General features: G+C 36.7%; 9 protein-coding genes and 1 long non-coding RNA gene across 13 annotated transcripts in view; 5 read left to right on the top strand and 5 right to left on the bottom strand.

Annotated features, from left to right (window-relative positions):
* Positions 1–15,288, top strand: part of LOC120779134 (calcium uniporter protein, mitochondrial) — a 170,151-nt gene extending 154,863 nt beyond the window's left edge. Inside the window, exons 3-7 of the mRNA XM_040111337.1 lie at positions 12,087–12,318; positions 12,556–12,661; positions 12,734–12,835; positions 12,909–13,112; positions 14,662–15,288. Coding sequence (XP_039967271.1) covers positions 12,087–12,318; positions 12,556–12,661; positions 12,734–12,835; positions 12,909–13,112; positions 14,662–14,967 — 950 coding nt within the window. The 3' untranslated portion in view covers positions 14,968–15,288. The remainder of the gene's footprint in view (positions 1–12,086; positions 12,319–12,555; positions 12,662–12,733; positions 12,836–12,908; positions 13,113–14,661) is intronic.
* Positions 15,289–24,927: 9,639 nt separating this feature from the next.
* LOC120777446 (serine protease nudel) lies at positions 24,928–45,985 on the bottom strand. Its single transcript, XM_040108761.1, has 18 exons — positions 45,341–45,985; positions 41,631–41,768; positions 39,625–41,574; positions 39,161–39,563; positions 38,453–39,092; positions 37,889–38,389; positions 34,444–34,777; positions 33,209–34,382; positions 31,680–31,849; positions 31,493–31,606; positions 30,621–31,410; positions 30,365–30,556; positions 29,829–30,310; positions 29,591–29,749; positions 27,833–27,965; positions 27,675–27,782; positions 25,561–25,707; positions 24,928–25,481 (listed from the first exon to the last, which is right to left on the bottom strand). The coding sequence occupies exons 1-18, from the start codon at positions 45,366–45,368 to the stop codon at positions 25,055–25,057; spliced, it is 7,890 nt and encodes a 2,629-aa protein (XP_039964695.1). The 5' UTR covers positions 45,369–45,985; the 3' UTR covers positions 24,928–25,054.
* A 5,678-nt stretch (positions 45,986–51,663) lies between these two features.
* LOC120779054 (innexin inx5) lies at positions 51,664–53,279 on the bottom strand. The gene is made up of 3 exons (XM_040111189.1): positions 52,667–53,279; positions 52,459–52,598; positions 51,664–52,314 (listed from the first exon to the last, which is right to left on the bottom strand). Exons 1-3 carry the CDS (start codon positions 53,142–53,144, stop codon positions 51,799–51,801), a joined length of 1,134 nt encoding a protein of 377 aa, XP_039967123.1. The 5' UTR covers positions 53,145–53,279; the 3' UTR covers positions 51,664–51,798.
* Positions 53,280–53,800: 521 nt separating this feature from the next.
* On the top strand, positions 53,801–57,163 carry LOC120776660. The gene is made up of 3 exons (XM_040107530.1): positions 53,801–53,957; positions 54,056–54,322; positions 54,991–57,163. The coding sequence occupies exons 2-3, from the start codon at positions 54,061–54,063 to the stop codon at positions 57,033–57,035; spliced, it is 2,307 nt and encodes a 768-aa protein (XP_039963464.1). The 5' UTR covers positions 53,801–53,957; positions 54,056–54,060; the 3' UTR covers positions 57,036–57,163.
* A 16-nt stretch (positions 57,164–57,179) lies between these two features.
* LOC120776659 lies at positions 57,180–63,328 on the bottom strand. 2 transcript variants are annotated; one of them, XM_040107529.1, is made up of 6 exons: positions 63,234–63,328; positions 62,991–63,171; positions 62,433–62,936; positions 59,197–61,810; positions 58,307–59,042; positions 57,180–57,991 (listed from the first exon to the last, which is right to left on the bottom strand). In XM_040107529.1, the coding sequence occupies exons 1-6, from the start codon at positions 63,285–63,287 to the stop codon at positions 57,695–57,697; spliced, it is 4,386 nt and encodes a 1,461-aa protein (XP_039963463.1). In that variant the 5' UTR covers positions 63,288–63,328; the 3' UTR covers positions 57,180–57,694. The 2 variants fall into 2 exon arrangements, with proteins under 2 accessions (XP_039963463.1, XP_039963462.1); XM_040107528.1 differs by having other exon boundaries at positions 62,433–63,171.
* A 709-nt stretch (positions 63,329–64,037) lies between these two features.
* LOC120779113 (cell division cycle 5-like protein) lies at positions 64,038–67,002 on the top strand. Its single transcript, XM_040111296.1, has 6 exons — positions 64,038–64,207; positions 64,261–64,526; positions 64,580–64,710; positions 64,766–65,543; positions 65,612–66,668; positions 66,722–67,002. The coding sequence occupies exons 1-6, from the start codon at positions 64,163–64,165 to the stop codon at positions 66,893–66,895; spliced, it is 2,451 nt and encodes an 816-aa protein (XP_039967230.1). The 5' UTR covers positions 64,038–64,162; the 3' UTR covers positions 66,896–67,002.
* LOC120779112 (tyrosine-protein phosphatase non-receptor type 4) lies at positions 66,994–92,224 on the bottom strand. 3 transcript variants are annotated; one of them, XM_040111294.1, is made up of 14 exons: positions 91,719–92,224; positions 91,448–91,620; positions 79,445–79,896; positions 73,256–73,363; positions 73,095–73,187; positions 72,644–72,785; positions 72,350–72,558; positions 71,847–71,999; positions 71,625–71,776; positions 71,204–71,554; positions 70,442–71,139; positions 69,747–70,371; positions 68,303–68,480; positions 66,994–68,227 (listed from the first exon to the last, which is right to left on the bottom strand). In XM_040111294.1, the coding sequence occupies exons 3-14, from the start codon at positions 79,586–79,588 to the stop codon at positions 68,135–68,137; spliced, it is 2,946 nt and encodes a 981-aa protein (XP_039967228.1). In that variant the 5' UTR covers positions 79,589–79,896; positions 91,448–91,620; positions 91,719–92,224; the 3' UTR covers positions 66,994–68,134. The 3 variants fall into 3 exon arrangements, with proteins under 3 accessions (XP_039967228.1, XP_039967229.1, XP_039967227.1); XM_040111295.1 differs by having other exon boundaries at positions 91,448–91,616; XM_040111293.1 differs by having other exon boundaries at positions 91,448–91,818; positions 91,946–92,224.
* A 539-nt stretch (positions 92,225–92,763) lies between these two features.
* Positions 92,764–95,624, bottom strand: LOC120778173 (chitooligosaccharidolytic beta-N-acetylglucosaminidase-like). Its single transcript, XM_040109909.1, has 3 exons — positions 95,482–95,624; positions 94,627–95,258; positions 92,764–93,948 (listed from the first exon to the last, which is right to left on the bottom strand). Exons 1-3 carry the CDS (start codon positions 95,568–95,570, stop codon positions 92,852–92,854), a joined length of 1,818 nt encoding a protein of 605 aa, XP_039965843.1. The 5' UTR covers positions 95,571–95,624; the 3' UTR covers positions 92,764–92,851.
* Positions 95,625–102,661: 7,037 nt separating this feature from the next.
* On the top strand, positions 102,662–104,223 carry LOC120777227. The gene is made up of 3 exons (XR_005705497.1): positions 102,662–102,932; positions 103,034–103,804; positions 104,156–104,223. It is a non-coding gene; the product is annotated as an uncharacterized LOC120777227 (long non-coding RNA).
* Positions 104,224–105,903: 1,680 nt separating this feature from the next.
* Positions 105,904–110,192, top strand: part of LOC120777226 (la-related protein Larp4B) — a 13,669-nt gene continuing 9,380 nt past the window's right edge. The window contains exons 1-7 of the mRNA XM_040108407.1: positions 105,904–106,896; positions 107,459–108,275; positions 108,371–108,620; positions 108,695–108,835; positions 108,946–109,182; positions 109,250–109,841; positions 109,915–110,192. The exon at positions 109,915–110,192 is cut by the window's right edge and continues 369 nt beyond it. Coding sequence (XP_039964341.1) covers positions 106,881–106,896; positions 107,459–108,275; positions 108,371–108,620; positions 108,695–108,835; positions 108,946–109,182; positions 109,250–109,841; positions 109,915–110,192 — 2,331 coding nt within the window. The 5' untranslated portion in view covers positions 105,904–106,880. The remainder of the gene's footprint in view (positions 106,897–107,458; positions 108,276–108,370; positions 108,621–108,694; positions 108,836–108,945; positions 109,183–109,249; positions 109,842–109,914) is intronic.

Here is a 110,192-nt window from a genome sequence, read left to right as displayed (position 1 = left end):
CGCTTTGATGCTCATTGTGGCTAGACATTTATCCACCGGGGTGGACTGCAGTAAATGCCACAAGAACCTACTCACGTCGCCACAGTCCTTGTCCCGTCCATCGCATTTTTTGGACGGCAATGATGTCAGCCTTCACTCTAACGAGGACATCAACCAGCTGGGCAGCGGCACCTTTCCCATTAAGGGAGCGGACATTCTAGCTGCTTGCCCTTCGTAATCCTTAACACGTTTGCAGGGGTCGTCATCAAAAGGGCATCTCTTTTCTGAGGCTGTTTTCTTCTTTTCATTGCTAGGGTTTTTTAGTGGAGGGTCTCAAACCCAGCGCACAACCCTGGGGAGGGATGTTGAAGGAGATGAAATGGTCAAAATTCACCTCTCAATTTGATCACAGTAGTATATCGCTTATGCGTAATATAGTATAACTCTTTCTTCGTTTTCTGATAGCTCGACAAACACATGTATATCTTTCTCATACTAAATCCGTTTTCTATTATTATGTGTTTAAAAGAATTAACAGAAGAGAATGAAATTCCAGTAATACCATATTCATAGTCTTGAAAATGAGATATGCCCAATTTATGATCATGGTTTTTGAGATCGTGGACAGCTTTATTTCGAAATTTAATAAATTGTTGTTCGTTTGAATGTATTAACAATGCCGCCTATCACTTTATAAAGGGTTCCATTTCTTCACAGCCTTGATAGTGCTCTCCTTTTAGGTTTTACTTGCCGCGACCTTAGCCAAAACAAGAAATAACGTACCAAAGCATCGAAGTTATAATACCCTTCTCATATACAAAATATTCGTTGTAAGAACTTGTTTACGATCGTTCAGTTCGTAGGGCAGTTATATGCTATAGTGGATGGATATCCGCGATTCTGACAAATGAGTAGCTTCTTGGAGAAAAAAGAACTTGTGCAAAATTTCAGATCTATATCTCAAAAACTGAGGAACTAGTTTGCGTATATACAGACAGATGGTCAGACTGACATAAATCGACTCAGCTCGTCATGCTGATTATTTAGATATACATTTTATAGGGCCTCCGATATTTCCTTCTGCGAGATACAAACATGTTGGCAAGTTTAATATTCCCTGTTCAGGGTATAAAAATATTTACAGTTTTCATTATGGTTTCTGATACCCGATTGTGTTGTTAGTAACACTTACTCAGCACAAATCGACTAGTTCAATCCAAATCGGAGACACTTTCGTACACTACATGGAAATCCATTTGAGAATTTGTAAGGTCAACCGTTGGTATTAGTGCACCACATGCGCAACTCAAAAAGTTAAACGTAACAAGCCGGAAAATAAAAGGTTATCAACAAACAAACAAAAAAGCACGAGCAAATAAACGAGCCAAATAAGCAGCCAAACTACTGAAATATTTTCTCATCACAGTGGGTTAGCCGGGCAAAGCAGTCAGACGCCCAGCCAGTCAAGCAGCCGCCGCTTGAAAACCAAAAATAACTTTTTTTTGCGAATTTCCACTATCACAACTACCACAACCACAGTAACCGAGGAGCACTAGAACGAGTAGCAATGTCATTACATTGCTAACGTTGTTGCCCCACGCACCGTTGCTGATGATGTTGACGATGTTGCGGCTCAACATACATAGGGCACTTGTGTGGGGGTTTTGTGATGTTTTGGGCGAAACTCAATTTGTGTGTGTTTGGTTATTGTTAGTGCTTTACAGTTGTGGTTGCAGTAAGGGCAACAGGAAACTATAAATCTGAAATGAAAACACAACTAAACCTAAGCACCCAAATTGAGGTAGAATTAGGAATTACTGCAAAAGTAGGCCTAAAGATAAACTTTTTTGAAATTTTGAAGCATTTTCCACATCGAAAGTCTTATTGAGGAGAACGGAAGCGTGTTCAATTGTAAGGTCGCGTGTATTACTAAGCCTCGAGCCAAATCTGTTTTAGCACTCGATTATTTGTTGTTAAGGTCTCATGTCTCATATTAATAAAAATTCCAAAAGTTGTCAGTGTGGTCTTCTGCGACACATAGGAATAATAAATTTCATATTTTCCAGCTTTGCTGGTTAGATGAATTCAGTGCAAATTTATACACATTCAGCAGTCCATCTATCGTGGAAACGAAAGTATGTTCTTTATCTAAAAGTCTTGAGTTATCGGCTGAGAGATCACTGCTTTACTGTCGTTCCGGAATTGGTTCGAACCCACGTTCCGATAAACAGGTTTGTAAGAGGTACATATATGACGAGATGCTCAATTTCAAGTTCTTCGAAGGCGCTAACACTTACCGATCCAAACGGGGTTAGATCGCCAAAAAAACAGTCCTTGGCCGGATAAAATCCGGGTCATTTCCTGTGCGTAGAACCGGCTGTCGTGGGAATTTAAGCGAAGGCTCTATTATTGGTTGGTTGGTTTAAATAGGATGCACATGAGCGCCTCCAGCAGGCCGCATTTAAGCCATTGTTAGACCTATTCTGCTCCCGTGTGGTAACTAAACTAAGATCTATCCAGAAATTCTGTGGATTTAATAAAAAAAAAGTCTACCCAAGCTAGCAAATATCTCCTATGTTGGCAAACTGGGAGCCGTGGAATATATACCATCTCATTCGGCTGAAGGCTAAGCATTCGGATAGATAATGTTCCACCGTCTCATCATCCTTCGACCATGCTCTGCATTCCGCCGAATCCACTTTTCACATTTTCTGAAGGTGGGATCTTAAAGGTAGGTGCCCTGTGGTGACCCCAACAATATTACTAAGTTCCATTTTGCCTAGAAGTAAAACTTTTTGGTCTGTCCAGAATCAGGACTACCCCAAGGATACTTTGTGGTGTGACAGTGTTGCTAATGTATAAAGACATGAGGTTTTCCTACTGCGTCAATTGCTTCGAACATCTCTTGAGGAAGCTGAATGATTCGATAATATTAATGGAAGAGCAAAGTATTCGGTTTAGTTTCGGTTATAGATTGCCTTAACACATATTTGCTGATATTGACTAAACTCCTTTTTGCCTAGAAGTAGGAGCTTTTGGGTCTGTCCACCATCAACACTACCGGCAGGTAACTTTGTGGTATGCCCTGTGGTGTTTTTCTAAGGTCCATTGCTTCAAACATCCCTTGAAGGAGCTGAATGATTATCTAATATTGGGGAAAAGAAAACTATTCGTTTTAATTTCGGTTGTATATTGCCTTAACTCATTTTAACTGATGACTGTCTGCATCAATCTTTACCGAAATGTGTAATTGTTTGTTAACAGAATATCAATTCGAAGTCACAAAAGAAGAACAAGAATAATTCCATGTCGACATTATTTCCCAATTCCTAAAATTTAAATATTCGCTTTGAGGAAACAAGGTCAAATAATGGAGAAAAGGTCATTTCTCCAGTTCAATGTTATGTGTCTGAAAAGCTGTAAACTTTGCAGATGCCTAAAACCTAACCGCATACAATTATACATACATATATAACTGGTGATCCAAGTGGAGTAACTTTTATTTAGTGGCAGATCACACGTGAGTCGTGTCAAGCTGTCATCTTATTTTATTTCAGTATAGTTTGACTTTTCATTACGAAAATTCACGTTCTATGGAGAATGTGTTTCGCGCATGCTTCAATATAACATCCTTCACCCATCTTGAGACCCTGCATCATTATTAGATAATATTCGTCCGAATATACCACGTCCAGCACGCAGTGAAGAAAATATACCAATCGTAGCTGAGAGTGTACATGAAGACTGTGGATAGTCGTTTCGGCGCCGTTCGCAACAACTCGGACTGACATATGATCATTTTACGCCGTGATCTTAAATTAAAAGCGTACAAAATACAGCTTGTGCGAAAACTGAAATCGCTCGACCTTCCTAAGCGATATCGCCTCGCTCTATGGGCTCTTGAACAGTTCTAAGAAGATCCGAGGTTTTCGAGCCAAACTTTGTTCAGCTATGAGGCCCATTTCTGGCTCAATGAGTGTGTAAACAAGCTTTTGGGACGAAAAGCAACATGAAGAAATTCAAGAGCTGCCATTTCATCCAGAAAAACAATGGTTTGGGGTGGTATTATCGCTCCATATTTCTTCAAAATTGAAGTTAGTGATCTCGGCGACATTTGGTTTCAACAAGACGGAGCTACTTCCCACACATGGCATCAATCAATGGATTTAGTGAGAGAACGTTTCGGTCAGCAGATAATTTCACGTTTTGGGTAGGTCGATTGGTCACCAAGAATGTGGGATATCACGCCGTTAGACCTTTTCCTGTAGGGATATGTAAAGTCTAAAGTCTATGTGGACAATCCCGCTTCGATTCAAGCCTTAGAGCAAATAATCACACGCGTCATTCACCAGTTATCAATCTAAATGCTCGAACGAATAATCGAAAATTGCACTCAACGGATGGACCATCTGAGACGGAGCCGCGGCCAACATTTGAAAGAGACAATCTTCAAAAAATAAATGAAAATGAATTTTCGATCGAATGATAACAAACATTCCGCATTAAATTTGAAGTTTTTGTGATTTTTCTTTAAAAAAAGGTAGGGAACCTAAAAATGTATCACCCTTTAGAAGCCTAAAACCTAACCTCACACAATTATACATATACATATGTATATAATTGGAACTATTTTTATTATCATAGGAAAAAACCCAGACTTGACCCAGAAAAATTCGAAAACATTGCGTTGTATGTTTGGCATTAGAGACGTAAGCAATTGCCTTTAAGCCAATCTATACAATATTTTCTACATAGCTACAAATCGAAGAGCAAGCAGTAGAAAATATTGCAAAGTTGTATATTTCTTATTTATTTTTATACACAAATACGCTAAGGACATTCGAAGTTTCAAGCAGACACTTAAAATTTCTTTTGACTTTGCAACATTATGGAAAGTCGTTGAAGAACTGTTATTTGTCTTCCTCAAGGCATCAACTGTCAATATCCCATTTGACCGCCATTTGGCGCTTGAGCAGCGCACACTTAACTGGCGGTGATGAGAGAAAGGGCGAGCAATTTCTTCGATGGTTAATCAAATACGCTTCCCTCTGCCATCCCTAGGGTCTTGTAAAGAGTTTTCGGCGTGTGTGTGTGAACATATGGCTGGGTAAACAACATCAATCGAGTAAATAAGTTGACACTTTCAGAATTTTTGAGGATGTGGCAGGGTGGCAGTGGGTGAGTTAGAGAGGTATGCGTGTCAGCGCCGTCAACAACACCGCAGCGACCCTATCTTTGCTTGTGAGTTGGTGGATAACAAGTGTTTTGTTTCTTTCTTTTTTTTTGTTTCTTCGCAAGACTTTGTGACTGTATGAACTTTGATTGCTTAATCCTGCTTGAGTGACAGTCAATCTCACTTTGACATTTCACTTGTCACTGGAATTTGTAGCATTTGTGGTAGTGATTTGAAACTTTGTCACAATAAATGGAATTGCAAATTTGTTTTCACGATTTTTTTTTTTGCATATTTTCTGTATGTTATGCACAAGTAACACTGTTATTTTTATTTATATATGAATATATACTTTTTTTTTAATTAACTAACACTAACACAAGTATGCTTAATGCACCGTTTTTCTGACCGCGTACATGGGCGATCCGTCGGGAACGTCTGCAAGCGCGAAAATCTGAAAGTTAACTGAATTTTTAATTCCATTAATAAGCGCCGATGGAGAAAAAAAGCAAATTACAAGTACAAGTACATGTAAGTAGCTGGCTGCACTAGTCATAATCGTGAAATGCTTACTGAAAAGTCCAAAAAATCAAAGTGCATGAAAATAATAATCAGCAACGGCGCTGGTGGCGCTGCGTAGTGGCGGCAGTGGGGCAGACGTGCAGGCGGCAGTGGTGGCCAACAACCGCAACTGACAAGCCAGCAAGCGGCCAAATAGCACCACTTACCCACATATGTACATATGTACATACATATGTATGTTTATATGTAGGTACTCGCGCACCAGTTATGACGCCAAAGTCTCGCTAATGACTGAATATCCCAAGACAATGATGAACATAATGAAGATGGTAGCTTCAGCATTGCAGTTATATGGAGTACAGCAATAAGCGCATAAAGTTTGCCATGATGACGCCAATGAGAGTCAAGTGCGCGCAGTGGCAGCGGCGGCGGCGTCGACGCCGTCATCGCGAATAACTCAAGCGTTAAAGAAATTTGATTTAAAAAGAAAATTAATACGAAACTACACACATCTTTGGCGTGAAAATGAGCTGCAAGCAGAGTGTACAATAAACGCTTGTAGGTTGGCGAAACAACAAACACACAGAGAAATAGATAACCACCTGGCCAATGGTGAGTAAAAAAAGCTTTTAGCGAACAATACTTTGGTGGGCGAACATAATATTAATTGCAGCGAAAACCTGCAAATGTGGCAAGCAAACTGATAAATAAAAGCAAACGCAGAAAAGGCGCTTATGTAGAATTAAGAAAGAAGCTAAGAAAATGATAACATGAGCACTTATAATGTTTGTGTTTAATGACTACAACAAATGTGGAAACACGAACGTTCAGTAGGTTGCCTGCTCTTTTATTCCAACAAACACGCACAACTTCAACAAATGCGAAATTATATTTACGTTTATCAGACCTTGTGTCTGTTGAGACACTAAAGCGAGTATCGGGTGCAACAGAGTCCACAGTTATAAAGAGGATATTTCAGGTTTACGAATATGACTTAAAAGTTATGGGCACAACTTTTGTTGCATTTGGCCCAACTGGATACACAAACACAGTTGACTGCTATTTACTTTCGGGCTCTTTGAAGCAAAATTTCACAAGTGTCTTTTCGGTTTTCCATTTGTTTTTCATTCAATTTGCCGATCATCCACGTTCTACAGTTCTTACATCAAAATTCTCTCTGAGCCGTTGTGACTATCTTTTGCATGTTGCTTCTGATAGATCATAATCACCATATATATATGTACCTCGGCAAGCATTCGGTGTGACTCTGCAGCACTTTTCTTCAAATGGAAACAAAAAATTAATGCTTTCCTCATCATTGGTACAAAATTTGACATTGACAACATATGAAATTTTTTGTTCAATGACTGTAAGGTTATTAAATATGTTTGTTAGATGTCATGCCAACCAAACAGAAAAGTTATGGCTCGTTCACAACAAATGTTCTCTACACATACTCACTTCATACTAGTACCCCTGAGTATATCTTTGCTCTGTAAGGTTTAGAGTTTTCGAGAGAAAGGTTCTGCGACAGATTTATGGTCCTTTGCGCATTGCCACGGCGAATATCGCATTCGATGGAACGATGAGCTGTATGAGATATACGACGACATTGACATATGTAGTTCAGCGAATTAAAAGACAGCGGCTACGCTGGCTAGGTCATGTTGTCCGTATAGACGAAAACACTCCAGCTCTGAAAGTATTCGGCGCAGTACCCGCCGGGGGAATCAGAGGAAGAGGAAGACCTCCGTTGGAAGGACCAGGTGGAGAAGGATCTGGCTACGCTTGGAATATCCAATTGGCGCCACGTAGCGAAAAGAAGAAACGACTGGCGCTGTTGTTAACTCGGCTAGAATCGCGTAAGCGGGGTCTACGCCAGTAAAGAAGAAGAAGTAGAGTAAGCTTTACATATCGGCGAGTTATCTTGAAGTTGGTAATCTAGTTTGGAAACCTCTTCTAATGTTCTTAAGGAGTTGTATGGGTTTCTGGGTTTCAAAAAATCGAGTATTGTATTATTAAATTCTACAAAACCAATCTAGAATATTTTTCTAAATTTTCAATTTGATCCGAGCAATAATTGCGGAGATACAGCCTTGAGAACTTGTGCGCTGGAGGCTAGCTAGGCTAAATGCGCCGTCTTTAAACGCGTTTTTCTTGAAGTCGGTTGGAAAGATTTATCGAGAACTACTCAACCGACCTTCATGAAATTTTACACAGGTCTTTGAGATACAATTCTTTAAGACTTGGATGAGGGATTTTTTTATCGATTAAAACTACATATTTGAAAAGAAAATGTCACGAAATTTTCACTAAAATTTTCAGATTCTTTTTCCTTCGTCCAAGTTCTAAATTAAGGTTTTAACTAAAACACGTATTTTTTTTAACTTTAGGTGATCCTGTAAAGACTTATCCTGCCAACGCGGGCGCATCAATTTTCCGAGGGGTCACCGGAAATAGCGTCGCAATGGCCGAGTTTAAAATATTACTTTTCCAAAAATGTCAGAATTTCTTTGTTAGCAGTGTATGTTTGTAACAATAAAAAAAATTCTGACAAAATATTTCATTTTTTAAATGAAAAAAAAGTTGAAAAAAGGCTATTTTTTGTCCGATAAACCCTATGTAATACTCTTCAATACTCTAAAATATCTTTCAAGAAGGAGTCTTTCGCAGTTTGAATTCGTTAAAAAGCTTGTGTACTGACGCGATAGCGTTAAGAAAGAAGAGTAAATAAAACTACATTATTCACATATCTTAGCTACCACATTTCACTTTCGATAAACCATTTGGATTTCATCTACTGATTATTGCAAGTCAAAATAATTTCGGTAAATTCAAAAAAGCTTAATTTTTTTGTAAAATTCTCAATAAAAATGCCACAAATATTTTCATGCTTCGGTTTGTTTTATGTGCAGTTTCATGTGTGTTTGAGCGCCTATGCTTCTGAGTGCTGCTCAATGTTCCAAATATTTGTTTCCCTCATTCATATTTCATGCTATGCCCTCGACATTCTCATTTGATGAAGCTTGCTCACAACATCTGCATACATATTTACACATGTAAGGCTCATAATGAAATGCTAATCAACTTTGCAATTCGTAATATTTTCCTAACTACTACCGACAACCAAGTACCAGTAATAATGTTAATCAAACATGCGAGATCGAAAAGAAAATTCCATTCGAATTCAGCGTGAAGAGTTGTGCTCTAGAGAGCATTGAGAACATTTAACTGCTGCAGCAAACATCACGTCTGTGCATGCATAGTTGAGCAATTAAGTTTCTACGGCGTTCCAATCAGTCAATAGCCTTGACTGTGGGCGGTGGAGGAATGAGATTCACACCATAAAAGTGACAATATGTACGCGTGCATGAAGGAAAGCACTCATTCTGCCGCTACATTCATATATTGCCCACCATTGCCACGAAACTTACTTTTTCCCAATCAGCATGAAATTATTTGCCCATTGAATGTGCTTAATTACTCGTGTTTGGCGAAGAGGCTTTGTTGCACGCATTTTTCCTTGATCTATCATTTTTAGAATGCTGATGAAAAACTTTGATGAAGCACTAGTCAAATTTTCTACCCAGTGTAGTAGTGGTGTCAGTGACCAATTCTGAACAAAGAAATTTTCATGGTTTTTACTAGTAATTTCAAGGGTAAAAGTCATGTCTAATGGGGGGTGCATGTATGACTGCAGAAGTGGAGACTAAAAACTATAGAGAATGATGAGAGATACTACCTATATTGTGTCACGAACCCTCATATTTTTTTATGAAATTATAGAAAAAGGAGTACTCTGATATATAGTACATAAAGAACAATAATTGGCTGTAGTCCTTGTAGAAAATGCGACTGCATGCCCTTGAATAGACTAAGCTGTTCCATTTTGTTCGAAAAGCATATTTTTATCCGAGAGGATAGAAATTTAGAGACTTACTTATTTATAACCGAGTATACAATTATTAGCAGAAATGGTAATACTTTTTTTTCATTTTAAAATGTTTAATTTATTTTTCAAAATCTATGCTGTCCCCCTCAAAGTAATCCTCATTGGCCCCAATGTTCCAATCCTCGAATCAGTTGTTAAAGTCAATGTCTTTAATTGACTCAAAACGGTTTTCCGGAGCAGTCGTTTGAATTTGCTGAATAGCCAGAAATCGCACGGAGCTAAATCAGGCGAAAACGGCGAAAAACTCAGCAAGAATCAATGCAGTATGTAACGGTGCATTATTGTGGTGCAAAATCTTAAAGTGTCGGCCCATGATTCTGGCCTCTTTTGATATTTATCTAAATTAGCAGTTAGGTTTTGTTTTTGATTTGGTGGAATCAGCGGTCCGTCTTTTGAAATGAAGCTGGAGACAACGTTACTGTCAATGGAGAACGATATAGATCGATGAATATCAACTTTTTATGGCCGGAATTGGAAGAAGTTGATCTTGAAAACATCTGGTTCCAACAAGACGGGCTACGAACCACAAAGCACGTGCAACAACCAAATTATTGCGAGAAAATTTTGGAGATTCAATTATTTCAAGAACTTCTGACATTTAATGACCTCCAAGAAGTTATGATTTGATACTATTAGACTAATTACACTGTGGAACATTTTTGGGATTATTGTCTGGGGGGTGAGAAATTCCAAGTCAGGGTGATGGTACTAGGTCAGTGTAGTAAAACCCTCAAACGATTTGGCGTTCGTATGTGTCAGTTTTTTTTATGACCTTTTAAATTTTTTCCTTATCTTGATGTTTTTTCGCTTAGTTGTAACATTTTGGCAAAAACGTCGTTTAACATAACTCGCGAACCACTATTATCTATTTTTCCAATCCATTAGACGGTTGTAGCAGCTTTTACACACTATATTTGGTACCCAATTTTCGTTCACTATAACATAAAAAAAATTTAAAAGGTTATAAAAAAAAACTGACACATACGAACGCCAAACCCTTTGAGGGTTTTACTATACTGACCTGGTACCATCACCCTGACTTGGAATTTCTCACCCCCAGATTAGCTGCTGTACTGTGTTATTGTGAAGTTATTTGAAGTCATTGGCATTTAAAAATAAACCAGACTCTGTTCAAGCTTTAGAAGTCATATTGAACGTGCTATTCATGGTATAGGACTTGATTTAGTGGAAACAGTACTCGAAAAATGGGTTCATCGAACTCATGGAGGTCGTAGAAGCCATTTGAATGATGTTACAAGTATATTCAGAACCTAATTGTAATTGTAATTGTATCATACTAAATAAAAAACATTTGAACTTACTTAACAATTAGTGTAGTTTTTTTAAAGAAATCATATCAATTTTATAGGAAAACCCTTTGAAAATTTGTAGCATCAAGCTGCTTCCATGTTAGGCCTAGAAAAATTACTGGAAAATGTAAAGCCGATGAGCTTGCAAGAAAATATACCCGTATCCAAATGCCTTCATGTTGGAAACGAGCCTGTGAGAAAATATCTTTGAAAATATAAAAAATATATTTCAAAAGCTCGTGTTAGAAATTGAGACTAATGGGTTTCGCCGTTTTCGAGTAATGTTGGTCGCCGACTTTGAAAACACTATTTTGAGAAAACATCGTTTAAAGTTCGTAGCAACTTTTGTGAAGATACATTGTCAAATGTGAAGGCTTTCCATACAAGAACTTGATTCCGATCATTCAGTTTGTATGACAGCTATATGTTATAGTGGTCCGATATCGGTTCTGACAAATGAGCAGCTTCTTGAAGAGAAAATGACGTTTGCAAAATTTCAGAACGATATCTTAAAAACTGAGGGACTGAGGGAAAACTTTCACATTTGACAATGTATCTTCACCAAATTTGGTATAGATTATTTTCTAAGGCAACAATGTAATCTCCTAAAAAGTTGTTCAGATCGGATTACTATAGCATATAGCTTCCATACAAACTGAACACATAGTTACTAAAAGAAATGAACCTGTGAAGGGTATATTAGCTTCGGTGCAGCCGAAGTTAACGTTTTTTATTGTTTGTTTATGAATTGTTTTGGCTTTTAACATAAAACGATAGAAAGTAGCCTATATCCGTCCCGTATTTCCAAGCTAACTCCTAACCAATTTTCAGCCAAATCGGCTCAGCCGACATAAATTGCGAAATCGAGGGTGATTTTGCAAAAAAGGCCACCGTTAGGACCTTTTCCAGGACTATAGGAATACCCTTGCAATACCTTTGACGTCTTTCCTTGCTGTGGTTCGGGTGTAATGTGCGGACATACAAAAAAGGCGTTTTATTTTTATTTATAAGATAATTATTTTTGTACTATAAATATATTTATTCCATATTTTGTATATCAAAACTTTACACCGGTATATTTTGAAGCCTCTATAAATATTTTATTTCTATAATATTTTCTCTAATGGATCTCATTTTCAACCCTTTGCAGGCGATGTCTACGTTGAATATATTCAAGGACTTCCACACCTAACAGTGCCGCTGCCAAGCAGATTGGAAAAATGCCGATTTGCTCTGAGGCCCGTGTCGCACAAAGTAGGCGATCTTATCGAAATGCTGAAAATTGAAGATCACGGTATTGATCGAGCGGTTGTGCTGAACAAATGTGGTGTACGAATAGCGTCCACTTGCGCCATCGACAGCCTTATGGATGAGCCATTTTGGTGAGTAGTGAAGGGAAAATATTTAAAAAATTGTTCAGAAAGCATGCGCGTTTTCCAAAAAGTTCGGATCCAGATACAGAACTGATTTAGAGACAACTCGAACCCATATTAAAGTGATATATGTATGTAATATATAATCTAATCTGATTCGAATAACTATTTGTTTCCTTGATGTTTACACAAATCGTTATTTGTTTTTATTATTTTTTAATACAATTAAATTACGTATCTTTCCAGGCTTCAAATAAATGATAACAAATACGAAGTGATCCCTCCTAAAAGGAAAAAAATCGACTCTGAAGACTTAAAGAGGCTTAGTGATGTTAGAACTTTAGTAGCACAAGTATGTATTAAAACATATTTTTATTTTAAGTAAAATTTTTAAAACCTATATACAATTTTGTTCTCATTACAGTTGTATGAAGCTTTACATGTCGGCGAATATCATTTGCACAAAGAACAAGAACTAGTGAAAAAAATAGAAAATTTAAAATTTGAAATATCACCTCTAGAAATGGTAAGTGTTACTATAAGACGTATACGCAAGTAGGTCTCATATGGAAAATATCTTACGTTTCTTAAATTTATAGGAAAAGCAGGAACTTGCTAAACTAGCGCAACGTAAAACGGTCGTCGCAACGTGGGTCGGACTCAGTTTAATGGCGGTACAATTTGGCGTCTTGGCGCGCCTTACTTGGTGGGAATACTCTTGGGATATCATGGAACCCGTCACATACTTTGTTACATATGGCACCACGATGGCCCTATATGCTTATTACTGCCTAACGAAATCGGTAATATGTTAAAAATAATAATTCCTAGAGCTTAGATTCGTTACAATAATAATTGAACTCGTACGTATATTCGAAGTTACTGATGAGAGAGTAAAGGTTGTTTATAACTTCTAGTACTTTTCATTGATTGTATTTTTTTTGTTATTGTATGTTTTGTTCATACTGCAAATTATATAGATGGACATTAAAAAATCAGCAAACGTCAGTTCTGTCTTTTTGACCTATCCACCAAGCTGCAAAATACATACAATAAAAGATATAAAAGATGATACATTTCGAGGTTCCCTACTTTTTTAAACACACAGAAACTTTAAATCTTATGGGGAATGTTTACTACCATTCGAAAGCATATTCTTTGGTACGTATGTTTTGAAGATTATCTCTTTCAAATTTTGGCCGCAGCTATATCTCAGATGGTCTATCTGTTGAGTCCAATGTTCGATGACACGTTCGAGCATTTCGACTGATAACTGGCGAACGACACGTGTGATGTTTTGCTCCAAGGTCTGAATCGAAGCGCAATTGTTTGCATAGACTTTAGACTTAACATATCCGCATTGGAAAGCTTAACAGTGTGATATTACACGATCTTGGAGGCCAATTGACTGCCCAAAACGTGAAATTATCTGCTCACCGAACTATTCTCTCAATACATTCATTGATTGATGCGATCTGTGGGAAGTGGCACCGTCTTGTTGAAACCAAATGTCGCCAAGATCATGAGCTACACGATAACGGTCGCCATTGACGGTTGTATTCTTACGGTCGTCATTTTTGAAGAAATATGGACCGATGGTTCTAGCGGCCCACAAACCACACCAAACCGTTGTTTTTTCTGGATGAAATGACAGCTCTTGAATCTCTTCAGACATACATTTTCAGACATACCAATCGAGTCAGAAATAGGCATCATCCTAGAACGAATTTAACTCGAAAACATCGGATCTTCTTGGAACTTGGAAGAGCCCATAGAGCGAAGCGATGTCGCTTGAGAAGGTCGCGCGAGATCTCGACGTAAAATACGTCAAGTCGTTCCATACGTCAGTCCGAGTTACCGCGAACGGCATCGAATCGTCTCTCCACGGTCTTCGTGCACAGTCTCAGCTATGGCTGCTTTATTTTCTTCACTGTGTGCTGGACGTGGTCTATTCGCTTGAATATTATCCAATAATGAATTCTGGGTCTACAGATAGGTGATGGTGACCAAAAGTTGAGCGTAATAAAGTTAAACGATTTGTAAATGTTGTTAGGGCGATCCTTCCTTCCATGATGAAATGCCAAACTATTACCTCTACTAGGATCATCCGTTATTTATATTTAGCGAAGGCAGCTTAATTACCTACTAGGTATGGTTGGTACTTCGAAGTGAATTAAGTTGCAATTCGCGAGTTCAGAGCTGCAAGATCAACGTCCGATGGGGGTGATTTGTGGGAAACATAGAGATATACGAGTTAGGAAACGGACGGTTGGACGCAGACTTTTATTTAATTTATTTTTGTATTGTACCTAAACCTATTGATTACATATACATATGTTATATTTCTTTCAGGAATACACTTACGAAACAGTTAGGGATCGTCTCTTCCTGATTACAATGCACAAAAAGGCCAAAAGGAAGAGCTTTGACATTGAAAAGTATAATCAATTAAGACGTGAAATCGCCGAAGCTGAATACGACTTGCGACGCCTACGCGATCCCATCAACTTGCAACTGCCGCCACATATTGATCGTTCGCAACGCTCAATACCAATTGAACCACCAACGAGCGGTGGCGAAACACGCCTCCTAACGGCCGTTACATGTGAAAAGAAACCCGCTAGCTTCCGACTGCCCTTTTTAGAACCAAAAAATTAGATTTTTTATATACATAAGTAATTTATCAGTTGAACATATTTACGTATGTAGGTATGTATGTTATGTAACTATGTTAGTTCCACACGGAACACAATGTTGAGTTTCACGTAAGCACAAACTGGCTTCATGCAAATACAAATACAAAAAGCAAATACAAATATTAATGATAGTAACATAGTAACGTACCACGTACTCGTATAGCTGAATACAAACATACATACACAATAACAACAACTGAATATAGTTTTAAGAGGCACGTGTTGTCCTGTGCGACTTCGTCGCTCGTTCGTTCGTTCGTTCGTTCCTTTTGTAGTTTCAATTGTTTCTATGTGTTTTCATATTTAATTTTAATGCGAATTGTTATTTTTGACCTTAACCCTTGTAATATGCTCTTGCTTAGAAAAGTTTTAAGTGACCTTCCTATTGTCTGGTTATCGTATTGATCACTTCTTATAATGCCTATGTAGCTAGACTTAAATTAAATTATTATTGCCACGCAATTGTTATATGTTTACCAACACATTTACGTAATATCTATGTGTATGATTGCATTTGAGGAATTTATGTGAAAGACCGTAAAATGACAAACTAGCAAATCAAAGACGGCATAACTAACGTATTATGTCTGTATGTTTAACAATAATTCTAGGTACATAAGTGGTTATATGCGCTGAATGCGCTAAATCCTTGTATGATCACTGGCAACACGGATGTATGCTCTTGAGAATAAGTGCTAAATCCTATAACAATAAAAACAAATAATTAGTTAAGCGCCTCTGTCTCACCACAAACTTACATAAATTATTTATTGAAGAAATGTAATTTAGTTTTAGGGGTTTATTTAAATAAATGTTTATGTTTCAATCGTTTGTGTTTGATTTTTTACTATTTTATTTTACTTTATTGTTAACCCTTTTGTGATCGCACCGCACCAATGAATGCACATTAAGCTTTTTCTGAAACAATTCACTTGGAAATGATTTTGATATCCTTGTCAAAGCTGTTGTGTCTGCGTAACCGAAATGGAGCCGGATTTATATTCGGACAAGGGCTGTAAACCAAACAAAATAGCTCTGTAAAGATTTAACTTTGCCGCCATTTATGTAATACCATTCGTTCATCATTCGTGTACCAACAAAACAAAAAAATGTTGGGCTAGTAGCAACACCCTCTCTTATCGAACGACAAAACTTATTGACCAACCTGGTAAAGCATCTCTTGGACACTTGTCCCGCATTGGCAAAACTATGCAGTAAGCATCTGGGGCCCCACGGTTAGATACACTGGAGGAGGTATCGATAGTGAAGCCGCAGGCTGCCAAGCGCAGGCATCCTAAAGGACTACTCTTCCTGAACTTATCAACTGAACTCCATCTAAGTGGCCAAATTTCCCGTTTTGGGGTTCTAAGAACCCACACGTGATTGTTGACGAAAAACAAATGCATCCACAACGTATCACTTTTTTGAAAATTAAATAAATTGAAATTAGCTGGAGCAAAGCTATCTATAAAGGCAATTAATTTTTGCCAAAAATATATTAAATTATTATTTCGACAAATTTTCTATTTATTTTATTGCAGAGTCTATTAAGCGCTTTATTTTGACTTAGGTTAGGTTAGATGGCTGACCTCTTGCGATCGATCTTGAGCCAAAAGACCTTTGCGACAGCGCATGTACCGATGGTGGCTCAGCGCTGACCCAGCTTCCGCGAAGCCCAGTTGTCTAATAGTCGAATACAAAAGGAAACGGGAGCACCCATCCGCTCCCATTCTATCGATAGCGGTTCTAGAGTGCCTTCTCTTTCTAGCTGATCAGCTTTACAGTTTCCTGCGATTCCGCTGTGGCCTGGCACCCATACCAGTCTTATCCCAAAGACGCTCGATGTGCTTGAAAGCGAGGTTAGGCACTCCTTAACCAGCCCTGTTCATGAATTCAAGTCTAGTATTGCCGCTCTGCTATCTGAGTGGATGGACACTTCTCTGAAGGATTCTGCTCTCCGGGGCAGTAAATCTACTGCGAGTGTGAAACTGGAGTTGATAGAGAGCTCCTGACAGTAAACCTCTCCACCAACCCCCTGCCCAAGTTTTAGCCCATCCGTGAAAAAGCTCACAGCCCCTCTTCTCCAACGGCAAAATTTGCGATCGAACTGACAATCTTATTTACCGAGGTTGTATAGGTTGTCAACTTGCATATACAAATTGACCTTTACAGTTATTTTTTGCTTACATTGTGACTTTAAAAATACAGGAGTTTTAAGCTAAACCCTAGAACGACATTCTTTAAATAATTGGATGAATGCCGTCGAGTTCAGAGTCCTTGAGCGGATAAAAATCCGGGACCATTTCAGATAGGTAGACCCGACTGTCGTGGGAACGGTTTCTAGGAAATGTTGTCTGTGGTTTATCAAAACGATCAGTTGTTTTTTATATAATTTAGTTTTTATTATTATTTTTTTTGTTTTCGTAAGAAGTATATTTAGCACAAACTGAACTTAAAACAATTTATATCTAAACATTTGAATCTATATTCATCAATATATCTAAAATGAAAACTACTATCCTGACTCGAAAGAAAAAATGGTAAAATAATACTAAAAATTAAACATTATAAGCGAAAGAGTTCTTGTGTAACTCGAGTTCTTGTACATGATATATATGTATATAAGTATAGGTATGATCGTGTTTCAGATTAAAGGAATACCATTCAGGGATGATACCCAAAACGTAACATAACTTAAAATGGAAAACTCCAACTGACACTAACTGTATTTAACACACTAGCAATAGATTATAAAAAAATTATAACTATAATGTTTTGTGATTTTTTGTATAAACACCACCTCGTAGCTTCGTAAACTATACTACTAGACTATACTCTGCACACTGTCCTGCTAATCTTCGTATAGTATTAGAATTTATTGAACTAATATTTGGCAAAAAATGCTAGGGTTGTGGTCACTATTGAAATTATACTCAAATACTATTTATAATTACCAACTAATACTAGTGCATTTTCGCTAATTATTAAGTAATATTTTTGCTAAAATAATGTCCGAGATTCAATATAACTTTATGCAGAACTTTAAGTGGCATAGAAATTATTTATAGTCGCATAAAGACAAAAGTAACCTTTCCCAAACCTATAACACAAAACGACAGCACTATTATGCACTCGCGTGAAGTTTTTTTCATAATTTCGATAATTTTTTTTTAACTGCAGCAGATCATTCTAGATAACTAAGAGTATCTAGACGTTGACCTGAAGTACAATACCGAGCTATCTAATTAGACATATTCTCGAACTGAAGTTCTTAGTGCTCCGGAGTGCAACTTATTTTAGGCATGTGAGCATTCTTCTGATCAGATTCGTTTGACTGCCCGGTCATGGCGAAAGCCGGGGCACCCGTTCACTCATATCATTTGTGGCAATTTCTGTTAAAGCTCACAACATGCTTATGTTTTATGTTTAGCTTATGGTATTAGGCCGAACTCTACATTAATATCGCTTACTTACCTTTTATCTCTCGATTGGTGGTGAGCTTCAATAACTCAGTAATGCTCAGAAAGTAGCTTTTACTCACCAAATGATATGTTCTATATTCATGAAATGAAAACATAAATTATTATTCTTCTTCTTTGCTAGTGTAGACACCGCTTACGCGGTTATAGCTGAGTTAACAACAGCCCGCCAGTCGTTCTTCCTTTTCGCTGCTTGGAACCAACTGGAGATTCCAATTGTAGCCAAAACCTTCATCATCTAGTCTTTCCAACGGATGGGAGGTCTTCCTCTTCCTCTGCTTTCCCCGGAGAATGCTTCGTCGAATACTTTCAGAGCTGGAGTTTTTCATCCATTCGAACGACATGACCTAGCCATAGTCTATATTCACTAAACTATGTCGATATCGTCGTATATCTCGTCCATCTCATCGTTCCATTGACTGCGATATTCGCCGTTGGCAATGTACAAACGACCATAAATCTTCAACAGATCCTTTCTCTTAAAACTCGTAACGCAGACTAATCAGATGTTGTCATCGTCCATGCCTCTGCACCATATAGCAGTACGAGGATATTAAGTGACTTGTAGAGTTTGATCTTTGTTCTTCGAGAGAGTACCTGTAGCACCTGTTGGCAAAAGTTATTTTACGCTGAATTTCGAGTCTGACGTTGTCGTAGGTGTTAATGCTGATTCCAAGGTAGACAAAATTATCTGCGACTTCGAACTTATGACTGTCAACAGCGACGTAGGAGCCAAGTTGCGAATGCAACGTATGTTTGTTTGAAGACAAGAGATATTTCGTCTTGCCCTCGTTCACCACCAGACCCATTTGCTTCGCTTTTTCATCCAGTCTGAAGAAAGCAGAACTAATTTTTCTTCATTTTGTTACGAAAATGTTAGGTTATGTACTGATGTTGCTTATATTCATTGGATATCGAATTTCATGGCCTATGTAGGTCTGTTGGAATAATCACTGATGTATGGTACATAGCCATTTTCAATTATGACCTATCTTCAATTCAACTATTTTCTTATGAGTGTCGAAATGTTCCTTTTCATTGGCTTCCCCTTATTTTTTACCACAAAATAGGTGTGGGAAAGTCCTATTTTGGCTTTGTATTTAAGCAGGTTTTGTAGTTTTTATAGAAAACTTCATATTTAAACGCATAATCCTTTGATCCTTCGTTAAAACATCGAACAGTAATTGCACAATAATTAAGTTTCCTCTCTTAAAAATAATGAATTAGTTTACCAATTATATTATTATTTTTATTATTGTATTATATACTAAAAAGGTATTATATATACATAAACTTGTATGCAAATATAATTTGTATGTATGTAAAGCAAATGTCAAATACGTACAAAATTTTTATTAAGCACAAAGGAAAATTTATTTAATTTTCTTTATCATATAGTTCAGGGCTTGTGTATCTAAATTATAATGAACTACTACTAGATATATATTTAAAAACTATTTAAATAAAATGTGATTAACATCAAGTGTTTGAAATTAATTTGTAAGCTGTAAACTATACCTTTGTATATACCCACGAAAATTTACAATTTCAAATACTAATCTATGGGTATAAATATGCTATAACTAAAATACTAATAATGCACATTATTTGGTTATTATTTTGGTTATTATTTAAATAATTTACTGATTTGTTTTCACTATGCCAAATGAGTTTACGTTTCACAAACTGCCGTATATATTTTCAAATATTCAAAAATAAAATTATAAAATTTTTCCCTAAACATAGCATAACTTGTGGAATTTAAAAGTCAACTAATTGCAACTTTCAAATTGATCAACATATTTCTTTCATTTCTTTATCGATTTTTCCTAACAACTCTCTCTATCCAATCTCCTTCTCCCTCTCAACTAAATCTCTATATTCCAAATACTTTTTAACCCCAATAAATATACTCACTTACATCCCAAAAAAAAAAAAAAATTTAACTAACGATTTCCTACTCTTATCTAACATCGTAATACTGATAGTGAAAAAGATATACTCCAACCTAGACAACTTACAATTTTAATTAGCACAAGAAAAAAGCTTAAATTCGGTTAAACCGCACCCACATACATATAATACCCTTCACAAATAAATACGTTTTCCATAAAGTATTTGATTTTGATCGTTCCTTTAGGATATAGCCAATTGAGGAGAAAATTACGTGTTAAAAGCTTCAGTCCGATATCTCCAAAACTGAGAGACTAGTTTGTGTAAATACAGACGAACATGACTAAATTGACTCAGCTAGTCAAATTGTTCAATTTTATATATGAATTGAGATAAAAAAACACCCGAAAATTGTAATTAAATTGATAGGACTGTCTTTAATTATTACGCCAAATAAGCAGCTGCTTAAGTCGGAACGCCTCAGTAGTGCGTTGCGGTTTTTACAATGGATAAAAATATCGTACAAAGAATATATTTCAAATTTTATATTTCTAAACAAATTTCGTGTGTGGAATCGTAGCGAATACTGGAAAACGCTTACGGTGACTCATTTTCATCAAAAACACACATGGGTTCACGAGTTTTACGCGCAAATTAGTCAACAATCTTCGGAGGGGAAAAAACGAGCCGAAACCAAAAAAACACGCCAAGGCCGCTCAAAAATTGTTTTTTTCGATATTAGTGGTTTGGTGTATCATGAATTTGTTCTGGAGAGACAGACGGTCAATAAGGTGTTCTATTTGACCGTGTTGAGGCGTTTGCGTGAGAACATTCGTAGAAACGGGCCAGAATTGTGGGAGAACAATTCATGGATTTTACACGATGATCACCACCACGATTGAGATCAAATTTAAAGCCAACAACACAATGAATACCATCGATCAACCACAGTATTCACCAGATTTCAGTCGATTGAAAAAATAAAGCAAAATTCGCTGAAGAAGCTGAATGCCATTCCAAAAAGTGGTTATATTTGCGGTTAAATTGTTTCGAGGACTAAAATCGTTGGAATAAATGTATTACATCTGGTAGAAACTACTTTGAAGGCGGCAAATTAAATATTGATGCATAATTAAATATTTTGCGTCTTATTTACAATTTCCGGATACTTTTTTGTCACAATTTATATACGTATTGTATGATACCCGAATTTTTCTTTACCCAGTCATATAGGAAAGAAATAAATGAAAAGGCAGACGAGCTGTCCCGCTCGAGGCAGACGGAAACGCAATTACCCTAAGCTACCGCAAAGCATTTAGCTCATTTTCTTGGAACAAAAACAACACATACCACACAATTTCTTTGGGTTAGTGCTAATGGTGGACAGTTTGTAAAGCTTCTACTTTTAGGCAAAAGCAAACTTAATAATATTATAAGAGACATCACAAAGCCCTTACCCTTAAGATTTTTCCTTCAAAACGTTGAGAAAGGAGGTTGATAACACGCTGGAACATTATCTTTGCGACAAACTTCAGTCGGATTATACGAAATATATTTTAAAATTAACAAATACAGGCAATTATGCTACTGAATCCAATGATCCGGTTACTGTGACTATTAATGAAATAAAATGGTGGTCCTCCGCATCTCAGCCTCCCTTTTTATATATTCTCTAAGTGATACCTCAAGAAAAAACAGTACAGTTTCCACAATCCAAATAAATTAGAACGTTTGCAACTGTAAGTTCTACTTATAACCATAAATTCTATATCCATATAAAGGTGCTTACTGTCCAATAAGTATAAAGAAAGTTGGAACAAAAAAGTCGAACTATCTCTGCAATCCATTTTACACAGTTATGTCTTGATAGAGGTATAATACCTAAAGACTCTTGCGACTTTTCGCTTTTTCTACATATTGGATCATCTTCACATAATTCAAATAATTTACTATAAGTATTTTATAAAAATTTCGCCTTTAAACTTAATTTTATCATATGTATAGTATATACTTACCAAATTTTTATTTTAGTAAATATTATAAAGCTTTTTAACGGTAATAAAACAATTTAACTAATACTTAAACTAATGATACTTAATGATAAAATTGTTATAATTTTGGTAAAGCCTATTTCCCTATAACGGTCTTCGATTCGCCACAACTTAGAAATAGACGAAACGAACAAGCAACTGGCTTAAATGTATTAAAAAATAATAATGAGTTTAGCTGTACAACTTTATTGTTGCTTGGAAAATTAGCGAGCAGTGAAGTGGCGAATCGAAGACGGCTTATATATTAATTAACTATATCCTTATAAATATAATAACGAATTTAATATTCATAACATACGAAGTAAGACATAAAGAAATTATTAAAGTAAATATATTAGAAACGAAAATTGAAATTCTTAACTTGAAACGATACCAAAGCTAACTGAAGAGTACTAAAACCTATAAAAGCTATATTATCCTATAACACAAACGTAAGTATATACATATAAGTGCTTTAATAATTTAACATTTTAACTTTGGATATTTAAAATAGGTTTTTTTATATAAACGATAATTGTTACAACAATATACCAAAAAAAAACATTAACAAGTTATTTAGAAGAAAGAGTTAAAACTTGAAGTAGCCAATTAATGGGCACGCATGTTATATGGAAACAAGAAACTAACGATTATTAAATTTCTATTTAGTGATGATACAATCATTTAAAAAACATTAGCATTTTAATAAATGAATATCCTTCCCTTATTCACACAAAAATCTTTGAACTTACTAAGAACAAATTTAAAATACATAACTACTACTAAATAAAATTACAAAATGATGCTGAAAGAAATAGTAAACCTTTCGATGTTAAGCTGACGTTTTGGACCAAGAAACTGTTAAATAAAAACACGCCAAAAATACATTGTAAATAAAAATATGAATACATATTAGTAAATATATGAGTAAACGTAATAAACGATGCCATTTCCAACGAAATATAAAAGCTTTCTTATTAATTATTAAGATACCGTTGGATACACGATCTTTGGTATTTTTGCCTGTCAAACGATCGAACAGATAGATGATTCGACTTTCTGCACAATGAATGAGGAAGCCTCCACGAGAATTATGGGAACCTGTAATAGCTCGCCCAATATTACCATAGCTAGTGGTGGTCTGATAAATAGCATAACCAGGCGACCTTTGCTAACTTTCGTATCAGAGCATCAGCGCATAATGACCTCGATTGAGAAACCTCTTGACTTCCGAGGCCTTCACCGCTCTACCCATTCAGTCTGGAAGAATTGCGAAACTCCTCACTAATTTCCCAGCCAAACCAGCTGCTTTAGCTAATGAGCGCAACACCTTACGCCATACCAATTCCTGTGATCCCCGCATAAGGGATCTCAATTTGGAGATTCGGCAAATGGTAAATAAACACAAGCGTACAAAATGGATAGAGCACCTTAAGTTCTGTAACCTCTCAACCGGCGTGAGTAAGTTTCGGACTACTGTCTAGGCTTTGTCGAATCTGAAGGGACATGAAGACCCAGTTGAAATTCAATTCAATGACCATGCCTCTTCAGACCCAAAAAAGTGCGTGAGCTATTTTAGCCGGTAATTTATACTGCACTCTTCGGTAGACCAAGCCAAACAATTTGTTATTCGACGGCTGCCAAAATGCCAAAAGACTGAGCACAACTTAATTTCACCGATGAGGAGGTTCAGAGTGTCATCAACAAGACAAAATCGTCCAAATCCATTGGCCCTGATGGAACTAACATGATGATGCTAAAACACGTAGGCTCGACGGAAGTAAACTACTTGACCAAGGTCTTCACCCTGCCGCCGACCACTCTTCAAATACCCAATGTGTGGAAAACAAAGGGGAGTCCTATCGACCTCTTGATGTCTTCCATCGAACATCTTCACAGTGAGGTCCATATGCTCCCAGTTAAGCATAATAAATTCCTCTCCAAACACTTTCTCCTGGGGTGCTTTCGTAGAAATCATCTCTGCAGTCACCTGCATGGAGCGGAACTGCCTCCTAAAAGCATTGAGGTCATTTGTCAAAGCCAACTAGACTTCGGATGCAACAAACTTCAGACATGCACTGACCGCCATCCACAGTGGAGCCATTAACACCTTCTCCGACTCCCTCACATAGAATGGCGTACCACCACCCATTGCAGACGAACCGCTCGAGTTGCCACGACAATCGAGAGTGACCTTTGGATAGCTTCGTTTTGGATACTGTAGCAGGTTAAACTCCTCCTTATGCAAAATCGACCCTGACATATCAAACATATGTCCAGCGTGCAATGAGTGCCCGAATGACACCAACCACTTCTTTGCATGCCCTGCTAACCTCACACATCCGACACCCTTCTCCCTATGGTCCGACCCCGTCGAAACAGCATGTTTCCTGGGCCTACCGTTGGATGACCTCGATTATTATCTTATCCTTATCATCCTAACGAGGATTAGGTACCCGTTACAACAACATCAGCATACCGTTGGGCCCCAATCGTAGGTGAGTAAAGAGAAGTCTCAAATTTCATTTTTATTTTAATTTTTTACAAAAGTACAAAAATTTTCCTAAATCTAAACTAATTTGAAAGCTAACATTTCAAAAAATAAATATACGCCCTCTAAATTGCTACATTAGATAATATTAAGCAACTACATACATTTTATTTCTAGCCTATAACACTTGTCAGAGTCGGTCGCATTCCAGTGCGCCACCTCAGCGATGGGTCTGCTGGGCTTCAGGAATAGCGTCAACTCTTCGTTAAGGCTCAGTGGTGAGAATTTACTCACCACTACCGCTTTAGTGGCACTACGATAACGTTCGGCTAAAGGTGACTCTTCGTCATCGCCGAAGCTGCGTCCTCGTTGATCGGGCCACTCATTTGTCGAGACCACCTCCTTGACTGCATCATCAATTATGCGATAACTTGGCTGTTTGTAGGGGCTGAAACCAAGCTTTTTACATATTTGCCGCACCTCTTTCACATCTGGTGGACTGTTACGTGAAAAGCATTTTGTATGCCAAACGCCATAGGATTGCTCGATTACCTGACCGAACTGTGGTAATTGCTTGTGCTTGCTAAGTATTGAGAACGAGAGAGAGAAAAACAGAGAAGTAGAAAATTATATAAAAATCCTTGGTATTAATCGTTGCTTACAGTTGCGGTGGCTTAGTAAAGCCGACCTTATGCGTTATTATCTCTTGCGGGAATTCGAGACCTACGCAATATTTCTCATCTTCGCCATTTGGACAGTCAGGCTCTTTATCGCAAACGAAGTCACGTGGCACACACTCCTTTGATGAACTGAAAAATTAATGATTTTCAATTAATCATAAATCAACACAGTATAGGAGACTAATAAAACAAATGGAAAAGTGTGGATCTTTATTCTCACCGACTTGAAACAAATATAACAATTTTATTTTTCAAAAATCTTCTCGGCAGAAACGAAGATCATATTTCAGCCATAAAAAATAGTCTAAATATGTCCAGCATTCGTTCGAAGCCTTCTTTGAACTTTTAGATTTCTTCATTTGACGGATACTTTCACGAAACACCACATAGTACGTGTGGTATGTATGTACCATCGAGTGGATTAGTGGGTACGAAAGTTCTCGCAATTCGTTTTTTTCGTGATCTACGACTTGGATTAAATTCACTATACCATCGATGAACTCTGGTGGTTGAGCTTCATTGTCAAAAATTGAATGAAGCTCATTCCTGCGCTTTTGATAAGTTAATCCATGTCGAAAGTTGTAAAAAATAATAACTTGAAATTGATCGCGATTAAATTCCAAGTTTTAGCCGAGGTTAATAACAGGTTTTTCAATAACAGAGCTACAAAAGTTTTTTTAATATCGATTTCTTTTTGCATGGCCACCACGGGCACTGTTGCACAAATCTAGACGTTGAACCCTTTTTTCGACGGTTTTCACGCAAAAATCGGCCGATACTGCTGCAATTTCACATTCGATATTCGTACGAAGTTCATCAATCCTCGCTGGCTTGTTGGCATAGACCTAGACTTGACGTAGCCCCACAAAAAATAGTCTAACGGCGTCAAATCGCACGACTGAGGCGGCCAATTGACTGGGCCATTTCGTGAAATGACACGTTCACCAAACTTGGTTTTCAATAAATCGATTGTGACATTTGCTGTGTGGCTTGTGACGCCATCCTGTTGGAACCACATATTGTCCATGTCCATACCATCCAATTCGGGCCAAAATATTCGGTTATCATTGAGCGGTAGTGAATCCCACTCACAGTAACGCGCCGGTCTTAATCATCACGGAAGAAGTACGACCCAATGACGCCGGCGGCCCATAAACCGCACCAAACCGTAATTTTTTCGGGATGCAATGGTGACTCATGGAGTATGTGTGGATTTCTGCCTGACCAATAACGCATATTTTGCTTATTGGCGATGCCATTCAGCCAGAAATTAACCTCATCGCTGAAGAGGATTTATCGATTGAAATCCGGATCATATGCAAGTTGTTGCTCAGTCAGAATACAACGATTCTGGTGGTCAAGCGGCTTCAGTTCTGACGTCAATTTGATTTTGTAAGGATGTAGGTCAAGGTCTTTCGCAAAATTCGCCAAAACAACGTCACAAAGATGACCAACGCTTGAGAACGACGTGTGAGGGACTGATTTGCGGCAGCAATATCCTCGTCACTACGGACACTTCTTTATCTTACTATCAGAGGAACATTTTGTACTGTGCCTGTGGATTAAATCGCAACTATCCACTAGACGCTCAATTGTTGATCTGATACATTATGACGTTTATGACGACCATAAATTGGACAAAGCGCTCTTAAAGTTGAAGCCACTGACTCGAATTTCGGTAGTAAATTTTAATAATTTCGATTCGTTGTTGGATCGTATATTTTTCCACAATGAAATAGTAAACCTTACTGAAGAAAAATGTCAAAAGAGCGGGAAAAATATGGCGTCATTTACTGTCCCTTTTACTTTTGTAGCGTTCCTATTGAAAAACCCATTGTTTTATGTAAATGTAAAAAACACAAATAGCGCACGTATGTATGTGAAAACATTCTGAATACGCATACATCAGAAATGGTAAATTGTACGGTTAAACCTACGTATTTTGTATGTAAAAGGGTAGAGAAAATCTCACTCTCTCTTGATATGCATTTAAACCAGTATTATATGATAATTTTTTTTTTTATTACATAAGTAATATTATATATGTAAAACGTAAATTTAAAGCAATTTTAAAATTTAAAACATTCATTACTTACGCGCCACACGGAAAGTGATTCGCGGTACAATTACAAATCGCTGGGCTTTCATCGCTTTTGTCCCAGCAGTTGCGTATGCCATCGCATATTTTCTTTGGATCTGTGGCTCTGAGAATATTAATTAGCTATTGATAATCTTCAAATTTATTTAGACTTACTGCAGATATGTGTAACAGGAACAAAGTGTAGGCTCATCAGTCATGTCATCACAATCGGCTATGTGATCGCAAAATTTCGTCTTTGGTATGCACTTGTATGAAGACCTACATTTCATTTCCGATGGTTGGCAAACTACAAAAATAAATATCATGCAGTATTTTAATTAATATAAACATTTTACACTCTGCAGTTTGTGACTCCCCACGATCTTTTCCATTTAAATAAGATATTATGTAATATGAAGCAAAAAAAAAGTTGGAATTTTTTTTTTGAAAGATCACGCGAGAGTCGTGGCAAGTTCTCATGTTTTTTACGTCGAGATCTTAAATTGAAAGCGTGTAAAATACAGCTCGTGCAAAATCTGAAGTCACTCGACCTTCCCAAGCGACATCGCAACGCTCTATGGGCTCTTGAAAACTTTTAAGAAGTTACGACATTTTCGAGCCAAATTTTGTTCAGCGGTTAGGCCCATTTCCAGCTCAATGGGTTTGTAAATAAGCAAAATTAACTCATTTGGGACGAAGAGCAATCTCAAAAGATTCAAGAGCTGCCATTTCATTCAAAAAAAAACAACGTTTTAGTGTAGTTTGTGGGCAATTATCGGTCCATATTTCTTCAAAAATGATGCCGGTGAGAACGTAACCGTCAATGCCGACCTTGCCTGGTATTGATGCTTGTGAAGTTACTTGACGGTAAGACGGCGCCACTTTTCGCACATTGCGTCAATTAATGGATTTATTGAAAGAACTCTTCGGTTAGCAGATAATTTCACGTTTTGGGCCACCGAGATGGTGTGATATCATACCGTTAGACTTTTTCTTGAAAAGATATGTAAAGTCTAAAGTCTATGCAGACAATCCCGCTTCGATTCAGGTCTTGGAACAAAATATCACTCGTGTCATTTACCAGTTACTAGTCGAAATGCTCGAACGAGTCATCGAAAATTGTACTCAACGGCCAACATTTGAAAGAGATAATCTTCAAGAAATATTTTCTAAATAAATTTCTTTTGAATTATAGACAATAAACATTATCCATTAAATTTAGTGTCTGTGGTTTTTCTTTAAAAAAGTAGGGAACCTCGAAATGAATCAACCTTTATTAACACTTTCCAATTTTTAAGTTAGTAGATAAAGTAGTTATAATGTAAGCCCTTTGCGACTAGCTTACTAAGAAGAAACTTATTACTTTCATTAAATCCATTTTCTGAAAGTTCTTCTTCTATTAAACTTTCATAGTCTAAAAGATCACTTCGCAGTAAAGTTAATATTGAACAGAGAGGATCCTCAGTTTGAACCAACAATGAACAGAGTGCTTTAAGCACATGTGTTTGTGAGGTTTACGCGTTAACCCCTAATAACATCCAAAACGTTTCACTTAATCTTAAAATCCACGACAAATTTTCCATGCAGTTGTTGGTCAATAGTTTTTCAGGTCGGTCTAAACCACTTCAGTTCGAAATACTCGGATGCTTATGTCTTAAACTCTAATCTCTCTTAGGCAATTAATGAAAATTTAACAATAAATCACGATACCCCCTTCTGAAATTTTCTGAGAAGCTTTCTTTCCGGAAACTTTCCTGGTTGCACAAAATTAGAGCAAATGGTACAATTTCTACAATATATGTATGTCTTTAAGTCTTGGAGAGTCACAGTGCTTGCTCGTGTTGCCTTCTTAATCGAAGAGATTGAAAGAACACAATTAACTAGTTATCCTTAATGTGCTTAATATTTTACTATAAAAATAATTTCACCAACCTTTTTTACGCCCACTACACATTTCTCTCTCTTCATCAGCTGCATCATGACAGTCGTTCATTCCATTACAAATTTGTTCCTCTTCCAAACAATCACCGAGCGTGCAACGAAAAGTGCTACAAACCGGTGCGCCGTTAGAATGCTCACATTTCGGTTGGTCTATAAGTGGCGTAAAAAATATAAAAAACAGCACTATAAAATTACCATTACAATGTACGTATTTGGTTCGCCAACCGACCTATTAATTTCTGCATTGCACCGTAAACCTTTTCTAGAGTTCGCAAAGCAAATGAATCCTTAAAACTGTAGCAATTCGTATTATTGTAGTCGAATAAAGCCAATGGGAACCAGCCGGAATCTGTTTTTCGACATGACAAAATGCCCTGATCGACAGGTTCGACAGCTGTGCGACTAACGTTCTTCTTGCCAAACTGTGTGCATGTTGTGAAGCGAGAGATTATCGACCCCGTCGAGTCGTTGTTTTTATCTAAATCTTCTTTTAGTTCCTCCGATAAGCTTGCAAAATCCTCATCGCTCAAACCAAGCCCCATTAATTCTCTTGGTGGTTTATGTTCCACTAGGCGAAAACATGATGTGTCTGAGACTTTACATAGAGCATCATTTCGTTCTTCAATAGCGGATACCGCTTTTATACGGCCGCTCTGTTCGTCGTGTAAAATAGCAATGCATTGGTAAGACTCATCAGTCGCGTCTTTGTCACTGCAATAGTTGAATACTATATATAAATTTAGAAATTATTTTAACAAAGCTTACAAGTCGGGTAAAAATGTCGGCAGTACATGGTGTGTAAAACGCACGGGTTTTTCTAAATGGTACAGCAGCACATCGCTTTTGGGCACCTGCTCGAAACAGTCGACCCGTCGTATCTGTTCGTGTGTGCTTTTGTGGCGGCGACTTTTCGTTTTGCTACCACCCAACAGAACAGTTATATAATTGGCATTGAATCTACAAAGATCGTTAGAATTGAAGTACATATTTGACTGAATTGAAAAACAAAAACTGTAATCACCTAACACCATAATGACAAGACTCGTGTACCAACACCCAATATTTATCAACCAAGGCGCCAACACACCACAGCCGCCCATCAACGTACACATCAACCACCCACGGCCAGTGTAACTCCTCTACAGCCTCGTGCAATTTATTATCTATCAAAAGTGTCATATTCTTACGGCTCTTTATTAACCCCTCCAACTTATCGAACACTTCATCTTTCTTGTTCACCATAAAAAGTGTTGATGGCGGTGTTACGAAGACGTTCGGTTTTCCATGCGTTTCTAAATCCGGCTTCAATACAGATGTTGGCAAGCCCGATGGCGATACTTCCTCTCCCGCACTTACAGTCTTAATTGGCTCTACTTTATAAGCTTTGGCTTCACATTCCACGAAGAGGCCAAGGCACTCATCCTGCGCACGTTCTATGAATTGCGTGCGCGCCTTGAATGCGTGATCGTTTACACGAAATTGACGTTCAGTGTTGGAGAAAAGATGATTGTCCTCTGCTATGGCGGAGAAGTGTGTACGCAAATGCTGAGTTTTCTTTTGAATATCCGGATGTATGGGTACTATGGAGTCGTGTGTAATGAATTTAGTTGTATTGTAGAATTTTAGACTTTTGAAACCGAGCTCTGCGCATACATTTTCTGCCGTCGTGAAAATTTTTTCCGAGAAGGGAATCTCATGAGAGCATACCACACGCCATTTACCATGACTATTACGAGAAAAAATGCCGGCATTATTCAGAACGGGTCGCCTATCGGCGTCCAAAACGATGTTCTTTCCATTGGTTAAAGCAACTATGAAGCAGAGATATTAACAAGTTAAAATTAAAAAAATCGAAATATATAAACTTCATAACTGAAGATGACATTTACTCACAGCAGTCCTTTTCATCTTCTTTAAAGGCACAGTCGATAGTATCGTCACAACGTTTTTGCAGCGGCACACAAATATTAGAAAGTGGACACAAGAACTCACTGTCATTGCAATCACCTAAAATATATATTCATATGAAGCTTTCCTGATATTCATGCACATATGTATATGTAGGTGTATATGTACTTACCACAATTCTCTTCATCGGTCAAATCCTCACAGTCAACCTTTCCATCACAAATGAGTATATTGAGAGATCCTTTCAAATGGTCTCGACAAGTGCAGGACTCCTCATCCGTGCCATCTTCGCAATCCAAAACTCGATCGCATCGATTTGCCAACTCTACAATTTGCGGTATTCTAAAATATATATAATAAAAAAAGTTAATTTAAAATTTGAGAATTATAATAGATGGAGGATTATAAAAATTTTAGACCCAATAAGACTTTCTATTGATTCTTAATGTGATGCCAAACAAAAACCTCCTGTAGCTGGTTTTAGCTATCGACAATATGCCCTAAATCTATCACAAACCTGCTCAGGTGTTTTATTTCTATTTCACCTGAAGGTCTAAAAGTAAGGCATCTGAAGTGTTTTGCCTTGATCTGGCGAAACAAGGGCATTCGAAGAGGAAGAGATGTTTTTATGTCATCTTCATCCACACAGCTAATGCAGCTGGCATCCGGTAAGATATTCAACCTTCTGAATCCCGATCTGGCAGTGTCCAGTCAGATCTTACAACCACTGAAGGGTGGTCGTTTCTGAGAAAGAAGAGTTTCCTCGACCTCATACGATTTACCCTGGGCCAGAAGCACCTTGCGACTGTGCACCTGCTGGTAGCCGACCAGCGCTTGCTGATTTGGACTGAGGCCCAACGGTCCAGTAGACAGCCGCAGGAATTCAAATTCCACAGTTATTAAAACTAAAGTTCCTGTTCTAGTAATCTCTTCAGCCTTACAGTTTCCTGTAATAGACGGTAGAGATAAAGTGACATCACTTCATTTGTTTTGAACTCACAGCCAGCGAACTCAAGACAAAAATAACGTCGCTACCCTACTATCGGAGTGAATAATCACTACTCTGAAAGATGATGCGCTCCAAAGCCAATTTTTTCGTGAGTGTAGCTTTATTCCAGCGGCTTCCACGAAACGAAAATTCTGTAGAACTTTATAGGCTTAACTATGGTTTCATAGAGCCAAAGGATTACTTAGTTAACCACTTTGGTACAGCGCCCACGGCCGGCATTCACCGTCCGCGCGCTTCCTCGTTCGTCGATAGATCTGTCATAAGATAATAAAAACGTCACAGGACCGTGTTGCTCGATGAATTTAACGAAACTAGAATTATGCGAGCGAATACTGCGCAACTGTAGAGATAAATTAAATTTCTGGGTGTCGACTATAGTCGACGTTCGGCCGTGCGTGCTCATGTCATGACCGTCGACTATTGTCGACGTAATGAATAACACCAGTTCGGTCTTGCTAGGATTATGGTGAGGGCGTTTTTAGCAGTCCACTTGCTAGTAATAAGAATATACTTGACTATATATTCAATGAAACTTCGAAGAATTCAGAGGAGTATGAACCTCGTCCAAGGAGTGTGTTTGCACTTTTATCTAAATGTGGTCCTGCCTATTACGACACATTGTAAAATCGATTACCCACAACATAAATGTATACCTATACCAGGAAATACATATTATTACTAATTATACACACCTTTGACAGACGAATTTCCCTGGCATAGTGGAATTACTAAACTTCTTAGGTTTCCTCGTAGTTGAATCATTAGATGTTTCCGAAGTTAAAGTTCCATCAGTTGTAATTTTTTCCGATGTCTGTGTTGTATCTGGTTTGGAGGTAGTAGAAAGCGTAGCATCCGTTGCCTGAGTCGTAACCAAATTTTCAATATCAAATGGCGTTAACGATTGTGTTGTGATTTCAGAGGACGTCGAAGTTTCAGTTGTGGTCTCCGTCGTGCTGGTTTCTGTTGTTTCAGTTCTAACTGTTGTACTTATTTCTGTTGTATTCACAACCGTAATAGTCGTAATAATTTCCGTCGTGCTGGGCGTGGTAATAGTAGTGTCTGCCGCTGTCCAAAGTGTGTTTTCGCTTTCGGTAGTGGACTCTGTGGTACTGATTTCGCTAGTTGTTAGCTTGGTGCTGTTAACTTCAGAAGTACTTGTTTCTTTGGTAGTGGTCTCTTCCATACTAGACTCTGTTGTAGTTATTTCAGTCATACCAGACTCAGTGGAGTTTACTCTATCAGTTTTAGTTGTTTCTGAAATATTTGTTGGGGCTTCTGTTGTGAATACCGTTGTACCATCCTCATTTTCTTCGGACTCTACGCGAGCCTGGCGTTCTGTGTCCGCTGCTTTGCAGTATGGAAGTGTTACCACATTTTCGGGATAATAATCACTTTCAGTTGTTGCTGTAGCATTTATGCTACTACCGACCATATCTGGAATGAAATTGTAAGTGCAGCCCACCTCATCTTCACCACCTAAACAGTGCACAACACGATCGCAACGTTGCTTTTTAGGTATACAGCGCTTTCCTCCCCACACACAAGTGTAACCGGGGCAAGTTAAACGGGGCCGAAGTTTCGCTAGAAATTGTGTCGCCATTTCGATCCAATCCAAGTAGAGCGCAACGCGTGTGTATGCGCCGAATTCATCAGGGCGCGCACAACCATTTCCATGGCTGACAACTCCGGCCAAATACCACTCCTCCGAATTGTTAGCACTGCGGCAGAACAAAGGACCGCCGGAATCACCCTGACAGGCATCGCGCCCACCACCAGAATCACCAGCACAAACATCTTCAGACCGCCTGTCGTCTAGCTCTTTACACTGCTTCCGTATTGGCACCACAACCTCGCGTAATTGATCACCTAGAGCCAAAGAATTTATGACTTCAATAAATTGTCGACTACTATTTCACGTTGTGCTTACTTCCAGGTCCTTTTTCACGCACAGCGCCCCAACCCACAACCGTACATAAAGTGTTCTCTTCGGGTCCCCATATCCAATCTTCGCCAACAGTAGTTCGACCCATATCGGGTAAGCATATCGGCTTCACCCAACGATTAAAATTCAGTGGTTCGCTCATGCGTAGAAGGGAAAGATCGTTTCGCATGCTACGCCTTTCATATGCCTGATGCACAGTTATATGAGACACTGCACGGATTTGAGTAGAGCTCGAAAAGCTCGTTCGTCGTAACAATCCAGCATAAATTTCATAATAATATTTATGGTAGTTTATCACACAGTGCGCGGCACTAAGAATCTATGAATGAAAATTATTATATTTACACATGTACATATATAGTATATGTATCAATAATACAAAAATTATTAACCAATATCAGATATAAGGAGCTTATGATATGTTACAGATATTCCAAAAAATTGTCACAGATAAAATCGAGAAGAAATAAATAATATTATGAGCTCAATCCCGCAAACAAGTCTAAACTAATACGAAGATTCGACGATAAAAAACAAACTGGTTTCGTCGCAATGTGAATGGTGTTGGTATGAATCTGGAGAAAATTTTTTTATAATTCAAGGATTTTTTTAAAATGTTCCAAAAACATTCAAAGCAATGCTAGATCAGAAATATATATGCTAGCATTTATACTTAGTAGGGTAGGTAGGTAGACAGGTAGGTTCAGAGGCTCGGTGCGCCGTGCATAACGGGAGCTGGTACTAAATTTGCCACCTATAAACCTCTTCGCTGAAAACTGCGCAGCAAAATCGGCGCGACGACTATTGGCTGCAGGAGAATTTACACATAGAACCTTCGGACATAGTTCGGTGGGCAATGGCGGTTGGGCAAACACCGATGACATGGTCCCACTTTTCAACTGGGAAAGAAGGTTCGAAGTAAGATATGTTATGTTACTGTTATAGCGATGGCTTGAAAATCGAAGATGGAGTCTGTGCGGAAATATACTGTACAGAGTTAAGCATAAGACAACCTTTTAAGTTGCCGGACCACTGCAGTATATTTCAAGCTGAGATCTTTGCTATTGCGAAAGTCGCGGAGCTGGTCTCTAATGCACCTACAGCCAATTCCAGAGTAAACATCTACGTAGAAAGCCAAGCAGCAATCAAGGCAGTAACCTCGTGTCGCATATCGGCCAGAAAAGTCTTAGGAAGCAGTCTTACCAGAAGCAAGCAACTTAACTTCTGCTGGGTGCCAGGTCACAAAGGCGTCGAGCGCAATGAAATATTGAACGAGATTGCCAATAATAGTCATCTCCAAAAACGTGGTCAACATTAGTAAACCCATACATTGTCTATACGACGATCTCGAAAGAGGCATGGTAAAGAAAATCAAAACCTGATGGAACAAGCCACCTGAGTACAAAACTGCAAAGGTCATGTGCAAAACGGTAGATATTAGATAGTAGTGAATGTAGGAACATGATGGGAACACTAACTGATCACTGTCTGGTGGCGACACACGCCCGCAGGATGGGGGAAAGAATGGAGCATCTCTTGTGCTCTAGCCCCACATTGACAAGACTACGCTGTAAGCATCTGGAGTACCCACGGTATGATAGAGTAGAGAAGATATCGATAGTGAGGTCGCAGAGTATGTTAACATTTGGACTTAACAACTGAACTCCATGTGGTATCGCAAAGGACACTGGTCTATGCGTTGCTCATTGTCCTACCAGATTAACCTAATCTATACATAGTTCACATATATTCCCATCTAAATCAAGTTCATTTATCATAATATTGAACCTAGAAGGTATTTACATCGAAATACTCCGATCCCAACCTTATAAACTAGGAAACCATTGAACCGCTATTTTCAAAACAGTGCATTGGATATCGGTGATTGTTCCTAAGAAGTATAAGAATTTCGAATATCGATAAATATCGTTCATTTTTCCAAAAACGGCCACTTGGATGAACTTTGAAAAAAAAAATTTATTAAATTTTAAAGTTTTATAAACTCATTTGCTTTTAATTAAGGACGAGGTTCTGAGCCCAGATCAATGAATAAAAAATATTTGGGGCGTAGACACAAAAAAAGATAATGATGTTAGATGAAGTATTAAAAAATCAAATGGAACCAACGAAACTGTGTGCACAAGGCCTTCGAAGCCATTACCTAACTTCACGATCAAAGCAGTGTTTTCAAAACTTTTAAAGAAAATATTGAGTAAAACGATACAATAAACCCAACTCAAATACTTCAGTTTATGTTGCTTTATATATTTTGAAATTTGACAACCCTAGTGTTGCAGTCTGGCAACTCACAACTTTATCGTAAAATTTGTAATTTTTAATGTTATACATACTCAGAACAATTTGACTAACGAGCGCTATTTGTGTTGGTGACAGTAACTTCAAATATTCATTTCGGGGAAAAAAATGGAATTAAATCGCGAATATTTTTAGTGATTATTTTTAGCGATTATTTTTTTAAATTTAGACGTGGATTAACTCAGTAACAGTGCATAGATGATTAATTTTTGGCGATAAACAATGACTAGTGTTTATCGATGGTATGGTGAATTCCATCGACGTCATAGAAGACGAATTTCGTGAAGATCGTCCAAAATCAGTGGTTGTGCCGGAAAGTATTGACGCTGTGCGCAAACTGATACTTAAAGATCATCTTATGACATTTCGTGAGATTGAGACAACTTTAAGCTTTAGTGGGACCATTGTATGAACATTTGACTGCTAAAAACAAATTTGTTCAGGTTGTATTCCACACAATTTGTCAATCACTCAAAGCTCGTGGATTGGTTGAGAGAAATGTTAAAAAATATTATAGCGGTGCTTCAAAACATGTTAATGGCCTCGTGAAGGTTGATAGATAGTGAATTTACGGGTATTAGCCTCAAAGTAAACAGAAGTCGACAGTATGGGTGTTTCAAGATCAGCGAATCCAAAAAAGTTCCTTCCCAACAATTCGTTGCCCTTTTTTTAAACTGGACATGTCCCAACCATACCACTTGAAGCACGCAGAACAGTAAATTCCGAGTGATACACAAACATTTGTTTACCAGTTGTTTATCAAGAAATCAGGAAAACTAACCTCCAGAGACGAAACAGCGCTTACAAAGGCAATGTAAGCTCTCAAACATTGACTGAAACAACAGCATTTTTGAGCACTTCCTTAATCAGAATGTCAAAACTGCTACGGTAATTGGTTCAAACGCATGCAAAAGTATATGGATCTTAATGGATACTATTTCTAAAAACAGGAAAGTTGATGATTAATATTTTTTTCTCTAATCCTGAAATATACTGGCAACACTCGTATGTAACACTCATCTGATTCCGGCATTGCGCAATCAACTAATCAAAAAAATATTCACTAATCAGAAAAACGTAGTTCAAAAATTTTAAATTCATTATTTGTAGTTACCCAATTTTCGTTATATATTGTTCCACCACAATGAAATTTGCCATCTCTATATATGGCAACGACGAACGGCCATTGCATTGGTGCGCTATAACTGCCACCAACAATGCGTCCATTGAATATGCCGCGCTGTTGTTGCTTCTTCATTGTTTGCGATGCTGTCAAAGCTCTTGAACGTTTTCGACGAAAAGCTTTTACAGATTTCTTCTTCACAAAACCACACATGGTTGATGAGCAATTAACATAAGCAGCCTGGTCCACGAGATTATCGTGTACATCGCGTTGCTGACAAGACTGAGGAAAGTGCGCCTGTCCTACTAAAGTAGGTTCAATAAAGGGGCCGGGTAATGTTATCGCACGGAAAGTCACATTCGGTGTAGCGCTGTGTTCGGCTTCACTAGCACAGGCTTCATTAGCCCACTTTTGAGCATTGTTGCAGACAGGATACCATTCACCCCGATAATTGTGGAAGAGGAAACCGCTCGAACTGGACACAGCATGTGACTGTTGGTTAAAGTAAAGAAAATGTTGGGAAATTATTTTTGGAACTAAATGAATATGGCTCACCATATGATCCGACACATCTTTGACAATAATATTGCATTCAAGTTCGTCTCGTCCATTCAGACAATTCATAACGCCGTCACACTTTTCGGTTGCACCATAACACATCGAAACCGTCGACCGATTAAATGCAGTATATTCCTCAGGACTGTCGTAACAGGAATATATTAAATCGGAGCAACCAAAACAACCAAGCTCATCTTCACCCATCGGACAATCTGCATATCCATCACAAATACGTTTGCTGGCCAAACGATCTATGCAACGACAAGCTGCCTCATCACTACCGTCGGAACAGTCCACATAACCGTCACACCAAGCACTTTTCTGGATACACTCTTTGCCCCCATAACAACCTGTCTGCTCTGGCGACGGACACTGGAAATGATCCACATGACCCAAATGATCAGGAATATTGGTGTAGGAGGCGTAAATAATATCACTCGAGAGATTTTGAGCACTCGTACGCATCTTGAAGCTTCCATTAGAGAATCCCATCGCGTTAATACTGCTACCAAGTCCACCACCACTCGCGCCACTGGGGCCATTATTGGCATTGTTTTGCATGTAAGTGCAGAAGAATTGTTGTTGCTGTTTTCTTGGTGCAGCATTCTTCGTAAACAGATTACCCATATTATTTTGACTGCAAAAAGTCACTAACTATAGTAACAAATAAGTGCAATGGTCCATTGTGCGCTATGAAGTACTTACCCGCCATTGCCCGTACCACCTGTTTGACCAAAGAAACTTCCCGTTGGACCAACGTTCTGAGGCACAAAGAAAACACCATTTGGCGTATTAAAACTCATGGGACCGCTAGTATAGCTGACCGGCATGCCTTGGAAATTTGGTGACCACATAGGGTGCTGATTACTTACGCGGAAGTTGGCAGGAGTTATGTAAAAGCATATCGGTATGGTAGGCATACCGAAATTGGGATTGTAAAGGAACTGAGCCGTGGCCTTCATTGTTTCACCAGTAACTGGAAAGCCTCCTGGTCCACGACTTGTAAATTGCGGGCTCGGTGCCGGCGTGAAGGAGTCAGATACTGTGTAAGCACCCTTGCTGTGCAAACGTCTTGCCACTTGATCACACAACGAAAGGAATTGCGCATCTGAAAATGTTTGGGTTAACACTGTAAAACCAGTGGTTATATGTATGCGATAAGCACATACCCTGGAAAGCGTTTGTGTTTGCTGAATTCAGTTTGGCACCAAATTTCATCATAGAGTCAATATCTCCTATCTCGAATGTATCAATTAATTCTTCCCGCTGATGTTGTACCATTGAGGTTTTGCGAAATAGTTCCTCCCAAACTTTAGGATCATACGGAGCGCTTGTGGTTGGAGTAGCGTTCTTAATGTTTGGCCAAGTAATATCTTGTTCTATATGTTTAAAACCGTGCTGTTTCTCAGAGCTGTCAAGCATATTCTCTATACTGGAGGGATAATCCAGAGGATGTGAGCGGTGGTTACCGCTTATACGTGCTTTTTCATGTTCAATGTCGGGTTTTAGCGTTGTTACGCAGTCTCCGCCATAAGTTATTGTAATGCCTGTGGTATTAGTAAGAAAAACTGTTTGGTTCATTACCAAAGAGGGTGTTGAGTGCCCACGTGGAAGTGTTGTGGTTGAAGTGTCATTTTTGTATTGTTCGTAGGATTTGTTTTCTTCTTCAATTATTGCGTCGTATTTCAATTTGCGCAGCTTATCTTCTTCTTTCTCAACAGCTTCCGTAACCGCTTCCAATTCTTCAAATATATCGCGCGTAGACGTCGATGTGGTCCTTGATGTGGAAGCTGTTACAATATTGTCATCATTACCGTCAATAATCCAGCTGATCCTATCGGGTTTGTCTTCTATTTGAATGGTGGATCTTGATGTAGCTTTGGGTGTTGTTTCTTCGATTTCAGTTTCATCTAAAATCCAGGTTATTTTTTCTGTGATACTGGAAGTTAAATCTTTTGATAAACTGGACTGTGTCGTATTTGTAGGTTTATATTCTTTTTCTTCATCTTCTTCATGATGCCCATCTATTATCCAACTAATCTTTTCAGGTTTATCGTCTACAGTCGTCTTTGTCGCTTGAGTTGTAACAGAAGTATGCTCGGCAAATTCCGTGGTTTTGTTTTTTTGTAATGGTTCCGCAGTAGTTTTCAGGGTTACGGTTTTATTCACGTGTATTGTTTCATTATCACTTTCAAAACCATCTAAAATCCAGCTTATTTTGTGTGATTCATTTTCGGTGTGCGTAAAACTTGTATCATTATGATTCTTCGGTAATGCCGTCTGTGCACTTTCAGTTCCATGATTTGTACTATTAGACAAATTTTTATTTAAAGTCACAGTTCTTTGAGTACTCTCTGTGGCAGTAGGTGAAACTTCCCTGATCGCGGTTGATTTTGGCAAAATACTTGGTGTTGTTCCATTTGTACTTTCCTTCGTAGTGTCTTTATCTAAAGGATTATCGTGTTGCCCATCTATAATCCAACTATAATGAATTTGCTCTTCGTCCTCCTTAGTACTAGAATTTCGTTGCGCAAAGCCATCTTCAACCGTCACTGTAGTTAAGCTGGGCTCCGTCTTCGAAGCAATTTCTTCATTGCTGTTATCGCCCTTGTGAACATCTTCGTCGAGTTCTTTGGACTCTTTAGAATGGGAACTTTTACTCTGTGTACGCGTTTCTTCATTGTCGTTAAATATCTCTTTCATTTTGTCCATTTTCTCACTGATTTCTTTAGCTAAATTGTATAGCTTTAGAAATGAAACCATACAACTGCTACTCTTTACTGACTCCTTTTTACAACGAAAGTATTCTTTCTCTAATTCACCCAACTCCTTACGCGTTCGTTTGTCTCGCACTTTTGTGTACAGTCTATCGAAGTTTGGGCCACGCTCTAAAAATAAAGGATCCAACATGTCCGGCAGAGTTCTACGACGTCGATGGTAGGTAACTGGAGAGTGCGAACGCTGAACGTATAAAGGTCGATCATTCTTATTGGTTATTTTATAGTCATAGTTGTATGTCGGACTATTAGCGGCTTCATCTTGAGGTAAATGATTGAAGGGCTGATTATTTTGTATTTTCTGATGTTGCGAACTCGATGTGTCAAAAGTGGGATGCTTTCCTACGCGAAAGGCATACATTATAAATTTATGTACATCCAAGAATTTTAAAACTTACCGCCTCTATCAAGCCTTATTGCGTGATAGACTAGGAGTATGAAGACCACCAACAATGCCATTCCAGATATGGCGAGTATTTGAAAAAGAAGTGTCTTTAGACATTTTCTTTGAGACCTTGGACCGCACACATCAATATCTGTGGTAAAAAAATTATTTTATTAAAGTGGAAGCAAACAAAACGTTTATTCTTATTGCAAAGTGAAAACAAAATAATTTACTGAAGTTAGATATATGTGGTATAAAATCAACCCAAAGGAGATATATTTTATATAGTGAATATACCAGGAAACGGAAATCATAATATTAAAGATATGGTGTTTCGACTGTCGTATAGACCGTTTTCATTTAAACTCCGACTACGTTTCTTATTTAAAATCATTAAAATATCACACATATTGACCGAGGTAAACGATTTAGAGTCCAGCGGAAACCTCAAATTCCCTATTTCGGTTATATTGGGAATAGTTGGAGGTCTGGGCTGATTACATTAACACAGTACTCAAATATACTCGGGATCAAGTTTCCATAAATTTTTGTGAGTATAACTGACCGACATATTCGGCAAAAACTCTACTAGAGGAACGAAAATCATTATAGTATGTATTAAATAAACTTTCGACAATAAGGAAATCAGTACGCAGACTAGTGGGAGCTTTACTATTTACAACAACTTCAGGAAGTTTTACACAAGGTTCACAACCACTGATAATAGACCAGGCCCAGGACTGGAGAGTGGCTAGGAGTATTTTTACAAACAACTCGGCAAGTTATGTTATCAGCACGTTTACCAAGTTGAAAGCGGTACGTGCGGACGAGATTTTTGCAGTTTTACTCCAGAAGGGAGAAGAGATTATTCTGACGCGCCTAGTAAAACTAATGAGGAACAGCCTTGCACAAGTTTATTTCCGAAGAAAATGGAGCACTCATCTTCGTACCGACTTCCTACTAAAGGGTATGGAGAAGCTAGTTGATCACCACATCAGGACAACTGTTCTAAAAAAAATCCACCGCATCCGAACCAACAAGCGTACAGACAGAGCTCTGTACAGTGTAATCGCCGACTTTGTGAATGCTTTTGTAAAGGGAGAAGTAATATTATGCGGCTTTTTGACATAAAAAAGGCTTTTGAGGACATGGCAAGGACCATTGGGGAAGCCTTCCGATGGCACCCTTTTCAAGAGATGATATTGCTAAGGAAATCTACTATGAAAAGGGATTCAGGAGTACCTTCGTAATCCACTTTATCAAAAGAATTAACTTCCAGTATCACAGAAAAAGTAACTTGGATTTTAGATGAAACTGAAATCGAAGAAACAACCCAGACAGCTAGAAAACAGCAGATTAAATTACAGCTGGCATAGTGGAACTACGTGTCAAACGGCTTCCAAGCATTTTTCAAACTGAAACCTATGCCATTAACAGATGTGTAGAGATCATTCTATAGAGGAACTATCACGGAGATCGAATTTTCACACTCAGTAATAGTCAAGCGGCACTTCAGGCAATCTCATCCATTGAAATCAAATCAACAATTATAATGGAGTGCTTAACAGGGTTTCTATTAAAAACAGTATCCTACTAGGGTGGATTCCTGGACATAGAGGAATCAATAGAAATGAGCTAGCCGATCTAATGGTGAAAGAAGCGATGGCAACCAGTCCGGCAAGACCGAAACCGTTTTTCGCTGTGGACCCCCACACTTTACGAGAGGAGCTTTAAGAAGAGGAAAAGGCCAATAGAAGTCAATACTGACAACAAATGCCTAGACTGACGAAAGTTGTTTCTGAGAGAATACGATACAAAACGGCTCAAGAACCCAACCATCCTTCCCAGAAACAAATTAAGGCAGCTTGTGGAAATCTACGCAGTTCACTGCAAGATGCGGTGTCTTCTGTATAAAATAAGGTATTGTTTTACAAACCAATGTCGCTTTTGCGACCAAGAAGCAGAGACATCAGAGCACATACTCCTAGATTGCCCCGCAATTGCAAGAAGAAGCAGTCAGGCTATCAGGCAGTTGTAACCGTTGAGAGAGCAATTCTGCAATCCTCAATTGGAATTCAACTCGTCTCGACGAAGAAGGAGGACGTTGAATTAAAAGGAACGTAGTGTTATTCACAAGGTACATATTGGGATGACATTTTCCGCTGCTGTGGATTCCCAACGCCAGGCAGGAAATGGCGATTCGGATTGCTGAACTTAAACTGCCCGTTAAAAGAAATAATCATTAGCTCTAAACAAGATATGGTGAAGGTCAATAGTGCAGTTGATAGATGAGTTAGGTTTTCAAAAAGCTATTGCACGAAAAGCATTCATCTAGTGAAATATGGGAAATCCTAAATCCGTTCGTAGTTCGTCTATGGCTGGATGGTTTAGCCACATATATAAATAAATCGACGAAATGCAAGAATCAGACGATTGAGCCCAGAGTTTGGCCACAAAGCTCAATTTATGGAGCTATATGACCTAACAGTGACATAATTTTTCGATGTTGGTAAAAGATCAAGGTCATTTCAATTTTAAAAACTCGACACCAGTAATAATGCGTTTGCTGAAAGTAGGGTTCTGAGCTGTCAAGCGTTATCAAGCATCTCTTTTGCGACCGCTACTCATTGTCATTTTTGCAAAAGATTCAAATCTTACATTGACACGCTTCATACCCAAAACATTAAAAAAAAATGTGTTGCGTAGAAAAGACTTGTTGAAATCCTCTGCTAGCTCTCTGACTTTTTTCCTAAGTCATTAAGAGATTTTTTTTTCGATTAAGTCATTAAGAGAGATGGTTGGACAACTCGCATGAGGCTAGTTTGCGATGATTTCACGGCCTTTACTGAATGCTTTTTGCCACTCATATATTTTCAAAATTTCAAACAAACTCGTTGTAAAGTTCTTTTTCCATGATTAAATCGCCTCACAAACTTTTCGCATCCTAAAGAAACAGCGGACAAGGACACACTAATTGATATTTGCAGATCAAATTTTAGTCGAACAGTCCGGGTCAAATATGATCAGACGGTAAAGACGGTCACAAATTTTTCACGTCTTAAAGAAACAGCTGCCAAACACACACTAATTGACATTGGCAGATCAAATTTTAGTCGAACAGTCCGGGTCAAATTTGATCAGACGGTAAGGACGATTACAAACTTTTCGCTTCCTAAAGAAACAACTGTCAAACACATACTTATTGACATTTGGAGACCAAACTTTAGTAGAACAGTCCGGGTCAAATTTGATTAGACGGTAAAGACGGTCACAAATTTTTCACGTCTTAAAGAAACAGCTGCCAAACACACACTAATTGACATTGGCAGATCAAATTTTAGTCGAACAGTCCGGGTCAAATTTGATCAGACGGTAAGGACGATTACAAACTTTTCGCTTCCTAAAGAAACAACTGTCAAACACACACTTATTGACATTTGGAGACCAAACTTTAGTGGAACAGTCCGGGTCAAATTTGATCAGACGTTAAAGACTGATTTGGTGGAGTACACTTCACAAACTCTTCAAAATTGCATTTTAACTCAGTGGAGCAAATTCCATTTTATTTACTTTTATTCACATATGCACATGCATACATAAAACATTTAAACAGCTCTTTAGAATTATGCACAACACTGCACAATGCGGAATTATGAATTATATCCTTGGGCATACCCCATACTTCGCTTAATTTCGATTAAATTATTATGATTTTACACCTACCATCGGCAAATAATTTCGTTTTTGCCATTATTGTAGCACAGTTTATATTATGTTATAACGGTATCCATCAATTGGGGCACAATAGGAACTTTATTTATTTTGTTATTTATTTATTTATGGAGTAGTCGCACCCACTGTTCGGCACGAATATATGTATATATATGTATGGTATATTTTGCATATATATAGCTATATTTATGAATTTGGTATTATTTTCCGCCACTCTCCAATTTTTGCTTCTTTAACGTCACTTTATAACATTTATTTTTTTATAACAATTTTTTTCAATTCTCACTTTTTTGTGCACATTTCACGACACCACAACTCATTTTGATAGCATAATAAAAATATGATTGTTAAACTTGTTCATTGCATGTTAAAATGCGAGTGTATCATGTTACTATGCTGTCACAAGGATCGAATCGCACTTTCATAATAAATTCAAATTTTCATTCACAACACACGCTCCATAATCCAATATGTACATATGGATATATGTATAGAATGGCCAGCACACATGTATGTATCCTTTTGTGTATGTAATCCAATGAAAGGTAATCCGAAACCACTTAAACTCCAGCAATTATAATTCGATTGTCGTGTTTACTCCGTCCAACACAATGCAATGAGCGACCGATCACTTCCGTTTGAAGAACGCGGCGAGACTGTGGCCGGCACTGGCTCGCGTCTGTGCTTTTGAACCATTGCGGAAAGTGGAACGGTGCTACAATCCACGGGGAAACGACCCAATTTGACCGATTTGATTTTGCTACAACACCGAATTTCGCTGGTAATTAATGAAATGCAAAAAATTTTCGCCTGCCTTTGACTTTTGGACGCATGTTTTGTTGAGGTAAGCGATTCAAATTGGCAATATTCTTGTATTGTCGTTGTTCAAGTGGTGTTATTATGCATTTGCTCAAGATAATTACCTACGTTGACAGTTATACATACATATATACATACGTACATATCACATAAATCAGGAACACATTGGTATATGCGTTTGCGTTTTTCATTACGGAAAATTTTGTTTTCGTAAGCTAAGGGCAATGGGTGCGTGCCAAAGTTATGCCCCCACGCACCGTGGCCAATTTTCGGGGTTACTTGGGTGCAATGCTCCAGTGCATTGTGAACACTTTAAAAGTGCTGCAAGTTAGTTATTCCAAAATTGCCGCTAAAATTTCGAATAAACTCGCACAAACTCAGTTACTTACATGTCTAGATCTGTATATAGAAGCGTATGGTTATATTTAAATTTAAAAAATATTGTTATAAACATACATACATATGTATGTGTATATACTAGGTGGCGCAAAAATAACCTTCCGATGTTTTTTGGCTTTAATTAAAAAACAATGAAAAACTTTGATTCTGCTTGTGGATTATTTTTATTTGGTCTTTTAAATTTTTTTACATCAAGTCGAGAATATGATATCATGTAAATGGCCGTCGCCACAGTTGATTGTCATTTGAGCCCTTTTTATGGCATTTTCCATCACTTTGGCCAGAACTTCCGGATATAGGTCCTCACATTCTTTAAGAGTTGCAAGAGTCTGATACTTGTTGACATAAGCCCACGACTTCAAGCCCCACAAAAAGAAGTCTGGAGCGGTCAAATCAGGTGATCTAGCTGGCCAGTGCAAATCACCAAAACGGGAGACTAGGCGCCCGGGAAATGCATCCTTCAGCATATCGGTTGTGGCACATGCAGTTTGTGCCGTTGCACCGTCCTGTTGGAACCGCATGTTTTTCAATCTCAATTCATCACGTTGCGGCAAAAAGTACTCGTTGATCATTGCTCTTTAGCGCTCACCACTCACAGTAACCGTTTGGCCCGCGACATTTTCGAAGAAAAAACACCACACCATACAGTGACTTTGAGCCGGTGTAATGGCTCTTCATGGATTACACGCGGATTTTCAGTGCCCCAGAAGCGTAAATTTTGCTTATTTACGTACCCGCTAAGATGGAAATGGGCCTCATCACTCATGATTCTTTTTGATGAAAAATCATCTTCCTCTTGGTGGTGATTAAGAATGGCTAGGGCGTATGTTAGACGCGATTGGCGGTCAGCAGCTAACAGCTGATGCATCGTCTGGACTTTGTACGGAAACATCTTCTTGTACGAAAACTCGCTGTAAACACCGTCGACTGATACCCATTTGCGTGACACGTCGTCTGGTCGATGTGGACGGCGCTTCCTTCAAATCCTCGGCGACAGCAGCAATATTCTCTGCAGAACGGGCTACTCCGGGGCCTGCCACGCCTGGCAGCATCTCGTGTTGTGCCAGTCTCTTCGAGGCGAACGGCTAAACGTCGCAATGTTTCACCAGTAGGCTGCGGACGGCCAGGAAATCTGCGACGAAATTCACGTTGTGCCAAAGTCACCGACCGATTATTGGTCAAATAAATAGTCACCAATAACCCGCGTTCTGGAGCATACATACCTGTATTTCGCATATGTTTACTTCACAAATGTCAAAACAGAACTGACATTATAGTTCAATTGCAAAATTTATAACATCTTCTGAAGGAGGTTTACTTTTGCGCCACCCTTTACCTGTATATTAGGTATTTTGGATTGAAGGTCAAAATGTGCTTCGATAGTTTGAAGACTTCCTCAAGACAATGAAATAAAACACATACATATGTAAATATTTTGAATAAAAACTTTCAAATATGTTTTATTAGTTTTCAATAAAAATATATCAAAATATATGAAATGAATATAGTTATAATCAATGTCACAGCAGGAAATGTCGAAGACTCTATTAAGTATGTACACATGTGTATATAACCGGTGATCCAAGTAGAGGTACTTTGTTCAATAGCTTTTTTTGACTGGTCACGCATGAGTCGCTTCAAGCTGTCATATTATTTTTATTCAGTTTTGTGTGGCATTTCATCACGGAAAGACTTACGCCTGAACAACATTTTCAATCGTTCGCGGGCTTCGCTCAACTTATGATCAACTTAATCGACCCACTGAGCGTACTATTCGCAACACCATCACCCATTTTCAGACTCAGCATTCAATATTGTATACATTCGAACGAATAGACCATGTCCAGCACGCAGTAAAGAAAATATAGCAGCCGTAGCTGAGAGTGTACCGTGAGAGTCAATTCGGCGCTGACGTATGGAACGACTTGAGGTATTTTACGTCGAGATCTTAAATTGAAAGCGTAAAAAATGCAGCTTGAGCAAGAACTGAAGCTGCTCAACCTACGCAAGCGATATTGCTTAGCTCTATGGGCTCTTGAAAAGTTCCAAGAAGATCCGACATTTTCGAACCAAATTTCATTCAGCGTTGAGGCCCAGTTCTGGCTCAATGGGTATGTAAACAAGCAAAATGTTCCGCATTTGGGACGAATATCAACCAGAAGAGATTCAAGATTCAAGAGCTGCCATTTCATCCATAAAAAAAAACCTTTTGCTGTGTTTTGTTGTGGCCGGTGGAATCATCGGTCGATATTTCTTCAAAAATGAATCCGGTGAGAACGTAACCGTCAATGGCGTTATCGCGCCATATAACCGATTATTTGATGGCTGAAATTGAAGGTCGTGATCTCGGCGACATTTTATTTGAAAAAGACGGCGCCATTTCACACAGATCGCATCAATCAATGGATTTATTGAGAGAACACTTCGGTGAGCAGATAATTTCACGTTTTGGGCCGGTCGATTGGCCACCAAGATTGTGTGATATTACACCGACAGACTTTTTAATGTGAGGATATGTAAAGTCTAAAGTTTATGCGGACAATGCCCGCTTCTATTTAAGAAGCAACACATCACACGTGTCACTCGTCAGTTATCAGTCGAAATGCTCTAACGAATCATCGAAAATTAGACTCTACGGATGGACCATCTGAGACGTAGCCTCGGCCTACATTTGGAAATATACGCTCAAATCACTTCGAAAGCCGGCAGTCATCTAAAAAATGTTATGTTTTCTGTTTGGTGAGTTTTCAAATGGATCGTTTATTTTGGGCTTTTGCCCGACAATACAACGACTAATTCTGAAGTATATTGGTATCAGCTGTACTCAAACAGAAGAGGTCAAAATTAATCAATAGAAAAGGTGTACAAGCGTATGCAGCTTGATTGGGATATGCTACCACATCCACCATATTCTTCAGACTTGTCTTCTAGACTATTACTTGTTCCGGTCTCTGTGAAATTTCTTGAATGGAAGAACCTCAAATCAGGATATCAAAAACCACTTGGATCAGTTTTTTAGCAGCAAGAAGCAAAATTGTATGAGCGTGGGATTAATCTCTTGCCCTAAAGATGGCAAAAGGTATTGGATGAAAATGGAAAATATATACATACGTGTTTAAATTGCACAAAAAAAATTACTTTGTGAACGATCCAATAGAAGCCTGGTTGAAAATAGATAATATTTGAATATTCAATAAAAGGAGTATCAATAAAAGGAGTATCTAAATTTAAAGAAAATTTTTTAAACTTAATGAACTGCCTTTAGAGACAATAGCACATTAAAAATGATATATTTCTGAATCCTATCTAAAGCTGACAGAAAACGAAAAAGTATCTACAATGATCTTTAAAAATATTATATTGCGGTTGGTGGTTAGGAGAATTTTGGAGACCTTTGACAAAGACATTGAGACTCCGACGGTATTGTTTCTTCTAGTTTGTAAATAGGAAGTAAGAATGGAAGGTTCCTCAGTTTCGGTTACGTAGACTCGACTGTCGTGGGAAAGAATTACTGTAGGAATGTTTTCGGTCATTATAACAACAACAACAACCAACCGTCATAATTCATAAGTCTGACTATCCATGTACGAGGTGTGTTCAAAAAATAACGGTAATTTTTGCTTAAAAAAATTAATAATTTGTCTACATTAATGTTGTCGCCTTCGAAATAGTCTACATGCACTTATGTACATATGTCAGCGTTTAATCCAATCTTAGAAACACTTCTCAAACTCGATTTTTGAGGTAGCCTTTAGCTCTTTCAGCAAAGCGCTTTAAGGGGTGGGTATGAAAATTTCAAAAAATCGATTTTTTTTTTGTTTGTCGTATTAAATTCTACAACACGTCTAGAATATTGTAATAAATTTTTAAGTTGATCCGAGTAATAGTTTTGGAGATACAGCCTTGAGAACTTGTGCGCTCGAGTTTTCGACGTCTTTAAACGCGTTTTTCTCGAAAGTGTGTTTTTGAAGTCGGTGGACACGATTTCTCAAAAAGTTAAGGACCGACTTACTTCAAAGTGTACACATCTTTAAAGTAACATTCTCTAGTTATTGAACGAAGAATTTTTTGTTTCATTACAATTTTTTTTTTTCAATAAATGGCGGAAATTTTACCAAAAATTTTGTCCACGACGAGAGCACCTTTTTTGTGAGACACTCAGGGAGATGTGCTCTCAACGGCTGAATTTTCAACATTTTTATTTCAAAATTTTAAAAGATATTGTTCAAATATGTACCTTTGACATGCCATATTATACTTTTGAAATACTATTTATATGATTGCTTATATTAAAAAAGCAATTGTAAAAATAAATTTTTTGTACCTCTGGAACCCACCTAACCCCCATAACTTCATCTATCACAAAGTCACACTGAGTCAAGTCTGGTGAATATGGAGGCGTGGTAATCGTTACAAATTCTTTTTTGGATTTAAGAACCCAAAATTGCCAACTGACAATTTTGTGGTACTTCAAGGGCATATACTATAATATATCAACACATTTATATATTATACATGTTATTTTTTTAATTCATAGTTCGGCGTAAAAACCGAATAATAAAAATATACAAACTTTCAAATCGAATGTTAAGCAGAAAACTTTATTTTTAAAGAAAATGTGTGATTCAGATACAGATTTAAGGGATCGTCTCAGTGTAAATATTTTTTTATAAATAACAGTCAACAACAGTTGGGGTAGTTTTAAAATTAAGAAAATTTTGAATGGCAATGCATTTTTAAACATTTGAGTACTTACCAACATATTAGTCAATATCAGATTTTATATGTTCACCACCAATTTTAAAATTTAAAAAAAATTAAATTATGTCATCTTCCAAAATTATTTCTTTTATTCAAATTTTAATTTAATTAATTTCTCGTCTTTCGATTTTCATACATAAAAATAAATATATACGATTCTATCGCTTATAGAAAGAACTAGAATTCATAAAGAAAAATCTTACACTCTAATATACATATCTGTATAATAGCATCAAGCATATATGTATGTAGTTCAAAACGATTATAAGTAATTCAATAACAAGGCACTTTTATATTTTTTGGGTGTGCAGCAAACTAATATTTGCTGCCAATTAGAACTTAAAATAAACCGATTTTTCCATTCTTTAAGAATCTAAAATTATTTTCAAAATTTAATATGGAATATTTTATGTACACTCAGTCAGTACATACGCATATATTTGCAATGTCAATTTTAGTGAGATGAGTTCTTACACCGAAGACAAATTATTACTCAATTTATGTTGCTTGTATAGTTCGTTAATTAAATCTCGAAATAACATTGGATTAATATTTACACTGACTTTAAATAGCAAAAACCAGTCACCAAAGCTGATGTTCTCTAAAGCGAGCTGTACCTGTGTGGTAGACATTGGACGCAACTGAGTACTTATCATTTTTAACCGAAAAGTTCTGCTGGACATTAAAAATAGGCGGTACAGCAAATTCAAACCGGCGATTACTGCGATAATGAGGAACCAGCACCATAAAAAAACAAAAATCTTCTCGTTTAATATATTCAGTGGGAGAATACAGAGGACGTCGCGCCTGGTTTGAGAACCGCCTGGTCCAAAAACAAAGTAGTCGCATTTAGCAACTTTGGGAAAAATTCGGGAGCTCATTCGATTCCAGTTGTCCCAATCATAACGTGGAACGGCAGTAAGCGCTTCAATATACTTTGTCCAAAATCCGTTTAAAAACACGTTAAGCAACAAAATATTGATAACCTGTAATTATTAACATAAATTATGCATTAAACATACATATGTATACAAATAATACTCATTTAAAAAGAAAACTCTTAAAAAATAAACAGAGAAAACTTTTCAACGATTTAGGTAAGTCTTAAATATTATGATCTAAATACTTACACCAATTACAAAATTCAGGACTTCACATGTTAGGCCTTTTACCATATAACAAAAGTGTATTTCCTTATAGTCGGTTGAGAAGTATTTCACTAACAATTTTAAACGTTCTACGTAAGTATTTTCGGGAATCAATGCATCACCTACATGATTAAAACAACAATGTTTACATGTATAAAGCAAACTAAAAAACAAAAACTTTCAGACTCACCAACTTCGGAGCATAATTGTTTCAGTCGTTGACCTTCCCACATCTTCCAAAGGAAAGATGGAAAATAAAAGAAAACCGATTGCAGAAGTAATAACATAATGACCCATTGGTAATAACGCAAATACACTCGTTCTGTTACACCATAAACCTCTGGAATTAATCCCTCGGCTATATATGGAGAGGCTTCTCCAGTCTGCGTATTTAACAATTTGTTGCCATGTGGTACACGATCTCGTACATCGAAAACATTGTATATATAAGTGCCCATTGTCCAGCAATATGAATTAACAAATTCACTGTATTTGTCATCGCCCATACATTGTATAGGTTCACCGAAATATTGCTTTGCTGATAGCAGAAATGTGCAAGTTAATAAAATCACTACCGTACATTTGGAGTGCAAAGTGAATACCACATCATATATGCGAACTGATTTCAATTGCAAGTATTTGGATAGCGGTTTCACCGCGGCATACATATTGACCGTTTGTGGAAGAAATATTTCCAAAATATCAAACACGAAATCACAAATTTTGTATTAATTTTACTTTGCTGTGTACATATGAATTCGAGATTTATATTATTGTTGCTTGACATGGATGGAAAACACGTTTCAAACGTAAAATCGCTTGTTTTCATTAAATAACGGATTTTCTGCAATTTACAGGAATACATTTTCCATTCTACAAATCACATAATCTACTACAATCATTTTGTAGAACTCAGAGTTGCAATTAAATATATACGGTTAGCGTAAAACAGCTTTTTATAAAATTATAAAAAGAATATTATATAATTACGAAACTGTACGTTCTCATACACAGACGAAATTAATAAATACTCCAATGTATTACAAAATATATGAAATCACCAATAGAGATTTCAAAATATATAATGGTAATCAAAATCTAAAATAAATTGAAAATCACATACCCTTTACACTGCCACAATTTTATTATTATTGTTACTGTTTTTGATCTTTTTCTCAGACTATTTATAAAAATTAAATAATAACCATCGGAATAACCGTAGGCCCAATAAATTATTCTGCTAATATTTTACATTATGAGCACTCTGTTTCTAACAGCTGTTGCATATCGCAAAGCAACCCTCTACGCGGAAATTGCATTATATTGCATTGCTATGCATTACCGTTAAAGAAGTAAAAGGTATAAAAGCCGAAAATATTCTTAGGAAGCTCTAATATATTTAATTAAACAAATTAGTGAATTCAAATGCATTAATCCAAGCTATGTGGTTGCCGAATGAAAAAGTGTCATTGTCAAAACAGGTTGGAAGAAAATCTAACATAATTCCAAACTTGTTTATTTATTTATTGATTTTTCAAAAACACCCTATTTTCATGCGTTCTTCGTTTGGGCAATGCAGCTACAATGCTTCATATGGAATATCCTCATCAAGCTATCTACGCACCGTTAAACCAGGTGATTACTGATTCCGACGAGGAGTCAGAGGAGGAAATTCACAACAGTATAAAACATTCAAAGCAAAAAATATACCAGCAACAACGGGTAAATCAAAACGGATGTATTGTTAAAAAGGAGCCTCCCAAAAGTCTCGCACTACGCCAATTACAGAACGACTTGAATACTACCCATCTTAAGCGTCACGATTCGCTTAATTCATCGAATACAGGTAAGAACATGCAGTTTTCATATAAAGTTAATTAGATTACCGATAATCTGTGCCAAATTCATTTTACCGCGAAAGCGTATATTAATTTAGATGTGTGTTTAGGTCAAACAAAAGGAAATTATTCATGCTTCGGGCAACCAAAAAAAAGAAAAGGGCGTGTAGCTACTCCTCGTTGGATGGTTGATACGACAAAGTCCAAGACTGTATAAAGAAGTTTATTTTGTTGGCCAGCTAATTTTATGCTTGTGTACTGGCGTATATACATATGTAAATAATCAGTATATCAAGCTGAGTCGATTTTGCCATGTCCGTTTTATTTATATACGTTTTAGTTGATGAAATATCTGTCAAACTAACTGAACAATCAAACGCAAGTTCTTGTAAGGACAATTTCTTTATTTAGCAAGATATTGTCACGAAATTTGACATGAATTATTGTCCAAGGGAATGATAGGATACCAAAAAACTTGTTCAGATTGAATCATTATAGCATTTAGCTGCCAGAGTACAAATTGACTTTTTATTTGTGGATTCAAGGCAACCGAAGTTAACGAATTTTTTTGCTTATAACCTATGCTGATAATCAATATAAATTTTAGTTTAGCTATTGTATTAAGCATAATTCTTTGGCCAATTAATATTAATCAAAACGTATGCATGTTTTTCAGGAAATAATCCACTAAACAACCAGGGGCAGGAGCCAAGGCCCAGCAGTTACACGACCAACATGCAAAATACTTTTCGTTCCGTGATGATGTCCGATATAGGATTAAATGACCAGGCGAGCAGTTTTTCAAGTTTCAATAGCGACTATGACGAACGTAATCATCTTGATGCTGATAATGTAGCTATTTTGGGACGCGGCAGCTCAAAGGATCTCAGCACACATGAACCTATGACACCGGCACGACGATGTTGTTTTATATCTTCGTTGCTTTTATGTGTATTTGCTGTTTTTGGTTTTGTTTGGTTGGTGCCCTGCAATAAATCATGTCCCGCACCTGTTGATCAAATACGAACACACAATTGGCTCAACAATTACACAAAGATCGAACTGAAAGGCGGAGTTCACGTGGTGGGCGGCTTACGCAGTTGGGAAAATAATTTAATATTCTTGTATCGCGGTGATGATTTCTTCCCGACAAACAATAACGGCAAACGCAATGGCATTATATCGTTAATTGGTAGTTCTGGAGCTGTAGCCTGGTACGATCAAATGGCTGACGAACCGGTAGCCATCGATTGCACACTAATCGACGTAGATCAAAATGGACGTTCCGATTGCTTAGTGCTTGATGAATTTGGTGAATTGGGCGCAATCGATCCAATTACCGGCAAATGGTATTGGCATTACAAAGAACGTTCGCCACACAGAGTAGATGCGTTGGATTTCCCAGTAATACTGCCAGATTTAGATGGCGATGGCGTTTTAGAGATATTAATGGTAACTAGCATACCCTATGAGCTGCGCACACGCAATCTTGTGCACAAAGGTGAACTCCGTGCTGGAAATCATCGAGTCGAAGAGAGAAATTTCTTACGTATACTCTCCGGCCGTAGTGGCAAGCCAATGGGTGATGGCTTTAAGGTGCAAGATTGCGATGTGTTGCACAAGTTGCAATTGGAGAATTCTCAAAAGGTAACATTCAATTGTTGGCGCAATAATACTGAAGCGCAACGATCGAAAAGTTTAGCAGATTTATTTGCCTTAATAACAAATAAATCGATTGCAACCGGACAAAAACTTATGCCCGCTTCCAAAATTGCGCAGCACCGCCACTACGGCCAACGCAAAGAAACCGATGCGCAACGCAACATTTACTCGCTCAGTGGGCGTGAACTGATTGTGGAAAATCGCGGCAAATGCCCAGATGATTGCAACGTCACGTTCGTACTACGCGAGACACACGGCAACAAAACTACCGTTCTGCGAAACTTCACCAATCCCGCAATGTATGGCATGGTACCGGCACAATGGCATTTCAAAAATACCAAAAATGAAATGTCAGGTTTTGTTATGAAATTTTGGAATTGGAACAATCCTAAGGCTGCATTGCGAACTACAAGCAAGGATGAAGCCTCGGCGAATGCAAACAACGCGCGCAATAGTGCCGCAACTGCAAACAAAAAGGCCAAAACTCACATTGGCAAGGAGAATGCCACAAAAACTACCAAACAGAATCACATCACATCAAATAAGACAAAACGTCAAAGTGATAATGATAAATTACACAACGAAGAGCTAGTACATGACTTCCCCACGAAGGCGTTTAGCGCATTTGACCATCTCATACAAAAGCGACACACCTACACATTGCCACTAGCTGAGCAGAATGTAACCCGTCTGCGACGTAGCAGTAACAGTAATTTACTGCTGAATAACTATAAAATGCATATGATTACGGAAACTGTAATGTTGGTTATATTCACCGGCGCTGATTATCGCATCGAAAACACCTCACAGAGCAATATTATACAATTCTGTCGAAATGATCATAACGAAATCGTTTGCCAGCCGGATCTGAATAACCAGGAGAACTCTATGCTCATAGCCGACTTCGATATGGATGGCTCTCAAGAATTGGTTTCGTATTCGTCGACTTTCACAGAGAATGATGATGATCCGGAAGATTGGAATTTGGTAACATATGTACGTTTGCTGCGCCTACAGGCGGAGATGCCAGTTGTCTATGGCGAGAAATTAGTTGAATAAAATAGATTAAAAGCAAATGGGACATGATGTGTTGACTAAGCTATTAGTAAGAAGTGACGATTTTGTAATCATTGTTATACATACGTATATGTATATAATATAAACACAATAAATTACACACATACATACATATGTTGTATATCATACTGTTCTCATATATTGTATAAGTATATCAAATAAAATATTATACAGTACGCAGTGTATACACGTTAAAATCTACAAAAAACATACACACTCTTAACTACATAGTTTCTTAAAAAACACATAACAATATACAAAAATGAAAAAATGCCACAGGGCTAGTATAAATGTACTCAAAGGCAATGCTAACAGAAATTTAAATCATTCAAACTATTTTATTCAGTTGTAGTTGTAGTATTTTATGCTGTTTTCTAACGTTCCATTAAATATTATTGTTATAGTCTTTGAGACCATATTGAATCTTTTCTATAAAGTATGCGCGATTATATTCTGAAAACTAAGTTTGCATTTAGCATTGCCGTTGAGCCTAAAACTAATTAACCTAAACTATTTACATAATTACAAACATTCATAGTGAATTTACAGTAATTCATCAATTTTTCAAATAAAAGTAAATACAAAGTTAGAAATTTTATTTTTTTATGGCAACATTTCTACGTTACCACATGAAGTTACGACTATGACGGCATAGTTACTGCATCGAAGCATAATTCATTAGATTCCATTGTTGAATCTGTCGAAGTGGTCAGTAATAAGTGGCTCTTTACTTTTATCTTCGTTTTTACAGTTGTTGTCTTTTCCGCGCCTGCATTTTCACCAGGAAGTGCAGCGGTTGCTTCAATGTTGCCATTCTTTTTTTCATGTTTCACTTGATGCACGTCGAATAAACCCTTATTTATGGTGACATATGTGCATATTTTGCACTTATAAACGATGGAATCAGCCACTTGTGGATGTTTTTGTTGAACATGTTTCTGCAAGAAAATTATTGTAAAAAATAAATACAGTTTGCTAATATACATATATTAAAATTAAATAAAAAGAGTTAGAATAATAGCAGCAAAACCGTTTCCTTGACGGTCTGGTCTGCGTAACGATCAAATTGAACACAAATTTTTATCAAAATATCGGAGGTTCTAATTTCAATAATGTTTTTTCAGCTATTATTTTATGCCATATCAGCTGGGAAAATGCTTTTAATTTGGAACTGGGCGCGAATGTGGTCCAACCTAAAGCTCTGCTAAAAGAACGCCGTGGCAAACAATAGGAATTTAGTTTTTATCCCTTACCTGATAGGCTACGCTTTGTATTGACTTGTAATCACAGTGAGCACAAGCATACATCTTCGCATTATTGTCGTGTGTCATCTTGTGGCGTCGAAAGGCGTTGTGATCACTGCCAGAATAGTCACAGACGTTACATTTAAAACGCCGCGAAGACTCGTGCGTTTGCATGTGCAACTTGATAGAGGAGCGTGACGTCAGCACCCGATCGCACACCTCGCACTGTATTGCTGCGGCGGCGTTCTTGCACAGATGTTCTCGTAAAGTTTTCTGATGTGAAAAAACAGCTTCGCAGTCCTTGCATCTGTAAAAATTACGCGCTGCGTTTACAGGTACTTGAGTGGCATCAGATGTGCTTGCCCTAGTTGTTGTTGGCGGCAATAGCGCTGGACTGCCGCTTTCGGAAGCTGATACATCTGATTTTTTGGAAACTTCACGCTTCGCTGATGGAGGTGTTGTGGATTTGTTATGGTTGCGGTGCCAACGACGATGATTTTTCAATTGCTTTGTATTCTTGAAAGCTTTTTCGCACTGGTCACACTTATAGTTGCGTTCGTCATAATGAATTTTGGAATGTGTGTTTAGTAACCGTGAGTATATGGGTGTTTTGAAGCTGCACAGTTCACAGCTATATAGCTCCATGTCGATTTTGTGCGTACGCCAGAGGTGTGTATGCAACGAATTCCAGTTGGTGAACGGTGCTTTGCATTCAGGACATGCCATGGACTGTGGTGGAGATTCACTGCAATAAAAAAGTTACTTTTTTATAATAAATAACAATAACAATATCGACCGATAAGAGTAGTAATGGATTTTAAGTCAGGGATTTGCAATGAAATTCATAAAATATTAAAAAAAAAAAATCAAAATTCTAACCTAGGAGCCTAATTCCTTACCTGCTATGGCACTTTATATGGTAATCTAGCGTGCTAGACTTTTTAAATCGAAAGGCACAACCTGTTACGGTGCACTTCAGGTATACGCCAGCTCCGTTTTCATTAAGCGGTTGCTTACGAAGCTTCGTTACGCCAGTACGATTCGAACCAAACGGGCGGCCACGTACCGAAGTGCCGCCCGTTACTGAGACAGCAATTGGTGTTTTGGTCTGCTGTTTGTCTAAGCTCTTCGTACTAAGAGATTTGGTCGTTGGTGTTTGTGCCTTTGGTGTTTGCGCCATTGTCGCAGCGTTGGGTGCTTGCATTAGATTATTCGCTACATAAATGCGTCCACGTTCCGTTGAATTCGCAGGCGTGTTAACGTTTGTTGTTGTTATAGCTTTTGGTGGTAACATAGGTACAAGTGGCGGCACCGGTAAACCAGTCGGAGCAACAATAGTTGTTGAGGTATTTAAGTTACTGCTCACAGCATATGTAGCTGAAGTCATTGGTGTGAGCGGTGGAATGTCATCAAAATTGTTTGCCTTATTTTTTTGAGTAGACGCCTGATCGGTATGTTCTCCAGGAGTGGCTTGATTCAAGCGCTCCTGTTTTAGTACTTCTGCGTTTTCTAATCGAGCTGTATCAATCGACTCAGGTTCTGTTTGAGGTTCCGTCATAACCTCATTACAGATCGCAGAGGTATTGACTAAATTTTCAGAGTTACAAACCGGCTCTTCAAGACTAATATTTTCTGCAGAGGGGATTTCACATTCAAAAGTGAAATTTGTACTTATTTGCTGTTGTGTTACAGTCGATGTCATTGTAGGGTCCGCGCTTGTTACAGACTCTGAACTGACATTAAGTTCAGCACTTGTACCGGTGAGCTCTTCCATATCTGGTATCGATATCAGCGATATTTGTGGTGTATCCAAATCGTGTATAGTCTTCTGAGCTGAGGATAAAGTTGGCGCCATGGTACTCGTTATTATCTCCCTAATATCGTCACCCAAATCATAGTCATCGTGCCAACCATTTTGTGTTGAAAACTCATTCAATTTAAATCCTTCACAGCCATAGGATATCGCGTCAATTAAATTACTGGTATTGCAGTTATCAATGGCCGACAAAGACTCTCCATTTGCATTATTCGATCGCGCAAAGTTATCACTCAGTTCCTCTTCAACTAGATTTGCTTGATTCCCATCCAAATTCGGTGCTATTAAGTTTTCAACGTCTTTTCGGTTCATTAAATTTAATTCGTCGACGGTACGCAAATGTAGTAGGCCACGTGGCTCTTGGAACTGTGGTTCCTTCAGAATATCTACATTTTTTATGAAAATTTTCTGCTTTTGTACATTTGCAATGGCATTGGCGTTTTGTGTAAGTTGAGCATCTGTCGTACAGTTGTTATTATGACTTACTGTTGTACTCATGGTAGGAGGTGACGGTGTAGGTTCAGTGGTCATTGGTGTTATCGCATCAGCAAACCGATTAGAATCCATTAGGAAGTTTTCTGTAGTTTGCTCATTGCCATAAGTGTAGTTATCTGAGACGGTGGTGGTACTGTTTACTAAAAAGTTCCCACTTCCACTATCGAAGAGATATTGATCTGATATGGTGCCAAGCGGGAGCTGTGACATGCCACCATTAAAAGGTGGCACTGTTGCGTTTAGGTTATCAACGGTATCTAGATAGGAATTCACCGTTTGTGGTATTGTTGGTTGCATAAAATTGAAATTCATTACGTTGTTAGTGGACTCTGTTATAGATGGAGCATTGACATTGTTCGAAAATGTCATTGGTTCTTTAAGTATATCAACGTTTTTTATGTAAATTTTAGGTCTTCTTGGTTTTTCGAATTCATTCGTAAATTCAGCTATGCCAGCATCGCCATTGTTACCAACGAGTGGTTCTCTATTGGAAGGCACGGAATAACTATATTGCGCATCCGTGTCATTTATTCTACTGTGGCTGTTATCACAGTTACTTTCGTTGTTATTGCTGTTGTTGCTATTGTTTGGTACGTGCAAATTTAAATCATTGCAGACGCTAATGAAATCTCCGAATGGTTGCAACTCATAACCACGACGCGCCAAAGCTGGCTCACGTAGTACATCAACACTCTTAATGGAAATTTTTTGTTTTTGTGGATTTACTGACTTATTTGTTTCTATAGTTGCCGCTATAGTTTCATTAACGATATTATCAATATTATTGTCGCTTTTGTTGTGAAATAATGGTTCACCATTAGTGAGCATGCCTATAAGATCCTGCTCCTCCATGCTAATGCTGCCAATGTTTTCGAGTGCATTGCATTCATCATTTTCAAAATGAAAGAGGCTATCATTAATTAGATTATCTTGTTGCTCAATCGGATCTCTATTCGGTTCCCGCAAACATTCAACATTCTTCAAATATATCCGACTTCGGCGTTGCGTTCCCTTAATTAAAGCGTCATTGGAACCCTCTAAATCAGATGTTTTTACGTTGCTAACTGTGTTCGATTGCTCAGAAGGTTGGTTATTCCTTTTAATAGTCTGCATTAGTTCTGTTATATCTTCTTCGGACATTAAATGGTCTTCTCGTAAATGAGTCTCTACAACCGTGTAAGCGTAGAAAATATTGTCACAACCTAAAACCAGGAATAATATATTAGTTACAGTTTAAGTATATATACATATGTTTTGCAAGCAAAATATTATAAAAAAACATTAACTTTGTCTTGTACTACCCTTCAAAAATAAATACCACGTAAGAATTTGATTTTGTTTGGTCAGGTTTGTATGACAGCTATATGCTATACAAATCCGATCTTAACAATTTGTTCGGAGATATAGTATTGCCTTAGACAATAATCGATGAAAAATTTCATGAGGAGATCTTGTTGAATAAAAGAGTTTTCTATACAAGAAATTGTGTTTGATCGTCGGTTTGTAAGGCAGCTGTGTATATGCTATAGTAGTCGGATATGAAAAATTTCTTCAGATATTGTAGCGTTGCCTTAGAAAATTATCTAAGCCAAATCGTGAAGATATCTCGTGAAATAAAGTTTTCATGCAAGACCTTGTCTTTGATAGTTTTGTATATAGTCCGCTCAGGAAAATATTTTGAGATATTGTAGCCTTAGAAAATAATATTTTGTATCATAAAAGAACTAAACATATTACTTCTACATACAGTCAAATATTAAAAAAAGTTAAACTATTATTAAGTCATAATAAGAAAGCAGAGGAATTCCAGATTCAAGACCTTACCTGGACATGGTAGTTTCGTTCGACTAATGGCATTTTCACATATGCGGGAGGTCCCTTGAAAGCTGGAATTGAGGTGGAGTTGTAAACTTCTTTCGGTCAAACTTATAAAAGCACAATGCTGGCATTTATAAATATTTGGAAATGTAAACGATGTTCCCCTTTTTGTGCATGTTTTTGTGTTTTTTTCATTGACTTCATCCGAAGGTTCACGGGTAGTTTCTAAATCCGCATAAACTACTTTCTCAATTTGAGTTAAATTTTTAGAAGTTTGGCTTTCATTTCTCTGCTGCACAGGTACTGGTGGTGTGGGAGTTCCATTTATTCGTTCTTTGGCACTTTCAGAATTTTCCGACTTTATTGGTTCAGCTTTTATTTCTTCTTGGTTATTATTAGTGAGATTTCTTCTAAATCTTGTACTATTAAATACACTCTGTGGCTGCACATCCGTCGTGTGAATTTGAACGAATGGTATTTGTGTAAAAGCAGTATTACTCGAGCCGTTACCTATATACGTTGCACTGTTATTATTATTACAATTAAAACTCATTTGTGCGGCACCTATATTTTGCGTAGTACCGTCACACACAGCACCAATTAAATTATTATATGTCGACGGATGGTGGAAAGACCGTGCATGTTGATTTTGTGATTCCTGTGGTATTATCTCTTTATGGTAATCCGTTCCAATAGTTGCGTGGATCGAAGTGGCCGCTGCCATTTCTATAGCTAGGTCAGACGGCTACAATATAGTTAGAGTAATAACAATAACATTGTATTTTAATATTCTGTAGTGTGGCTCACCAAACCAGAACCACCAATTAAATGCTCGTAGCTGGAGATAACTCCTTCGTTCATAATTTTTCTACAAATTTTCCTGTTCACAATTTAATCTTCAACTTTTCTGAATGACAAACAAACATAGAAACAGCTGTGTAACGAAGCATAATCAAAACATAACCATAAAATGGTTATTCGATTACTTTGAACTACCAACTACACTGAAATGCTTAATAAATACCAAGAAAAAAATAACCAAAACTAAATAAACTTCAATATATTGAAAGTATTAGCCTAGCGTTAAATGCCCGGGGACTCGTAAATCCTTTGCTTCAGCAAGATATGAACGTATACATGAATTTCGTTTAGTTTTATGTATTTGGCATAAAGAAGCTCATAGAAACTTTAACAGGAATCTCCACTAGAGTTCTTGCGTGTTAAACCAATGATTTAAGCAGCAATCGACATGTAGGGAATAACTATACAAAGATTAGTGGAATTATAGTTTTATGTTTTTACCAAAACAATGTAATAGTTCCAACATTATTTAATTTTGCTAAAAAATCATATACAAACATTAACCATTTTAACTTTGTAAATTCTAAATAAAAACATCAAATATAAATCTGTTAAAACTCTATATAATTAAAAAAAATGTATAATCTCTTTACAATATCTAAACAGCTATACCTATTTGATTTGCGATAAAAAGAAATTAATTTTCATAACTTTGTTATATTTCAACATTTGTCTGATCACTTTACGAACTAAGTGTAGTCACTGTCATTGAATACAACCATGTCTACTTTGACAATTTCAATGCGGCAATTGGGTAGAATCGCGTAAACTGGTGTAAACTTTTCTTTTTCGTTGTTATTTTGCTAAAATAATTTATTTTGCCCTAAATAGTAATTTTATTTATTAAAAAATAGGGGTCTATATCAACAGCAATCATGCCACGAATAATGATAAAGGGAGGTGTGTGGAGAAACACCGAGGTAAGCATGCAAAATTTTTAAAATTTCCACTTCTAACATGTCCCTAACTTTAGGATGAAATCCTGAAAGCAGCGGTTATGAAATATGGCAAAAATCAGTGGTCTCGTATAGCATCACTATTGCACCGAAAATCAGCCAAACAATGTAAGGCACGTTGGTACGAGTGGTTAGACCCCAGTATTAAAAAAACAGAATGGTCACGGGAGGAAGATGAGAAATTATTGCATTTGGCGAAATTAATGCCAACCCAATGGCGTACAATCGCTCCCATCATAGGTCGTACTGCTGCACAGTGCTTGGAGCGCTACGAATATCTTCTGTAAGTATATACAGAACTATCATTTCTACTTTAGTAATCCTTTTTCATTAAAGTGATCAAGCGCAGCGCAAAGAGGATGGCGAAGATGGTGGTGATGATCCTCGCAAATTAAAACCGGGTGAAATTGATCCAAATCCGGAAACTAAACCTGCACGTCCAGACCCTAAAGACATGGACGAAGATGGTTTGTTTAGCGAATTCATTATATTCTTTAATACTTATTTTTATATTATATTCAGAATTGGAGATGCTGTCAGAGGCACGCGCTCGTTTGGCCAATACCCAAGGCAAAAAAGCTAAGCGCAAAGCTCGCGAAAAACAATTGGAGGAAGCACGGCGGTTAGCAGCATTGCAAAAACGTAGAGAACTTCGTGCTGCGGGTATTGGTAGCGGTAATAGAAAACGCATCAAAGGCATTGATTACAATGCAGAGATTCCATTTGAGAAACGTCCGGCTATTGGTTTTTATGACACATCTGAAGAGAACGTCGATAAACAAGGACCTGATTTCAATAAAATGCGACAACAAGATCTTGATGGTGAATTGCGCTCCGAAAAGGAGGAACGAGAGAGAAAGAAAGATAAACAGAAACTGAAGCAGCGCAAAGAAAATGATATGCCACTAGCCATGTTGCAGAACTTAGAACCTGAAAGGAAACGCTCTAAATTGGTACTCCCTCAACCACAAATATCTGATCACGAATTGCAACAGGTTGTTAAGTTGGGTCGTGCCAGTGAAATTGCCAAAGAAGTAGCAGGTGAAAGTGGTGTCGAGACCACAGATGCACTTTTAGCTGATTACTCTATCACGCCACAAGTTACGGCGACGCCTCGCACGCCAGCACCATTCACAGATCGCATAATGCAAGAGGCACAAAATATGATGGCTCTAACACACGTTGATACGCCTTTAAAAGGTGGTATCAATACCCCATTACACGAATCGGATTTCTCGGGGGCATTACCAAAATCGGCCTCGATTACTACACCCAATACCGTAATAGCAACTCCATTCAGGTTAGTTTATATTTTATTCACACAGTGAACCTCTTGATTTATTTGGAAATATATCTTTCATTGACTAGAACACAACGTGGCGGCGATAGTAATACGCCTGGATTTGCTACCCCTGCGTCCAATGCTCTTGTGCCACTAGGAAAAACACCGCATGCTGTTGTGGGCCAAACGCCCACTTTAGTAAGGGACAAGTTAAGCATCAACCCCGAGGATAATTTGAATGTCGGCGAAACGCCTGCAATATATCGCAATTATCAAAAGCAACTGAAACACTCCTTACGTGAAGGATTGGCAACATTGCCTGTCCCACGTAATGATTACGAAATCGTTGTACCGGAGCATGACGATCACGAACCCACCGAGACGAAATCAGAAAATGTCGTGGAGGATCAAGCTGATGTTGACGCAAGGCTAATCGCTGAAGAGAATGCCAAACGGCAACGCGAATTGGAGAAACGTTCCCAGGCCATACAAAGACAACTACCGCGACCAACTGAAGTGAATACAAAGATCTTACGACCACAATCCGAGAAACAAAATCTCACTGACATGCAGAAAGCCGAGGAACTGATAAAGCATGAAATGATCACAATGCTATTATTTGACTCTGTAAAGGACCCCGTGCCCGGTCAATCACAAAACAAAATTGAACAATTACAAAATTACTTCAAATCAAATCCATACGAAGAGTTTAAGAAACCCGATTTGGAGAAGGCTTCAAACCTTATCAAGGAAGAAATGGATGTTGTTAAAGAGGGCATGGGTCACGGTGACTTACCAATGGATGTTTATTCACAAGTGTGGCAAGAATGTTTAGGCCAAGTGCTCTATTTGCCCTCGCAGAATCGCTATACGCGCGCTAATTTGGCCAGCAAAAAAGATCGCTTGGAGTCAGCCGAGAAACAGTTGGAGCAAAACCGACGACACATGGCGAAGGAAGCAAAACGTTGTGCTAAAATAGAGAAAAAACTAAAAATTCTAACAGGTGGCTATCAAGCGCGAGCACAGGCTATGATAAAACAGTTGCAAGACACCTACGATCAAATCGAGCAGAATTCTTTAGCATTGTCAACTTTCAAATTTTTGGCAGAACAGGAAGCAGTTGCCATACCACGACGCTTAGAGGTAGTTTAATAACATTATTGAACGCATACAAATCTAACTATTTTTGCTTACAGTCGTTACAAGAGGACGTACGCCGTCAAATGGAACGTGAAAAAGAATTACAACAGAAATATGCTAAACTATGCGAAGAGCTTGACCAAGCGCAGCAGGAAATAGAATTATACGAAAGCGCTGAGCAAACCAATGAGGTCACTGAAATCACTGAAACAGATGAAACCTCTAATTGAATGCAATAACAAAATATCAGCGTTTCAAGCTAACATTTAAACTCGTATGATTAGGAAAAATACACAAATTGATTGACAAATAAAATAAAACTTCAAAGTATCTTCAATCTAGGCGGACTATTTATTATCTTTTGTATTAAAATAAATTCAGTCACGCTTGGACATGATTGAATTGCCATAATTGTGAATACGAGGGTACAATAAATATTTTATTTGGTGCTACAATACTATTAAATTGATAAGTTTCGTAATAGAGTAAAATTATGCCTAATGGGTTTATTCGCCAAACACATTTTGGAGTTAATATTTCTAAATGATTAAATTACCAAATATCGCAATAGCACACGCGTATTATATATCAAATCGGTTGTATGCGGTGTCAAGTCTTAAATTAAGTTTGTCTTACAATTTTTATTACTTATATATTGATATTGCGCATATGCCTACATGTATCGCATTTATAGCATTCACATATGGTACAATAAAATTTAGAATTGCGTTGCAGCACTTACGTGTAAATTCATTTTTTCTTTCAATTGTCTTTCATATTTCGTAATTTGCCCAATAATATAATACATTACACAAATAAATGGGTGAGACGCAGGCATCAATAAGCAGCTGGGAAGTGAAAAAATGACAGAAGTGCTATAAATTTAAAATACTAAATAAAATTGTGAACGAATAGCCACTTTTTGGTTGGTGCGCTACATGATCCAACGAACTAACCCAACATACTTATGATCAAATCAAAAATGGTCTACATGAATATACATACATTTATGTGTGTGTGTATGTATGTAGCTAACAAAACCGCGCATTTATAATGCACATTGGTCGTTGCATACGAAGAATCGTTTACTTAATAATAAACTAGATAATGTGAAACAAGAAAGGTCGAGCTTATGTATTTAATTGTCGCTTTGAAGCGCAGAACATAATGATATATTTATACAATAGAAACAAATAAATGGATAGAAAAAAATCAGCGCGAGCTTGTAAGTGTTGGTCGCACGCGCTACTCTATTACGGACGCGGGCGACTTATCTCTGAAACATTAAATGGTTGGACAAAATATATTTTGTATGTGTATAAGTAAAGTATATGTTGTTCTTCGTTCTTTTATGCTCGTAAGCAGTATAAGTGTGTAAAACGAGCAAAATATTTCAACAGCATACATTGCTATATAAATGTCTGCACGTATGGTATAATATTTATTAACTATTATTTCAATAATTATTGTTAATCGTCGTCAATATCATCAAGGGCGGCACTGGAGCGTGACAATTTCATATATGCAGCACAAATGCATTCGCACACGAAACGATATTGGCTCTGCAAAGAAAAAAGTAATTGAAAAAGCATTAATGTACGAAGTTCTCAAAATATTTTGCCACAAATATTGCTTACCACATTTTGCACCATGCAGGCACGTTGATCGCGCATTGTACGCACAATATCTAGTGGATACACAGGCTCTCTGATTTCCATTAGCGCCAAAGCCGTGTCCATTAATATAAGCACACCAGTGCGTCCAATACCGGCTGAACAATGCACTATCACAGGTGGATTTGCAGCACTTATGCATCTGAAATTATATAAGTATTACATACACATAAATATAGTACAATTGTATGATAATAAAGTGTACAAAAAAATGTGTATTAAGAATACAGGTTAATAAATACCAGGAAAAACGTTAACTTCGGCTGCACTGAAGACATAATACCCTTCAAAGATGAATTTCTTATCGCATAAAATGGTAAAGAATAAATTGATTTTAATCGCACCACCACTTTTGTAGACTATCTTCAGGTGTATAACTGTAAACTTAAAAAAATTGGCATTGGATGAAGAAAAGTGATCTTCCCAGCAAATAGCAGCTAGAATTGGAAATTAGAATCAACTATTGTTCGCCTTTTACAAAATAAAGAGAATAGTAATGTTTTGAAGTGTAAAAAGAGATCGGATTGTCCTCGAAAATCAACTGAGAGAACAGATAACTTACAGCGGCGGGTAATTTTAAGCGACCGCTTTAAAAGAGTGTAGATACGAAATTTGAACCAAGTGGATTTAAGTGTCGAAACCATAAACCGGCAAAAGCCGCAATTAACACAAAAAATTAAGGCTGCACAATATTTGGGCTAAAAAGTACGAAAATTGTGATCAAAATTATTATTATTGGCAACATATTATGTCTGACGACGCCTGACGCCATTCAGGTAGTTACCGGTTCCAGGATAATTGGTAGTAAAGAAAATTAAGTTTCCTTAAATATAAATAATTTGGGGCTGCTTTTTATACCATGTTTTGCGATCCCTACACCTTGTAGAAGGAATAATTAATGCACAAAAATATGCGTATAAGGTGTAAACAAGTTTTTAGTAACCGCGATTGAAGAGCAATATGCTTATACGGATCGCTTAATCTTCCAGAACACTTAAATTTTGCTCCAGACAAGAGAGACCTTGCATTTCCTACTCATATTTATGGATTTAAGGATTTCGCTACTTCTCCCGAGAGCTACGCAATCAATCGAGAATAAGTGCTCTGTCTCTGCACGAAAGCATTGTAACAAAAATATTTCCATATTATTTATAGTACCACCCGCATCCTAACTTTATTTATACATAGATTGATTATTTGTTTGAACCTTTTTAGGTTATCCACTTCCAAACAAATTTATTGATGGAAGTCAGTATGTTGTAAACAGTGCCTATCTTTTTTTCGCTTTCTCCCTTTTGTGCAACTCAACTCCTAATATGATTTAGAAATCATTATTAATAACATGTCACCTTTTTTAAAATTCTCTTTCTGCAGCTTACTTTGTCCTTAACAATATTTGAATACTTACTGATGGACACTAGTCGAAACAGGGTTCTCATCTTCCGGCGTAACACCATTGCTGGCAGCACATTTGCGTTCACTCATCAATCCGCCATTTTCATCGGCATCGGCGTCTAGTAGCCGCACCTGTTTTAGACTCTCTTCGATTTCCTGCAACAATGTTTTGTTACGTGCCACACGTACACGCTCGGTGAACTCAATAAAGAGATTCGGATCGGAGGGCACGCAATGATCGGGCCAAGCCAAATATTGCATGTGTTGAATGTGCCGTTGTTCACCCGTACGTTTGTCGCACAAAACAAATTCACGAAATACAAAGCTGCCCGTTTCGTCCGCCTGCTCGCTGAGGCACTTAACCGAAAAACCGTCTCCCAAGTGCAATTCATCGCCGGTAACTGGCCAATACTGATGACATTTCTGGCGTCCCGCCTCCATAACTGTAGTCAGCATGACAATCAAATGACTGCTCTCCTGCTGCACCATCCGCCAAAAATCGGTTGTGGTGTTGGCCAAAGGACCTTGTGTGGCAATATAACGATTCACTACACCGCCTGGTATTTCCATGTTCACATAATTTGCGTTGATGTAATCGCCAGTCATCGAATTTACAAGTGAAACACGTGTACAGTCATCTTAGTGAGTTAAGAAAAATGTTATTAAAATTATGTGCAAGATTATACATAAGAAATGTATATCACTTACATGGTGATATGTCACGATAGCGATTCTTAGCAATATTCTCAGGCTTTCGCGCCTCTGTAATCGCTAATTCAGGATTCTTGCGATACATCAGTTCGTATTGTGCCAAAAGCGCACCAGATGCTAAACCGTCGCTCAACAACAATAAGCTCTGCGTAAATAATGCATCGCCGTCTAGTAGATTTGAATGTGAACCGATTTCATCGTTTTCTGGAACATATTGATACAATGGCTCCTCCTCCGACATTATAGCGCGCATTGCTTTTGGACGTACAGTGAGCAAAAGTTCACCACCTCGTTGACTGCGACTGTCACGTATCATCGTCACTACTTGGTCATGTTGCAAACCCACAACATCACGCCCATTAATCATAACGACTTCATCTCCTTCACAGACGCGTGGCGTGCAGCGATCAGCTGGGGTGTTCGGTACCACTTTGGACACCTGCACAGGGAGTCCGAGATCTATGCCACCCTTAACATTAAAACCAAAACGACCCTGTTCATCACACTGTAAGCGTATGGTAACCAGATCACTGCCGCTATCCAATGCTGTTGACGAATTTCCATTTATGAGAGTCGTAATCGCTGGACCCATATGTGATGGCGCGATATTTGAGTTCAATATCGGGCTATGACTACCGGAACTGTACGCTGGCGGTATAGGTGATTCAAATCGTCTAGCTATAATTCCAGTGTCCCTAAAGTTGAGAAGAATTTAATTTCTATGAATCAAAAATCGAGTTAATATATATTGACACTCACAGCTGTATGTCGTATTCATCGCTCTGTTGTTCCCAAGCTTTACGAGGCATTGTTTCAGTCTGCTTCGAGGTTACTTTATTGTCGTGTGGACGGCTCGTTTTCGTAATGGTCAAAATGGACGTATGATTTATTAGTGCGGACGAGGTGATTTTACCGTTATGAGACACGCTTCCGTTGCTATCGGAACCACTGGTACCGTTAATCAATCCTAACGGTAACGGTGATGTGGCAACAGCAGAGCCAGCGGTTATCAGTCGTTTGCTCGGCGAACGTATAAATGCCTTATGCACAACGCCGCGCTGCTTCGACTCCTGCACCGCCTGCAGCTCTGTGCGGCCCGAATAATAGAATCTGGCATTTTGGTGGGAACAAAAGAAATATTTGTATATTAATTTTACGTAATGGTAATATTTGTACTCACTTCGAGCCCAGACTGATATTTAGAAAACGTGGTAGTCGATGCGGTCGTTTTAGACGGAAAAAGGAATGATGTTCCACACAAGATTTCCACAAAGCTTTCGCATGCTTATGTGAGGTCATGCTAAAGCCCAGCAAAGTGTCATAGCTTTCCGACTAATCAATCCGTTAAAAGCAATTCAATAAATAAATTGAAAATATTGAAATAAATTTGATTACTAATTACCGGTTCCCTACGCAATTGGATAAAAAAGTCTTTTCGTTTGAACGAAACCTTCACCATTTTTGACCAGGAAAAAGTATTTATGCGCAAACCATTTTGGAAGACTAATAGCCCAACCGCCGATACGCCCAACTGAAGTTCCTTACCGTTAGAGTCCTGAAATAAGTATAGTAATAATTTTGAAAAAAAAGTATTTTCTAATTTCTTAAATACAGAAGAAGGTCAACCTCTCGATTTTATGGTAAATTGATTTCCAAAAACACTCGATGTACTTGAAAATGTCTGGCAGTAAAAAAATTAACTATTTTAGTAGTAATATGGATTTCAAGTAGGTCGAGTTTAAAAGTTTGTAAGCGAACATTAAAAAAATGGTAATAAAACTTTATTTTTAATCCCCTAAGATCTGCTAATATTTAGCAAAAAAGATTTAAAAGTTTTTTTCAATAAGTATAAATAATTCTTATTGTATTTAATCATAATGCAAATATATTTCTACACACACATACCGTAGCTTTATGTAAATCGATGCCATATAAATCAAGCCGTTTCGCATGTTCCAAATAATTATACTCCGCATCAGCCGGCAATTGGCCACGATGCAATTTATGTAATTCGGATATTTTTCGCTCGGCATCTGGCGTTTGTTCGACCAACAGTTGCAAATCGCTCAAGTATCCTGTCTGATGTTCGGCTGGATTGAAATCGCCTAATTCGGCTGAAGAGACATAAAACATACAAATTTATTATAACTGCAGTGTAAATTTGTACTCAAAATAAAAGGCGGCAATTTTGATACTCACATTGGACCGTATAGCTGGCAAGCAAACATTGCGTGTTGACCGAGCATGGCAATCTTCCCAGTAGAATATTCCGTTTTACTTGCAAATAGAACTGATACCGGGTGTATTCCTCTTGTAAACGACTGGGGTCACTTACATAAAACTGTAAAATCCACAAAAATAATGTTTACTCGAAATAAAATCTAAGTATTCACATAAATGTGTATTAGGGTACTTAAAAAAAATTTTGGATATTTTTTTTTCAACTCTTAGGGGCTGTAGCTTAACTCTAAGGGGTCGCTTTTTTTAGTTTCCTATGCATTTAGCATAGGAATGTTGGTTTTTTCATTCTAACTAAATTTTCAACAATTAATTTACGTGACTTAAAAAACAATCACTAACATTTGAGGGGGTAAAGTTGAAAAAAATATATAAAAATTTTTTTGAAGCACCCTAATGTGCATATATTTACCTTAACTCTAAATTCCAACGTTTGAATGGCGTCATTTTCTAGAGCGAGGCTATTACATTGCTTTTTGAATTGCTTATGCGCATCCACCCATCGCTGTAAGGAGAGGAGTTGTAATTATTTTAGAATGAATTATTATTTTTTTATATAAAATAATTGCTTACAACAACATCACCGGGTTTCTGTGGAAATAGCAATCCAAAGTAGTCCCTTTCGGATAGCTCTAAGAATTGAAAGACTTGATCTAGTAATTCAGCTCCTTTAGCACGTTTCTGAAATAGAAAAAGAAGTTATCCATTATTTTTTAGCAAATAAATAAATATAATTTATACAATAACAATACATTTTCTTTAAAAGTGCGCAAGTCTTAGTTTGTTAAATTTGAAGCAGTTAGCAGTTTTCCTGTCTGAGTTGAATTCAATAAAAGAAAGGTAACATATAGACACCAGATTAAAGAGCTGTAACCACTTGTTATTCTAACACTAATTAATTATACCAGTCAGTTGTATTTATACCAGTCGTTTGTGCCAATCGCTAACGTCCAAGTAACACGAATCGAGCCACAATGACAGGTAATTTCGATACATAAGTATGAACTCACTATTTATATAGTGATTATTTACTTTTGGTTAATTATATTCAAATAGCGATAAGAACATTTTACATGGACAAATTAACTGTGGCTGGTTGATGACTCAAATATGTATACTATGTTGAAATACCGGGATTTTTAATAAGAGTGATATGATAAAAAATAGTGAAAAAACAGATTAATTGTTAAGGAAATTCTAATTTTTCGTGTGAAGTAGAATCGATACAATTATGTTCTGATTATAATATTATTCAATTGGCCTAATGAATAGCAAGTTCAATATTGTTGCATAAGGCCAGTGACTTCCAATAACTTCACAAGAAGTATTCTAACGGTATTAAATCACACTTCTTGGAGGCCTTTCAATATCACAATTTCTTGAAATAATCGAATCTCTAAAATTTTCTCGCAATAATTCGATTGTTGCACATACTATGTGGCACGTAGCACCAACTTGTTGGAACCTGATGTTGTCAAGACCAACTTCTCCCAATTGCGACGATAAACAGTTGGTTATCATCGATCTATACCGCTCTCCATTGACAGTAACGGCGTCACCAGCTTAATTTCGTAAGAAGTACGGACACCGATGATTCCACCAGACTAAAAACCAGACCAAGTGTCAGTTTAGGTGAATGTAAAATCATCTAATTCAGGACGTTTATCGCAAATTCAGATCAGGTTTATGACCTGTCAGTTGAAATCATTATGCAAACGATATAGGGGAATGTCATTAGTAATATTCTGATATATTTGATTAAATATCCAAACTAAAGCATTGTACAGAGTATGTTCCAAAATAGTCTATAATTTACATAAGATCTTCCAACTACTCGGCAATGTACACCTATTAAGGTTATCTGTGGACTGACCATTTCATTCCTTCCATTCCATTCAATTTCTTTGAGGACAGTTCGGGATAAGTGGAAGTTTAGCCTACTGCAATACCCAAAACGAAGTTGCGGAGGGTCAATCTGATTTCGCGGGATAATCATGAACCCAGAGCTAGTCTGTGATTGCGAAACCTTTTGTGTCTCAATAAAATGTTGCTAACCCAATTCTGGATTCTTTTATATCCGTTCATCGTATATAATGTGCATATAAGGCTCATTTTGGTGAACGTTAACTTTCAGCCCCAGGTTTGGGTTGTATGCAGCACTTTTAAGGAGTTACATGGATTTACGGGTTTCAAAAACTCGATTTTTTTATTGTCTTATTAAATTATATAGTTATAGTTTCGGAGATACAGTCTTGAAAACTTGTGTGCTCGAGGCTAGCTAGGCTAAGTGCGCCGTCTTCAAACGCGTTTTTCTAGAAATTATTTTTTGAAGTCGGTTAGCAAGATTTCTCAAGAACTACTCAGCCGATCTTCATGAAATTTTACACACGTCTTTGAGATACAATTCTTAAAGACTTAGACGAAGGATTTTTTTTCGATTACAACTATTTCAATAAGGAAAATCGTAAAATTTTCATTGAAATTTTCATTTTTTTGTAAAAATGTTTGCCAAAAATTCAATTTTCATTGCCAAGTTCTAAGTTAAGGTTTTAACTAAAACACGTATTTCTTTTTTTCACTTTAGATGATCCTGTAAGGAGTTATCCTGTCAAAGCGGGCGCATCTTTTTTCCGAGAGGTCATCGGAATAGCGTCGCAATGGTCGAATTTAAAATATTTTTTTTCCAAAAATTTCAGAATTTCTTTGTTAATAGTCTATCTTTGTAACTAAAAAATTATAATAAAATATTTAATCTCTTACATGAGAAAAATTTGTTGAAAAAATGCGGTTTTTTACCGGCGGAAACCTTCGCGGAGGAATATCTTTGACAATATATAATGAAATAACAATTCTAATTATATTCAAAAAACTGAGGTTTTCTAAATAACACCTGGATCAGACAGACGGAACTCAATATGTGGTGTAGTGAAATACAATAGTTGCGTTAAATATAAAGATACATATTTTCGATTTAAGCGACTATGGCGACCTTTTTTAAAAATTAAAAATCATTCAAAATTGCGCTAGGTACCCTCTCTCTCGTGCACATTTATTGAAACGAATTAATTCGTATTAATACTTGAAACATTAAATTATACTGATAATTCATAAGGATTAATATGTTTTTTCACGGCTCTGCTACTCTCAGAAACACCTTTGATCTTACGCATTAAAATGAATTTAAGCATAATAACAAAAAGACATGAAAATCACGTACAAACCATACAAAATAAATATAATCACATTAATCACGTTATCTCGTCGCTAAAAGTACTGGTCATATGAGCATATGTGTGTATGTATGCGTGTAATAACATTTGTGCGTATTATTTTACATGCGCAAAGCTTCAAGTTCATTTATTGACCAACATAACTGTAACAATGATTAATTTCATTCACTGCACTTGTTTTGTAAACTACAAGGCAATTAAAAAATAAAATAAAACACTAAAACGTGCAGTTAAAAAATAAATGAGCAGCAAATAAAGCAAAGAACTCGAAATGGAAAGTCAACTGTGCGCTCTACGTGGGATGCGCAGCAGACATACAGACATACAAGAGTCGACACTATCAAACCAACATATGTACAAACATTAAACGAATACGAACGAATGTTTTTCGCTTTATTATTATTATTTTTTTTTTGTTTGTTGCTCTGTGCCACACTAATGCCCGGATGAGTGCCCACCAGTCAACGAACCAGAAAAAAAAGCTGACCAATCATAAAACATTTCAGCATAAAAACCTAAATGCGCAACGGAGTCTCCGAAAGCATGATGATATGAATATCCGTCTGAGTACTTTCTATTTAATCATTAGGAGATAAGTACTTAGTACGTACTATGGCACATTGATTGGAGCAAAATTACAGTAGCACAGTTGGAATATGATTTTTTATATTTGCGGATTCTCTAAATGAACTGAGCGTCATGGCTGGGGTTGGTAAGTGAATCTTATAATCAAACCTAGCGCTTTGTTAGTGTACGGATTAGACAAATAAAATTTCTGGCATTATATAAATGGCAGTAGTCCCGAATCGCAGACCCATTTTAGCTAAGGAGAGGCTTTGCATTTATATTTATTCTTGCAGCATATAACACGTATTGAATATTTTTACAAACGTACATATATTGTGATAAGTTAGGGTTAATCCAAAATCGATCGATCTCACTTGTGCAAATATTCCTTTATGTTACCCATAAACCACTAAAAAATGATCAGTAGATAGTCATAGATCAACGACGCGTTTTGACCATATCACAAATTTATTAAGGCGGTTAATATCAATATCAGCCAAAGTGTGTCTACCGAGGAGGAAGTGACGATACGATTATAAATCGACTTTCTCTAGAGCTGTGACTAAGAACACCCGACAGAATATTTAGCCACATCACGTGTAAAGCTATTGGATAGTATACAGTCAAAACAGCTACCCCTGAGGCGATATTGGTTTTTCTAAGAGCCAGTAGTTCGGAGACCTCTAACGATTCACTCTGGGCCAGAAAGATCTCGCAGTCGCACAAGTTCTGGTTGTTGGCCAGCGTTTGCGGAGCTGACTGAATGCCTAACTGTCCAACTCCAGAACGCAAGAAGACATCGGAGGAAAATCGACTAGCTTTCAATCGGATGAAATTGGGGGAAGGTTGTCCTACATAGCAAGCTCGTCGGCCTTGCAGTTGCCGCTACAGGGGTATAGTAATCTGAAACTAGGGTGGATAGAGAGCTCCCGGCAGAAGACTTCACAACATACTCTCCCTCTTAACTTTGATTCGTGAAAAATCTTACTGCACCCCTTTCCCAACTGCTTCGCTCCGCTCACAAGTCCCTCGCAGGTGTGTGAGTTGAGAAGGAACTGCCAGGAGAAGGTTCTGCGATGCCATGATATAGATTGTAAGAGACGCAATCGAAGCTTTGGACAATTTACAAATTTCAAATAACAAGCCGATTCAACTCTCCAGATTTGCCTAATCGACTGGAATTTTGCCAACAAATTATTGAAATGGTCGAAGAAGACAATAACTTCATAATTTGCCTATTTATGTCTGATGAGGCCCATTTTTATCTAATCGGAAATGTAAACAAGCAATTTTTGCCGTAAATCAAATCCAAAAATAATCCACGAGACGAAACTTCAACCAGAACGAGTCACTGTGTGGTGCGCTGTGTTATCAATGTGTATTGTCGGGCCATACTTCTTTAAAACAAGTAAGGAAGGGCTAAGTTCGGGTGTCGCCGAACATTTTATACTCTCGCATGATAAAGTGATAATCGAGATTTCATTATACGTCATTTACATATTTTTCAAATACCGTATTTTTGTAAAGTTTTATTCCGCTATCATCATTGGTTCCTAATGTATATACTCGTATTATACAGAAAAGGCATCAGATGGAATTCAAAATAGCGTTATATTGGAAGAATGCGTGGTTGTGAACCGATTTCACCCATATTTCGTACATGTCATCAAGGTGTTAAGAAAATATTATGTACGGAATTTCATTGAAATCGGTCTAGTAGTACCTGAGATATGGTTTTTGGTTCATAAGTTGGCGAGGCCACGCCCATTTTCAATTTTTAACAAGTAAAAGCCTGGTGCAGCTTCCTTCTGCCATTTCTTCTGTAAAATTTAGTGTTTCTGACGTTTTTTGTTAGTCGGTTAACACACTTTTAGTGATTTTCAACATAACCTTTGTATGGGAGGTGGGCGGTTATTATCCGATTTCTTCCATTTTTGAACTGTATATGGAAATGCCTGAAGAAAACGACTCTGTAGAGTTTGGTTGACATAGCTATAGTAGTTTCCGAGATATGTACAAAAAACTTAGTAGGGGGCGGGGCCACGCCCACTTTTCCCAAAAAATTGCGTACAAATATGCCACTCTCTAATGCGATCCTTTGTGCCAAATTTCACTTTAATATCTTTATTTATGGCTTAGTTATGACACTTTATAGGTTTTCGGTTTCCGCCATTTTGTGGGCGTGGCAGTGGGCCGATTTTGCCCATCTTCGAACTTAACCTTCTTATGGAGCCAAGGAATACGTGTACCAAGTTTCATCACGATATCTCAATTTTTACTCAAGTTACAGCTTGCACGGACGGACGGACAGACAGACATCCGGATTTCAACTCGACTCGTCACCCTGATCACTTTGGTATATATAACCCTATATCTGACTCTTTTAGTTTGAGTACTTACAAATAACCGTTATGTGAACAAAACTATAATACTCTCCTTAGCAACATTGTTGCGAGAGTATAAAAAGCGGTGTAACAGTAACTGACAACACTTATCAATAGCGTTTGGTGCCAGCTCCGGTTATTGCGGAGCTCCAACGAAAATTTGAAAACAAATTAATATCAAGAAACTTTACTTTCAGCTGACCCCTAAGGCACCTGAACTGACTGCACAAGGGTTTTTATAGGGTTATGCGAAGCAAGAGGTGCACAAAACAAAACCCAGAAATCTGATTGAATTGCAGCAATCCATTAAATCGGCCCGACTTCAACCCTCCATTTTCTAATTAAGTGTCGCATATTTTCGGTAAAATGCCAGCCTCAGGCACTGAGGGTCACATATTCAGTATCTGGATTCTTGAACAACTATATGTAATTCAACAAAAGCAGGCAAAAAAAGGAAACCCGTGTAAAATATTACTTGGGGGATGTCAAAAAAAAAACCGTGTAATAACAGGTTCAGGGTAGGTGAGTTAGAGGGTCGAAACATAACTTTATAGGGATATTTATGAACTTATTCCACTTACCTCTATCCGAAAGGTGTGCGTTGTGTCATCTAAAAGCAGGACAGTGACACATTGTTGCCTTTGTTGTTTCTTATCGCGCGCCAGTTCTTCACTTCGTAAACGACAATTTGCACCTAAATTACTCAAACGAAAACGTTCAAGCATTGCAATTGTCCATGGCAATGTATGAGCAAACTGTTTTCTCTAAAATATATGTATATCTATGTACATATGTATGTCTAGGTCTAAGCTATTTACTACAATTATGTAAGTAATTTTTCAGCAAAAAAAATGTTTGTCAGTCGCTATTTGCTTGGCTGGCTTATAATTTCGTTCACAGGAGTTAGACTTTTTGATTTTGCGTTACGAGTTCCTTTAGTAGTTTTTAGTGGAGCTCCCTCGTTGACCAACGCTAATTGTGGTGGACGTTGTTGATCGCTAATTGGATGGATTCATGTGATGGATTGTGTTTTCTGTAATGAAATATTTTTTTTTTGTTTTTGTGGAATTACTTCAGTTTAATAATTTGTTCGCTGATTTTACAATCATATTTTATAATATCTATAAGGTATATCTCGATGAATGTATATATGTATGGTATGTAGTTATACGTGTGTACTAGGTAATTTGCTGTCGCGCTATTTTTAATTTTTCTTTACAGTGAAACATATTTTGTTTGCAATTTACATCACACTTGTCATACTAAAGGCCATGAGTGCTGCTCTCCCCGCTACGTACCACTCAAGAGTACTAACCAAGAACACATGTTGTTATGGCAGTATATATGTAAATGTAGTACATAAACCAATATAGTATACATATAGGTAAGTATTATATGCATACATATGTACGCAGTCACTGTGAATTTGTGAATATTAATTAATATTCCATGTCGTCACTGAGTTCCCCTATATTCGTTGATAAGTAGGCATGAATATGCGTATGTATGTATGCTTATAATGGCACATTGGCGAGCGTCTCGGCCAGTGTATTATGTGTTCGACAGAAAATAGAAGAAAACATTTCATCACTTCCGGCTGGCAGTGATGTTTGCAAATACGATTTAAACGGTCATCTACATACAGACATTCTAAACAAACACATATGTACTTGTTTACATATTTACCTATTTATAATATTGTAGACCAATATAAAGCAACGCCCCACAGCACTTCAGATATTCTAATGACATGATTATTGAATGTGAAAAGAAAAAAATTAATTCAATTAACAATCAAGTTTATTTTGGAATATTAAAAGCGAATCTATCTAGATACTCCCCTTAATGCAATTAAGCAGGCCGACAAATAGTGAACTGCAAGGGAGGCATACACGTTTTTATCAGTGTACGAGCATATGACTATGCATACATGGATGTACATATATACATATGTATGTATGTACCTACATTAAAAGTATTGGCGAATATTTCAACTTATTTATGCGTTCAAAGAAATTCTTATGAAATTCATTCGGCGTTTGGTGTTGCTTTAAAATGTATTGGACCCTTAATTTTTCAAATGAAACCAAGGCACGCATCAAAGATGGAAGGAAAAGCGCGCTGTCACGAACCCAACATAATTCAAGTACTACTATGAGTTAAAAATAGTAAGACTTTCTTCATAAATTTAAAATTCTTAATTTATTCTCAAAATCTATGTCGTCCAACTCAAAGTGATCTAACTTGACCCATCACACTAACGCTAACTAAGATAACGTTTTTTCCAATCCTCGAAACAGTTGTTAAAGTCAATTTCCGGAAAAGCCTTCAATTCGCGTAGCGATTCAAGTTTAATATCTCTAATTGACTCGAAAAGGTTTCCCCGAGCGATTGTTTGAAAGAAGCAATGCCGTGTGCAAAAATCAAGAGTTGTCGGCCCATATTTCCAGCCTCTTTTAACGAACAGATTCGCGTATACGACGCATACCACTCAAATAGTATTCCTTGTTGATTGTTTGGCCCGTCGGAAGATATTCGGAGTGCACCACACTTCGATAATGGAAGAAAACTGTCAAAACATAACCTTGATTTTTGACCTGATTTGACGTGATTTTTTCTGCTTTGGCTCACATTTGTCATAAGCCTAGATCCAAGACTCATCGTCTGCAGTAAAACATTTCATGACATCCTGGTAATCGGAAAGCATTGTTTCACAGACGTTAACGCGACACTATTTTGATGTTTCAAAATGGTTTTCACAGATCTTTCCTATATTCCAATAATGCCAGCAAAATCTCTGACTTTCAATCGTCGATTCTCAAGCACCAAATCATTTATTTTATTGACGTGTTGAACATCAGTTGATGTTGATGGCCGTCCTGAACGTGGTTCGTGGGTAACGCGTTCAAGACAGAATAATTTGTACCAATAAAAAAAAACCTGTTCGCGACGAACATTACCAAATTTGGCACCAGATATTTAATTCCGCACACAAAATTTAATGGAATAATTTCACTCATCGTAAAAATCGCCGAATGCACTTTTTGTACTTCAGAAAAACAAGCATACACTAAACACTAATGATTATTATACCCTGAACAGGGTAAGTTTGTCACGAAGTTTGTAACACCCAGAAAGAAGCGTCGGAGACCCTATAAAGTATATACATATATAAATCATCAGTATGTTGAACTGAGTCGATTTAGCCATGTCCGTCTGTCCGTCTGTCTATATATATATATATCCCTCAGTTTTTATTAAGATATCGTTTTGAAATTTGCAAACGTCATTTTCTCTTCAAGAAGCTGCTCATTTGTCGGAACTGCCGATATCGGACCACTATAACATATAGCTGCCATACAAACAGAACGATCGGAATCAAGTTCTTGTATGGAAAACTTTCACATTTGACAATGTATTTTTACAAAATTTATAACAGATGATTTTTTAAGGCAAAAATGTAATTTCCGAAGAAATTGTTCAGATCGGTTAACTATAGCAGTGGCTGCCATACAAACTGAATGATCGGAATCAAATGCTTGCATGGGAAACTTCTTCATTTAACGATATATCTTTACGAAATTTGGTATGAGTTATTCTTCATAGAAATAATGTAATATCGGAAGAAATTGTTCACATTATCTCACTATATTGGAAAACTTTCACATTTGACAAGATATATTCACGAAATGAGGTATAGATTATTTTCTGAGACAACAATGTAATCTAAAAAGAAATTGTTCAGGTTGGCTCACTGCCATACAAATCGAACGATCGAAATCAAGGGCTTGTATGGTAACTTTCGCATTTGACGTGGTATCTTCACCAAATTTGACATGGATTACTGTTTAAGGTAATAATATAATCTCCGAAAAAATTGTTCAGATCGGATTACTATAGCATATAGCTATATTTCTATGTTTCATACAAACTGAACACGAATACTACAAGAAATGCACCTGTGAAGGGTATATTAGCTTCGGTGCAGCCGAAGTTAACGTTTTTTCTTGTTTTGACGTTACATTTGGCACAGATGTCACTGACAGTCATATCAACATAGAAAAAAAAATTGGATATTTGGTTTTTTTACGCGAAATTTAAGTTAAAAAGTCTTCCTATTTTTTGCTCACAATAGTACATTATTTGACCCATCCTTCTTAGAATAATCGAACTTTTAATAAAGTTAGCCTCGATGGTAAAATTTCTATATGTTCTAAATATAGGTTCGGCTTATGAAAAATTTAATCCAATCAAAGTACAATAGGTTACTTAGTAAGTAAGTATACGAGTCCAAAAATATGAATAATTACTGAAACGAAGTTATTCAAGGATTTTCTCTAGAAATACACATTAACCCAGATGTGCTATATTCCAGGTAAAAAAAGAAGTAAATATTTTTGTTTACAATAAATTTTCGCAAATTACTCTTATGCGTTTATTTTTTCGTAAATACACACATATATGTACATATGTGTGTTAATGTTATGAAAGACTTAAGGTAAATAAATATGAATGAAAACTGTTTGCATAGATAAGATTTTATACACCGTACGATAACAGGTTGCAAGTGTGTGAGTACATGATTCAGAAAGCAGTTTATTTCGCAGTAACCTTAGAAATACATGGTCAAACGCTAAATTTAAATATACATACAACAAAAAAAGTTCCCGTAAAAATGAGTAAAGTTTAAAGACCGTCTCATCAAAGTCCAGATCAATGATATGCATACAATACTTTGTTGTATTTTAAAATCAAAGGTAATAATGTCGTATAAACAAAAACAACTGATAAATAACAACACAAAGAAAACTTCATATATACGAATTCAGAACTAGCTACTACTGCTACTACTAGGGAAAAGTATGTCGCCATCACCAATTTGCACTTTTCATTAAAGCTCACTTATTGACCGATATATGTATATACATATGTATAAAAAAACGAAAGGTAAAAAATAATTACAATGGGTATTGGGAGACTTAAGGAATTACTTTTGACATTAAATAAAATGCGCACAATCACAAGTAGTCAAGACGGTCCTATAACCCCTCCACCGGTGTGAGTAAGCTCTGGACTACTGTCAAGGCTTCATCCAATCCGAAGAGACATGGGTTGATATTCAATTCGTTGACCATGTCTTCTCAGGACCGAAGAAGTGCGCGAGCTTTTTTAGATTGCAGTTCACACTGCACCCTCCAACTGGCAACGCCAAAAGATATGTTACCCGGCGGCTGAACAAAATGCCAAGAGACTACTCGCCATTAACTTTGAATGGTGTGGATGCTCAGAATGTCATAAACAAGGCAAAATTGTCCAAAACCATTTACCCAGACGGAATCAACATGTTGATGCTAAAACATCTAGGCTCGACGGAAGTAATATCTCTAACCAAGGTCCTCAACCTGTCGCTGACCATCCTTGAAATACCCGATATGTGGAAAGTTTGAACAGTGGTCCCATTACTGAAACCTCCAATAAACGCCAACCAAGTGGAGACTTATCTTCCGATAATTCTCTTTTCAGTACTTAGCATCTTCGACATCCAGTTAATTCGTGGCTTAAATCGAAAACCGCCCCTTGGGAAGACGATTGTCAGAGCAGTGGAGCTTTTAACACCTTCTCCGACTCTCTCTTAGTGAATGGCTTACTTGGACTCAAACCTTCAACCATCACAGGCGACGAGCTCGATAACCCGTTCCCACGACAACTGGGTCTAAATAATCAAAACGGATACGGATTTTTATTCGGCCAAGGACTGTCAACTCGGCACCAAGCCGATTTTTTATCAGACATCATATTCATATTCAATTGTGTCACCAAAATTAAATTTAAAAGCAAACTATACTCTTGAGTGCTTTTCCACTAAATCAAGTCTTATGTCATGAATAGCACGATCAATATTGACTTCTGTTGCTGTGTGGCACGTAGCCCCGTCTTGTTGGAACCAGATGTTGTCAAGAACAACTTCTTCCAATTGCGGCCATAAAAAGTTGGTTATCATCGATCTATACCACTATCCATTTATCCGGAATCGGAGAACGATGGTTTTTATAAAAAAATTATTAATTTGTAAACGTTGTTCTTGCGTATATCTTTCCACAGTGAAATTGTAAACATTAGTGAATACAATGAAAAAAAATACAGATCATCACAAAATCAAAATGGCCGAAACGACACTTATCATATCATCTTTACTGGAAATCCCGGTATTTAGAAATTCAATAACGGTTAAGCCATCTTTTTTGATAAGAGAAAATGTGAATATTTCAAGGCGAATATCATCACGATGGTTATAAGGTATTTCGCAAAGCCAGCCAAACACGAACACATTTCTTCGAATAATTATGGTGATTATGTTGAATATATTCAGTCAATGAGTATATGACGCCGACAATGTGTGAAATCGCAATTTTTTTTAAACCGAAGTACATAAATATAATTTCCTGTTGGCATTTAGCCGAGTGATGGTTCAAATGATAATCTATTTTAATAACAGTGCGGACCAAAGTGTAAACAACAAAACAGCTGTGAAAGCAAGAACGTTACCTTTGAACGCGCATTACAAACAATTAAGAAAAAACAAATGAAAAAACTTTCATTTTTAGTAAATTTAAGTGCGAAATAACAAACCTGAGCGAAATTTTAAATGAATTTTTACTTTAAAAGCATTAACTTATTATATAAAATTTAATTTTATCAATGGCATTGTTTTCAGCAGAGATAGAATAAAAGGACTTTATCTTGATTTTAATCGATAATGTATGAATTCGACAATTTGAACGGGGATTTTAGCGTTGCCTCAAACAATAACCTGTGCCAAATTTCGTGATGAGGGATATAGGGACTTAAATTAGACCGATCAGTTTGTATGTATATCTTATAGTGGTCCAATATCGGTGGTTGCGACAATTGAGAATATTCTTGGAGAGAAAAGATTATGTAAACATTTCATATCATAACAAGTAAGGAAGGGCTAAGTTCGGGTGTCACCGAACATTTTATACTCTCGCATGATAAAGTGATAATCGAGATTTCATTATACGTCATTTACATATTTTTCAAATACCGTATTTTTGTAAAGTTTTATTCCGCTATCATCATTGGTTCCTAATGTATATACTCGTATTATACAGAAAAGGCATCAGATGGAATTCAAAATAGCGTTATATTGGAAGAAGGCGTGGCTGTGAACCGATTTCACCCATATTTCGTACATGTCATCAGGGTGATAAGAAAATATTATATACCGAATTTCATTGAAATCGGTCTAGTAGATCCTGTTATATGGTTTTGGGTCCATAAGTGGGCGAGGCCACGCCCATTTTAAATTTTTAAAAAAAGCCTGGGTGCAGCTTCCTTCTGCCATTTCTTCCGTAAAATTTAGTGTTTTTGACGTTTTTTGTTAGTCGGTTAACGCACTTTTAGTGATTTTCAACATAACCTTTGTATGGGAGGTGGGCGTGGTTATTATCCGATTTCCTTCCATTTTTGAAGTGTATATGGAAATGCCTGAAGAAAACGACTCTGTAGAGTTTGGTTGACATAGCTATAGTAGTTTCCGAGATATGTATAAAAAACTTAGCAGGGGGCGGGGCCACGCCCACTTTTCCAAAAAAATTGCGTCCAAATATGCCCCTCCCTAATGCGATCCTTTTTGCCAAATTTCACTTTAATATCTTTATTTATGGCTTAGTTATGACACTTTATAGGTTTTCGGTTTCCGCCATTTTGTGGGCGTGGCAGTGGGCCGATTTTGCCCATCTTCGAACTTACCCTTCTTATGGAGCCAAGGAATACGTGCACCAAGTTTCATCATGATATCTCAATTTTTACTCAAGTTACAGCTTGCACGGACGGACGGACAGACAGACATCCGGATTTCAACTCTACTCGTCACTCTGATCACTTTGGTATATATAACCTTATATCTGACTCTTTTAGTTTTAGGACTTACAAACAACCGTTATGTGAACAAAACTATAATACTCTCCTTAGCAACTTTGTTGCGAGAGTATAAAAACTGCGGGACTAATTCGCGTATATACCTCATTACTTTTATTTAAACTTTAAAGAAAATACTTTTAACACGTGAAATTACCCAACACCCTAAATACATCTAACAGATTTTGAGTCTCACAACCCCAATCATGTCACTACAACAATAAAATATAATAATTTCTATGCAAATCCTCCAATTTCCAATTATTCGAACACTCTTCATGTGTAATATACACACATATATATATATGTATATGTATATGTACATACATACATATCTACACAAAATATCGCTTCCCTACGTATCTACATCATTAAAACAAGCTGTCCTCATTTTGATGGTGAAAGGTGAACATTAATATTAAAACAAAAGTTGTTAGTTTGACCATTATCTTTGACCACATAAGCATCATTAACACATACCGTAATTTTACCGGAAACTAAGCATGTATGCAGACTCATTTGCAACACAACACTGTCAAAAGTGAACAGTTAACCTAGAATAATAGTAATGGTCAACGAACTGCAAACTATTTTCGGATATTAGAGAAAAAGCAACCAAACATTATTTTTTATATAAAATGAGACAACTTTCATAAGTCGTTAAATTCGATGTACATATGTACATATATATAAACAATAGTGTTATATTAGTTAATTTGCTTGTTTGTGTAGGAAAAAATTCGTTTTTCAAAAAGCGCAAGAATGTGCAGTTCAACTAAAGTGAATGTTTGAGGAAAACTTCCTTAAACTATACTATAGACGAAGGTCTCTGTTTTGAACTTATGTACCACAAAGTTTCTTTCAATTTTCAGGATGTTTTGCTTTCCTTATAACGGGGTTTCAATAAGAGCGGTACCAAAGTTTTTTAAATAAAACAAAAACGGTTTGGGATATCAATGAAATTATTTATTCCTGTGAAAGTACATTCGATGGCATTATGTATGGAAATCGATGTCTTTTGCATGGTCACCACGGCCGGCTTGCAGGACCTCAGACGCTGAACCCAACTTTCGACGGTTATCATGCATAAATCGGCCGATACTGCTGCAATTTCACATTCGTTATTCATATGAAGTTCATAAATCGTCGTTGGCTTGTTGGCATACACCATAGTCTTGACGTAGCTTCACAGGAAACAGTCTAACGGCGACAAATTGCATAACCGAGGCGGCCAATTGAATGGATTCTTAAGATAACACGTTCACCAAACTTGGTTTTCAATAAATCGTTTGTGACATTCACTGTGTAGCTTGTGACGCCGTCCTGTAGGAACCATATATATTCAGAGTCCAATTCAGGCCAAAAATATTCGATTATCATTAAGCGGTAGCGATTCCCATTCACAGTAACGTGCCGGTCTGGATCATCACGGAAGAAGTACGGACTAATGGCGCCGCCTGTTCATAAACCGCACCATATCATAATTTCTTCAGGATGCAATGGTGACACATTGAGTACGTGTGAATTGCTGCCTGATCAATGATGCATATTTTGCTTATTGAAGAAGCCATTCAGTCAGATATGAGCCTCATGCTAAAGATGATTTTTAGTTGATGTTGCTCGGCCCAATTCACGAACATACGACAATTCTGATGGTCAAGCGGCTTCCGTTCTTGCATCAATTTGATCTTCTAAGGATGTAGGCCTAGATCTTTTCGCAAACTTCTTTACAACGACGTCACAGAGGTGCGCAACGCTTGAGAACGACGTGTAAGAGGCTGATTTGGGACTTCATCAATTGATGCACTAGCGGCAGCAATATTCCACATACTGTGCCTGTGGATTGCAATTTTTCCACTAGACGCTCAATTGTTGATCTGACAGGACGATTATGACGACCATAAATTGGACGTAGCGCTCTCAAAGTTGAGGCCACTGACTCCAATTTCGGTAGTAAATTTTAATAATTTCGACTCGTTGTTGGATCGTATATGGGAACCTTACTGAATAGAAATGTCAGGAATGGCGTCGTTTGCTGTCCATATTAGTCTTCTTTTGTAGCGTCCCTATTGAAAAACCCGTTAAATGCCCTTCTAACGAAATTTGATATACATACATATATGATATATCGTCAAATAAAAAAGTTTGCCATACAGGGACGTGATTTTGATCGATCAGGGAGTTATTTAGTTATTTCAGAAACTGAGAGAATTGTTCGCGTATATATTTACGGAAAGACGGACATATCTAAATCCTCACTTCGTCACCCTCATCACTTATAGACATATTAGACAGATCTTCGTCGTTTGTTGTTGTCGTAAGGACGTTTCATTCTGGGTGTTACAAGCTTCGTGGTAAAAATAAAAAGGCAAATGTGTTTAGGGGAAGTACCGAATTCAAAATCTAATGATAAAAATTAATAAGCGGCAAGTCATCACTAAAACTGGCATGGTAGTAGAAGCTTAAATTACTTACTATTGGGAAATTTGCGACATTTCTCTCTAACTAGAATATGTATACAGTAGAGGCCCGCTAATCCGGACAGGGTTAAAAAACTTAAAATTTCTATTATGTCCCTTGTAATCCGGACCGACATTCTCTATCCGTATTCTCTAATCTGGATCACGTGTTTATTATTCACTACATGCGCTTTTATGCTTTATTGTTTCTAGTTTTTTTTTTTGGAACATGTGTATTATTTGTTATAATAAACAAACAGAAATTTATAAATATTTTTTCATAATACATATGTAGTTCTGATGTGTCTTTGGTAATCCGGATTTCCTTATATCCCGGATAGGGGCCGGTTTTAACTGATCCGGATTAGCGGGCCTCTACTGTACATGAAATAGGCATGAATATCAAACGAAATTTACTTTAAAAAAGTTCAGTTCTCGAAACAAAAAATGTCACTCTCGTGCATAACTATTAAGTGGTGTTATGGATATGTTTCAAGAATAAGGACAACGAGTAAACTATTTCCGAATTCGCTGCTTGTCTTGTCCTATAGAACAAGTGTGTTCATCGTACAATGCGTGTTTTACAATCTGACTTTTATTTATAACGTTGAGAACGGTAAGTCACTTCACATATCTCAACCTCGTACAATAGAATTCTTTGGTTTTTACTTTAATGTATGTATGTGTGTACAAAATATAAGAGTAGGTAGGACGTCAAGTCGTTTGGCATATGCCATAGATGGTGTTACTCAAAACTCTATATTTAGCCACAAGAAATGTAACTCAAGTGTACAGGCATTTTTATAGTATAATGATACACATACATATGTATTGGAAAGCAAAAACGGAACATATATATGCACATACTCGTATGTCTATGAATATGCCTTTACAGAGTATATCAAGGCTTTAGGCTCGCAAAGTTAATCCGGACAACAATCCTTATAGCATAGAAATGTAACTGATACAAAATTTCATACATATACAGATATAAATATTCATTATCTCACATTTATAGGTTTTATATACATATGTACATATATGTATGTATATAATAACTAAAAATCATTTATGTATTTTTAGCATAATAAGTACTATTTTAAACAAGCTGTTAAAGAATTCCAATGCATATAAAGGCGTTAAAAATTTTTTGAATTTTTATAACCTACTAGTTTGTAAACTTCCAAATGTGTCTGCTAAAAAATGTATATTATTTACAAATATACAACTAAATGTATATTATTTTGCGTCATCGATTTCGCCTGCCCTATCGCATCGGGGGTACTTTGCTTGCAAAAAATTTGCTACGTTGCATTAATGACGGCTTCGCCTAGTTTTTAGAGCATTTGTGTGGTTTTACTTTGCTAAGCACAAAGTAACCCCATTGTGGTCTATGGTAAAGTTCTGTACATATGTACATATATGTTATTAGTTAGACATTTTATTTTAATTACCCAAGGACATAAATTAAATGTTTAACGAACTTTAAATGCAATTACAGTGGAAATTTCTTATATGGATATGTAATAAATTATAACACACACCTTTCCCAAAAAATCTGCACGAAAAAGCTTCCTTAATGTCAAAATCAGAGACCTGCGACTCTGAACAGGTGAAATGATTCGTTACACGCTTCTGTAGAGAGGATCTTGGTGTTTACATTTTCCTGCCGAGGGGCGAAAGCAAATTTAACCAAATTTTATGTTACTGATTAATTAGCAAATCAATAAATTTTATATTTAAAGAAATAAACTTTTGTGGTACAAGATTTACAGGGTAAACTTTAGAAAATTATCCTCCGATTTCAGTGTTAAAGTGGGTATGTGCGGATAGAGGGGGTCCTCCAGATCAAGAAAAAAAATTCAAAAATTCAACTATTAAAAATGCGTGTTTCTCCGATATATAATGAATTTTACACTTACATTTTCAACTAATTCGTTTGTAACCATTTATTTTATATTTAATAGAGCAAAAACCCGTCAGCATCTAACGTACTATATATAGTGATCGAGTGAATGCACCTATTGACATACTTATTTATTGATATACATTTGTATGTACATATATATATTTATTTAATTGTAATGTCATAAGCAAACATAAACTGTGCTGATTTTATACATATATCAACATACAAGTACATTTTTATAATTGCTACTAAATAATCCTTTTGTATGAACTTACCTAATTTGAATTATTTTGTATTCTAAGTAATCATGCAGTGATCGAAATTGTCGGCATCCACAGATTATAAAACTTTTAAAAATTCCTTTTTAAGTATTTATTGAAAATTTAGTATCTTTTTAACAGCATTCTGCTCTTATTTTTCACAGGTTTGTACTATGTATGACAGCTGCCTTAATAATTAGTCAGTGTGAACGAACACATAGAACACAAAAAAATCACAAACTTTCGAAGCACTCACTTGTATTCTGTATAATACTTTCACACTTACTTTTGTTTAATGGGAAATGCCTTACATGTACATATATGAATTTGTATTAATATATATGTGTTTAGGATTTTTACACTAATGCGGATTTATTTTCAGATCACTAAAAGAAGTGCACTCATTAGTTTTGTTATATTAACGTGAACAAATCAATTATTTCCAAAATACAAATCACCGGCAAAATAAATCGTAATTAAAATTACAAATATACACAAATAGCATCCACTAACATTGCAGAGTAAACTTAAATTCTGCCAGAATAGTTCTGAAAAGTTTCAAACATTTTCAAATTCGACAAGTGTCCGACGAATAAAAACATAACTAAAACACTATATGCGATTTGGGAAGTACACGATTACACATATTTGGTTTCTTTTTAACAAATTAAATAAAAACTAAAGCTGATTAGACGAATTCCGTCCAACTCTTAAAACAGTCGGCTATTTGACATTTCGCTTTAGCAAGGCAATCAAACTGAAATTTACGAGTCGACCACAAAGCAAACGGACCAATTATGATGGCTGCCGCAAATCAGGGTTGCATTGTAAGCATCAACAACATACTGTGTAAAGTGCGTAAATTAGTATTAGGGTGATCTGATAATATATGGGTTTAAAGCAAGTTCTATTTTTTTGTTATACATATATTATGTTATTTTAATTGTAAATATTGACGTGTAAAATATATATTTAATTTTCTAAACGGTTTTTAACAATATTGCAATTTACTTTCTGCTCTATCGTAAATTTTAAAATAAATATATAAAAGCCGCTCCACACTTTTTCTAGTATTGAAAAATGAACTGTCAAACTACCAAGTCATTAATATCAGCAATAGTTATCATACAAATTATTCAGACAAATATTGCCCAACATAAGTAACCTGCTTGGCAATATTGGCGGGAATCAGAAATTTGTCGTTTTTCATATTGCGATTTGAATAAAATTTGCTCCATTGATTTTTTAATATATTTTGGCCTATAATTAAGTAACAAAAACTCTTTATAAATGCAATTAATCCCGTAATAATAGACTGCTATTAAAACCCGTTAAAAATTTGTCTCAAAAATATATATTCATGGCATAGTATTCGAAAATTTAAGTAGAATTATGATTGCGTGTGTATTTACTACATTTTCAACTCTTATTTACTGGACATTCATTTTCATTCTGTAAACACCATTCTGGTTGAAGCGCCTCTGCGTGTATTCCATTTGCTACTAACCGTTCACGATGTAGTAATATTCGGGATTCGGCGTCGCGCCAACCTTCAGCGGGATTTGACCACAATCGCTCTGCTAATGCACTAGAACGTGGCCATAACCGATAGTCTAGCGTATACTCATCGATTTGCTCCGACCAAATTGCTGCCTCAGCGCCTAAAACTTGACTTTTGTAGCCCTCTGCGATAAGGTCCAAATTGTTGTCATAGACTTTCTGCCAACCGATGTAGGGTGAACACCAGTTATTTCCACTGCCAACCCAACTGGGACCGCCACAGTCGAAATATAGAGCGTCATTGTTGGAAATAATAACACGATAACCACGTTTTAAAATTGGCAAAATGTCGCTACTCGTGCCGCGTGTCCATATTTGTATAATGTATCTGGATTTGTCCAAATATTCATCAATATATGGTTCTTTCGTCAGACTACTGGTCCATAGTGTAATTAATGGTTTAGAGCCATTAGAAACACTGTCCACTCTTTCAAGTGCTTTCTCTTGGAAATATCCCCAAAGCCGATGGAAATCATCCTCCTCCAAATTCCAACCCTTTAACAGCATCCAATTACGGATACCTTCACTCGCATTCCAACATTTTGACAATACTTCATCACCGCCCATATGGAAAACATCTGGAGTGAATAATTGAAATATTTCACGATAAATGTCTTCTAAAATAGGATATAACTGCTCTACAGTGGGATCGAATTGTCCACAAGGTGGTTCCCCACAATAACTTCTCCAAGGTTGATAATTTGCACAGGCAATAACACCTTTATGTTGCCAACCCTCACTAACGTGCGCAGGCGCATCAAATTCCGGCATTACGCGAATGCCTCGGACAAGTCCATACTGTACGATTTCAGCAATTTGTTCATGTGTATAAACCTTATTCGGTGAATAAGCACCGAGTTTATGAAGCTCTGGATGAGATTTGACTTCCAGTGGAAAACTTTGAGAATCTGTGATGTGCCAATGAAAGGTGTTTAGTTTAACCATTGCTAACGCATCTGGAAATGAGTAAATAAGGATTAATACTACGAACTTTAGTAATTTTAATGCAAATTATTTAATTAACAATAAATTTAAATCTGCTCGTCTAGATGAAACCTAAAAAAGAAAATAAATTTTGTAGAAGTCCTTTATTCTTAACATAGGATAGTATTTTAAAAAATCGCAATAAAGAAGAACTTATTAGAGGGCGGGGTAACGCCCACTTTTTAAAAAGTTTTTTCCCACAGGTACTGCGATTGCCTGTGTCAAACATGAGTTTTAAATCTTAATTTGGTGCTTAGTTATGGCGCTTTATAGGGTTTTGGTTAATGGCGATTTGTGGGCGTGGCAGTGGTCTGATTGCGCCCATCTACGAACTATTTTTTTTTGTACTAAGAAACCTACATACCGAGTTTCATTAGATATCTCACTTTTTACTCAGGTTACAGCTTGCACGGACGGGCGGATAGACAGACAGTCAACCGGATTTCAACTTTTCTCGTCATCCTGATCATTTATATATATATATCTATCTCGCTTAGTTTTAGAAGATACGTACAACTGTTAGGTGAACAAAACTATAATTCTTTGTGGCAACATGTTGCAAGAGTATAAGAATATCTGTTTAAGAGGTCCTTTATCCTTAACATATGATAATATTAAAGAAAATCTGTTCTGCTATTATTTACACTTACCAAGAGTACGTTTTATGGCATCCACAGAATAGAAATGCCTCGATGTATCCAATAATATACCGCGCCATTTATACACTGGTGCATCCTCAATTTCCACCTTGGTCAACAATTGGTGCTCACGTCGAATATTGTCATAGACAATTAACTGTGAAAGTGTTTCCAAACCATGCCGTGCACCGAAATAGGTATTACTATGGATTCTTACAATGTTGCCGTTATCTTTTGTTAGGGCGATCAACAATTTGTAGCCTTCGTCAGTGTCGAGCGTTATGCGAGGAAGTTCATCGATATCCGTTCCTAACTCAATAATCACAGTTAACTTGGCGCCACCGGCCTTTACAGTGCCGATCTCTTGTGACTTTAATTGCTGCAAAAATCTACTTTTGCTCGCCTCCCAAAGCGATTGCTGTTTGGTGAGTTTGGGAAATTCAAACGCGATTGTGTTGACATCTATGTGTTGAAGGAAATTTTCAGTGTGTACTATTCCCGTTGGTTTTGGCCAAACAGTTGCCACCTTTGCTTCTCCGCAGAGCAAACGACACACCGGTAAACTGATAGCGTACTCTATATTGCTCTCTGTAAGTTCGATTTTTACGCACCTGCTCTCCTGACATTCGTAACCGTACACAGCACTACGCTTAAACAAATAGTAAATTAGTAAAGAAATATTTGTTTGTATGAATGTGAGATTATCGAAACATCAAACGACTATATAAACAATATGGTCGCAATTTTGTTGGGGATTTTTAAGTAATTCCAATCAGTGAAACAAAACAAGTAATTTCATACAATTGTATGTATGTTTATACAAAATACATATATGGTTTGGTACTTATGTATGTACAATTTACTCACTTGCTCTCTTCGCCTCTTACAAACAAATCGAAATTCGGATAAGCGCTCGCCACTAAACACGCTATTAATATAATTAAATATAGTTCCATTTCGGGTGCACTTCTCCACACGATTACCGACAACCAACAACCAACCACTCTGAAGTCTGGCTAGTCACTAAATTGATAACTTGATTTTGATTGCAGCGAAAATTGTACGAGAATCTTGATATGTACATACAATATTTTTTATTTGTTTGTATATCGGTATATACGAGTGGAAACAAGTGTGTAAGCATTTCAAAATCTTAATAATTATTATGTTTTGCGATTCCTTTACATACAGTTGTCGTTTAAGAATAAATAGTAATTAGTATAATCAAACGCTTTTTATCCAACACCGTTAAGTATTTTGAATCATATACTCGCACTTATGTATGTATATCGTATATACACAACATAGTTTGAAAAGTTTTTCCCCGACCAAAAGATCGCCACCAAAAAAAAAAACATATCTGACCTTGTCTTAAAGTACTAATCTTAAATAATTTTCATGACTTTACATCAAATCATTCAGAAAGACTTGTTCCTAAAGTGGTGCTATGCTGCCTCTGCAATTTTTATTTAAAATTAAAAACAAACTGAATGTGAACAATGAATAAAATTGTTGTCTGGGGTAGTACTGCAGCACTGCGCTTTGGCATTGATTTCAAAAATTTGATCATCTTTGTGGGGAATTTGAGTTGCAAGCTGGTTTTACCATCTGCCAAAGCTCCTTAATATTTCCGGGAGCCTTATAAGTGATACCGCCTACACTTACAATTTTGTTGAAAACTACTAAAAGTGCTCCAAATCATAACTAAGTGCGCCAGAGATATTCAATTTTATACCCAAAATGGCACAGCAGGTCTTTATGGGAGTCAGTGTAAAAATTTGACGATAGGCGCCACATCGCCTACCTTTAAGGGATATGGCATGTCTCCAAACTTACCCACCCAATTTCAACTTTTAAAGCGGTCAAACTTATCCGCCTCAGTAAGTTGTCTGTTCTTTCGGTTAACTTTCTGGACGACTTGATCTCTTTTTACGCAATTCTAGCTGCTATTTGTCGAAAAGATCACTTTTCTTCATTATTAATTATACCGTGAACAGGGTATATTAAGTTTGTCACGAAGTTTGTAACACCCAGAAGGAAGCACCGGAGACCTTATAAAGTATACATATATATAAATGATCAGTATATTGGGCTGAGTCGATTTAGCCATGTCCGTCTGTCTGTCCGTCTGTATATATACGAACTAGTCCCTCAGTTTTTAAGATATCGTTTTGAAATTTTGCAAACGTCATTTTCTCTTCAAGAAGCTGCTCATTGTCGGAACGGCCGATATCGGACCACTATAACATATAGCTGCTATACAAACTGAACGATCGGAATCAAGTTCTTGTATAGAAAACTTTCACATTTGACGTGATATCTTCACGAAATTTGACATGGATTACTGCTTAAGGTAATAATATAATCTATAGTATATATGATATAGCTTCCATACAAACTGAACACATAGTTACTAAAAGAAATGCACCTGTGAAGGGTATATTACTTCGGTGCAGCCGAAGTTAACATTTTTTCTTGTTTATTCTTATTATTTGACATTTTGCAAAAATATTGAAATACGCAAGCAAAATACGACTATAACTAAACAGTGTTCGGCCCAATTTCATAAAAAGTAATTAATTTCTCGCCATACTGAGGGATCAACCATCTAACCTAACCTCTAGAAGACATTTTTATACTCTTGCAATAGTAGCTACAGAGTATTATAGTTTTGTTCACCTAACGGTTGTACGTATCACCTAAAACTAAGCGAGATAGATATAGGGTTATAAACATACATACATACATACATACATATATGTACATATGTAAATGATCAGGTTGACGAAAGAAGTTAAAATCTGGTTGATTGTCTGTCTGTCCGTTCGTGCAAGCTGTCACGTGAGTAAAAATTGAGATATCTCGATGAAACTTGATATGCAAGTTCCTTAATACAAAAAAAATCGGACTACTGTCTGGCCCACAAATCGCCAATAACTGAAAATATATAAAGTGCCATAACCATGCACTCAATTGAGATATAAAATTCTATTATGGTACAGAGGATAGCAGAAACAAGAGGCAGTTGTGGGCAAGAGTTTTTGAAAAAGTGGCAGTGACCCCGCCTTCTAACAAGTTTAATGTACATATCTCCTAAACCACTTAAGCTACAAAAACCAAATTTGCTGAGTACAATTCGTATACGAATTTCTACCGACAGTGTGAAAATGTATGAAATCGAAGTTAATTCCCCATATAACGGTACTGTTAAAAAGTAAAAAGTAACGATAAATCAATAACTAAATCTCTGACGTACATTAAATTTTACCTTCGAGATGGTATGGCAGGTCTTTTTTGGAGCCGGCATGAAAAGTAGCCGATGGGAATGTACATATCTTTGTGCCAAAAAGAGATAAAATTGGGCGTAAACTTGACGAACATTCGGCTGACTTTACTCGACATGATTGGTGATTGTATGTATGTGAGGTACGTTAATGAAACCAATGGAACATTTTTTAGTATGTGGCATTTTAATAAATAATAGTTAGGGTCGATACTACCCCAACTCCCATATTCTACGTATAATGATTTTCGTTTTTCTAACAAATATTCGTCAGTATTGTTAATTCGTTAGAATACCGTTTTACCGAGTAATAAAGTACCAGACTATGAGGCTTAATAATATTTTCGTAACTTGGTTACTTGCCTAAAAGTTCATTTGATTCATTGCGAAAAGAAAAATATTTAATACAAAATAATTTCTGATAAATTCTTCAAAATAAGTATTTAATAAAATTGAATCAGCTCTTTTGGAACAACATTTACCACAATTCTGAGATAGAACAAAAAGTATATTTACAGTTAAGTGTTTTAACGAAGTATCAACTAACGAATTACCAGATTAACAAGTTCGAAAATGGGTCTGGTAATGAACAAGGACAAGACGAAATATCTCCTGACATCGAACAAACAGTCGTTGCACTCGCGACTTGGCTAACACGTCCCACTGTTGTTATAACTTCGGAGACGTAGATAATTTCGTCTATCTTGCAACCAGCATTAACGCCAACAACAATGTCAGCCTCGAAATCCAACGCAGATTAACTCTTGCCAACAGGTGCTACTTTGGACTTAGTAGGCAAATTAGAAGTAAAGTCCTCTCTCAATGAAAAATGGCCAAATTCTAGAAGTCACTCATAATCCACATCCTGCTATATGGTGCAGAGACATGGACGATGATGAACAACATCTGATGAGTCGGCATTACAAGGTTCTGCGGAATATTTATGGTCCTTTACGGCCAATACGGCAAACGATGGAAAGATGAACAGTACGAGTTTTAAGACGACATTGACATAGTTCAGCGAATTAAGAGACAGCGGCTACGCGGAAGCAGAGGAAAACCTCCACTCCGTTGGAAAGACCAGGTGGAGAAGAAGACACATAGAATTCTTCTATTGGTGCAAAAAATCGAAAAGAAGAAACGACTGGCGCGCTGTTGTAAACTAAGCTATGACCGCGTAAGCGGTGTCTACACCAAAAAAGAAGAAGAAGATCAACAAGTTCAGTCGAATATCCCTATTAATGGTTTAGCGTTAAATATAAATGGAGTTGGTCTAGACCATGGTTGCGAATTTTTTAATTCAAATTTTTTGTATGTAAAATTAGATTTTAATTTTTTAACCTCGATGTTGGGATTTCTAATTTTTAATTCAAGTTGATTAGCATTAAAAATTTAAAATTGTATTTTTTAATTTTAATTTGTAAGTTTGCCGGTCAGTGCTCTAGTGTATTGAAGATGATGGCCCTGTGGGAGCTTTAGTTTAAAAGAGTGGAGTGCGAAGTACAAAAAATATTATTCAAATGTTAATTAAATTTTGTATCAGACCTTGATCTAATCTTTTTATGACCTGTAGTATAAGTTAATTGAATCCATTCACCCTTTTCGACGCATGATGAATGTTAAATGCTTTCGAATAATTATTAATATAATGATTCGCGAAGATCTAAAGGTGTTTCCCTGGCTTTGATCATTGTAAGTTGAAAGAGTATAAAATGTTCGTATACACTCCGTTTTTCCTTTTTTATGTAGCCATTTATTATCTGCGCAGATATTTTCGAGGTATTGAGTTGTTAATAAATTTTGAATTAAAACGGAGCTGTGAAACTACCAAAAGGAGAGTTTGTTGCCAGCAATACTTCTCAGCATAAATATTGAAAGTACTATTTCCACCCATAAGCAATATGCAGTCTCCAATGGCAATATTGACAGCAATAACATTATCGAAATAACATACATATGTATATTGCCTTCTAGGTGTCCCGTAAATGGTTTAAGGACCAAAAGCAAATTTTATGGTTTACCGTTTATAAATGAGATAAAGCAAATATTTTTGTATTATTCTTTACCTGCGAATATGAAATTATGTATGTATTCTTCTTCGAGCATACGCTCATGTACATATACATATGTAACATTAAAATACATGAGCGCCATAATATACTTACATATATAGTACATAACATACTATATACATATATAGTACATATACATATGTATGTATACTATGTATGTTAGTATGAAGACGCAAATATTTCCAAGTAATACCTTTCCACATTGTGCTGGCTTCATTTTATGTGCTAAACTTAACCTTTACCTGCAAATACACCTTGTTAAGTCTTTTTATTATTACATCTCGCTAATACCTACTATGTTCGCGAAATATGTATGTATGCGGAAGAGGACAACAGTGGTTGCAAAACTATTTTCTGCAGCAGCCGGTCACACACCCATACACACATGTATGCATTGCATTCACCAGACTAATTCGCATATGTGACCTTCATCCCTTTGAGTATTAAGAGGCACCACCCACGGAACATTTATTAGTGATTTTAGTTGAACGATAGCAAAGATCGGAGCGGTGATGTTACTGAACTTTGGCAAAATTACAGCAGAGATGTGTCTCGTCTTTTATGTGTTAGAATGCACCGATAATTTATAACTCATTCTTCTTATTTTAAGTTCTCCAAAATCTTTATTATTATCGAAAAATATGATTAGACAAGATTACATTAACTCATGCTATACTAGAGTACTTGAGTGCTTAGTAGTAAATATTTGAAAACATGTAGGCTTAATTTAACATACTTATGTGTGAATATAAAAAATATAAGCTTGAATTTAATTTGTACCGACTGGTTTAAAATCCATAATGTTTCTTAAATATTTTCAAGCGAAAAAACTTAACACGTCCTAATTTGTAATGCTTAAAGAAGAAGTCGAGATGATTTTTTTTGTTATGTAAGTGATAACTTGCGCAAAATTAAGATATTCTGGTGAAGCATGGGACACATTTGTATATCTTGCCTATAAACTTCTTCTGATAATAATAAGTAGTGATGCCAAAAAAGGGCAAAATCGAGTAAACACTACACTATCCATATATAAAGTCACCAAATATAATATATCGGTCGACATGTAAGAAATCTTAGTAAATTTAAGTGAACGTATAATATTTGATGACCATGGTTTAATGCCGTAATTGCGCGAAATCGATCCATGAATTACTCTAGCACCCATTTACTACTTATTACGATTTTTTTATATGCTAGCATGGCGAATATGTCGGAGAGAGGTATCTTTTTATAATTGTGTAACATGTAACATGTTCTCAAATATGCTTCTACTATTATTAGTTCCAATATACGTGATATAGTGATTTCCAACCATTTTGACTTTCTATCTGCCTTTAAAGCGTTTACCTTAGTCAATATGTGTGATATTATAAACTCAGTGGACAAGTTTTCTTAAACGGTTTAGTGCTGAATATGAATGAAATTCGTCTAAACTTTGGTCTAAACCTCATATCCCTAATATAATGACTTCCGATCATCTGAATTCTTACGCAGAAGTGAACACCTGAAACTATGCCTCCCGCTTTGACCTTTGAAAATTGCGAAAGTACAAGTTTTGGTTACACTAAGCCCTTCCTTACTTATTTTTGTTGCCAAACGTTTGAAAACTGATTGTGAGAACGCTGATATTCGGTTAACTTAGTAAAGAGTCTTAGCTATACATAAGGTAATTTTTTGTAAATTCTACTTTATGAACGAAAATAAGTCAACTATAGTATATTGGAAAAAAATCTACATACAAAAAATTTAAAGTTTATTCTGATGGTAGAACAGTGAAAGTGTTTTTCTTCAAATCGCGTTTTTAAAATCGAAAGTGGTACGCGGTTACAATACCGAATACGGCACGTATCTACTTGAAATTATAAACATAACTTCACAGTAACATTCTCTAGTAAATTTCGTAAGATTTTTTTTTGTTAATAATGTAAAAATTTTATAAAAACAATAAATGCTCTTTTTTCGGTATACAATGAAACCTTTTTTAACGCATTTTACGCAAAATTGATGTCAAGCTAAAAATGCAGCAAATAGATTAATATTCCGTTCTTTTTTCAAAGGTACAGCACGAAATTATAGAAATATCGTGTTCTGACGAGGGTGATTCCAGAGTTGGACCCGCTTTTTCGTATGAAATTTATTGAAGTTTTTTTACTTAAAAAAATCGTTTTTAGAGTTTAAGTCCGGCTTAAAATATCAAGAATGGAATTACAGTCGAGCGAAAACTGTTTGTTAACTTTGCAAATGATGCTTACATCAAATACAATGCAATTAATAATTAATATGCAAAAGAATATCTTTGAGAACGTTCGAAAGTGGAAAAGCTTACAATCAACCCGAAATTTAAAAAAAAAATTAATAGATTTACGAAACTATGCATTTTAAATCTGTTTATTAAGAAAATAGCAAAAAAAAATATATATTTTGTTAAGCATAACGGAAGAAAATATAAATAAATAAATAGTTGAAATATCCAAAAAACGCAGTAATACTGTAATAATTTTATTGGACGACTTGTAAAAGTATACCACTTTTATTAATTTATCTGAGTTAAATTAAGGTATTTTTATAACTCGTTCACAATTTAAAAAACAAACTGTAAAAGGTAACATCTCTGCTTTTTTATTTCCTTCTTCTTACTATTCTTCAGTTCTGTTTTCTCTTTGATATACATCAGGTTTACGCTCCCTTGTGTCGCGTTTGTGGGTGCAATTTTTTCGAAATATTCGATTCTAAACAGGAGATTGTGGGTATAATTACGGAAGTATTAAATCGCAAATGTGTGCAATCGTTATGCAAGTTATTTAATAAATTTGTGAGATATGGAATGCTAAAAAAGGAATTATTAAGGCTTGAAAACGTCTCGGTGTACGGAAGAAAATAAAGAAAAAGGGGAAAATGAATGCAAAGAAGGCGGTTTTGGGTAAATCGTAACTAAGTCATTGATGAAAGTGAGAAACAAGGTATGAATTTTTGTTGTACCGCTGTCGCTAATGACGGTTAGTGCAGAGAAACTGAAACTGTTTCTCTGGTTAGTGCATTGTATTAATTTTGTGTATTGCAGTCTCGCTTGCGCCCATATTTATTAATACTACCGGTTTGACAGTTGCTTATTTTGACACTATCGCGTAGCTATTCATACATTCATCTCGTTACACTGGCACAGTGAAAACGAAACGGAATATTTGAAACTGTTGATCGCAAGCTGTCGCAAGTGTGATTCGAAGAAGCGAACAAAGGCGTAAAGAATTTAGGTAAATGAAAAGTCAGATGAATTTGCGAAAGCGTGAAAACGGAAACAGAACGTAGCGGCTTTTGTTTTAGCAAAAATAACTTACCATTGCGCTAAAATAAAATAATTTATCATTGTAATTATGACAGTGAAGTAGTAAAGATCAGTGTTTGGACAAAAATATAACTTGAATGTAAATCTAAAGAACATTGTTGACATAGTTGAATCTTGAAATGAATATTTGTGTGTATTTTACGTGTCTCTTGATGGCTTAAATTACGTGTCTATAAAAAAAAACAACAATACAGAACAAGTGGTTTCAACATATTTTCAGCTAGATACTCCTTAAATATATAACTTTTTTGTAAAAAAGTGTGTGTTAAAAATATCAGAGTGATATCTGTGTTATAAAAAAAAAAAAACAAAAAAATTGTGAATAAATGAAGGTATCGAAGTTAATTTATATATACCTTAGCAAGTGGACGAATTTTTGAAAAAAACCAAATATATCAGCGATCATTCAGTGCTTAATATCTACAAAAAACTAGTATTGCTGTTATCATCAAAGTCCCTGATTAAAAATTTATTCTACCACGACAAAAAGTAAGTAATGATTAATTCTCTAAAATGTAATAAAACTTAGTAGAAATTATCGTAAATATATTATTTACCAATAAATTATAACAGAATTTTCATTGATAAAAATACCATTTTGTATGTGTAACAATTAAGTATCATTGTTATATTCTGCAATAACCTGTAGTGTTTTAACAATTTAAAAAATTTCATAGGATAATGAATCATAAAGACATATAATATCAAAAACGTGAGATTACGCTCCTTATACTCGATATTGTATGGTCATATTTAAACTTTTCTGAGTGTACTAACATTTGTCTATGTTTAATAATTTAAAGAATTGGTACTATTTTTAATCTTTCTCTTTATAAAAAGTGATAAAAATAGCAATGTCGCAAAAGAAAACTATATAAGTATCACTAACTGCCTAACGAAGATAGTAATACGTTTTGTTCAGTTGTTGCTGCATCTTAGGCGTATAGTTTGTGAAAAGCTAGTCTTTTCACAAAAGACATCATCATTTACTCATTCGTTGCAGAAAACGTCGTATGTGGAATGGATATTGGTGGTAAGTGTACATTTCCCCATAATGGTTATGTCACAACCAATCCTTGTCCTATAATTGCTATTTAAGTACATTTATCATTTTTGCTTTACTTACAATCGATCATTACATTGCAACTTTTATTTCATTAAAGTAATATGCACTATTGCCATATACATATGTACATACATATACTATATATTTTAAACGTTAAATAAGTTGCACTTAAATATTTATGTATATATAGTATGTATTTTCAAAGGTAAAATCGGCAATTGAAATTAATTCTTGATCTTCTTAATTTTGTTAAAATTTTTATGTACTACTTTGTTCTAATTGACATTGTAAAAATTATTATGTAAACAGTAAACATTTGTATAAAGTGTATCCTCAATCAAAATCGATTTAGGAATTGGGGAAATAGTAAAGGAATTACTTTTGGACAATTTATGTAAGTAATTGCTAAATTGAAAGCCATTCAAGGCGTTAGGCTCCAATATGTGATAACAGAAAAAATCTCGTAGATGAAAAAAACATCATGTTTATCAATTGAAACGTGAACTACATATGTATGTATGTATGAATGTACATTTGATACATATTTATGTTCGGCATTTTTGAATGCAAATGTATGGAGCTTAGAATTTCTCAAAGCACAGTTGTTTTTGCAGAGTTTTGGGTGGTAGGGGGACAAATTTATTGTCTTCAAGATCAACTAATGGGTAAGTGTATGAAATGCGCTGTTCCAGCGTAGATCTCCTAGGGTATGCAAAGTTATGGGCGTAGCCTCACATTTGTAAACAAAATAATTTTATTTTGTATGGTTATACCCGATATAAGTTTCTGCAAAGATATTGATTTAAACTTTCGCTAAGATAAAATTCATAAGCCTCTTTCCACACTTGTCCAAATTTTTTTTTCTTTGCTTAGCTGTAAAAAGGTATCTGTACATATGTATGCGCGTGTGTATTAAGGTAAATTCTGATACATTCATATCTACGATGAGCCTTTAAGCGTACGTCTATTCGCAGCATTCTTACTATATAACCATCATATGTACATATGTAAAAATATTTATGTGCTTTATGTCACGTGCACATAAATACTAAAGTTATATGTTCTCCCTATAAATATTTACAGACTCGGTTTTTGTAAATATGTAATTAAATGAACTGTTTAAAAATACGGGAAAATAAACAATTTATACCTTATATTTCAAAGATTTCATTTTTGTTTTATACCTACATATATGCATGTATCTTAATATATCAACTAAAATGTGTACAATTAAAAAAACAAATTTTTAATTATGTATGGAAATCCTTGTAGTAGTACGGGGAATCCCGCCAGCGCATAGACTCCCATCTGTTTTGTTGCTTTGTATTGAGAAACAATTTTTGTGTGGCGGTGACTTTATTATCATGCAACACTGTTTAGTTGTGCACATGTTTTTGAAATTGTAACGTTAGCAACACTGAATTGTTTCATTTCAATATGTGTCAGAAACATTTTGCTGGCTGGCCGTTCTGTGCATGAGGAATAGTGTGAATATTGAAACGGGGCGAAAGTTAAACGGCGACTGACTTATTTAATGATATGTCAAAAATTTTATTCGCTAATTTGTGGCAGAAATAAATAAAATATACCAAGTGAAAATTGTGTAGAATTATTCACGAAGTGAATATATGTAGACAATTCTTGAAATTGTAATTAAATTCCTTCGAAAAACGTGTAGGCATTTGATTGAAATCTGATTTGATGAAGTGAAAAAAGTGGTAGCTACATCGCAGCAAGGCTATGTAGAGAAGAAAAAAGAAATTTTGTATGAAAAGGAAAATGAAAATATTCGCTTAGTGCTAAATATTTTGCAGCTTTCATCTTTTTGCTATTGATGCATTTGAATAAAGTGCGTTTTGAGAGAAAAATTTGTAATTCAGTAAAGTAGAATGATTAGAAAGAAAATTAGAAACAGAAACACCACATACGAGGAAAATTAGAGACTACGAAAAATACCACGTACAGAAAGAGGATAAAAGTTGGACAAGCGATAATTTCAAGGGATAAGCGACAAAGAAAGATAAGGAAATTGAATAAAAGAGAACTAGAATTAAGTCATTCAAACGAGGCAGCAACGTTGCTAGCGATTGCGGTAGCAGTTTTTCGACACCAACGTTGGCACCGCGACGTTGACGACAAATTTCTACCGATCAAGCGGAAAAGGTTGAAATAACATAAAACTAGGGGAACAGAAAACTTGGACGTCGACAGCACGACGAAGGCGGTGGCCGTCAGTCGTCAACTTCTGTTTTGACAATGAATAGTATACTAATTTAATATCAGCAATTAAAGTAAAAACATTACAACGAAGAGGTTCGAAGTTGAATAAAAACAAATAATCTTCTTAAGTGTATCTATTAAAATTTTCGACAAATACAGCGCGCACTTGAACGTACATATTGTGCGTAAGTGCGTGCGTTAAGACGGTCAGTCAAGGGGAAGCTCGGTATAGCTATTTAATAAAAGTGAACGTTCTGAAGTTTCCAAATATCGCACAATATGGAATATCTATGGGGTTTGTATTTTTCTTCTTATGATATTTATGTATAAAAGCTCAGCAGCTGTTCGCTTTTTTAGCCTCAACTGCATTAATGATTTTTCCAAAGGTTTTGATTCCTTTCTCTTTTGTTTTGTTTTGTTTCTCAATCTGCATACGTATTAACTAGCATTTCTATACCATTTTGAAAATATGACATGTTATTTGAAGTATAGAAATTAGGTATTAGGAAGGAGAAAGCCGAAATAATGTTTTATTGTTTCTTACTTAAAATATAAAAATTATATTAGAGAATATATGAGGAACATGAATACAAATATTTACTTACATCAAAAAAAAAAAAAAAACATTTAAATAAAAATCGTTCTTGCTATGGTTTAGAAATTCATACATACACAGATTATATTTGCTTGACCTTTAATTTTGTAATGAATAGATATTAAATGTTTTCTAGTATACGTATACATGTTTGAATATACATTGTGTATAACTCTTGTTTAATTTGTAAAATTCCTTAACTATTCAATACCACTTAAGCTATTTTTTTAAATTATATTCAATTATTTTTAATATCCTCTAGCTGGCGGTTATGTATATATGAATGGAGATGCAGTCAAGTTACAACCACCTGTTGCAAACACAATTTACGCTCATGTACCCGTTGAAACAGCGATGCTAGCCACAACTAATCTTTACGGGCCGACAACGCAATTGGCAGCACCAGCCGCAACACATATTCCTTTGATAGCAACCGCAGGACCCCAACCACCACATCCACAAGCTCTGCAAGTAGCTGCTGCACCCCCACCCACTCAACACCAACACCAACATCAGCATACACAATTAATACCGCATACTCATCCACACGCACACACACATTCACATAGTGCAGCTGTCGCCGCTGCTGCTGCTGCTGCCGCCGTAGCCGGTCCGCACACACAGCAACCCCCTAGTGCTGGTGCCTCTCTACAAACGGTGCCAACTGCCTCACATCAGACCGCACATTTACAATACGCTCACCAACCACAAACAGTGGCACAAGTTGCTACTGGCGGACCAGCCGTAACAACAATTGATAGCTCAGAGTACGCAGCCGCCGTTATGAATGGCACAATTGCACAGGACGGCTCTACCGTCTGCTACGCGCAACAGGAGGAGTTGTCCGGTGTAGCGGCTGGAACGAATTTAATAGCGGTCGATGTTTCGATGGCGGGAACTCCTACTTCTGTGGGCTCTCATCAAACACAACAACATTCTCTTGGTATAAGTAATGGTCCGCATCAACATCAGTCACACCAGCATATAAATAATAATGCGAATTCAGTAGACAACTCCGGCATACCGTTAGATCAGTTGAAACAAATGTTATCCACTCAGTTAGAATACTATTTTTCCAGGTAAATTAAAAATTAATTTAATCAACGAGTACTTAAATTATTATTTTTTATTCTGTATACTAACAAGCCCAATTTTTATAAATTTTTTAATACAGAGAGAATTTAGCAAATGACACTTATTTGCTAACGCAAATGGATAGCGATCAGTACGTGCCTATTATAACTGTGGCCAACTTTAACCTAGTGAAGAAGCTTACCAAGGATATCAAGCTGATCACGGAAGTGCTTAGAGAGTCTCCAAATGTGCAAGTAGATGAAGACGGATTGCGTGTGCGTCCCAACCACAAACGTTGCATAATTATCTTGCGAGAAATATCCGAAAAGACACCTGTAGAAGAAGTAAAGGTAAAAAATCCGTGACTATTTAATTACTTAAAAGTGAGCCATTTGGAAAACGAAACTAATTATTTTCTTTGTAGAACATTTTTAATAATGAAAATTGTCCACGTGTCATATCATGTGAATTTGCTGGAAATAATTCATGGTATATAACATTTGAATCAGATGAAGACGCCCAAAAGGCCTTTAAATATTTGAGGGAAGATGTAAAGATGTTCAAGGTGAGTAGGAGTCACAGTAGTTTAATATTTTTTGTTAAGTGTTAATGATTTTTAATTGGTATATCTAAAGAATAAAACTATTATTAATTTTAAATCCAATACAATTTTAGGGAAAGCCCATAATGGCTAGGATGAAAGCGAAACCCTTCATAAATCGGCTGCCAATCGCACCGGTTGCGCCATTGAAGAATGGGTTCCGAATAACTTCGCCGCCAGCAGCGGTATATGATCCTAATGCGGCAGCGACAGCCGTTGCATACAATACAGCTCCGCAACGATTTGTCTATGCTACGAATGGTGCCGCAATGACACAGGCATCGGTACCTTATAATGCTCCTGTAATATTTGTAAGTCATTTAATTCTTTATAATACTTTCACAAACGCTTTCAACACATTTATATTTGCATTTCCAGCAATCTTTCCAACAGCAACAATTCTATCCTGGTATTGTTGCAACAACACCGTGGCCCCCGGCGGCTGCTGCAGTAGCAGCAGCCGCTACCACAGCACACGGTCAAAATTTTTATGAGCTAGGAAATGTGTTTGCCACTAATGGGTTGACACCACAAGCTGCTGTGCCCACAGCGTACACAACTTCTGCTCCACAACAATCTGCCACGCCATTGCCGGCGTCATCGAAAGGGCAAAGCGGCGGCGGTCGCTATAATAACCATCGCAATAACACCAGCAGTGCTGGTGGTGGTGGCCGCAACAAGTTGCGTAGCAACACTGCACAACAGCAACAACAACAATCTCAACCCTTACCGGGTATGATCGCTACGCTTGGTAATGTCGTTGGTAGTTTGGTAAGCGTTGTACCAACAATTATGGACCCACACCAACAGCAACAACAAACGCAGCAGCAGCAAAATCAACAGCCTCAGCATCAAATGCAACAACAGCAGACGACTTCAAGTCAAGTGCAACAGCAGCAGCAAGTGCAGCAATCACAACAACAACCCCAAAATACTTCAAGGCATTATAATAGTATAAAAAATAGTGGAGGTAAGTTGCGCTTAGTAGCAAAATCTGTTAGCCTACCATTTGGTATTTAAATGGTTGGTATTTGTTTCAAAAGGTGGCATTAATAAATCAGCTATGGATAAGCCCTATGGTGGAGGCAGCAGTATGTCGAGTCACATACACTATGGAACTCAAACACAATCGAGCGCTGGCCCTTCCCATCATCATGCGTCGTCCCAGCAGCAACAGCAGACGAATGCTGTAACTGCTGGTTCACATAATAGCACTCAAAATCACTACCAATTGCCTTCCGCGACTGCAGCTGTAGCGGCCGCCACATCTACAAATCTACAACATTCTTCCTTTCCGCATGCTACGCCAACCGTATCGGTG

Source organism: Bactrocera tryoni, chromosome 5, assembly GCF_016617805.1.
Source record: "Bactrocera tryoni isolate S06 chromosome 5, CSIRO_BtryS06_freeze2, whole genome shotgun sequence".
NCBI classification, from domain to species: domain Eukaryota; kingdom Metazoa; phylum Arthropoda; class Insecta; order Diptera; family Tephritidae; genus Bactrocera; species Bactrocera tryoni.
Note: the sequence above shows the minus strand (reverse complement) of the source record. Positions and strands in the feature narration are given on the sequence as shown.

What these genes read in the sequence shown, in the direction of transcription:
- LOC120779113 (XM_040111296.1), top strand. Translation starts at nt 64,163, where the DNA reads ATGCCACGAATAATGATAAAGGGAGGTGTGTGGAGAAACACCGAG. An exon ending in GTGTGTGGAGAAACACCGAG is followed by an intron (nt 64,208 to 64,260) that starts GTAAGCATGCAA and finishes CCCTAACTTTAG; the next exon opens with GATGAAATCCTGAAAGCAGC. An exon ending in GTAATAGCAACTCCATTCAG is followed by an intron (nt 65,544 to 65,611) that starts GTTAGTTTATAT and finishes TTCATTGACTAG; the next exon opens with AACACAACGTGGCGGCGATA.
- LOC120776659 (XM_040107528.1), bottom strand. Translation starts at nt 63,287, where the DNA reads ATGAACGAAGGAGTTATCTCCAGCTACGAGCATTTAATTGGTGGTTCT. An exon ending in TAATTGGTGGTTCTGGTTTG is followed by an intron (nt 63,172 to 63,233) that starts GTGAGCCACACT and finishes ACTATATTGTAG; the next exon opens with CCGTCTGACCTAGCTATAGA. An exon ending in TACAAAGCGTAGCCTATCAG is followed by an intron (nt 57,992 to 58,306) that starts GTAAGGGATAAA and finishes ATTTTCTTGCAG; the next exon opens with AAACATGTTCAACAAAAACA.
- LOC120778173 (XM_040109909.1), bottom strand. Translation starts at nt 95,570, where the DNA reads ATGGAACTATATTTAATTATATTAATAGCGTGTTTAGTGGCGAGCGCT. An exon ending in GTAAGAGGCGAAGAGAGCAA is followed by an intron (nt 95,259 to 95,481) that starts GTGAGTAAATTG and finishes GTTTAAGCGTAG; the next exon opens with TGCTGTGTACGGTTACGAAT. An exon ending in TGCCATAAAACGTACTCTTG is followed by an intron (nt 93,949 to 94,626) that starts GTAAGTGTAAAT and finishes ACTCATTTCCAG; the next exon opens with ATGCGTTAGCAATGGTTAAA.
- LOC120779054 (XM_040111189.1), bottom strand. Translation starts at nt 53,144, where the DNA reads ATGTATGCCGCGGTGAAACCGCTATCCAAATACTTGCAATTGAAATCA. An exon ending in ACAATTATGCTCCGAAGTTG is followed by an intron (nt 52,599 to 52,666) that starts GTGAGTCTGAAA and finishes TTAATCATGTAG; the next exon opens with GTGATGCATTGATTCCCGAA. An exon ending in TCCTGAATTTTGTAATTGGT is followed by an intron (nt 52,315 to 52,458) that starts GTAAGTATTTAG and finishes TAATAATTACAG; the next exon opens with GTTATCAATATTTTGTTGCT.
- LOC120779112 (XM_040111294.1), bottom strand. Translation starts at nt 79,588, where the DNA reads ATGCTTGAACGTTTTCGTTTGAGTAATTTAGGTGCAAATTGTCGTTTA. An exon ending in AGAAACCCGGTGATGTTGTT is followed by an intron (nt 73,188 to 73,255) that starts GTAAGCAATTAT and finishes CTCTCCTTACAG; the next exon opens with CGATGGGTGGATGCGCATAA. An exon ending in TCGATTTACATAAAGCTACG is followed by an intron (nt 72,000 to 72,349) that starts GTATGTGTGTGT and finishes TACTTATTTCAG; the next exon opens with GACTCTAACGGTAAGGAACT.
- LOC120776660 (XM_040107530.1), top strand. Translation starts at nt 54,061, where the DNA reads ATGCTTCATATGGAATATCCTCATCAAGCTATCTACGCACCGTTAAAC. An exon ending in GCTTAATTCATCGAATACAG is followed by an intron (nt 54,323 to 54,990) that starts GTAAGAACATGC and finishes CATGTTTTTCAG; the next exon opens with GAAATAATCCACTAAACAAC.
- LOC120777446 (XM_040108761.1), bottom strand. Translation starts at nt 45,368, where the DNA reads ATGGCAAAAACGAAATTATTTGCCGATG. An exon ending in AACGAAATTATTTGCCGATG is followed by an intron (nt 41,769 to 45,340) that starts GTAGGTGTAAAA and finishes TTTTTACCACAG; the next exon opens with ATATTGATGTGTGCGGTCCA. An exon ending in AATCACTTTCCGTGTGGCGC is followed by an intron (nt 25,708 to 27,674) that starts GTAAGTAATGAA and finishes TTAATTTTTCAG; the next exon opens with TTCATCAAAGGAGTGTGTGC.